Genomic DNA, 113,945 nt, shown 5'->3' on the forward strand with positions numbered 1-113,945 from the left:
GATGTGGGAGGTCAATGCCACCAGTCTGTAGTCATTGGACCCACTGGGGCGCGGCGTCTTCGGTACAGGAACGAGGCAGGACGTCTTCCTCTGCAGACTCAGGCTCAGGGTGAAGAAATGGTGAAGTACTCCACATAGCTGGGGGCCACAGGCTTTGAGCACCCAGGGGCTGACACCATCCGGGCCTGCAGCCTTGCTTGGGTGGAGACGTTTCAGCTGTCTTCTCACCTGTTCAGCTATGAAGCCCACCGTGGTGGTTCCAGGTGGGGGAAGGGAGTAGTCATGAGAGCAGGGTGGGGTCTGTGAGGAGGGGTAGGAGGGGAGAGTGGAGTATGTGTTGTTTGGGGGCCGACAACAGATGAATCATGTGGGGGATGTGCAGGGGCCACAGTGTCAAATCTGTTGAAGAACAGGTCAAGTTCGTTGGCCCTGTCCACACTGCCTTCAGCTCCTCTGTTGCTAGTTTGCCGGAACACAGTGATGGTCCTCATCCCACTCCAGACCTCTCTCATGTTGAACTGCTGGAGTTCCCACTCAAGCTTCCTCCTATACCTGTCTTTAGCCTCCCTGATCTTGGCTTTCAGGTCCCTCTGTATTGTCCTCAGCTCCTCCCCATTTCCATCTCTAAAAGCCCTCTTTTTAGCGTTCAGGATGTCCTTAATGTCCTTTGTTACCCATGACTTGTTATTTGAATAACAAAGGACAGTTCTTGCTGGAACATTGCAGTCCACACAGAAGTTGATGTAACCAGTGATGCACTCCGTGAGCCCATCAAGGTCCTCTCCATGTGGCTCCCAGAGGGCCTGCCAGTCTGTCACCTCAAAACAACCCTGGAGTGCCTCATAAGCCTCCCCCGACCATTTCCTCACTGACCTCGAGGTTGCAGGTTTACTCTTCACCAGAGGCACGTAGCAGGGTTTGAGATGCACCAGGTTGTGATCTGACCTTCCCAGTGGGGGGAGGGGAGAGGAGCTGTATGTATCCTTAATGTTAGCATACATCAAGTCCAGGGTCCTCCCCCTCTGGTTGTACAGCTCACATACTGCGTGAAGTTGGGCAGTGTTCGAGCCATGGTAACGTGGTTGAAGTCACCCGAGATGGTAAAGAGGGCACGTGGGTGCTGGGTTTGTAGTCCGGCTATGACATCTCAGGCAATCAGTCTTTTACAATTTCTGTTCTGCTTAATGTACCTGCATTTTCAACAAAGAATGTAACAGTAATGTATGCATTTCTTATGAAGAAAATAACAGAGCAAAAAGCAAAAATAATATGCAAGTGCAGGAGATCTGAGAAAACTTATAAAGAAAATACATGAAATGTTCAGGAAAAGAAACCACAATATTTCAAGTCAAATTTACGTCATAAGAACTGAACTGAAGGCACAAAATGATGGAAACACAAACAGGCACCATCAAAGCAAAAAGAAACAATTAATCTTTCTGAACCAGGATCCTTCATCAAATGAAGATTATTACTGTCTATTCTAATGCAGCTACTAACACTTTTCGATCTTTAAAGGAAAAAATTTCAGTACTTTGTGGTTGAATTATTTATTTCAGCAAATATCATTCAACCAGTGGGACCAACACTTACTTAACATCATTCATCCTGAAGATATGAGCGTACATTCTTCAGCTAAGAGCTTTGGATCCTCTTCCTCCCTATTGATCCAATTCTCTACAGTATATTTTAGAGCACTCCTGTGGTAATGCTGAATTAGACATCAACAATCAACAACAAAGAATAAAATGATGCAGAACTATAACAGAGAATCAGGACATACAATCCAACCAATACATTTTGTTATGGATCCTCGCATAAGCCCCAAATCTTTGTCCATTATTGCCCATATTGCTTTGTCTCCTCTCCCACCATGCACCTGTGAAAACTCTGTTTTTGTGTGTCTTCAGCTACTGCTGTTGTGAAGCCACCATTTTTGTTGCTATGGTGAAGCCCCTGGCGGACACTTTAGAATGGGCCATCTGAAAGCTTCCAACTCCTCTCCTCAAGGGTGGGAATGCTCAAGGGATGGAGAAGAAAGACCCTGACAGGAAAGGAGAGTGGACAATAGTAAAGGCAGAGGATGTGACCCCAGTGAAGTAATAGGCAGGTGAGAAGAATAAAAGGTCAGAGTGAGGAATGCAGGGTGGGGAGGGAGGAAATTTTCTTCACTAGAAGGAAAAATCGATGTTTATATGTATTTATGTCCTGCTGAGTTCCTCCAGCTTTTTGTGTGTGTTGCTTTGGATTTCCAGCATCTGCAGAACCTCTTGTCTTTGTGATTGACATGCGTCTCCTCCCCTTGACTTGATGCACACCAAAACATTGCAAAGCTTTGGGCCAAAGATTTTTTTCTTATCAAGTTCAAGGTATAGTTATTACCAAGCTCTGTATATATACTTTATACAACCTTGAGATTCATCTCCTCACAGGTAGCCACAAAACAAAGAAGCCCAAAAGAACCCATTAAAAAACAAGATGACTACCAAACATGCAATGTGCTGAGAGAGAGAGAGAGAGAGAGAGAGAGAGAGAAAAACAAATCATGCAAAGAATAAATGTAAGCAAATAGCATTCAGAGTGAAAGTGAATACACAAGCATGAAGTGTGGAGCAACCAGAGCAGACCACAATCTCAGTTCAGTGCAGAGCCAAGTAAATGTCTCAGAGCGGCGTTAGAACTGTCCCGGCCCTCGCCTCCGGTCACGCCACCCTGCCTTAAATCATCTAAACATCGGGTTTTTCCTTCCACTATGACCTGGGCCCTATTGCTGTGGTACACTCTGGGCCTGGAACCAGCCATCATGTTTCACCCCAATCGGCCGGCTGCTTAGATCGTTCAAACCTCGGGTCTTTCTTCACTCTCGGTTGAGGCCTTGACTCTGCCTCAGCCTCGCCTCAACTCTGCCTTGCCTCCACTCACCTCCTCATTGACTGTTTACCATAAATTTTACCCACCCACCCCCCTCACACCTATCTTTTTCTGCAAGTCCATTTCCAGCATATCTCAGTCCTGATGGGACATCACTAACCTAAAATATTACTTGTTTCTCCCTCAGATATATGTTGCCTAATGTGGTGAATATTTGCAGTCTTTTCTGTTTTATTACCTAAAGTTTTTGCATTCAGAAATATGACTGCATTTTTCCAAGTATTTTGTTGGAATTAATGGAAAAAAAAGACGATGGAGAAAATACATTTAGCAACAGTGCTTTAAGTAATTATTTTGCTTAGGAACTATCCATTAGCTATTAATCATATACTCTGAGCAATTTCTGTTTTTGGAAGAATTCTGAATTTTAGTCTTGTGACCTCACTCATTTTATTGCTCTTCCCGTTAATTCGTCTTTAAGGCAATTCTTCAAAATTTGAAGACAATAAGACCATAAGATCTAGGAGAAGAATTAGGCAGGCCATTTGTCCCCTTGAGTCTGCTCTGCCATTTCAAAATGGCTGATCCATTCCACCTCTCAGCCCCAATCTCCTGCCTTCTCCCCGTGGGCTGAGAATTGAGAAGTGGGAGAAGGAGTTCAACCCGGAGAAGTGTGAGGTGGTACACCTTGGAAGGACAAACTCCAAGGCAGAGTACAAAGTAAATGGCAGGATACTTGGTAGTGTGGAGGAGCACATTGGGGGTACACGTCCACAGATCCCTGAAAGTTCCCTCATGGGTAGATAGGGTAGTTAAGAAAGTTAGCTTTCATAAATTGAGGAATAGACTTTAAAAGATGCGATGTAATGATGCAGCTCTATAAAACTCTAGTTAGGCCACACTTGGAGTACTGTGTCCAGTTCTGGTCGCCTCACTATAGGAAGGATGTGGAAGCATTGGAAAGGGTACAGAGGAGATTTACCAGGATGCTGCCTGGTTTAGAGAGTATGGATTATGATCAGAGATTAAGGGAGCTCGGGCTTTACTCTCTGGAGGATGAGAGGAGACATGATAGAGGTATACAAGATATTAAGAGAAATAGATAGAGTGGACAGCCAGCGCCTCTTCCCCAGGGCACCACTGCTCAATACAAGAGGATATGGCTTTAAGGTAAGGAGAGGGAAGTTCAAGGGGGATATTAGAGGAATGTTTTTCACTCAGAGAGTGGTTGGTGTGTGAAATGCACTGCCTGAGTCAGTGGTGGAGGCAGATACACTAATGAAGTTTAAGAGACCACTAGACAGGTATATGGAGGAGTTTAAGGTGGGGGTTATATGGGAGGCAGAGTTTGAGGGTCGGCACAACATTGTGGGCCGAAGGGCCTGTAATGTGCTGTACTATTCTATGTTCTATGTTCTATCCCTTCATGCCCTGAATAATCTACCTCTGCCTGAAATATACCGAATGACTTGGCCCCGACAGCCGGCTGTGGCAATGAGTTCCACAGATTCACCAGTCTCTGGCTGAAGAAGTTCCTGCTCCTCTCTCTCTAAAAGCACACTCCTCTATTATGAGTCCTCTGGTCAGAGACCACAGGAAACCAAGCTGACAACCGGTGATATTTTGAAGCTAGTAAAGCAATTGTCCCTTAGTTGCTGGGTGTATTTCACCATAGGAAACATTCTCTTCATATCCACTCTATCAAGGCCTTTCAACATTCAATAGGTTTGCATGAGATTCCCCCCACCCCCCGCCATTCTTCTGAATTCCAGTGAATACAGGCCCAGAGCCATCAAACACTCTTCATATGACAAGCTTTTCGATACCAGAATCATTTTCGTGAACCTCCTTTGAACCCTTTTATGGTTAAGGGGCCCAAATCTGCTCACAATACTCCAAGTGAGGCCTCACTAGTGCTTCATAAAGCCTTAACGTTACATCCTGGCTTTTATATTCTCGTCCTATTGAAATGAATGCTAACATCACATTTGCCTTCCTCACCACAGACTCAGATTTTGGAATTTTCTATCCATTTAGAAAATAGTCTATGCTTTAATTTAAATTTGAGTTAATTCTTCCTTTCTGAGTATCATTCATTGCCATTTACAAATCTTCCCATGTAAAGCAACACAAAGTATAATCTTGTGTGGAAGTTGTGGTGAGGCAAGGGTTAAAGACAATATCCAGGTGAGGGAGACTTTTGAAGTGAAACCACCGGATCCAACGTTGCTTACCGCAGACAGGTGGATGAGAATGATTATGGCAGTGTATAATCAGCCTAGAAGAACCTAGCTTCCCTTTACACAGTCAGGTGCTGGAGGCAGATGAAGTAGCAATAATGGAAGGATGTGAAATACACCCAGCAACAAGGGGCCATTGCTTTACTAACTTCAAAATATCAACAGTCATCAGCTTGAAAGTTTGATTGATTTTTAACACTTCTATTGTGAATGGTGATTGATCTTGCAAGTAAGGAATTCAAACATATACAATTTACCAAATGGTCAATATCCATTACTGATAAGGCAATTCTGTATAAAAGTAGCAGTTTTCTGTTTGGACCTCAGTAAAATTTTTGTGCTTTGAGAACATTTCTTCAGCCAGAGGGTGGTAAATTTGTGAAATTCATTGCCACGGGCAGCTGTGGAGGCCAAATCATTAGGTGTATTTAAGGAAGAGGTTGATAGGTTCTTGATTAGTTAGGGCATGAAAGGTTATGGGGAGAAGGCAGGAGAATGGAGTAGAGAGGAAATGCATTGGCCATGATGAAATGATGGAATAGAATCAATGAGCTGAATGGCCTAATTCTGCCCAATGCTTCATGGTCTTTTTCTTTCTTTTTCAATCTTTTTATTGATTTTCATATATACACAAAAAAATAACATAATAATAAGTAAATTATGAATACAATAGACTTGAAATCACATTGATAATAAGATAACAATATCCTACTAAACATCAACAGAAGAAAATACCTTAATCAATCAAGTCCATATGATATGAAAAAAAAACAAAAATAACCATTAAAAAAGAAAAAAAAATTTGAAAATATGTGAAAAGCTTCATGGTCTTGTGGTCTTATATGCATCAATATCACTCCCAGTTACTTGCAGTAGTATAGTCATAGAACACTACAACACAGAAACAGGCCCTTCATCCCATCTAGTCTGTGCCAAACCACTTAACCTTCCCAGTCCCATTGACCTGCACCAGCACCACAGCCCTCCATAACCCTGCCATTCATATGCCTATCCTATCATGCAGGATCTCCTGAAAGTTAGCTTGCAGGTCGAATTCTTGGTGAGGAAGGTAAATGCTTTGTTAGTATTTATTTTAAGACAAAGAGGTTCAGATCAGCCTCACTATTGGCTCACTAAAATAATAATCTGTTAGTTGTAGAACGTTATAGAAGACAAAGAGCAGAAGTCCCTTCTTTAAATTGGTAAAATTATTACAATTGAATGTTCTTTGCATCTGTCAAAGTGAATTTATGCCTCAAAAAATTAAGATACCCAACCATACAATTTTCATCCAGACAATTCACTTTGGATTTGAAACGTGGATTATTGCATTCAAATTGACATTTATTTCAATGATAATAATTAAGAAGTTGTTACCTTAAAAATGCCTTTTAATTTGGTGATCCTTGTGAATTAGACGATTCTGCACACTAATTAGCTCCAAGAGGACCACAACCTTGTTGTTGGGTTTGGAGGCTTGCATGCCCCAATGTCCCAGAGAACTATGCTGACTGGAGTCAGGCTCTTGGTAGAGTTATGCATGCCAAATAGTTCATAGGGTAGAGGCCAGACTAAGAGTGGTCCACTGGTCCTCCAGGTTCTGCAGTGCACCTCAGGGCTAACAACCTGACAGGTAAAACAACATTTTTACAGAAAGAGCAATGAAGAATCTTTCTACATCTGAGTGTGATGGTATTCCTGAGTCTCCACCCGGAATACTATCAGGTTCCAGAGAATTTACTGATGTGATGAAGAAGCTCTGAACATCAGCAGAGATGAAGGACCTTCAGTGACTGCCTTAAACGCCAGCGACATAACAGGCCATAAGAAGAAGAAGAACTGAAACATTCAGTAGCATGGTATTATGGGTGTGATATTCAAAAGCTTTTATTTTGTTCAGCTTAGGGAAATCTATCTTCCAAAGCAGTACAGTACACTGCTGTTTTGATGTAAATCTTATATAACATTATAGTTTTATAATTTTGTGGATCTTCTTTTACTCATTTTAATTCTTACTGATTCTGTCAGAAAATTGAACTAATTTTGGTTCTTTGGGCCTATAGAGGGAGACGTTTCATTGATATTTTGGCATCATTTGTGACACCAGTGTGCTTTCATGTCTTCAATGCTCTTGATACCTTCGATAAGAAAACAAATCAGAAGAGGCTGCCTGTCTCCCAACTGGCCACAGGAACAGATGTACTTACACTGAACTGTTGGACGGTGACTTTCAACAAACCATGTCTCGACCATCAAGTAGAAGATCAGAAAAGCAGAAAATAGTAAGATCTGTCATCTTAGTGCATGTGATTACTGCCTGTTTTAAGAGTTTAATGCTTGCAATATTGCATTCAATACAGGAATCAGCTTTAAAAGCATCTTAGTATTTTGTTTCGAGCGGGCATGAGCGTTAAGACAAATAGTAGATATTGAGAAAGTATTCTTACAACTAGCATAAATAAAATAGATAGTCAACAATTATATCGCCGTAGATCTGAAATAAATCAACTAATTTTAGATGAAAAATACATGAAGAAATATTGTTAAAGCTTTGGTGTGTTCCCTTATACTTAAGTATGTTTTTGTTCTATGCTGAGTGTTGTATTGATTTTTCTAGAATCTGTTTCTGATATTAACAGCACATAGGGTTGAAAGCAACTGGGAAGAATGGCACAGAATGGATATTAGGAAGTACAGAAATACTTGGTAGATTTGCCTCAGACAGACGGTAGGCATTGCTTTCTGCAGAGATGACCGAGTCCAATAAAGAAATATTATTTTAATTTGAAAAATGAAAAAGGATATTGCAGCTTTTAATGACATTATTATTATTTGTTTCATGTTTGTATTTGCACAGTATTTCCCCTTTTGCACATTGGTCGTTTGTGTGTCGTTTTCATTGATTCCGTTGTATTTCTTTGTTTTACTGTGAATGCCAGCATGAAAACGAATTCCTGGGTGGTACATGGTGACATATACGTTCTTCGAGAATAGACTTGCTCTGAACTTTAATAGCTCAGACTCAGGGAATCTCAAATTAATCAAAATCTAGTTATTCATTATTTTTTATTATGAAAGCTAAAGGTCGCCACTTTTTTTTGAGCTGAGAATAAAGACTTCCTTTGAAAGATACTTTGCACTTAACAAGCAAAGGCAATTCAGTGCTTTACTGAGATCTGATATAAACACATAATTACCACTAGAATTTTATTCCATCTTGTCATACCAAAAATAAGAATCCAAAGGAATAAGGTGGCATCCAGCATTAAGGATGCTAGGACATCTAGGACAAGCCTTCTTCTCATTTGCCACCATCAGGGAGGTGATACAGGAGCCTGAAGACACTTGTAAAGGCACTGCCCAGAAGAAGGCAATAACAAGTCACTTCTGTAGAAAAATTTGCCAAGAACAATCATGGTCACCCTACAACCAGAGGTCATAGGTTAAGGGTGGAAGGTTAAGTGTTTAAGGGGAATATCTTCACTCTGAAAGTTGTGAGAGTGTGGAATGAGCTGCCAGTACAAGTGGTGCATGTGAGCTTGATTTCAATTTTTAACTGAAATTTGGATAGGTACATTGATGGTAGGGTTATGGAGGGCTATGGTCCCAGTGCAGGTCATTGGGAATAGGCAGCTTAAGAGTTTTCTGCATGGACTAGATGGGATGAATAGCCTGGCTCTGTGCTGTATTGTTCTAGGATTCTATAATTTTATAGTCATAGACAATGATCACCCATGTCATATGACATGGGATAGGATGATGGTGATGATGATATAATTGTATTATCAGGTCAAGTCAAATCAAGTTTACTGTCATTTAACTATATAATATATATAGAAAACAGAATATGTTTCTTCAAACCAGGGTGTAAAGCATACCACACAATAACTTCTGCAGGTAAGGATAAAATCTACAGATGAATCACATAAGTAACAAACTAAAGTACAGGTACAGAACAGATTAACTAGTGACACTTCAAATACAATGCAGCAGGGAGTTCAGAAGCCTAATGGCGTGCGGGAAGAAACTGTTTCTCATCCTGACCGTTCTTGTTTTTATGCATCGTAGTCTCTTTCCTGATAGTAGAAAGTCAAAGGGGACGCTGGATGGATGGGTGCGATCTTTAATAATACTAAGGACCCTGCATACGCAGCTCTCCTGATAAATGTCCCCGGTGGATGGTAGGGAGACCCCTATGATCCTTTCAGCTGTTCTCACAGTCCTTTATAGGGACATCAGGTCCAAAGCTCCAGTGTATTTTATTTTGCTCCCGTACCAGGTGGAGTTGCAACTTGTCAGGGTGCTCTCAATGGTGCTCCTGTAAAACGGGTGATGGAACCTTGCTCGCCTCAATCTTCTTAGCAAGTGGAGGCACTGCTGTCCCTTCTTGTATGCATATTAAATAGGTTGTGCAAAAAGTGAGTAAAAAGGCACTGTTCATGGGTTGATTCATTACTTGATTTTATTTAATAATTTTTTATTTTTTTAAGAATTGCAATTTGCCGAGAACAATCATGGTCATGGGACTATGATTGCCTACGCCACACGGCACGGTACAAAACGATGATGTGTTTCAATGTACTGCTGCCACACAGCACTTCGCAATGTGCGCCAGTAACAATCAACCTGTTTCTGATTCTGAGGATGCAAGGAGTTCCTGTTCTAAATATGATGTTATTACAGCTTCAAGTGGCCACAGTGCACCAGATACACAGAGTGTGAATGATGCAGTTTTAAGTGAAATTAATTAACCCCCCCCCACCCACCAATTAAGCCCTCCACATCCTGGAGCTGCTCAGTATAAAAAAAAGCAGTCCCAATGTGCTGAACCATCACCTTTCCTGTCCGCTTTATCTTAAATACTTCAAAAAAACCTTTATTACCTAAAAAAAAGTATAACCTTACTTTGAAAAAAATAATACCATACACTTATGCTTCCTCCTGAGGGTGTAAATGCATTCTCTGGCTGTTTTGGGCTTAACTTTCAATGCAGTGGATGTGATCTACATGGATTTTAGTAAGGCATTTGACAAGGTTCCACACGATAGGCTTATTCAGAAATTCAGAAGGCACGGGATCCAGGGAAGTTTGGCCAGGTGGATTCAGAATTGGCTTGCTTGCAGAAGGCAGAGGGTCATGGTGGAGGGAATACATTCAGATTGGAGGGTTGTGACTAGTGGTGTCCCACAAGGATCTGTTCTGGGACCTCTACTTTTCGTGATTTTTATTAATGACCTGGATGTGGGGGTAGAAGGGTGGGTTGGCAAATTTGCAGATGACACAAAGGTTGGTGGTGTTGTAGATAGTGTAGAGGATTGTTGAAGATTGCAGAGAGACATTGATAGGATGCAGAAGTGGGCTGTGAAGTGGCAGATGGAGTTCAATCTGGAGAAGTGTGAGGTGGTACACTTTGGAAGGACAGAGTACAAAATAGTTTCCAAGGCAGAGTACTAAGTAAATGGCAGGATACTTGGTAGTGTGGAGGAGCAGAGGGATCTGGAGGTACATGTCCACAGGTCCCTGAAAGTTGCCTTATGGGTAGATAGGGTAGTTAAGAAAGCTTATGGTGTGTTAGCTTTCATAAGTCAAGGGATAGACTTAAAAAGACACGATGTAATGATGCAGCTCTATAAAACTCTAGTTAGGCCACACTTGGAGTACCGTGTCCAGTTCTGGTCACCTCACTATAGGAAGGATGTGGAAGCATTGGAAAGGATACAGAGGAGATTTACCAGGATGTTGCCTGGTTTAGAGAGTATGGATTATGATCAGAGATTAAGGGAGCTAGGGGTTTACTCTTTGGAGAGAAGGAGGATGAGAGGAGACATGATAGAGGTATACACGATATTAAGAGGAATAGATAGAGTGGACAGCCAGCGCCTCTTCCCCAGGGCACCACTGCTCAGTACAAGAGGACATGGCTTTAAGGTAAGGAGAGGGAAGTTCAAGGGGGATATTAGAGGAATGTTTTTCACTCAGAGAGTGGTTGGTACGTGGAATGCACTGTCTGAGTCAGTAGTGGAGGCAGATACACTAGTGAAGTTTAAGAGACTACTAGACAGGTATATGGAGGAATTTAAGGTGGGGTTTATATGGGAGGCAGGGTTTGAGGGTTGGCATAACATTGTGGGCCAAAGGGCCTGTAATGTGCTGTACTAATCTATGTTCTATGTTCTATGTAACTTTCGACTCTGTTATATGGATGTTACTCGGACTGGAGAGCCTGTGTCATTCAAAACAAGATGGCACTGGTGATCATCAGTGACTTTCTGTGGGCTGCAGAAAATTGTTCCAAATAAGGAAAGGTTGAATAGGTTTGGACTTTATTCCTTGGAACATAGAAGATTGAGGGTAGATTCGATAGAGGTATTCAAAATTATGTGGAGTATGGATAGGACAAAATGCAAGCAGGCTTTTTCCACTGAGGTTGGGCGGGACTCGAACGAGAGGTCATGGGTTAATGGTGAAAGGTGAAATATTTTCAGAGAATATCTCCACTCAGAGGGCACTGTGTGTGTGTGGAACAAGCTGCTAGCAAAAGTGGTAGATACAGGTTTGATTTCAGCATTTAAGAGAAGTTTGGATAGATACACAGATGGGAGGGGTGTGGAGGGCTATGGTCAGGGTGCAGATTAATAGGACGAGGCAGATTAATAGTTTGGCTTGGACTAGATGGGCTAAAGGGCCTTTTTTCTGTGCTGTAATGCTCCATGACTCTGTGTCTGTAGCCTGGCAAAAGCCACTTTTATAGAATGTATTAGATTTCTGTTTCATTGATTTTACTAGAAGCACTATTGAGTAGCTTTTACAACAGATGTATGACCTGTTCCGTTACATTACCTTTCGAACAGTGAAATTGCAAGTGATTAGGTTACAGCTAAGTATACATTAACCTTTTATTACACTGGACAACAAAGATCTTGCTTCCTGAGTACTTTTGGGTGTACCTTACGGATTTTGGGCTGCTGATCATGAAAATCACCGTGACATTTACCCATCATACACCATTTTTTAAAAATTGCCTATATTTGCTATTTCAGTTCATAATTCAAGTCAATTAAAATGTTGCCCACAATGTAAGCTGAGAACTTTTCCATCTTGTCCAGGCATGCTGAAGCAGGACGGAACCCGCATGGAAGGACAGGTTTTAGAAAGGCTGTAAAAGCATCACACACACACCGTTCTATGCATCGCACTTACACGTATATCTGTTTGAAATCACATTGATGCACATACCCAATGTGCAGAACATATTGTGTGTACTCATTCCAATAAAGACATTGTATTTTCAGGAGTATCTATGATATCAAAATGTCTTGCCAATGTTACAACAGCCGTGATCCTTCATTGTATTTGTGACAAGTACACTCTTAATTCTCAAAGATGGAACACGACTCCTCTCATTGAGAAAGCCTGTGAGCTCTACTTTGGGTGTAAAATTGGTGACCAAAACAAAGCCTGGACTCCTCGCATGTGTTGCACACCATGCACTGTCAATCTTAGATCTTGGCTCAGAGACACTCAGACGTCAATGCTGTTTGCTATCTCGATGATATGGTGAGAGCAGAAGGATCATGTGACAGACTGCTACTTCTATCTGACCAGTGTGTCTGGTTTCTCTGCTGAAACCAAGAAATTCATTGAATACCTCAATATCTCTTCAGCCTTCAGACCCTTGCTGCATGACAATACTCTTCCTGTACAGAAGTCACCAGAGACATGGAGCCTAGAGGACGTAGATGAAGATGCCGTGAATGCACGAGCCAGGAATGGAAAACAACTCTGATACTGATACAGATTTTGAACCTTTTAGGTTGACTGAGCCTCATCTGATAACTCAATCTGAGTTAAATGAGCTAGTCAGAGACTTGGGTTTGTCAAGGGCAAAGACTGCATGACTGGGTTCAAGACTGCAAGGATTTAATCTGCTGTCACCAGGCACAAAAATATTCCTGACGTATTTCGATATTTGAGACAGACATTTCCCAAAATAACTGATGCTAAGGTTAAGGAAGGCATTTTTGTTGGTCCATAAATCAAACAGGTCATGAATGACAGGCAATTCGAAGAACTTACAGTGGGACCGGAGAAAATCACATGGAAGGCATTCAAGGATGTTGTTGAAAATTTTCTTGGCATCTACAGAGCACCAAACTACGTTCATGCTTCAAGCATACAAAACCATGAAATGCAACATGTGACTAAAGATTCATTTTCTGCATTCCCATTTGGACTTCTTCCCTGCAAATCTTGGCGTTGTCAGTGATGAGCACGATGAAAGGTTTCACCAGGACATTGCGGTCATGGAGAAGCAGTATCAGGGCAACTGGAATCCATCAATGCTGGCTGATTATTGTTGGATACATGTGAGAAGCCTCAGACACTGAGTACAAATGAAAATCATCAACAAAACATGTTTAGCTTAGTTGAACTTCTGCAAAGCATCAGCACATATAATGCAATTAAACACATTATAATTCAATAAGAGTTCATTTCTGGTTTCTCTAAATTCCTACGTGATACAAGTAGTCTGAAATTATGTTTATAGAAACATAGAAAACCTACAGCACAATACAGGCCCTTCGGCCCACAAAATTGTGCCGAACCTTAGAAATTATTAGGCTTACCTATAGCCCTCTATTTTACCAAGCTCCATGTATTTATCTAAAAGCCTCTTAAAAGACCCTATCGTATCCACTTCCACCACCATTGCTGACAGCCCATTCCATGCACTCACCACTCTCTGAGTAAAAAAACTTACCCCTGACATCTCCTCTGTACCCACTCCCCAGCACCTTAAACCTGTGTCCTCTTGTGGCAACCATTTCAACCCTGGGCAAAAACCTCTGACTATCCACATGATCAATTCCTCTCATCATCTTATACACATTTATGTTCAGCTTCAAGCCGTCTATCATAACCAGAAAATATTTCTGAAGAAGCAATATGCTTGAAGAAATTTGCTGTCCGGTGCATCAATCAGTCTGGAATCCTATCCTATCCTATCTCATTGAAAATCACTTCAGAATAAGGCTATATTTATCATGATGCCTGAAGACTTCAATAAACTCCCATCTTCTCAGCCTTAATTTTCAAAAAACAGAATTCATTAGGGTGAGATATAGAAAAGGGAATTCTTGGGGAGCTCACCTGCAATTCCCCAAAAGTCCACTCCAAACGTACAACAGTTCAAGACAAATCCCTTTGACTATACAATACCTACACTCAATTCCATCCATCAACATAATTCCTTGCATTGATTTTACATCCAGAAGATCAATCATCTACAGTGTAGTGTTTAGTGTAACACTATTACAGCGTCAGCAACGCAGGTTCAATTTCTCCAAGGAGTTTGTACATTCCCCTCTTGACCGCATGGGTTTCCTCCAGGTGCTCTGGTTTCCTCCCACAGTCCAAGAACGTACCGGTTAGTAGGTTAGTTGGTCATATGGTTGTAACTGGGTGGCACAGGGCCCATTGGTCTGGAAGGGCCTGTTACCATGACTGTAAGCAGAATATTTTAAAACGCTTGCTGCAGATAGTACCTGAATGCACAGTGCCTGAAACACATGCCGTTTTATTTATTTACTTGTTTTGTTTGTTTGTTTACTTATTTATTTAGAGATACATTGCGGAACAGGACCTTCCAGCCCAACGAGCTGTACTGTCCAACAACTCCTCTATTTAACTAGCACACCTTTGGACTGCGGGAGGAAACCAGAGCATCCGGAGGAATCTCACACATTCACAGGGAGAATGTTCAAATTCCTTACAAACAGCGGCAGAATAGAACTCTGAACGTGGGAATGCCTCGAACTGTAATAGAATCACACTAACCACTTTGCCTCTGTGGGGCTTTCCTTTAAATAACACACAGTAAACCAAAGCAACAGAGCAAAATGCTGGAGGAACTCAGCAGGTCAGGCAACATCTATGGAAAAGAGTAACCCGTCGACGTCTCAGGCCAAGACCCTTCTTCAGGACTGAGAAGGAAGGGGGAAGATGCCTGAATAAAATGGTTGGGGAGGGGAAGGAGGCCAGCTGGAAGTTGATAGATGAAGCCAGGTGGGTGGAGAAGGTGAAGTGCTGGAGAGGAAAGAATCTGTTAGGAAAGGCTATTTGGCTGTATGTCCTAGGTGACTGGAAAATTGCAAATGTTACTCCACTAGTTAAGATGGGTGGAAGGCAACAGAAAGGAAACTATAGACCTGTTAGCCTGACATCAGTATTTGGGAAGTTGTTGGAATCGATTGTTAGGAATGAGACTACGGAGTACCTGAAGGCACAGGACAGCATGGGCCAAAGCCAGCATGGTTTCCTGAAAGGAAAATCCTACCTACTGCTACTTTTTGAGGAAATTACAATCAAGGTTGACAAAGGAAATGCAGTAGATGTGCTGTACTTGGCTTTTCAGAAGGCCTTTGACAATGTGCCAGATAGGAGCTCATGGAATTACAGGGAAGTTACTAGCATAGTGGAGCATTGCCTGTACTCTTCCAGGTTGAAGAAGAGGGTGGGGAACAACATAAAGGACTCCTTCCATCCTGCGCACGGACTGTTTGAACTGCTTCCATCTGGTAGGCGCTTCAGATTCCTCCAGACTAAGACTAATAGGCACTGGAGAAGTTTTTTCCCTACTGCGGTCACTTTGCTGAACAGTTAACTGCCGGTTAACTGTCGGCTAACTATTACTTGGATTGCACTACTTGTATGTATAATCTATATTTTCATTTATATTTATCATTATTATTGTTAAGAGCAGAGAGACAACATCTGCCGGAAGTAAATTCCTTGTATGTGTACAGGTACTTGGCGATTAAAGTCTGATTCTGATTCTGATCAGCAGAAAACAGAGAATGGGAATAAAGGGATCCTATTCTGGCTAGCTGACTGTTACTAGTGGAGTTCCACAGGGGTCGGTGTTGGGACCACTGCTTTTTACAATGTATGTAAATGATTTGGACTATGGAATTAATGGATTTGTGGCTAAATTTTAGAATTCTTACCTTTAGATCAATAATTTAAATATGCACAAAACACTAGAGGAACTCAGCAGGTCAGGCAACATCTATGGAAATGTGAAAACAGCTGACATTTCAGGCTGAGACCCTTCTTCAAGACTAAGAAAGAAGGTGGGGGGAAACACCAGAATTTTGGAGAGGGTTCAGAGAATGATTCCAGCATTGAAAGGGATACCGTATGAGGTATTCTGGCAGTGTTTGGGCTATATTCCCTGCAGTTCAGGAGAATGGTGAGGGGGGCATCTCATAGAAACATTCTGAACGTTAAAAGGCCTGAACAGATTAGATATGGCAAAGTTATTTCCCTTGGTAGGGGAGTCTAGGACAAGAGGGTGCGACTTCGGGGTTGAAGGACGTCCATTTAGAACAGAGATGTGGAGAAATTAGTTTAGTCAGAGGGAGGTAAATCTGTGTAATTTGTTGCCATGAGCAACTGTGGAGGTCAAGTCATTGGATGTATTTAAGGCAGAGATAGATAGGTTCTTGATTAGCCAAGGATCAAAGGATATGGGGTGAAAGCAGGGGAGAGGTGATGACTGGAAGAATTGGATCAGCCCATGATTGAATGGCAGAGTAGACTCGATGGGCTGAATGGCCTACTTCTGCTCCTATATCTTATGGTCTTATATTCTTATGAAAGGAGAGAGGAATATAGGAGTAAGGGAAGGAGGTGTGGACCCAGGAGTGGGGGTGTGCGGGGCGGTAGTAATAGGCAGGTGAGAAAAAGTGAAAGGTCAGAGTTGATTATAGAGGAAGGGTGGGGAGGGATTTGTTCACCAGAAGAAGAAAACTTGTCAAACATTGATCTGTGAATTTTGCTATTAAGGTCTCCATCATTTTCAGCCTTTTGCAATCAGCATTAGGCAATGGTCATCAATAACTGTTAAAATGTAGGTTATTGTGCTTTTGGTAATTAGTTTACAAATCGATGCTAATATTAAAAATTGAAACTATTCACATTATTAATCATAAAGCTAGCTTCAGCTTCATAAAAATCATTGAAACACGCGTTAGTAAACCGAGCAGATAATATTTGTAGTTTTTCATTAATTCTATATTTTTTGTTTCCTTCTGTGAATGCCTGCAAGAAAATGAATCTCAAGGTAATATATAACAACATATACATAAAATACTTTGAACATTGAAGTTTCTAGCTTGCAATCTTTTTGAACTAGTTGCATATTTTTCTTGTGTTTTGACTGAGCACATTAAGAGATCACTGATACTATTTAAGGTGCTAAAACGTGAGCTGGATTGTCATTTACAATCAGTCCTCTTACGTGCTCTGTCCTTTCAGGATTTGCATTTGCCATCTTCGTCATCTACAGCTTCAGCACGTCACATGGTAAGTGAAATCTTCATTGGTTACAATTCTTACCTTTACCTCAATAACTTAAACACGCACAAAACACTAGAGGAACTCAGCAGGTCAGGTAACATCTATGGAAATGGGTAAACAGCTGACATTTCAGGCTGAGACCCTTCTTCAAGAATAAGAAAGAAGGTGGGGGGAAACACCAGAATAAAAAGGTGGTTGGAGAGGAAGTAGAGTATCTAGAAGGTGATAGATGAAGCCAAGATAGGATGCATAACTGGGTTGAGAAGTGGCAGATGGAGTTCAACCCAGATAAATGTGAAGTGGTTCATTTTGATAGATCAAATATGATGGCAGAATAGAGTATTAATGGTAAAACTCTTGGCAGTGTGGAGGATCAGAGAGATCTTGAGGTCCAGGTCCAGGTCCATAGGACACTCAAAGCAGCTGCGCAGGTTGACTCTGTGGTTAAGAAGGCATATGGTGTATTGGCCTTCATCAATGGTGGAATTGGAGCTGAGCAGTAGTGTTGCAGCTATGTAGGACCCTGTTCAGACCCCACGTGGAGAACTGTGCTCAATTCTGGTCACCTCACTACAGGAAAGATGTGGAAGCCATAGAAAGGGTGCAGAGGAGATTTACAAGGATGTTGCTTGGATTGGGGAGCATGCGTTATGAGAACAGGTTGAGTGAACTTGGCCTTTTCTCCTTGGAGTGACTGCGGTGAACTATATATACTTGTCTGGACACCCCCCCACCCCCGCTGACTGCTCCTGTGGCTCCTCCCACTGACCCTGGTATAAAGGCGATTGGAGACACCACCCCAGCCTCAGTCTCCAGGATGCAGTGTGGTGGTCAATTGCTGCTTGTTCTTTCTTCCAGCCAATAAAAGCCGATATCTGGCCTCACGTCTCCGAGAGTTATTTATGGTGCATCAGTGACGGAGGATGAGAAGTGACCTAATAGAGGTATATAAGATGATGAGAGGCATTGACAAAAGAGGACATAGGTTTAAGGTGCTGGGGAGTAGGTACAGAGGGGATGTCAGGGGTAAGTTTTTAACTCAGAGAGTGGTGAGTGCATGGAATGGACTGCCGGCAACGGTGGTGGAGGCAGATATGATAGGTCTTTTAAGAGACTTTTGGATAGGTACATGGAGCTTAGAAAAATAGAGGGCTATGGGTAAGCCTAGTAATTTCTAAGGTAAGGGCACGTTCAGCACAACTTTGTGGGCCAAAGGATCTGTTTTGTGTTGTAGGTTTTCTATGTTTCTAAGTGGGTGGGAGAGGTCAAGGGCTGGAGAAGAAAGAATCTGATAGGAGGGGAGAGTGGACAATAGGATAAAGGGTGGGAGGGGGGACCCAGGGTAAAGTAATAGGCAGATGTGAAGAGGTAAAAGGTCAGAGTGGGATTACAGGAAGGAGGTAGGGAATTTGTTTACTGTAAGGAGAAACTGATAACCATGCCATCAGGTTGGAGGCTACACAGGATATAAGGTGTTGCTCCTCCACCCTGAGGGTGGCCTTATCTTGCCACAAGACGAGACCATGGACCGACCTGTTGAAATGGGAAATGGCCATTGGGAAGTTCCACATGTGAATGGTGAGGAGCTGCTCGATGTGGTGATCTCCCAGTTTATGATGGGTCTCACCAATCTGGAGGAGGCTGCATCGGGGGCACTGGACACAATCGATGACGCCAGCAGATTCACAGATGAAGTGTTGCCTCAATCTGAAAGGGCTGTTTGGGGCCCTGAATGGAGGAAGGGAGGAATGGAATAGGCAGGTGTACCACTCTGGCCGCTTGTGGGGATGTGCCAGAGGGAGATTATTGGGGAGGGACGAATGGTCAAGGGAATTGAGGGGGCAGCGATCCCTGCAGAAAACAGAGAGGGAGTTTAACAAGGGGTGATTGATAAGTTCGTGGCCTAAGGTAGAAGGAGTCAATTTTAGAAAACAAAGCACATTTATTTTTCAACGTAGTTCCCTCCTACATTTTCACACTTAGTCCAGCGGTCATGGAGCATACGGATCTTGGACCTCCAGAAAGTGTCCACAGCAGAGGTGATTGATAAGTTAGTGGCCTAAGGTAGAAGGAGATGAGTTATACAGCTCTCGTTACATGCACGTGCAGGTCATCTCTCTGAGTGATTATGCAGAAAGTTTGAAGTTAATAACTCATCAGGGCTGATTGGTAAGTTTGTGGCCTGAGGTAGAAGGAGGTGAGTTATTAACTTCAAATGGCCTTTCTCCTCATTTATTTCTCTACCAAAGTGCATGGCCATGCATTTTCCAATATTGCGTTTCATTTGCCACTTTCTTGCCCATTCTCCAAATCTGTCAAAGTCCTTCTGCAGCCTACCTGTTTCCTCAACATTACCTGCCCCTCCACCAATCTTCGTATCATCTGCAAACTTGGCAACAAAGCCATCTATTCCATCATCTAAATCATATACACCATTAAAAGAAGTGGTCGCAACACTGACCCCTGTGGAACACCACTAGTCACTGGCAGCCAACTAGAAAAGAATCCTTTTATTCCTACTCACTGCCCCCTACCAATCAGCCAGTGCTCTAACCATTCCAGTACCTTTCCTGTAATACCATGGTAAGGTACTGGTAAGCAGCCTTATGTGAGGTAACTTGTTAAAGGCCTTCTGAAAGTCCAATATACAACATCCACAGTATCCCCTTTATCTATCCTACTTGTAATCTCCTCAAAGCATTCCAACAGGTTCGCCAGGCAGGATTTTCTCTGAAGGAAACTAAGCTGACTTTGTCCTATCTTGTCCTATGACACCAAGTACTCCATAACCTCATCCATAACAATTGAACAAATAAATGAGTGAATGATCTTTATTGTCATTATACACAGATACAATGAAACTCTGTTTGGCTTCCTCTCAGGCAATTAAACAAAGCGGTAGATAAAAACAAGATGGTAATAGAAAAACAGTATTAAATAGATAAGTAACAGAAAATAAGTTGCAGCTGCACCAGAATATCACAGTAATGCACAAAGTGTCATTAGTGCAGGTATTTGAGTTCTTGTGTGTGCATGTGTGTGCTCACAGTTTCAGTCATTGTTCTGTGGGAGTGGTGTGATGGAGGCCACAGCTCTGGGGTAGAAGCTGTTCCTCAGTCTATTTGTTCTGGCTTTTAGTGTCCTGAACCTTCTGCTGGATGGCAGCGGGTCAAACAGGGAGTGGCCGGGGGTGTGGTGTCTCTGGTTATGCTGATTGCTTTCCTCCTGAGTCTGCTGGAGTAGATGGTGTCCAGTCCTGGGAACTCCATCTTGACAATTCACTGGGCCACGCGATTCTGTGGCACTGTTGGTCAGGATGGTTTCAATTGTGCTTCTGTAGAAGTTAAGCAACAGCTTTTGTGGGAGTTTGGCCTGTTTCAGCTTTCTAAGGAAAAGGAGTCTTTTTTTTTACAAGCTGCAAGGTGTTAGTGGTCCATGTCAGCTGTTTCGACAACGTAACTCCAAGGAACTTTAGGTTTTCAACACTTTCCACTACCTCTCCATGTATATGGAGGGGGTGTGTACTCTGTCCTTTGATCTCCTGAAGTCAATGATCATCTCTTTTGTTTTAGAAGTGTTAAGGACCAGGTCGTTGTCCTTACGCCAATCCATCAGATGATCCACTTCGAGCTTGTAGGCTGTTTCATCTTGGAGGTGTAGATGGGGGATGCAGTCATGTGTGAAGAGTGTGTAGAGCATAGGGCTCAGCACACAGCCCTGCGGGGTGCCTGTGTTTGAGATAAGAGTGGTGGAGGTGTGCTTACTAACTCTGACTTGCTGTGGTCAGTCTGTGAGAAAGTCCATGACCCAAGAGCACAGGGAGGAACCAAGGCCAAGAGTGTTCAGTTTGCTGACCAGTTTATGGGGGGTGATTGTGTTAAATGCAGAACTGAAGTCCACAAATAACATCCTCACATAACTGACCATCAGACCATAAGACATAGGAGCAGAATTAAGCCATCTGGCCTATTGAGTCTGTTCCATCATTCAATCATGGCTGATCCTTTTCTCTCTCCTCCTGAACCCCAGTTCCTGGCCTTCTCCCCATAACCTTTGATGCCATGTCCAACCAAGAACCTATCAATCTCTGCCTTAAGTACACACAACAATCTGGCCTCCACAGCTGAATGTGAGAACAAATTCCACAAATTCACCAACCTTTGATGAAAGTAATTTCTCTGCATCTCTGTTTTGAAAGGGAGCCCCTCTATCCTGAGGCTGTGCCCTCTTGTCCGAGACTCTCGCACCATGGGAAACATCCTTTCCACATCTACCCTGTCTAGGCCTTTCAACATTCGAAATGTTTCAATGAGATCCTCCCTCATCCTTTTGAATTCCACTGTATAGATCTCCTAGTAGGCTCAATGACTAACAGCTCTAAAAAGTCATCTCTTAGGCATTTAACAAACTCACTCTCTTGAGATCCATTACCAACCTAATTTTCCCAATCAACCTGCATGTTAAAATCTTCCATGACTACCATAAGATTTCCCTTTTGACTCACCATTTCTATTTCATGTTGTAATCTGTGGTCCACCTCCCAGCCACTATTGAGAGGCCTGTATCTAATTGCCATCAACATCCTTTTTCCCTTGCAGTTTCATAACTCAACCCACAAGTATTCAACACCTATTGATCCTATGTCATATCTTTCTACTGATTTGATGCCATTCGTTACCACTGGAGCTACTCCACTCCATTTGCCTACCTTCCCATCCCTCCGATACAACATGTAACCTTGGACATTCAGAACCCAACCACAACCATCCTTCAACCACAATTCAGTGATGGCCGCAACATCATATCTGGCAATCTGGAATATTGCAACAAGATCAAGATTATTAGTAATACTACATATATTTAGATACAACACCTTGAATACCACATTTGTTATCATTTTTGATTCTGCACCCGTAATGATCTGATGCTCACCCTGTTGGCTGTTTACCTGCCTGCCCTTCCTGACAGTTTGACTGCAAGCTATATTTACTTTTTTTTACCATCCGTCCTATCCTGAGTCCCATCACTCCTGTTCCCACACCCCTGCCAAATTAGTTTAAATACTCCCCAACAGCTATTTCTCCTCTATTCTGAAGTGTGTCCTCTGGTCTTAAACTCTTCCACCATTGGAACCATCCTCTCCACATCCACTCTCACAAGGCCTTTCACCATTTTACAGGTGTAACACTTACCCAACAGGCTGGTATATGTCTAGGGGAAAAAGGGATCCAGCCACTCTCCAACCCACCTCCCGTACACGCAGGTGCTGTGAGAATCGAGTTTACACCTCGAGCCCGCCAACAGTATCAAATCCACAACAAATACCGTTATGAAATACACTTTAAAGAGTTTGCTAAAATTAAAAAGAGTAGTAAGCAATACAATATATATACACAAGGAAAAAAAAACAAAAGGCGCCACTTATCAAAGTTCAGTCTGTTTAGTGCACTCGTTGGAGCTCAATCAACGAACCAATCGACCCATCCGGCCGTCGCACCTGGGACCACCCCGGTGGTCTTACGAGTAGTCCAGCACACGTCCACCTTCTTCAGTGTCTTCCTCGGCCTCTCCCAAAAAACCCGCGAAAACCCCTCCCCCAAGTTCCCAGCATCACAAGACACAATGACATTCCCCATTGATTAACAAATGAATACAATTACCATATCAGCCATTCTAAAGTGAAACAACGGCTAGAGAAACACTTATCCGACAAAGAAACATTCCTACTTGTAACAAACCAAAGAGGCCATTTTGAGTAACATACCCAGGACATTGTACACAGGTTTCAATGAGGTCACCCTCATTCTTCTGAATTCCAGTGAATACAGGCCCACTGCCATCAAATGTTCTTCATGTGACAAGCCATTCAATCTTAGAGTTATTTTCATGAGCCTCCTTTGAAATCTCTTCAGTTTCAGCACATCCTTTCCAAGATTAAGGGCCCAAAACTGCTCTCAATACTCCAAGTGAGGCTTCACCAGTTCTTTAGAAATTTCAACCTTACATCCTTGCTTTTATATTCTCATCCTCTTGAAATGAAGACTAACATTGCATTTACCTTCCTCATCACAGACTTAACCTGTAAATTAACCTTTAGGGAACCCTGCACAATGATTCCCAAGTCCCTTTGTATCTCAGTTTTTTTGTATTTTCTCTCCATTTAGAAAATGGTCAACCCTTTCGTTTCTTCCACCAAAGTGCATGACCATACATTTCCTGACTTTGTATTTTATCTGCTATTTTTCACCCAGTCTCTTCATCTGTCTAAGTCCTTCTGCAGCCTCTCTACTTCCTCAAAATGACCCAACCCTCTACCTACCTTCATAAAGTCTACAAACTTTGCAGTAAACTATCAATCCCATCATCCAAATCATTGATGTATAACATAAAAAGAATGGGTCCCAGCACAGACCCCTGTGGAACACCAATAGTCACCAGCAGCCAATCAGAAAAGGCTCCATTTATTCCCACTTTTTGCCTCCTGCCAATCAGGCACTGCTTTGTCCATGCTAGAATCTTTCCTGTAATAGCATGGGCTCATAGCTTGTTAACCAACCTCATGTGAGGCTTGTTCAGATGTCAAGGACCTTCTGAAAATCTAAGCACACAACACTCACTGATTCTCCTTTGTCTATCCTGCTTATTATTTCTTCAAAGAATTCCAACAGGTTTGTCAGACAATAATTATTCTTGAAGAAACCATGCTGACTATGGCCTATTTTATCATGTGCCTCCAAGTACCTTGAGACCTCATCTTTGATAACTGACTCTAACACCTTCCCAACCACTGACTAACTGGTCAGAATAACTGGCCTCTGGTTTCCTTTCTTCTGCCTCTTTCCCTTCTTGAAGAGTGGAGTGACATTTGCAATTTCCCAGTCTTCAAGAGCCATTCCAGAATCTAGTGATACTTGAAAGAACATTACTAATGCCTCCTTAATCTCTTCAGCCACATCATTCAGAACTCTGGGGTGTACACCATCTAGTCCCGGTGACTTATCTACCTTCAGAGTTCTCAGTTTCACAAGAATCTTCTCTCTAGTAATAGTAATTTTCCTGTCCTGATGAAGGATCTTGGCCCTAAACTTCAGCTGATTATTCACTTCCCTCCATGGATGCTGCCTGTCCTGCTGAGTAGCTCCAGCTTTTTAATTTGCCTATTTATTTACTTACTGGCATAGATAACGTGCAATCAGCAAAGATAGCAAGCAATCAGACTGTCAGGAAGGGCAGCTGATAGGACATAATTGCAGCCAGCAGGGTGAGTATCAGCGCATTAGGGAGGCAGAATCAAAAGGGTAGCAAATTCAGTATTCAAAGTGTTAGATCTCAATGCATGGAGTATAAGAAATAAGGTGGATGATCTTATGGCACTATTACAGATTGTCAGGTATGATGTTGTGGCCATCACTGAATCATAGCTGTAGATGGTTGTAGTTGGGAGCTGAATGTCCATGTTACATTGGAGGGATAGGAAGGTAGGCTGAGAGGGTGGTGCTGCACTTCTGGTATAGAATGGCATCAAATCAGTAGAAGGATATGACATTGGATTGGAAGATGTTGAATCCTTGTGGGTTGATTTAAGAAACTGCAAAGGTAAAAGGACCCTGATGGCAGTTATGTATAGGCCTCCCAACAGAAGCTGGGATGTGGACCACAGATAAGACCATAAGACCATAAGATGTAAGAGCGGAATAGTCCATTCAGCCCATCGAGTCTGCTTCATCGTTTCATCATGACTGATCCCAGTTCTCATTCAGCCCCATACACTGCCCTTTACCATGTCCCTTGAGATCCCAAACAATCAGGAATCTATCAACTTCCACTTTGAATATACCCAGGGACTTGGCCTCCATCACAGTTTGTGACACAGCATTCCACAGATCCACCAATCATTTGCAAAAAATGTCTTCCTTACCTCTGCTCTGAAAGGTCACCCCCTCAAATCTGAGTGTGTGTCCTCTTGTTCTGGATAACCCCACCATAGGAAACATCTTCTCCACATCCACTTTATCTAGACTTTTCAAGATTTGGTAACATTCAATGAGATCACCCTATGTTCTTCTAAATTCCAGTGAGTCCAGGCCCAAAGCTGCCAAACACTCCTCATATGTTAATCCCTTCATTCCTGGAATCATCCTCATGAACCTCCTCTGGACTCTCTCCAATGACAATACATCATTTCTGAGATATGGGGCCAGAACTGTTTACAATACTCCAAGTGCAGCCTGGCTAGTATCTTATAAAACCTCAGGATTATCTCCTTGTTTTTATACTTTATTCCCTTTGAAATAAATGCCAACATTGCACTTGCCTTCTTAACCTATAAATCAAACTTCTGGGAGTCTTGCACAAGGACTCCTAAGTGCCTCTGCATCTCTAATGTTTGAACCTTCTCCCCATTTAGATAATAGTCCGCACTATTGTTCCTTTTACCAAAATGCATTATCATACATTTCCCAACACTGCATTCCATCTGTCACTTTTTTTGCCCATTCTTCCAATTTGTCCATGTCCTGCTACAATTGCATTGCTTCCTCAGCACTACCTATCCCTCCACGTGTCATCGTATCATCCATAAATTTTCCTACAAAGCCATCAATTCCACTATCTAAATCATTGACAAACAACCTGAAAATTAGCGGTCCCAATACTGACCCCTGAGGAACACCACTAGTCACTGGCAGCCAACCAGAAAAGGCCCCCTTTGTTCCCACTCGCTGCCTCCTACCTGTCAGCCATTCCTCCATCCATGTCCGTACCTTTCCCATAATGCCATGGGATTTGTTCATGTTAAGTAGCCTCCCGTGTGGCACCTTATCAAATGCCTTCTGCAAATCCAAGCAACTGACAACCACTGCCTCTCCTTTGTCCACCCTACTTGTTACTTCCTCCAAGAACTCTAACAGATTTGACAGGCAAGATTTCCCTTTACAGAAACCATGCTGACATGTACTTATTTTATCATTAGTCTCCAAGAACCCCAAAACTTCGTCCTCAACAATGGACTCCAAAACTTTCCCAACCACTGAAGTTAGGCTAACCAGCCTACAATTTCCTTTCTTTTGCCTTCCCCCCTTCTTAAAGAGTGGAATGACATTTGCAGTCTTCCGGTCCTCCAGGACCATTCCAGAATCAAGTGATTCTTGAAAGATCATCACCATTGCATCCTCTCTCAGGATGCTGGAATGTCTGGTCCAGGTGACTTATCCACCTTAAGACCTTTGAGTTTGCTTAGCAATTTTTCCTTTGTGTGTTAGCGCATGGCCGAGTGGATAAGGCATCGGTCTAGTAATCTAAAGGTCACTGGTTCAAGCCTCAGCTAAGGCAGTGTGTTATGAGCAAGGCACTTAACAACACATTGAGCAAGACACTTAACAACACATTGCTCTGCGACAACACCAGTGCCAAGCTGCTTGGGTCCTAGTGCCCTTCCCTTGGACAACATCGGTGGCATGGAGAGGGGAAGGCCTGCAGCTTGGGCAACTGCCAGCCTCCCATACAACCCTCCCCAGGCCTGCGCCCTGGAAACTCCAGGCGCAGATCCATGGTCTCACTAATGGATGCCTATATATATTTTCCTTTGTAATAGCAATGGCACTTACTCCTGCACCCTGACACTCACAGACATCTGGCACACTGCTAGTGTCTACCATAGTAAAGAGTGAAACAAAGTACTTTTTAAATTCATTTATTTCTTTGTCCCCTATTAGAATAATGGCCATAATAGATCAATGAAAGACCACACCAAATGCGCATTCAACCAGTGTGCAAAAGACAATAAGGTGGTCAAATACAAAAAGAAATAACTAATAACAATAATAAATAAATATTGAGAACATGATTTGAAGAACCCTTGAAAGTGAATCCATAGGCTGTGGGAACATTTCACTGATGAGGTAAGTGAAGTTGAGTGAAATTATCCCCACTGGTTCAAGAGCCTGATGGCTGAGGGGTGATAACTGTTCCTGAACCTAGTTGTGTGAGTCCTGAGGCTCTTGTACCTTCTTCCTGATGGCAGCAATGAGGAGAGTGCATGACGTAGGTGGTGGGGATCTCTGATGATGAATGCTGCTTTCCTGTGACAATGCTCTTTGTAGATGTGCTCAGTGATGGAGAGAATTTTACCTGTGATGGACTGGGCCTTATTCATTACTTATTGTGGGATTTTCCATCATTCAAGAGCATTAGTGTTTCCATACCAGGCTGCGACACAGGGAATTGATTTATTTTTAAATTGTTTTTCTTCAATTTAATATTTCTGATTAATAAATATTTTTATGTTTAATGTAATAACCAGCAACATGAATAGTTTCTAAATATCTCAAAATGATCATTGAAAAGTATTAAATTGGTGAGGTACGTTGACGGATGACAGAATTCTATCCTTGGATTTGCATTTTGACAAATCCCACCAGGGACGATCGGGGGGGGTGGGTGGGGGAGGGTGTTGGGCAGAATCATATTCCTGAAACTGAGTTACTGCAGAGGCCAAGTAACATCGAGCTGGACTATTCCCAGATCAGGAGGCCCCATCCATCTGTAACCAGTTAGTATAGGCGTGTGTGCCCAGTCTGGGCAAAGGGCCACTTCCAGCATAGATAGTCAGAGACTTTTCCCCCATGGTTGGAAACGGCTAACACAAGGAGGTATAATATATGATTGGAGGAAAGTGTAGGGAGGATTTCAGATCTTGATGAATTCCAGGAGGGATGTGGAATGCATTGTCAGAGGTCGTGGGAGAGTCAGACACATTAAGGATTTTAACACATAGATGATAGAAAAATGGAGGGGTATGTGGGAGGGAAGGGTTAAATTGATCTTAGAGTAGGCTAAAAGGTCAGCACAATACAGTGGGCTGAAGGGCCTGTTCTAGGCAGTAATGTTCTGTAGGATGGTGGTGAATCTCTAAGAACCAAAGAAATGTGAGCCAATAAAACTCAAGGTCAACTGAAGGGATAGCCAATCAGGACCGAGCCAAGCAAACAGGGGTCTATATACACATCAGCACTCACAGAGAGAAACACCAACAACTGTGCACTGAGGATGTCATCTTGACTAGTGAGGAAACATCTGCACGCTAACTGCAGAGCTCAGCAAACACCGATGTTCTATGTTCTAGATAGGCGAGCCTTATTTAATTTGTAATGCATTGAGGAATTAGACTAAATCATTTACAAAAATAGTAAACTAATTATTTCTATCAAAATGTTAGTTTGCTAAACTGTTCTTAATCTGCAGGGCATCGAGCTTGTTATACTCACATATGGAACTGTTGTACAACAACTGTGCAAAGACTTTGAAAATGATGAAGATATCAATAAAGAACTCGATAAAATGTAAGTAACACAGGACTGTAAGAAATTATCAGAGCAAGATAGATGATATGTTTTATTTTATAAGATCAATTCATCTAGGATAGGACTGTTTTAGAATTTACTCTCAGTGGCTACTATATTACCTGTATACCTGCTCGCTAATGCAAATATCTAATCAGCCAATCTTGTGGCAGCAACATGGTCAAGAGGTTCAGTTGTTGTACAGACTAAATATCAGAATGGGAAAGAAGTGTGATCTAAGTGACTTTGACCATGGAATGCTTGTAGGTGCCAGATGGGGTGGTTTGAGTATCTCAGAAACTGCTGATCTCCTGGGATTTTTCACACACAATAAGTTTGCAGAGAATGGTGCAAAAAAAATCTAGTGAGTGGCAATCCTGTGGGTGAAAATGTCTTGTACATGAGAGAGGTCAGAAAAGAACGGCCAGACTAGTTCAAGCTGACAGAAAGGTGACAGTAACTCGAATAACTATATATTACAAGCAGAGGTGTGCAGAAAAGCATATTTGAATGCACAACACATCAGATCTTGAAGTGGTTGGGCTACAGCAGCAGAAGACCATGAAGGTGGCCACTTTATTATGTACAGAATTCTTTGAGGATAGACAAAGGAGAGTCAGAGGATGTTATTTATTTGAACTTTCAGAAGGCCTTTGACAAGGTGTCACACGAGTCTGCTTAACAAGACAAGAGTCAATGATATTAAAATAAATGTACTAGCATGGATAGAAGGTTGGCTGATTGGCAGAAGGCAAAGAGTGGAAACAAAGGGGGCCTTTTCTGGTTGGTTCCTACAGTGGTGTTCCACAGAGGTCTGTGTTGGGACGACTAATTTTCATATTGTAAGTCAATGAAGGAATTGGTGGCTTTGTAGCCAAGGTATGTAGAAGGGCAGGTAGTGTTTAGGAAGCAGGGTGTCTGCACTAGGATTTAGGCAGATTGGGGAAGTGAAGAAAGAAATGGCAGATGGATTATAATGTAGGGAAGTGTATGGCAATACATTTTGGTGGAAGGAACAGAGGTGTAGACTATTTTTTAAGTGGGAGAAAATTTGAAAATCAGCAACGTAAAGGGACTTGGGAGACTTCATGCAGGATTCCCTAAAGGTTAATTTGCAGGTTGAGTCAGTGGCAAATACGATGTTAGCATTCATTTCAAGAAGACTAGAATACAACAAAGGCTTGAGATGTGTCTGTTTTAATGCAAGGAGTGTTGTGAACAAAGCGGATGAGCTTAGAGCGTGGATCAGCACTTGGAGATATGATTTGGTGGCCATTACAGAGACTTGGATGGCTCAGGGACAGGAATGGTTACTTCAAGTGCCGGGTTTAGATGTTTCGGAAAGGACAGGAAGTGAGGCAAAAGAGGTGGGGGCGTGGCACTGTTGATCAGAGGTAGTATCATGGCTGTGGACGTCATGGATTGTCTACCGAGTCTCTGTGGGTGGAGGTTAGGAACAGGAAGGGGTCAATAACTTTACTGGGTGTTTTTTATAGGCCAACCAATAGTAACAGGGATATTGCTGAGCAGATAGGGAAACAGATCCTGGAAAGGTGTAATAATAACAGAGTTGTCATGATGGGAGATTTTAATTTCCCAAATATCGATTGGCATCTCCCTAGAGCAAGGGGTTTAGATGGGGTGGAGTTTGATAGGTGCGTTCAGGAAGGTTTCTTGACACAGTATGTAGATAAGCCTACAAGAGGAGAGGCTGTACTTGATCTGGTATTGGGAAATGAACCTGGTCAGGTGTCAGATCTCTCAGTGGGAGAGCATTTTGGAGACAGTTATCATAATTCTATCTCCTTTCAAAAACCATTGGAGAAAGATAGGTACAGATAAGTTAGAAAAGCACTTAATTGGAGTAAGGGAAATTATGAGGCTATCAGGCAGGAAATTGGAAGCTTAAATTGGAAACAGATGTTCTCAGGTGTTACGTACCTATGACACGTGACAGTGGTACCCTTGTCCCGTGACTGGGGTTGAAGTTATACAGGACTTGAGGTAATGGTCTTGTGATGGTGGAATGATATCATTTTCCTGCCAGTAGAGGTCATGTGACAGGTTTTTTTTACAGGGTATAAAAGGAGGACCCCTCCCTGTGAGGAGGGGCAGTTCGTGGCTGGTTTTGCCATGTTGACTTCATGCCACTGCGTGATTTAATGTTATGACGCAGTTTAGTTGAAGGATGAAGTTTTATTTAATGCCTAAAGTTTAAAAGATCATTGCCAGCAGTTTCTTCATAATACTGCTAGTTGAGATTCAGTGGAGAGTGAAGATCGGAGTTTGGGAGTTAAAAGATTGAGGAGAATCGATCTCGACGGCGAAACAGGTTTGACCTTGTTTGATCCTCATTCGGAAGGAATTTGTTGACTGTTCTTGTGTTAATCCCTGTGAATAGCAGAAAGAATTGGGAACAGTGTTATAAAGGAAAGGTCAGTGCCTTTAAGCCGTACATTTCATCTCCGTAAAATTCTTCGTGGGAAAAGTTCGATTTGGGAACCGAAGCAACACGACGTGAAAGAGAATTTAAATCATCTTAAAAAGTCTCTCCCTTAAATGGACTGTGAGCATTTTGAACTTTTGCAATACTACTTTGAAGAACTGTTTTTGCAACATCGCTTTAAGAACTGTTTAAGCTTCATTGCTTTAAGAACTGTTTAAGCTGCCACACAGCAGCTGATTTCCGGTTACGTGAGTGGTTTGTTTACTTTTGGGGGGTTTGTTTTCAGTGTTTAATAAATGTGTTATTTGTTATATAAACACCTGCCCAACTCATATGTTTATTGTTGCTTGAATCCATAACACAGGGAAAAGTATGAAAGAAATGTAGCAAATGTTCAGGGGATAGTTCCATGGAGTTCTGCATAGGTACATTCCAATGAAACAGGGAAGTTATAGTAGGGTACAGGAACCATGGTGTACAAAGGCTGTAATAAATCTAGTCAAGAAGAAAAGAAAAGCTTACAAAAGGTTCAGAGAGCTAGGTAATGTTAGAGATCCAGAAGATTATAAGGATGATAGGAAGGAGCTTAAGAAGGAAATTAGGAGAGCCAGAAGGGGCCATGAGAAGGCCTTGACGGGCAGGATTAAGGAAAACCCCAAGGCATTAATTAAGTATGTGAAGTGCAGGAGGATAAGACGTGAAAGAATAGGACCTATCAAGTGTGACAGTGGTAAACTGTGTATGGAACCAGAGGAAATAGCAGAAGTGCTTAATGAATACTTTACTTCAGTATTCACTATGGAAAAGGATCTTGGTGATTGTAGTGATGACTTGCAGTGGATTGAAAAGCTTGAGCATGTAGATATCAAGAAAGAGGATGTGCTGGAGCTTTTGGAAAGTAGCAAGTTGGATAAGTCGCCGGGACCGGATGAGATGTACCCCAGGCTACAGTGGGAGGTGAGGGAGGAGATTGCTGAACCTCTGGCAATGATCTTTGCATCATCAATGTGGACGGGAGAGGTTCCAGAAAATTGGAGGGTTTTGGATGTTATTCCTTTATTCAAGAAAGGGAGTAGAGATAGCCCAGGAAATTATAGACCAGTGAGTCTTACTTCTGTGGTTGGTAAGTTGATGGAGAAGATCCTGAAAGGCAGGATTTATGAACATTTGGAGAGGTATAATATGATTAGGAATAGTCAGCATGGCTTTGTCAAAGGCAGGTCGTGCCTTATGAGCCTGATTGAATTTTTTGAGGATGTGACTAAACACATTGATGAAGGAAGAGCAGTAGATGTAGTGTATATGGGTTTCTGCAAGGCATTTGACAAGGTACCCATGCAAGGCTTATTGAGGAAGTGAGGAGGTATGGGATCCAAGGGGACATTGCTTTGTGGATCCAGGACTGGCTTGTCCACAGAAAGCAGAGTTGTTGTAGATGGGTCATATTCTGCATAGAGGTTGGTCACCAGTGGTGTGCCTCAAGGATCTGTTCTGGGACCCCTACTCTTCATGATCTTTATAAATGGATGAGGAAGTGGAGGGATGAGTTAGTAAGTTTGCTGATGACACAAAGGTTGGAGGTGTTGTGGATAGTGTGGAGGGCTATCAGAGGTTACAGCGGGACATTGATAGGATGCAAAACTGGGCTGAGAACTGGCAGATAGATTTCAACCCAGTTAAGTGTGAAGCTGTTTATTTTGGTAGGCCAAATATGATTGCAAAATTTAGTATTAATGGGAAGTCTTTTGGCAGTGTGGAGGATCAGAAGGATCTTGGAGTCCGAGTCCATAGGACGCTCAAAGCATCTGTGCAGGTTGACTCTGTGGTTAAGGCTTATGGTGTATTGGCCTTCATCAATCGTAGAATTGAATTTAGGAGCTGAGAGGTAATATTGCAGCTATATAGGACCCTGGTCAGACCCCACTTGGAGTACGGTGCTCAGTTCTGGTCCCCTCACTACAGGAAGGATGTGGAAGCCATAGAAAGGGTGCAGAGGAGATTTACAAGGATGTTGCCTGGATAGGGGAGCATGCCTTATAAGTATAGGTTGCGTTGCTCCTTGGAGCGAAAGAGGATGAGAGGTGACCTGATAGAGGTGTACAAAATGATGAGAAGCATTGATCATGTGGATAGTCAGAGGCTTTTTCCCAGGACTGAAATGGTTGCCACAAGAGGACACAGGTTTAAGGTGCTGGGGAGTAGGTACAGAGGAGATGTCGGGGGTAAGTTTTTTACTCCAGAAAGTGGTGAGTGCGTGGAATGGGCTGCCTGCAATGGTGGTGGAGGTGGATACGATAAGGTCTTTTAAGAGGCTTTTAGATAGGTACATGGAGCTTAGAGAAATAGGGGTCTGTAGGTAAGCCTAGTAATTTCTGAGATAGAGATATTTTTGGCACAACTTTGTGGGCTGAAGGGCTTGTATTATGCTGTATGTTTTCTATGTTTCTAAAAGCAAAGATGTAATGCTGGCGCTTTATAAGGTGTTAGACAGATAGCAGTGGGAGTAGTGTGTGCACATTTGAGTCCGTATTCTAAGAAAAGATATGCTGACATCGGAGGTCCAGAGGAGATTCGAGAGAGTGATTCCAGAGATGAAAGGGTCAATGTATGAGAAGCTTTTCATGGCTCTGAGCTTGTACTTGCTGGAGTTTAGAAGAATGATGGGATAATCTCAGTGCAACCTATTGAATATTGACATCCATTTAGAACAGAGATGAGAAAAAATTTTCTTTGGACAGAGGCTGGTGAACTTGTGGAATTCATTGCCACAGATGGTTATGCAGGCCAAGTCATGGGGTGAGGTTAATATGTTCTTGATTAATCAGGTAATCAGATTATGGGGAGAAGGCGGGTAAATGGAGTCGAGAGGGACAATAAATCGGCCATGATGGAATGACAGAGCAGGCCAATGGGTGGAATGGCTTAGTTCTACTCTCATGTTTTATGATCTTATGGCCCCGAAAGTGCCTAATAACGTGTTCTACTGAGCTTGTGTTCTATATTTTAAGATAAATGAATTTCTCGGTGTGATGCCAGTATAATTCCAAGTTAAGTATGAACCCCATGAACAATAGTTATGCATCCAAGGAGAATGGCCATTGAGTTGCTAAATTCATGTGACACTGTATTCTTCATCTAATACTCCTGCTCAAATGTCAAGGTTTCATATAATTACCTATTTAAGTACATTTCTCTTTAGCACAAGATATTCTGCAGAGGCTGGAAAACCAGTGAAACACACACAAAGTACTGGAGGAACTCCAGAGTTCAGGCAACATCTAATGAGAAGAGTATAGAGTTCACTTTTTGGGCCAAGACTCTTCTTCAGGACCTGAAGAAAGGTCTCAGCCCAAAATGTCAACTCACTCTATCCTTCTCCACAGATACTGCCTGACCTGCTAAGTTCCTCCAGCATTTTGTGTGCATTTCTTTTTAACACGTGGTATTCTGTCTGTCCTCCAAGAGGACCACAACCTTATCTTAGGGTTTGGAGGCTTGCATGCCTCAATGACCTGGAGAGCTATGTTGGCTGGAGTCGGCCCTTGTGTCTTGCTAGGATCATCCATGCCAAACAGGTCAAAGGGTAGAGGCCAGACTGAGTGGTCCACAGGTCCTCCAGTTTCAGGCATTCAACTCAGGGCTAACCACCCTGACTGGTCAAACAAAATTGTCATGGAAACATCAATGAAAAACCTTTCTACATCTGAGTCTGATGGGTATTCCTGAGTCTCCACCCGGGACTTGCATGACGGACAGCAATGAAAACTGAGAGGAACCAAATGGCATGAGGAACACCACCAAGACCAAGACCAAAATTGATTTTGATAGTGAAAGCAGACAGAGATGGAGCTGCTCTCAACACCAGTGACATGTTGGACAGTAAGGTAAAGTAATTTCATTTATCTGGGTTTGTTATCTTGAAATGTTGCATGCTATATTTCACTAAACTAGTCTAGTATGGAACATCCTTCATTGTACACATATTCCTAACATCCACTTCCAGATCAAAAGGTTCCATATGGAAATTTATGAATTCTGCCTTTACAGTTATGTAGATGATCACTTTCAATTTCCAGGAGTTCCTTATGCAATTAATTCTGTTCCTGCAAGCTGACTTTCGATCACCACTGTGCATTTGTGGGACACTATTTTGTCATCATTTGAACTTTCTGTAAACATTTTAGGAAATAAACTCCAATTGAAAATGGTTTTCAAAAGTCAGTGTTCAAGAATCTTCCCTTCAGCTGTGGGTTTACGTAGAATTTGGCGACCAGCCCTGTGGTGACTTGTGTGGTATGAAAGCACTAAGGAAAACATCAATCGGGGGGAAGTGAATGAATGGAGAAAATATGCAGAAAAGCCAATAATAGTGTTTGAGATCTCAGTGTTGCAACTCTGAAAGGGAAAAGTTGGTTAAGAAATCTTACTCTTTCTGCCGCTCAAATTCAGTGATTAACTATCTGTGGACTTGTGTGCTTTGCACTTCCCACTGAGGATAAAATAAGATTATTTATACTTGTCACATGTGCATCAAAACATACAGTGGAATGTATCATTTTGCTCAGTGACATAGTCTGAGGACTGTGCTGAGTCACCACACTTCCAGCACCAGCCCATTTACTTACTGTCTGCTGGCATTTAGGGCAACAGTGAAGGTCCTCCATCCCATTCTTCATCCACTCAGATGTAGAAGGACTCTTCATTGCTGTTTCTTTAACAATTTTGTTTTACCGGTCAGGATTGTTAGCCCTGAGCTGAACTCCCAAATCTAGAAGACCGGTGGACCACTCTTAGTCTGGCCTCTACCTGTTCAGCATGGGTGACCCCACCAAGAGCCAAAGCCCTGACTCCCAAGGTCACTGAGGCAAGCAAACCTCCAAACCACGACAGGGTAGAGGAGCACAGCGCAACATGCCCACAGCGCAATAACCTTAACCGTACATCTTTGGAATGTGGGAGGAGACCAGGGCATCCAGAGGAAACCCACGTGGTTATGGTGAGAGTGTATAAGCTCTTCACAGACAGCAACAGGAATCAAACACCAGTCGAGGATCGCTGATGCGATTGCGGTAACTGGTACGCCACCATGATGTTACCAGTGTCGATGCGTGGTGGGCATAGTGAAGGCAAGAACAATAAAAACTAAAAATTCAAACTGCTGCAGGCCTGATAACGTATTATATACAGTAGATTAACACATCCACAAGAGCTGTTGGAGTGGTGGTAAAGAATGTGTCATCAATTAAACAGCATTGAACTGTGGCACATCAGCTCATATAACGTCCTTCACACATGCTGTGACTCTACACCATTATCCGAGTTTGGTCCCTGCCCAAGAGTCAGCCTGATTGCAGACATTGTCTCTCAGAGGGGTGGATCGGGATCTAGAACAAAAACAAGTGTAAGTTTAAAGAATCATTTCCCAAAATAGAGGTTTAATTTGCCTAACGTCATAGTGTGGCTGAAAGGCATTCCAAGTTGGACTACCACAATTCGTCGCTGTCCAAAGTTCAGAATTCAAAGCACATTTCTTATCAAAGTATGTATACGTTATATAAACTTGAGATTCCTCTCCTTACAAGCAGCCACAAAATAAACAAATTGACAATCATCCAATGGGCAGAGAGAGAGAGAGAGAGGGGGGAAAACAAATTGTGCAAGCAATAAAAGTGAGCAAATAGCATTTAGAATGAAAGTGAGCCCAAGCAACATGAGCAGGCCACAGCCTCAGCCTCAGAACAGAGTAATCACTGCAGAACCAGCCCGACCCTCACCTCTGGTCCTGACACCCTGACTTTTCAATCCATCTGGCCCAATGTTTAAATTGTCCAAACATTGGATTGTTTCACTTTAAGACCCGGGCCCTGTCACATTGATATGCTCTGGGCATAGGCCCCTCCGCCATACTTCAGCCAGTACCCGACCTTTTCAAATCGGCCCAGCACTTAGATCGATCATCTCTCAGTTTATGTGGACAGGTCTCAAATCTGCCTCTCTTCTGCTCCGCTCGCCCTGACCTCACCTCGTCCCCAATGCGCTTTGACCCTCGACTCAGTCTCACCTGAGGAATCCCATAGCGGCAGTGGACTAATATGAGGTCACAGTTGCCTCATTGTGTGCAGAGAAGCAGATGGCTTTATTGGAACATAGATAGGCATTTCAACTCCTCTCTCCATTCCCACACTGACCTATTTGCCCTCAGTCTCCACTGAGCAGAGGACCAGAACCTCATCTTTTACCTGAGTAGTTTGCAATGCAATGGCATGAACTCCAATTTTTAGGTAAACCACGCCCTCTTTGTTCCTTTCTGATCCAACCATGAACTCACGCACAACACCCCTCACCCACTACACCCCAACCTGCATTATTCTATTTCTTTTTACTCCCCCCACCTGGTCCTACATGCCTACTACACCCCCCCCCCAATTAACAATAAGAGATTAGCTTTATTTATTTGTAACATGTACATCGAAGCGTACAGTGATATGCATCATTTGCGTCAATGGCCAATGTAGTCGGAGGATTGTGCTGGGGGAAGCCCATCAGTTGTCACCACATTTTCAGCACCAACGTAGCATGTCCTTAGCTTTCTAATCCTAACCACCCATCTTCGGGAGGAAATCGGAACTCCCGGAGGAAACCCACATGTCACGGGGAGAACGTACAAACAGCGGTGGGAATTGAACCCAGATCGGACGTCTCTGGGGTGCCGGAAGAAACCAAATTGTGGATGGAATGAGTGTGGGTAGAAAACTGTGCGATCTCAGAGAAAACTCATAAACTCTATGCAGAAAGCACCAGAGGTTCAAAATGTCCCTGAATTGGTAGAGCTATGAGGCAGCAGCACTGCATGCTGTAGCATCGTGGCGCTGATTTTACAGCAAATCCAAGTTCAAGTTCATTGTTATTCAACTGTACACATGTATACAGCCAAACCAAACAATGTTCCTCTGGACCAAGGTGCACAGCACAGAACGTATAACTCACACAGAACATATAACTCACACAGAACACATAAAGTAATATTACCACAAATAAATTAGCAAGTAATATAATGTATTCCAGAAGACCAATATCAGCAGGAAGTGTATTTACAACACAAGGTAAAATGTGTAATGCTACTAGCATCTCATGAGTGTTGAGACCTTGGTGATGCCAAGGGGTTCAGTAGTCTCACAGCCTGGGGTTAAGTGCTGTTTCCAACCCTCACAGTCCTTGTCCTAATGCTATGGCACCTACTGCCTGATGGTAGGGGGTCAAAGAGATTGTGTGATGGGTCCCTGAAATGCAAAGAGCCCTGCATATGCATCATTCTCGATGAATATCTTGGTGGAAAAGAGACCCCAGTGACCCTCTTCGCAGACTGCGGTGTCTTCAGTGGCTAAGCTGTCTTCAGTGGGTGTTATGAACTTCCAGGTTCATGTGCGCACACAGGAAATTCCCCTCACTGCAGATTGGAGGCTGTTAAGTGGGAGGCTTTAATCTTGCTGGGAGGTTAAAATGCCAAAGTTATGAACCCTGACCAATGAAAGTGAAATGTGGTTTAATGATTGTGGAGATCTTAAGTGTGGGATCAGTTCTGACATTTGAGGCAGCTAATTGATAACTACAATCCAGGGACAGCACAGTAGCATAGCAGATATTACAACATTTTCCCATGTGCTGGCTGGAAGATCAGAGTTTGATCCTCGCCGCTGCAAGGAGTTTGAACATTCTCCCTGAAATCATGAGGTCTCCTTCAACTTCTGCCTCCCGGCATGCCACATTGGCTCAAGAAACAAGGTGGCATTTGTGGGCTGCCCAATACAATCCTCACTGATCTGATTTGACGCAGATGACACACTTCACTCTATATTTTGATGTACACGCTAATCTTTATCAATTAATAAAACAAAATAAAGCGCATGTTATTCAAGAACTTGTAAGTCAAAAACAGTACTTTCCTCACAGTCTCTGTACTTATGTAGTAAAGGCATTTTTCCTGAAATGTGTTCTAAATCTACTTCAGACTAATTCCATCTACGCCCACTAGAACTATATTCTTGGCACTTTTTGACAGAATAATGTGTATTGCAAAAGAGGGTAAAATTAAGGAGGATTTCATTGCTAGATTGGAGTGGAGATGAGAGAAAGGGCTAAAAGAGCATAGGCTATTTCTCTAAACAGTACCCTAACTAGTCACATGTTCTGACTTTCATGAAGTTACCAGTTCAAAAAAAAACTTGTCTGCATCTTCTGAGATGATCACTAGCATGTGTAAGAAACATCAAAGAAACCAAAGACTCTCATAGATTATTACAGATGTACCGTGGACAGCATTCTAACTGGTTTCATCAGCACCTGGTATGGAGGGGCCACTGCCCAGGATTGGAAAAAACTGCAGACGGTTGTGAAATCAGCCAGCTCCAGCATGGGCACTGGCCTCCCATACACTCAGGACATATTCAAAAGGCGATGTCTCAGAAAGGCAGCATCCATCACCCAGCATAGTCCTTTCTCTCGTGGTACCATCAACGATGAGGTACAGGAGCCTGAAGCTTTAGGCAGAACTTCTTCCCCTCTGCCATCAGATTTCTGAACAGACAATGAACTCATGAATGTTACCCCACTACTTTTGGTCTTCTTTTGCAATAATTTAACCTTATTTATTTATTTATTTATATCTTATTGTAATTGGTAGTATTTTATGTATTACGATGTACTACTGCCACAAAGCTACAAATTTACCAAAAAGCAAAGATGACATGTCAGTGATATTAAACCTGATTCTGACTATAAGCCTTAATTAGTTTGTCAGTGACTCGGGAGTTGTGTTACGCAGCAATAAACCATTGAACCACTTGATAACTTTACTCTTCATTGTGTTTTATATTTTAATGAAACACACTCAGTGGTCACTGAGGTATTAAATATCTCCTGTACCTAATAAAGTGGCCACTGAGTGTATGCTTATGGTCATCTCCTGCTGAAGTCCATCCACTTCAAGTTTCAACATGTTGTGCATTCAGTGAAGTTCTTCCACACAACACTGGTGTAACACTTGATTATCTGAGTTACTGTCACCTTCCTGTCAGCTTGAACCAATCTGGCCACTGTCCTCTGACCTACAGAACTGCCACTCACTGGATGTGTATTTTTTTGTTTTTCACACCATTCTCTGTAAATTCCGGCACCAACAATAGTTCTACAGTCAAAGTCACCTGTTCACATTCTTTCCCCATTCTGATGTTTGGTCTGAACAACAACTGAAGCTCTTGACCATGTCTGCATGATTTATACATTTTGAGTTTCTGCCACACGATTGGCTGATTAGGTATTGTATTTGCATTAACGAGCAGGTGTACAAGTATATTAAGTCAAGTCAAGTTTATTGTCATTTAACTATATACATTTATACCATCAAATGAGACAGCGTTTCTCTGAACCAGGATGTAAAGCTCTGTAGTATACATAGCACACATAGCATAGGAAGGATGTGGAAGCTTTGGAAAGGATACAGAGGAGATCTACCAGGATGCTGCCTGGTTTAGAGAGTATGGATTATGATCAGAGATTAAGGGAACTAGGGCTTTACTCTTTGGAGAGAAGGAGGATGAGAGGAGACGTGATAGAGGTGTACAAAATATTAAGAGGATTAGACAGAGTGGCAACCAGCGCCTCTTCCCCAGGGCACCACTGCTCAGTACAAGAGGACATGGCTTTAAGGTAAGGGGAGGGAAGTACAAGGGGGATATTAGAGGAAGGTTTTTCACTCAGAGAGTGGTTGGTGCATGGAATGCACTGCCTGAGTCAGTGGTGGAGGCAGATACACTAGTGAAGTTTAAGAGACTACTAAACAGGTATATGGAGGAGTTTAAGGTGGGGGGTTATATGGGAGGCAGGGTTTGAGGGTCAGCACAACATTGTGGGCCGAAGGGCCTGTAATGTGCTGTACTATTCTATGTTCTATGTTCTATAACACATAATAACATGAAAGCAAGGATGAGATCTATGACTAACAAATCTATTCCAATAAAGTGGTCACTGTGTATTTTAATGATAATTATTGACTCAATTTAAGGAATTTTAAGCAAGTAATTATAACTTTTTACAGTAAATCATCAGTGAGGATAAGAGTCACATGTTAAACTTTTAACTTTATATTGAATTACTGTAATGAAATGAATTTCCTGTAAGCTTTTCATAAAACATCTGCCTGATAAAGCTAATTGGGAAACACGCAAGTCTGATTTTGCTTTGAGGTGAGAGACCGCACTTCCATTCGGCAGGGTTAAAACCGCTTACTCATAGTTAAACTATTTTCCCTTGTTGGCAATGACAGGCCAGTTAAGTGGCTCACTGGCAGGACTCTTGATGAAAGAATGGAAAGTTGGCTCTGTGTCTCTGAGTGGAATAAGACTGAGGTTCGGAAAGGGTAACTTCTCTCACACAGTCTCCCTTGAGTCATGTTCAAACACACAAATTAAACCTTTTTGTCTGAAAATATTATTTCAAGTCTCTGAGAAGACAAGCCATTTTAAAAGAAGTGTAGATAAGGACTCTTCAACACTTAATTAGCAGATTCAGGAACATTTCAAGAAGGTGAATTTCAAGAAGGCAACTCTTTCAGCCTAATTCTAAAGCGGCAACAAACTTTGTGCTGGATATGTGATGTGGTGTATTCCTTCATTCACCTGGCAGCCCTCCACTCTGTCGTTGTTGCTACCATCTCCATATTATGAATCCCTAATTTGCTATTTGTACAGCACACACCATCTGGACAGTGAAGATGTATACCTCAGGATGCTCTTCATTCACTACAGCTCTGCATTCAAATAACCATCCCCTCAAGCTAGTCAATGAGCTTCAAGACTTCGGCCTCAATACCTCCTTGTGCAATTAGATCTTCAATTTCCTCACTTCCAGACCCCAGTCAGTTTGGATCTCCTCCACAATCTCCATCAGCACAGGTGCACCAGGGGGCCATACGGTGTGTTGCTTCCCGGGTGCAAGGGTCAGAGATTTCTCGGAGAGGCTGCAGGGCATTCTAAAAGGGGAGGGTGAGTAGCCAGCTGTCGTGGTGCATGTATGTACTAATGGCATAGGAAGAAAGCCAGATGAGGTCCTACAAGCTGAATTTAGGTAGCTAGGAGATAAATTAAAGAGTAGTACCTCAAAGGTATTGATCTGAGGATTATTACCAGTGCCATCTGCTAGCCAGAGTAGCTAGTAGAATGAATATGTGGCTCGAGCAGTGATGCAGGAGGGAGTTTCAGATTCCTGGGGCATTGGAACTGCTTCTGGGGGAGGTGGGACCAGTACTGTCCGGACGGTCTATATCTGGGCAGGGCTGGGATCAATGTCCTAGGGGGATTGTTTGCTCGTGCTGTTGGGGAGGTTTTAAACTAATATGGCAGGGGGATGGGAACACACACAGAAAAGAAGAGGGAAGTGATGCAGAGACCAAAGCTCGAGTTAGTGAAGAAAAAAGTAAGAGTAGAGTGCATAAAAGTAAAAAGCAAAAATCGCAAAAGTCACTAGATTCTAAAAGGACAATGAGTATAAGGGCACTTTATCTAAATGCCCATATCATTAGAAACAAGTTTAGTGAACTTGTGGCACAGATCAGTACCGATTGAGTGGCCATTACAGACACCTGGTTGCAAGGTGGAGATGACTGGGAATTAAATATCCAAGGGTATCAGGTAATACGGAAAGATGGGCAGGAAGGCAAAGGAGATGGCATGGCGCTCTTAATTAAGGATGAGATCAGGGTGATTGTGAGAGACGATATGAGATCTATGGAGCAGAATGCTGAGTCCATCTGGGTAGAGGTTAAGAATAGTAAAGGGAAAAAAATCTCTGGAGGGAGTTGTCTATAGGCCACCAAATAAAAATATTGCCATGGCAGAGGCTTGTAAGAACTGAATGGCAGATGTCATGGGGGAGTTTAACTTCCACATAGACTGGGTGAATAAGGTTTGTCAAGAAGTCTTGAGGAGGACTTCATAGAATGCATCTGTGATGGTTTTCTTGAGCAGCATGTTAGCGAACCTACAAAGGAAAATGCTATCTTAGATCTAGTCCTGTGCAATGAGACAGATAAGATTAATGATTTTGTAGTCAGGGATCCTCTTGCAAAGTTTGATCATAGTATGATTGAATTTTGCATACAGATGGAGGATGAAATAGTTAGATCTAAAACTAGTGTATTACGCTTGAACAAGGGAGACTACAACGGGATGAGGGAGGAGTTGGCTAATGTGGATTGGGAGCACAGGCTCTTTGGTAGGACAGTTGAGGAACAGTGGAATACTTTCAAAGAGATTTTCCACAGTGCTCAGCAAAAGTACATTCCAGTCAAAAGTAAGGACAGTAAGTGTGGGGAGAGCCAGCCTTGAACAATTAAGGAAATAGAAGATAGTATCAAATTAAAAGCTCATGTGTACAAAGTCACAAAGAGTAGCGGGAGACTGGAAAATTGGGAAAACTTTAAAAAGCAACAGAGAACAACTAAACAAGAAATAAGGAAAGGGAAGATAAGAGTATGAAAGTAAATTAGCACAAAATATAAAAACAGAGCAAAAGTTTTTATAAATATATAAAGCAGAAGAGGGTGGCTAAAGTCAACATAGGTCCCTTGGAAGACAAGAAGGGGAAATTGATACTGGGTGATAAGGGAACGGCTGAGGCATTGAACGACTATTTTGTGTCGGTCTTCATGTTGGAGGACACATCTCATATGCCAAAGAATGATATTATGGGCAAAATGGGAAGTGAAGTCCTTGATGAAATCACTGTCACTAAAGAGATAGTGATGAGCAAACCAGAGGGCCTGAAGGTAGCTAAGTGCCCTGGTCCTGATGGAATGCATCTCAGGGTGCTGAGGGAACTGGTGGAGGTTATAGTAGACGCGTTGGTAATCATTTACCAAAATTCTCTAGACTCTGGGCAGGTCCCGGAAGATCAGAAAACAGCAAATGTCATGCCACTTTTTTTAAAAAGGATGTAGACAAAAGACAGGCAACTACAGGCCAGTTAGCTTAACATCTGTAGTCAGGGAAATGCTTGAAGCTGTCATTAAGGAAGAAATAGTGAAATATTTAGAAAAGAGTGGTCCATTAGACAGACACAGCATGGATTCAGAAAGGGCAAGTTCTGTCTGACAAACTTACTGGAGTTCTTTGAGGATATAATGAGTGCAGTGGATAGAGAGGAACAGGTGGATGTCACGTACTTGGATTTCCAGATGGCATTCGATAAGGTGCCGCACAAGAAACTCATAAATAAGATAAGGATGCATGGAGTCAGAGGAAGTGTATTGGCATGGATAGTGGTTTGGTTAACTGATAGGAGGCAGAGAGTTGGTATAAATGGGTGTTTCTCTGGTTGGCAGTCAGTGGTGAGTGGGGTGCCACAGAGGTTGGTGATGTTTACCATTTACATTGATGATTTGGAAGAGGGGACTGAGTGTAGTGTAGCAAAATTTGCTGATGACACTAAACTGAGTGGAAAAACAAATTGTGCAGAGGATGTGGAGAGTCTTCAGGGAGATATAGATAGGTTAAGTGATTGGGTCAAGGTCTGGCAGATGGAATACAACGTTGGTAAATGTGAGATCATCCACTTTGGAAGGAATAATAGAAGAGCAGATTATTATTTAAATGGTGAAAGATTGCAGCATGCTGTTGTGCAGAGGGACTTGGGAGTGATTGTTCATGAATCGCAAAAAGCTGGCTTGCAGTACTATAGGTTATTAAGAAGGCAAACGGAATGTTTTGCTTCATTGCTAGAGAGATTGAACTCAAGAACAGGGAGGTCATGCTGCAACCATACAGTGTACCGGTGAGGCCGCACCTGGAGTACTGTGTGCAGTTCTGGTCTCCATACTTGAGGAAGGATATACTGGCTTTGGAGGCAGTGCAGAGAAGGTTCACCACATTGATTCCAGAGATGAAGGGGAGATTGAGGAGAGATTGAGTCACCTGGGACTATACTCTCTGGAATTCAGAAGAATGAGAGGGGATCTTATAGAAACATACAAAATTTTGAAAGGGATAGATAAGATAAAAGTAGGAAAGTTGTTTCCATTGGTAGATGAGACTAGAAGTAGGGGACATCGCCTCAAGATACAGCAGACAAGATTTAGGACAGGGATGAGGAGAAACTGTTTTTCCCAGAGAGTGGTAAATCTGTGGAATTCTCTGCCCAGGGAAGCAGTTGAGGCTTCTTCACTAAATATATTTAAGGTACAGTTAGATAGATTTTTACAAAGTAAGGGAATTAAGGGTATGGGGAAAAGGCAGGGAGATGGAGCTGAGTTTACGGACTGATCAGCCATGATCTTATTGAACAGCGGGGCAGTTTCAATGGGCTGGATGGCCTACTCCTGCTCCTATTTCTTATGTTCTTATTTGCTTAGACCCCGCTCTTCTCACTGTAGTGGTTAGCACAAAGCTTTACAGTACCAGTGACCAGGGTTCAATTTCCACTGCTACCTATAAGGAATTTGTACATTCTCCCTGTGACCATGTGGGTTTCCTCTGGTTTCCTCCCACAGTCCAAAGATGTGTTAGTTGGTAGGTTAATTGGTCACTGTAAATTGTCCAATGATTAGGCTAGAAGTAACTCAGGGGACCGCTGGGCAATGTGTCTTGATGGAGCTGAAGGGTCTATTCCATGCTGTATCTCAATCAATCAATAAATAAACAAACAAACAAACAAAGGGACAAACAATCTAACAAACTTATGACTGAGCGGCTAAGTGCAGTTTCAATGCCATATTGAAGTTTGCTGACGACACCACTGTTGTTGGCCGAACAAAAGGTGAATCAGCATTTCAGAGGAGGAATGAAAATCTGGCTAATTGGTGCCACAACTACAACCTCTGACTCAACATCAGCCAAACTAAAGAGCTGATTATTGACTACAAGAGGAGGAAGCCAAAGGTCTGTGAGCCGGTCCACATCAGTGGATCGGAGGTAGAGAAGGTCAGTAACATTTTTGTATTTGGACAACTTTGTCTTTTGCACATTGGTTGTTTGTCTGCCTTTGTTGTGTGTAGTTTTTCATTGATTCTGTTCTATTTCTTAGTATTTACTGTATTGTCTACGAGCAAATGAATCTCGGGATTGTATATGGTAACATATATGTATATTGATAATAAATTTACTTTGAACATTGAAGTTTGAACAACTGTGGGGTGTCTCAAAGGAGGCTTCAGATTTGCTGGGAATTCCAAATGTGTATGTAACAACCCTGGCAACAAGACTGGGACCCACTTTTTTCTGTCTTCTGACCCTTTCCTCTCCAGTCCAAGTGAAGGCTCTCAGCCTGCAATGTCGTATTCTCCTCCATAGAGGCTGCCTGACCCAGCGAGTTCCTCCAACATTTTAGAGTCATAGAAAAGTACAGCACAGAACCAGGACCTTTGGTCCATCCATTCCATGTTGACCCACTTAAACTGCTTAGTCCAATCAACATGCACCGGGACCATAGCCCTCCATACCCCTACCTTCTATGTACCAATCCAAACTTAGTAAACATTGAAATTGAGCTCATATGCCTCACTTGCACTGGAAGCTCATTCCACACTCTCATGACCCGCTGAGTGAAGAAGTTTCCCCTCATGTTCCCCTTATCCTTCTCATCTTTCACCCTTAACCCATGACCTCCAGTTGTAGTCCCACCCAACTTCAGTGGAAAAAGCCTGCTTGCATTAACCCTATCTATATCCCCCATCATTTTATATATCTCTAACAAATCTCCTCTCAATCTTCTATGTTCCAAGGAATAAAGTCCTAACCTTTTCAATCTTTCCTTATAACTCAGGTCCTCCAGATCTGGAAACATCCTTGTAAATTTTCTCCATGCTCTTTTAATCTTATTTACATCTTTCCTGTAGGTAGGTGATCAAAACTGCACACAGTACTCCAAATTAGGCCTCACCAATGTCTTATACAATTTCAACTTAACATCCCAACTCCTGTATTCAAAACTTTGATTTATGAAGGCCAATGTGCCAAAAATATTTTCTTAATGACCCTATCTAGCTGTGAGACCATGTTCAATGAATTATGAAATAATTGTGTGTGTGTGTGTGTGTGTGTGTGAGTGAGTGTGTGTGAGTGTGAGTGTGTGAGTGTGTGTGAGTGTGTGTGTGTGTGTGTGTGTGTGTGTGTGTGTGTGAGTGTGTGAGTGTGAGTGTGTGTGTGAGTGTGAGTGTGTGTGTATGTGTGTGTGTGAGTGTGAGTGTGTGAGTGTGTGTGAGTGTGTGTGTGTGCGCGCGCAAGCGCGCGCAAGCACGCTGTGAGGGGGCTCAATATTTCTAGCACCTTCAGAATCTCCTTTATTTTTGAGACTCTGTGGGATGTGTTTTAGGGGCTTTGCAGACTTGAAAAGTAACTCCACAACCCCAGAACCAGCCCAGTCACCTCCTGCCATTTTAATGATATTTACTCATCAAATTGTGAAATAACGCCTCTAAAATAGCAAATAGATTGCATTTTAAAAGACAAATATTCATCTTCTAGTCCTCAGTTTCTCATGGGCTTATTCAGGGCAATAGTACCTCTGGGAGGTGTGAGGCTATTAATTCAGTCTTATCACTCAATTATGATATATGTTTACCCATTAATATTGCTGAAATTTCTACTCTAATATCACCATTAATATTGTTTATTTATTTTAAATGATATATTTCAATTCTAAGTGGTTCCTTAAGGATGATATGGGGATGGTAACGGAGACGAGTTCCCACTACCTGTTAAATTCTCCCAATGGCGTGCGACTCAAATAGCCTCTGACAACTAAGTCTAACTCCTGGCCTTCACATATGGCTTAGCTACTAGGCCCAGTAGAACCATTTCTACTAACAGGTGAAGGGACAAAGGTGGGTTACTGTCACCTTAAACCTAGTGAGTCTAGGCAGTTGGGGATTATCAGCCATGGTTGGCAGCTTATCTAAGAGAAGGAAAACTCTGATCTCAAACCTCTGCTCCCTTCCAGCTATGCCCACTCATTGGGAAGACTTTGGAAGTAAACATCAAGGAAATTTCCAGAGCTGGAGTTACTACATTGAGTTCAATGCAGACTGACAACTCCTGTGGCTCAGCTGGTGCCAAACTGTATTGTCTCTGCCATTCCTTTGAGTTCATCAGATGCATGGAGAGAGGGGGATTGCTACTTGGGCCACAAGTTGCTCTCCCTATTGCACTGTCCTGGTTTGCTTACCTAGACAGCTAAGATGCAATATCCATGATCAACCCAGACCAATGGGGAACTCACTTCAGTACCAGATACAGTAGCGATAGCATCGGGAGCTATTTCCAATGTCCTGGTCATTACTGCCCTTTAATAAAATTGGTCAACACGTTACTGTTCATGGACATAGTTTTAAAATGGTTGATGCATTTCTCACCTTCCAACCATGACAACAGTTCAACAGTCCTTTATTGAAATGCTTTGAGATAACATGAGACTGAGATAAGCACAATGCAAGTCTTTCTAATTGAAGACTCCATTGGTCAAAGCTGACCATGGATGTTGTGTCCTAGCTGACGAGCCCTATCTGCCTGAAGCAACTGGTTTAAGGCACCAGTTACCTGCCTTTGCCCCTTCCCCTATCAGTAGAAATGGCTCTATGGGCCTTAGTAGCTAAATCACATATAAAGACCAGGAGCTGAACTAGGTGGTCAGAAACTATTTGAGGTGAACGTCACTGGAAGCATTTAATAGGTAGTGGGAGCTTATCCCCATTACCACCCCCAGCTGTAACAACCTCACTGAGAGAGGGAAAATACAAGAGTACACAAGGAATCATAAACACAAGAGTTACTGCTGACGTTGGAGATGTCTACTAACATACATAAAATGCTGGAAGAACCCATCAAGTCAGGCAACTTCCTTGGAAGTGAATAAACTATCAATGTTTCAGGCTGAGATCCTTCATCAGGACTGGAATAGAAAGGCAGACATACCAACTGTTTATTCCCCTCCATAGATGCTGCCTGATTTGCTGAGTTCCTCCAATATTTGGTGTGTGTGTTGCTCAAGAGTATGTAGGAAATTATCCCAAAGTACTTCAGAGCTGTGAAATGATCAAAAAAATTCAAAATTCAAAGTAAATTTATTATCGAAGTACATATATATACGTTACCATATACCACTCTGATATTCATTTTCTTGCAGGCATACACAGTAGATACGCAACAGAATTAATGAAAAGCTTCACACAAAGATCCCATACGCAATATAGACAAACTGTGCAAATACCAAACAAACAAACAGACAGACAGATGGATAGGTAGGTAGATAAATAGATATCTATCAAGACGATGAATTGTAGTCTTGAAAGTGAATTCATAAGTTGTGGAATCGAGATGGAGAAAGGCAAACAAAGAGGTGAATTTAAGCAGGACTGTGATGGGGGAAAGGAGCAGGAAAATCAGAGGGATTTTGAAGTGAATTTCAGAGGGCAAGATTTGATGGTCTATGACATTATCATTAAGTGTTCAGGGCTGGGAGTTTGCAGAGTTGTGTGGGTATGCGGTGAGAAAGATCAGGTATTGTTATAGAACAGAAAAGAGCCCATATATGAGAAGATTGAAATAAGATGAGGGGAATTTTAATATTAAAGTTCTGGAGAATTGAGAGCCAATTTTGGTACTCAATGCATGGGCAAAAATAGATGAAGAGAATTTGGCAAGGATTAGGATATGGGCCTCAGATCTTTCAACAAAGTCAATTTTGCCAAATATAAAAGATCAAATGGCAAGTTTGATTAAGTAGGAGATGTGCTGCAGTTGTCGTTACATTTTGAGCAACCTCCAACTTGATGACATGAATATCAAATTCTCCTTCCAGTAAAAAAATGTCTCTGCCATTGTCCTTTCTTCCTCTATTACCCATACTGACCTTTCACCTCTTCTCACCTGTCTATCACTTCCCCCAGGTCCCCTCCTCTCCTGGTTTCTCCTATCCTGGGTTTCTCCTATCATCCACTCTCTTCTCTTATCAGTTTCCTTCTTCTCCAGCACTTGACCTTTCCCAACCACCTGGCTTCACCTATCACCTTCTAGTTATCCTCCTACTCCTACCCCCACCCTTTTTATTTGGGTGTCTTTCTCCTTCCTTCTCAGTCCTCAAGAAGAATCATGGTCCAAAATGTCAACTAGTTATTCATTTCTAGAGATGCTGCCTGACCTACTGAGTTCCTCCAGCATTTTGTGTGGGTTGCTCTGGATTTCCAGCATCTGCAGAATATCTCACATCTATGGTGAGAATATAGTTCAGTTTGATATTGTATTGGAGGCTAAGGTTGAAAATGGTCAATTTCAGCCACCGACAGCTGAGGATGGTATTGAGGGATACAAATGCATGGTTTGCATTGGTCATTATGGGCAAGCCTTAGTTTCCTCTAATTAATAATTGAAAGTAATTGTAGATTATCCAAAATTAGGTGACAGATGGACACATGGAGATAATGTATATTGAGAAAAGAGCTAGTGGTGAGTCTCTGCATCATCAGTCCACATGGGTAAGCTGGGGACGGGAACCGACACCACTTGTAGCGTAGCTGATAGCATGTTGCTATTACAGCTCGGACTGTCAGAGTTCAGAGTTCAATTCTGGCTTCCTCTGCAAGAAAGTTTGTGCATCCTTCCGGTGTGCACGTGTGTTTCCTCCTGGTGCTCCAGTTTCCTCCCACAGTCCAAAGGTGTACCAGTTAGTAAATTGATAGGTCACTGAAAGTTGTCCTATGATTAGGCTGGGGTTAAATTGGTGGATTGCTAGGCGGCACGGCTCAGAAGGACATATTCTGTGCTGTAACTCTAAATGAATAAAATAAATAACAGAAAGCTTTGGTGGAAATTAGCAGACTGTGACCACACAGGTGAGAATCCAGTCAGGGAGAAGGCAGATGATACAATCAGCCAAGTCAAAGGCTGAAGAACAAAGAAAATAACGTTGCATTACAGTCACAGAAAACCCTTTACTTAGCACATCTTGAATACTGTGGGAGGATTCAAAATTTTCTGAAGGACTTCAGATGTTGAACTCCAAGGAAAAGTAGGTAAAGAGAAAGGAAAGTACTATTCATTTCTGGAAAGGGGTGAAGATATTCGAGGAGGACTGCTGGAAAAGATACGGGGAAATGCCTGAAGCAGCAGAGGGAATTGAAAAGCTGCCTGAAGAGATTTGCTGGAAAGAGAATGCCATAGTTTTGGCAAAAGTTGGCAGAAGTCCTGGAGAAAAGCATTCATGGAATTTCCAGGAATATTACAATAACTGATTAAGAAGATTTCCAAGAGAATTTCTTTTTTTCTGAGGTAGGTACAGAGGAAGATAGGATTGGAAAGGATTTTGAGTTGTGATATGAGAGGAGTAGGATCAGAACCAGCCTCTTCCTCAAACTAAACCATTGTAAGTATTTGCTTTAGCCTCGTAGTTCTAGAGGTGTTGTAATTCACCAACGATTACAGTGACTATACAGCACTAAAAGAGGCCCTGCCCTCTTTTAGTACACCACACCTGCCCTATCCATTCTATTGGAAGTCCATGTGAGCAGGGGGCACAGGGAGCCAGTGAGCCCAGATTTTGTGCCTGGAATTCAGGGTCCCATCATCAGCTAGACCAAGAGTCAATACCAAGGATTGAAACCCAAAGTTCAATTGCAAGTCTGAAAGTTGAGGACTGGGGACCAGAGAATTGAGAGTTGCCCTGGAGTTGGGGGGGACTGTCCGTGGATGTGTGTGGATAGGAGGGAGGAACAGATCCCGTTCTGCTGTTGTTGCTTGTTGTGCTCTGTTTTGCTGTGTTCTGTGTTGTTCTGCTCAGCATTCTGGACAGGCTCTGTTGGCACCAGGAAGTGCGGTGACACTTGCAGGCTGACCCCAGCACACCCTTAGGTGCAAGTTTCGAAGTACATGATAAATACATCTGAACCTGAATCTGAATCTACCTACCTTTCAAAGCTTTGCTGAATTACATTCAACACACACAAAATGCTGGAGGAACTCAGCAGGCCAGGCAGCATCGATGGGAAAGAGTACAGTCAATGTTTCGGGCCAAGAACCTTCATCAGGACTGGAGAATAAAAGATGAAGGTGGGGCAGGGGAGGAAGAACCACTAGGTGATAGGTAAAGCTGGGAGGGGGAAGTAAAGAGCTGGGAAGTTGATTAGTAAAAGAGATACAGGGCTGGAGCAGGGGGTATCTGATAGGAGAGGACAGAAGCCATGCAAGAAAGTAAAGGAGAAGGAAAACCAGAGGGAGGTGGTGAACTGGAAAGGAGATAAGGCGAGAGAGGAAAAAGGGGATGGGGAATGGTGAAGCAGAGTTGGCGGGGGGGGGGGGGGGGAGTCATGATCAGAAGTTTGAGAAATCAACTTCATGCCATCAGGTTGGAGGCTACCCAGACAGAGTATGAAGTGTTGCTCCTCCAGCCTGAGTGTGGACTCGTCATGACAGTGGAGGAGACCATGGACTGACATGGTAGAATGGGAATGGGAAATGGAATTAGGTTGGGTGCCCACTTTGCTCAGGTTTTGTTGCTATTCCATTTAACTCACACACTTATCTAGTTTCTCTCTGTAACTCAGCCCTTCACCTCAACCGCTTCGCGTGTTAATGAGCCCTACAAGTTTACCAATTCCTCCTGTGGGGAAATTTCTCACACCTTTTCTCTTTCTTTGCTTTAAAGGGGATACCATATAGGTTCAAAACTGGTAGAAGACTTTCTAGCTCGGTCAAGCATTACACAATGCCGTAATTTCCATGACACGGCGGAAGTCATTGCTAAGGTAACATTTGCTTGCATGTATCAGGAGATTTAACCTGCGAAATGGGTGGATCTGAGAATTATGAAATGTTACAAAATTAACAACATGTTGTGGCCACTTTATTAGGTACCTCTTGTCCCAAATAAAGCTTGTTGTGTATCCACTTCAAGGTTTGACATGTTGTGTGGTTCAGAGATGCTCTTCTGTACACCACTGTTGTAATGTGTGGTTATTTGAGTTACTGTCACTTTCTATCAGTTTGAACCAGTCTGGCTACTCTCCTCTGACCTCTCTCATTAACAAGGTGTCTTCACCCACAGAATTGCCCATCACTGGATGTTTTATTTTGTATTTTGCACCATTCTTTATAAACTCTAGAGACAGTTGTCCATGAAAATCCCAGGAGATCAGCAGTTTCCAGGATACTCAAACCACCCCATCTGGCACCAACGATCATTCCACAGTCGAAGTCACTTAGATCACATTTCTTCCCCATTCTGATGTTTGGTCTGAGCAATGACTGAACCTCTTCACCATGTCCACATACCTTCATGCATTGAGTTACGGTCACATGATTAGTTGATCAGATATTTGCACTAACGAGCCGGTGTACAGGTGAACCTAATACAGTGGCCATTGAGTATACATAAAGTCTGTGCCAATCCTAGTGTGATGTACCCATCCATTTTTCATAGACACAGTGATGAATATGCTCTCAAAGATTGAGTTGCTTGTTAAACACACACACAGAAATAGGTCTTTGAGCCCAGCATTGGCATGTTGGCCCATCTATGGAATATTATTTGGCAGCAGTGGTGACACAGATACTCTCTCTGGATATGTTTCATACATCTGGCCGGGCTTCCTAAGGGTTGAGCAGCTAATGGGAAGGTCCATACTGTGTACAGGTGTTAAGTCCCATCGTCCAGCACTGCTTGTGGGCTGGCATTAGCTTTCGTACATTTACCCAGTTCCCATCCATTTCCCTGGGACTTTAAACTGATCTTCCTCTCAACCATGGCATCACACTTCTGATTTCAATGTCCTGCCCTGTACCTAATCTTTCTGATTCTTTCCTCCTTCCCTCTTCAGCACTCCTAACACAGTACCCAGCAAGCTTTCTGATCTTCCTCCTCATATCTTCCGTCCTCCTTCTCACCCCTCTAATTCTCCTCCTCCGCCATGGCCTTTCCAATCGCACACTGACATCTCCCAACTTCACCAAACGGGTGGCTGCTCCAACGTCTCCAAAAAGCACCTATCGACCTTCTGCTCTGACCTCCTCCATTAGGACCATTATCTGGGTTCAAGGTACATGTATTAACAAAGTATGTATGCGGTATTCATCTCTGAGATTTGTCTTCTGCAGACCGCCACAAAGCAAAGAAAACCATGGAAGTCAGTTCAAAGAAAAACATCACCCCCCCCATGCAAAAAAATTGTGCAAACAGCAACAAGAACATCAATCAAACCCACACCCCCATGTGCAAAAAGCAAATTCTGCATACTTCATAACTGCATACTTCATAACCCCCTTGGCCCCCAACACCTCATCAACTCCTAACTGTCATCCATACTCTTTGGCCTTCAATCCAATCCTTATTCCAATCTAGGGTCCCTTATCTAAGAAGGGACATGTTGGCATTGGAGAAGGTCCAATTGCAGTTCTCAAGAATTATTCTGGGAATTAAAGGGTTAATATATGAGTCATGCTTGATGGCTTTGGGCCTGTAGTCACTGGAATCTATAGGAATGAGGGAGAACTCAATGAGATTTTCTCATTGAAAACTATTGAATAGTGAAAGGCCTAGATTGGGTGGACATGGAGAGGATGTTTCCTATAGCAAGGGAGTCTAGGACCAGAGGACACAGACTCAGAATAGAGGGATATTCTTTTAGAACAGAGATAAGGAGGAATTTCTTCAGCCAGAGGGTGGTGAATCTGTGGAATTCATTGCCACAGACAGCTGTGGAGGCCAAGCCATTTGGGTATATTTAAAGTGGAAGTTGATAAGTTTTTGACTGGTAAGGATGACAAAGATTATTGGGAGAAGGCAGGAGTCTGGGCTTGAGAAGGATAATAAATCAGGCATGATGGAATGCAGAGCAGTAATTGGTCTGAAGGCCTAATTCTGCTCCTATATCTCATGGTCTTCTCGATTGTTGACTTTCTCCTCACCTTTTTCAGTATTGCAGCCCATTCACAACGCATCTGCTGTCCACCATCTTTTTGCTTTGGTTGACTGCATCAGAGAGCTCCATGAAGTTCCCTCATACAAAACTGTCCTGTCCTCCCTTCTTACAGCCTTGGCCCCCTTTAACATTAGCCTGTTATTTATATACACAAGCACATCCCAAAATTGCAAGATGTTTATAAATCCTGATGTGATGCAGAGACCAGTTTAAATATTGATGGATTTTGAGTAGCATTAAAATGATTGCAGTCGATAAAGTGCATTTGCATTAATAATAATGTGACAGTTCTGATGCATTAACTATTCCACAATATGCCAAGTGGAAAATCCGAAATGCAAATGTCATTCATTCCTTTCCTGAGATCAATAATGATCTCGTAATATCTTATTAATTCTATCAGACTTTTACACCTCTGGGCCACCATTTTCTTTCGGATTCTGATGGGGGTTGTATCTGATCCTTCCTGGGATCTTCTCTGAGTGTTTTATGAGAGGTGTGGTCTGTGCTCATCTCATTCAGAGATCGGTGAAGCCAACAACAGAACTAGCAATATGAACTTGGAAATAAATCGGAAGATCGGGTGGTTGAGTTGTCCTCTGATCTTGGCAGTTTACTTCCATGAACCTCAACTGGCTGTTACGTGGCATGATCAACTCTCCCAAGTGTCTATCCATGAAGAACAAAGAGGCACGAATTCCACTGGGCATCAGAGAAAACCATCGTGCAACCAAACACACGGCATGCAAGAGAATCCCTTGAGGTGTGGCTTCCCGTGAACAATTCTGTAAATAGACCTGTAGACCTCGATCCTATTTATGAGCCATGCAGGCAAAATTCCAGACCGCAACACACGAATTTCACCCAATCAGCAACGAGATTTCTTCCCAAAATCAGAAATCAGTTTCAGTAATGACAAGCATCCAGCTGATTGATAAAGCATATGCAGGCCAAGCATTCAGAGGATTCATCGCAATTAACAGTGCACCGATGATATCTCCTTATATGGTGAGGAGGGTATCCTCTACAGGAAGGACATCCTGGCTGTAGAGGAAGTGCAGCGTAGATTCACAAGGTTAATTCTTGGGATGTCCGGACAGTCATACGCAGAGAGGTTAGAGAGACTGGGCTTGTACACGTTGGAATTAAGGAGATTGAGAGGGGATCTGATTGCAACATATAAGATTATTAAGGGGTTGGACAAGATAGAGGCAGGAAATATGTTCCAGATGCTGGGAGAGTCCAGTACCAGAGGGCATGGTTTGAGAATAAGGGGTAGGTCATTTAGGACAGAGTTAAGGAAAAACTTCTTCTCCCAGAGAGTTGTGGGGGTGTGGAATGCACTACCTCAGAAGGCAGTGGAGGCCAATTCTCTGGATGCTTTCAAGAAGGAGCTAGATAGGTATCTTATGGATAGGGGAATCAAAGGATATGGGGACAAGGCAGGAACCGGATATTGATAGTAGATGATCAGCCGTGATCTCAGAATGGCGGTGCAGGCTCGAAGGGCCGAATGGTCTACTTCTGCACCTATTGTCTATTGTCTATTGTGACAGAATGTTCGTAAGTAAGTTGCCAAGATCAGAGAACAGCTCAACCCAATATGGACTTGCAAATTAGAAATCCCAATTCTCTTCTTCCAGTCAATGGTCAATGACTTCTATGCTGTAAGAGGGAAAGCTTAATGTCCTACATGGACAATAATCTGCACTAGTGCAAGGTTTCCTACAGGGTAACTTGCATGTTGAGTTGGTGTAAGGAAAGCAGCTCATTTTGAGGGGCCTAGATTATAACAGCAAGGATGAAGTGCTAAGGCTTCATAAGGCATTGGTCAGACTGCATTTGGAGTATTGTGAGCAGTTTTGGGCCCCTTATCTAAGAAATTGAGAGGCAGGGTTTAGATACCAAAGGAGGTATAAGGCACTCCTTCCCTCTGCTAGCCTGCAGGCCACCCTTGGTCAAAGTGTAGCAGCAACTTCGCCCCCAGATCGGGGTCACATGAAGCCATGGGAGCAGGAAGTGGATGGTTGTATGAGCAACTAGTGCATATCACAAGTCCTGGTTACGCAACCACTGATACCAGGCAGGCAATCTCTGAAGGGTATTGATAATGGCTGGGGTCACCCATCTTGTAAAGACACTGCTCAGAAGGCAATGGCAAGCCACTTCTGTAGAAAAATTTGCCAAGAACAATCGTGGTCATAGACAATGATCATCCATGTCATACAACACAGCACATAATGGCAATGATGATGATGGTATCTAAGAAAAGGTGTGCTGACATTGGAGAAGGTCCAGAGGAGGTTCACGAGGATGATCCTAAAAATGAAAGAGGTAGTGTATGTGAAGTGTTTGATGGTTTGGGGCCTGCACTCTCTGGAGCTTAGAAGAATAAGGGATGATCTCATTGACACCAATCAAATATAGAAAGGCCTAGACAAAGTGGACATAGGGAACATATTTCCATTAATGGGGAGTCTGCAACCAGAGGGCACAGCCTCAGAATAGAAGGATGACCTTTCAGAACAGAGATGAGGAGGAATTTCTTTGGCCAGAGGTTGGTGAATCTGTGGAATTCATTGACGCAGATGTCTATAGAGGATAAGTGATTGGGTATATTTAAAGTGGAGTTTGATAGGTTCTTGATTAATAAGGTTATGGAAAGAAGGCAGGAGAATGGGGTTGAGAGGGATAATAAACAGATTTGTGGGGGGGGGTGCATCCAAATGGCCTAATCCTGCTCTTATTTCTATGGTTTTATAATTTATAAGCAGGTAAACTGAAGCCACTCACTGCTCCCCACCCCCTACGTAGTGGTGAATTGACATCGGACTTCCCGGGTGTTTTCAAAGGCAAAGTAAAGTTTATTATCAAAATTTTAACCAAAGCTTTGGCCAAAAAAAAAAACAGCCAATGTAGCATAGAGATTATCTAGTTCAATGCATTTTACGTGTCTTCCTAATGATCCACCAATCATCAGGCACTTTAACCAGAGGAGATAACTTCACTTGCTTCATCACTGAAACGTTCCCAATACCCATGGAGTCACTTTCAAGGACTCTTCATCTCGTGTTCTCAATATTTATTGCTTATTTATTTATTATTATTATTTCTTGTATCTTCTGTATTTGCAGGTTTTGTCTTTTGCACATTCATTGTTTGTCTGCCCTGTTGGTTCAAAAGTTCCACTTAATATCAGAGAATGTATAATATATACAAATTGAAGCAATAAACTTATTTGGTCCATTTAGAAACTCCTGTGGTCCCCAGTTTCTTATTTTTTTACTTGTAGCTCCTACAAAATCCTCCACTGCCCACGTTGAAGACCACTGGGTTAGCCAATCCTCTACAGATTACCTATTATCTCTCATATTCTTATCTGCTGCAGTGATCAATTGCGTTACACATTATCAAATGCCTTCTGGAAACCCATATATAAGTTGCAAGAAAAATTTATGAACCCTTTGCATTTACCTGGTTTTCTGCATTAGTTACTCATAAAATGTGGTCTGATCTTCTTCTAAGTCACAATAATAGACATACACAATCTGCCTAAACTAATAACATTCAAACAATTGTACTTCTTCTCACCAATACTGAGTACATTATTTAAATAATCACAGTCTAGGTTCAAAAAAAGTATGTGAACCTCTGGGGTAATGCCATCCAAAAAAGCTATTTGGAGTCAGGTATTCCAATCAATGAGTTGAGACTGGAGGTGTGTGTTGTAAAGGTGTCCTGCCCTATAAAAAAGAAACACACAGTCAAGTTATTGATGGAGCCTGCTCTTCTTAAGGAAGGTCTATTTATGTGCTCCATGCATCAATCAAAAACGCTTTCAGAGGACCTTAGAAGAAGAATTGTAGGGATGCATGAAGGTGGAAAAGACAACAAAAGCATTTCTAAAGACCTGAGTGTCCATTAGTCCACAGTAAGAGAAATTGTCTACAAATATAGGAAACTCTTTACTGTTGCTACTCTCCCTAGGAGTGGGTGTCCTGCAAAGATCACACCAAGAGCACAATGTGCAATGCTGAAGATGAAAAAGAATCCAAGGGTAACAGCAAAAGACCTATAAAAATCTCTAGAACTTGCTAAAGTCTCAGTTCATGTGTCCACTATAAGAAAAACACTGAACAGGAATGGTGTTCATGGAAGAACACCATATAGGAAACCATTACTCTCCAAAAAAAAAAATTGCTGCACGTCTCAAGTTTGCAAAAGGCCATCTGGATGTTGTACAACTTTTTTGGGGTAATGTTCTGTGGACAGATGAGCCAAAAGTTTAACTTTTTGGCAGAAATGCATATTGCACTGTTTGGAGTAAAATGGGCACCTTACACCAACACCAAAACCTCATCCCAATTGTGAAGCATTGTGGAAGAAGCATCATGGTTCGGGGCTGTTTTGCTGCCTCAGGGCCTGGACAGCCTGCAGTTATTGAACATAAAAACATAAGAAATAGGAGCAGGAGTAGGCCATCTGGCCCATCAACCCTGCTCTGCCATTCAATAAGATCATGGTTGATCTGGCCATGGACTCATCTCCCCCTACCTACCTGCCATAACCCTTAATTCTCCTAATATGAAAAATTTGTCCAGCCTTGTCTGAAATATATACCTACTGAGGTAAATATATTTATTGAGGGAACAATTGGCCTGTTTAAAGGATGACCAATTGGCTGGCTTTCACACCAACGCATTGGCTTCCCGTTCCAGGCACCCCAGTGGTATCAGAATAGAGCATGTAAGTTCTTCAGTCTCTTTGCTAGGGGCTCGCCTTCAGAGAGGGTCACAACTATAGCTGAAGGACCATTGGGAAAGTGTGCTGCAGAAAGGAGAACCCACACACACTTGTTTGTTGAAAGTTTAGTGTTGTAGTTTTGTAACTTGGAGGGGACTTATCGAAGTACCTGTATAAGTTAGAATTGCTATTGAATGTTCAGTGCCATAGTTTTGCAACTTAGAGCACTTATAGAACTCTGCAAAAGTCCAGGCACATGAATATATGAGGGGTGATTGATAAGTTCGTGGCCTAAGGTAGAAGGAGTCAATTTTAGAAAATCCTAGCACGTTTATTTTTCAACAAGGTCCCCTCCTACATTTACACACTTAGTCCAGCAGTCATGGAGCATACGGATCTTGGACCTCCAGAAAGTGTCCACAGACAGGTGATTGATAAGTTCGTGGCCCAGGGTAGAAGGAGATGAGTTATACAGCTCTCGTTACACACACGTGCAGTTCAACTCTTTGAGTGATTACACAGAAAGTTTGAAGTTAATAACTCACCTCCTTCTACCCTATCCCACGAACTTATCAATTACCCCTCATAGCTATGATGCCTAAGATTTTTGCACTGTACTGTATTTGTCAATGTGGACTAGACAGCAAGTTCATAAATTTGGAGCAAAGGATGTTGGAAATAGTGGGGGTGGAGTGCTGTGGGAGGGGTGTGGAACAGATGGCTGCGAAGGAGTGCCGGGGGTTGGTGGCACAGGTGCAGACACACATGGCCCTGAGACACCAGGCAATTGGTTATTGGTCATTACAGAATGTCTCTCTGGTGCTTCCCACTCCCTCTCCACTCCTTACCCCTTTTCCCAACCATGATTCCCTTCTCCTTGCCCCCTTCCCACTCTCAGTCCACAATAGAGACCTATAATAGAATCAGGTTTATCATCACTCACATAGGTTATGAAATTTGTTTTTGTTTTGTGGCAGCAGTACAGTGCAAAACATAAAATTACTATGGTACTGTGCAAGTCTTGGGCACCCTAGCTACATATATGTGGCTAAGACATTTGCACAATTCTGCAGATAAGTATGTGTTTGACTTAGATATGGGTTGAATGTTTCACTGCTTCTTAGTAAATAAATATTTAACATGCTTACTTGCAATTAGTTTCTTCTGTCTCACTTACCGAATCTGCTTCCATGAAACCACACCACAGAACCCTGGTCAGACCCCACTTGGAGTACTGTGCTCCGTTCTGGTTGCCTCACAACAAGAAGGATGTGGAAGCCATAGAAAGAGTGCAGAGGAGATTTACAAGGATGTTGCCTGGATTGGGGAGCACGCCTTATGAGAATAGGTTGAGTGAACTCGGCCTTTTCTCCTTGGAGCGATGGAGGAGGAGAGGTGACCTGATAGAGGTATATAAGATGATGAGAGGCATCAATCATGTGGATAGTCAGAGGCTTTTTCCCAGGGCTGAAATGGCTAACATGAGAGGGCACAGTTTTAAGGTGCTTGGAAGCAGCTACAGAGGGGATGTCAGGGGTAAGTTTTTTATGCAGAGAGTGTTGAGTACGTGGAATGGGCTGCTGGCAATGGTGGTGGAGGTGGGTACGATAGAGTATTTTAAGAGACTCCTGGACAGGTATGCGGAGCTCAGAAAAACAGAGGGCTATAGGTAACCCTGGGTAATATCTAATGTAAGGACATGTTTGGCACAGCTTTGTGGGCCGAAGGGCCTGTTTTGTGCTGTAGGTTTTCTACATTTCTGTTTCTGGAAGGGTTTTGCTAAGGATGATACTGATAGTTCCAACCTGATTTCCATGGACTCCTCAGTAAATGGTTGGGATCCACAGCATAAAAAGTGTTGGGAACCCCTGTTGCCCAGGCATTTCTGCGAATGTCATATGAAACAGACTAAGCTTTATGTATCTTTGCATGTCAGGTTGCGTTCAAGATGTACCTTGGCGTGGCTGCCAGAGTGACGTTTTGGACTCTGGCTGGAGATGACTGTTCACTGTTCTTGGAGAAGAACCCGCTGACGGACTATGTGGAAATCCCCAACAAGCATTCCTGTTTGCTCTACTCCAACATGATCTGTGGCATCCTGAGAGGGGCACTGAAAATGGTATAAGAATCAAAAAGGGGAGTGTACTTTACCATAGCTCTTATTGGTGTATGTTATTGCTGCTTAGCAAAATGGAGCATTTGAAACATTGCCTGATTTTTACACAGGTTAGAGAAACGTTTGAAGCAGGAAAATGTAACAAGAGATTAGCTTGGATTGCTGTACCAAAGAGTCATCTGAGGAACAATAGGTTATGTGGTTGCAGTGAGTTATCAATGAATTCAGAATCAGGTTTATCACTGACATATGTTGTGAAATTTGTTGTTTAGTGGTAGCAGTACAATGCAATACATAAAATACATTGTAAGAAAGATATATAAAAGAAAATAAAATAAGTAGTGGAAAGAGAGAGCAGAAATAGTGAGGTCATGTTCATGGGTTCATTGTCCATTCATAAATCTGATGGCTGAGAGGGTACAAACTGTTCCTAAAACACTGAGTGTGTTTCTTCTGCTCCTGTACCTCCTCCCTGATGGTAGTAAAAGGAAGAGGGAATGACCTGTGTATTGAGGGCCCTCTATGCAGGATGCCTCCATCTTGAGGCACTGCCTTTTGAAGATGGTTTAAATTCTGCTCTGAAGCAGAAAGATGATGTGGGCTCAGGACAAGGGGATGGAAAATGACAAACCTCAAGGAGTTAACACAAACCTGTGCCAACTTTACAAGTTTATTGACTGTTCAGAAGGGGGAAGAAGCTGTTCCTAAAATGATGTGTCTGCCTTCAGACTCCTGTACCTCCTCCCTGATGGTAGTAATGGGAAGAGAGTGGTGGGGGTCCTTAAGGAAGGGTGGTGTCATGTGGCAAATGAAACAACACAGTAACTTAAAACCTGATAGATTTTGGTAGGAAGACTTAGCAGAGGCAAATTAAAGGATACAGTTCTGAAGAGGCTTTAAGAAGCTTTTGAAAATGTTTTAGGAACAGCTTCTTCCCTTCCACCATCAGATTTCTGAACAGACAGTTGTTATATTTTATAACTTCAAAACATTAAACTAATTCAAAGGAAGACAGGGAAGTCCAAACTACAGGTATAACTTTAAACGAGGCATGTAAGTATCACATGGCAGCGTGATGACGTATGCAATTAATGTATTTTTACATATAACCCATAATTAATTGTTTTTATAAATTAGAATGCTTAATCAAATAATATATATACAAGATTACTCAAAATTATTGAAATGTTAAATACAATGAACATCTAAGCTCTCTAGTTTTGCTTACTGTTTGCCTATTTATTTACTTTTCATCGTATAATAGCGGCACGGTAGTGACGTGGTTAGTACAACACTTTACAATGCCAGAGATCAGGGTTCGATTCTTGCCGCTGTCTGTAAGGAGTTTGTCCGTTCTCCCCGTGACCATGTGGGTTACTTCTGGGTGCTTTGGTTTCCACCCACATTCCAAAGACATACCAGCTGGTAGATTAATTAGTCATTGTAAATAGTCCAGTGATTAAGCTCGGGTTAATCCGGGAATCACTGGGCAGTGCAGCTTGAAGGGTCGGAAGGGCCTGTTCTGCACTGTATCTCAATTAATAAATAAATAGGGCGTACAGTTTTGAAGAAGCTTTAGGAAGTTTCTGAAGACACTTTCTGGAGCAGCTTCTTCCCCTCCACCATCAGATTTCTAAACAGACAATGAACACATAAACTCACTATTTTTACCCGCTTTTTGCACTACTTATTGAAATTTCATAATATATATTTCTGTATTTCTTACTGTAATTAAGAGTATATTTTATGTATTGCACTGTCTTGCTGTCACAAAACAACAAATTTCACAAAAACGTCAGTGATAGCAAACCTGATTCTGATTCTGAGGCAGAGAGACCTGGCCGTATCCATGTGTAATCATCAAACATGGCAGGTCAGGTTGAGAAAAAGAGATCCAGGACTTCATAATGAAAGACTGTGAAAGCTAAGGAAGTCATGATGAGCCCTTAACAGAAGACTGAGGAGCACTTGATGGATCTGGGCCTGGTCTCACTAGAGTTTAGAAGAATGAGGGGGATCTCGTAAGGCCTGGATAGAGTCTATGTTCCCTATAGTGGGAGAGTCTAAAACCAGAGAGCTCAGCCTCAGAATAGAAGGACGTCCTTAAAGAACAGAAACAAGGAGCAATTTTTTGAGCTAGTGGGTGGTGAATCTGGGGAACTCGTTGCCAGGAATGGCTGTGGAGGGCAAACCAATATTTAAAGCAGAGGTTGATAGGATTAGTAAGGGCTTCAAAGGTTATAGGGGGAACTCCTGAGAATAGAGTTGAGAGGGATAATGAATGTGTTTCCAGAGAGGAACATCTGGCAGCTCCTGGGCTGTATTCCTTTGAGTTTAAGAGAATGATGGGGGGGATCTCATAGAAACATTCCGAATATTAAAAGACCGGAACAGATTAGATATGGCAAAGTTATTTCCCACGGTAGGGAAGTCTAGGATAAGAGGGCATGACTTCAGGATTGAAGGACGTACATTTAGAACAGAGATGCGGAGAAATTACTTTAGTCAGAGGCGGTAAATCTGTTCAATTTGTTGTCACGAGCGGCTGTGGGTGCTAAGTCATTGGGTGCATTTAAGGCAGAGAAAGATAGGTTCTTGATTAGCCAGGGCATCAAAGGGTATGGGGAGAAAGCAGGGGAGTAGAGATGATTAGAGGAATTGGATCAGCCTGTGATTGAATGGCGGAGTAGACTCCTAATCTTATGGTCTTATGGGCTATGACTGGTTGGGCCGCAGCTGTGGTATTGCATCCAGTGTGGATTTCCATGCTCTATAGAAAGATGAGGATCAAAGCTCAAAGTAAATGTATTATCAAAGTACATATACATCACTATATACAACCCTTAGATTCATTTTCTAGTGGGCATACAGAGTAAATCCAAGAACCATAATGGAATCAATAAAGACCGCATTCATCAGGAAGGACAAGCAGCCAGTGTGCAAAAGATAAACTGTGTAAAGAAAGAAAACAATAAGTAATAATAATAAATATGTAAGCAATAAACATTGAGAACAAGAGATGAAGAGTCCCTGAAAGTGATGTGCTGTAGAAAAGGTTTATTCCTACCGTTCGGGGAAGAAACATAACTGGCAAAGGTACTAGAGCTGACATGAGGGAAAAACTCATTTAATGCAGTGGGATTTTGGATCTAAAATCTAAAATTTCAACTAACAGGTATGATGAAAGTAAACTGAATAACGATTTCAAAAGACAACCAGACCTTGAAAGAGGAAAATGTGAGTTAGAGTGGAAGTTGTTCTGTTATACTTGCAAGTCGTCAGTATTAAACTTGAAAACCCAACTGGTCTCCATCTTGGTTGTCAGTATTGTTTGATTGTGCGTCAAGTTAGCTAATGCGAGTTGTATTTCTTTTAATAAGGAAAATAGAGATCAGTAAGCAGTCTGTTATTGTCTCGTTTGAGTAACATCTACTAAAAAGTTTAATGCATATTTATGTTTTTTGTATTTGCACAGTTTGTTGTTGAGAGAAGTTCTCCACTCAGGTATAAGAGCTTGATGATTGAGGGGTAATAACTGTCCTAAACTTGATGGTGTGGGACTTGAGGCTCCTGTACCTCCTTCTTAATGGCAGCAGTAAGAAGAGAGCATGGCCTGGATGCTGATGGCCCTGCCAAGGGTCTGTAGAAATTGGGCTTTGTTATTCCCTCTTTCTTCAGATCCTGGTGCAGTTCAACAAAGCAGACAATATAACCTTTGTTAGGAGTGGTGCGTAAGTGAATGTAAACGTTTCCAGATGTGACCTCCTGTTCCTTGCACTGCGCACAGAATCTTTCTGGATTTGAACTTCAAACGCTATCAATCTTAACAATCCCCACGAATATTCTCCCCCAGGACACAACCGATAGAAGAGATTGTTCTGCGTTTGAGCTCGACTGTGCTGAATCACTTGAATAGAAGAATGTTGGAAAATCTCACAAAGCAAGCCATTTATTTTCAACTGCCATGTTTTTAAAATAAGGTCAATTCAATGGATTTTCTTTCTGCTGTAACTCACTCAATTTGCTGCAACATATTGCACTTAGTTTCTGGGACATGTGGACAAAGGATGTAGGGAAGTTCCTCACCATTTACTCAAGGAAGTAGAATGCAGTATTGTATCCAATGGATTGACCTTCAGATGTACTTTCAGTTGCCATTTTATTAGGTACCTCCTGAATCTAATAAAGTGAACACTGAGTGTATGTTTGTGATTTTCTGCTGCTGTAGCCCATCCATTTGGAGATTCAATATGCTGTGCGTTCAAGATGCTCTTTTGCATACCACTGTTATATTGTGTGGTTATATGAGTTACTGTCAGTTTGACTTCTAGAGTCCTTAACAGTGACTTCAACACTGAACTGATCCCACTACTAGTAACTTCACATTTAGGGACTCTACAACTCGTGTTCTCAATATTTATTGCTTACTTTTTTTTTCCTTTTTGAATTTACATTTCATTGTCTTTTGCACATTGTTTTTTTGTCTGTGCCATTTTTCACCAGTTCTGTTGTGTTTCTTTCTATTTATTGTGAATGCCCGCAAGAAAATAAGTCTCAGGGCAGCATATGGTGACAAATATGTACTTTGGTAATAAGTTTACTTTGAACTTTCAACTTGGGAGCTGAGTTTGCCCCGGGACACAATCAGCCCTTAGTCTAAAGAATGGGATTCATTTCAGAGTCAGAATCAGGTTTAGTATCACTGGCAAGTTGGTAATGCTGTAGGTTGTGAAATTTGCTGTTTAGCAGCAGCAGTACATTGCTATACTGCAATATTAAAAACCAGAAATTACAAGAAGTATATAGAAAAAATTAAGTAAACTAAGTAGTACAAAAAGAAATGAAAAAAAACAATACTTAGGTTCATGGATTCACTGGTTCATCATCTGAAGCATTAACACTCAGGAACTTGAAACTGCTCACCCTTTCCTCTGCTGATCCCTCGATGAGGACTGGTGTGTGTTCCCTCGACTTCCCCTTCCTGAAGCCTACAATCAATTCCCTGGTTTATTGAGTGCATTTCAATAAAAATAGAGATGTATCAGCATTACACAAACTTCAGGCAGAAACCATAAGCAATATACACTCAGTGGCCACTTTATGAGTTGCCTCCTGTATCTAATGAAGTGGTCACTGAGTTTATGTTCATGGTCTTCTGCTGCTGTAGTCCATCCGCTTCAAGGTTCAATGTATTGTGCATTCAGAGATGCCCTTCTACACACCCCTGTTGAAACGTGTGTTTATTTGAGTTACTTTTGCCTACCTGTCAGCTTGAACCAGTTTGGCTATTCTCCACTGGTCTTTCATATTAACAAGGCATTTGCATTCACAGAACAGCTACTCAATGAAGGTTTTTGTGATTTTCACAACATTCTTTATAAACTCTAGAGACTGTTGTGTGTGAAAATCACAGAAGGACCGCAGTTCCTGAAATACTCAAAACTCCTCGTCTGGCACCAACAATCATTCCCCAGTCAAAGTCACTTAGATCACATTTCTTCCCCATTCTGATGTTTGGTCTGAACAACAACTGAACCTCTTGACCATGTCTGCATGCTGTTATACATTGAGTCTACTGTGGTAAAGTGCTTGAGAGGTTAGTTATGGCTAGAATTACCCTGTTTCAGCAAGGTCCTGGGCCCACTGCAATTTGCCTACCACCACAGTAAGTCTATGGTGGACATCATCTCATTGGCTTTTCACACAGCCTTGGATCACCTGGACAATCCAAATACCTATGCCAGGATGCGGCTTGTTGACTAGAGCTCAATGTTTAATACCATAATTCCTAGAATTCTGCTCAAAAAGCTCCAGAACCCGGCCTCTGTACCTCCCTCTGCAACTGGATTCTCAGCTTCCTAACCAGAAGACCATAATCTGTGCGGATCAGAAATAACATCTCCACCTTGCTAACAATCAACACTGGCGCACCTCAGGGATGTGTGCTTAGCCCACTGCTCTACTCTCCCTACACCCATGACTGTGTGGCTAAAATGCCATCCATAAATTTGCTGATGATACAACCATAGTTGGCCAAACTTTAGGTGGTGAAAAGAGGGCATGCAAGTGTGAGATATATCAGTTAGTTAAGTGGTGTCACAGCAACAACCTTGAACTGAACTTCAATAAGACCAAAGAACAGATTGTGGACTTCAAAGCGGGTAAGATGAGGGACACGTTCTCATAGAGGGGTCAGAAGTGGAGAGAGTGAGCAGTTTCAAGTTCCTGGGTGTCAAGCTCTCTGAGGATCTCTCCTGGGCCAACAAAGAAGGCACGACAGTGGCCAAATCTCATTAGGAATTTGAGAGAACTTGTTACATCACCAAAAACACTCGCAAATTTCTACAGATGTACTGTGGAGAGCATTCCAACAGGTTGCATTTCCAGCTGCTGTGGGGAGGGGAGAAGGGCATGCTCCTGTACAGGATCGAAATAGGCTGCAGACAGTCAGCTCCATCATGAGCACTAGCCTCCGTAGTAACCAGGACATCTTCAGTGAGCGGTGCCTCAAAAAGGCAGCATCCATTATTAAGGACCCCCATCACCGAGGACATGCCCTGTTCTCAGCAGGCTCAAAGGGCTGAATGGTCTACTTCTGCACCTATTGTCTATTGTTACCATCAGAAATGAGGTGTGAAGGCACATACTCAATGATTCAGGAACAGCTTCTTCCTCTCTGCCATCAGATTTCTGAATGGACATCGAACCCATGAACAGTACCTCACTACTTTTTTATTTCTATTTTTGCACTACTTACTTATTTTAACTATTTAGTATACTTACAGTAATTGTCAGTTTTTTTTCTCTATTATTATGTATTGCAGACCATCAGTGTACATCAAATATCTTTGGTCTAACGAGACCAAACAAGAAGTTACAATTTCATGAGCTAATTGAAAATGAAAATCAATTCACCTTACATGTTGGTATTAATTAGTCTATTCCTCTCCATTTTATTTATTTATGTCAGCATTGTTGTAGCCGTGGTACTGGAATTCATAAGATTATAAAACATAGGAGTACAATTTGGTCACCTGGCCCATGAAGTCTGCTGCACCATTTCATTATGGCTGATTTGTTATCCAGCTCAACTCCATTCTTCCGCCTTCTCCCCATAACCTTTGATGCCTAGCTAACCAAGAATCTATCAACCTCTGCTTTAAATATACTCAATGACTTGGCTTTCACAACTGTCCATGGCAATGAATTCCACAGATTTACCATCCTTATGGCAAAAAGAATTCATCCTCATCTCTGTTCTAAATGTATTCTGAAGTTGGACCCTCTGGTCCATGACTCATCCACTATAGGAAACATCCATTTTGTCTAGGCCTTTTGATATTCAATATGTGAACCCCCCTCTGGACCCTCTCCAATGCTAGCACATCTTTTCTGAGATAAGGGGACTACAACTGCTCATGGTACTCCGTGTGGTGTGACCAATGCTTTATAAAGCCTCAGACACATCTTTGCTCTTATATTCTAGCTCTCTAAAAATGAATTTTGCATTTGCCTTCCTCACCACTGACTCAACCTGCAAGTTAATCTTTAAGAAATCCTGCATGACTCCCAAGCTCCTTTGTACTTCAGATTTCTGATAATTTTCCCCATTTAGAAAATAGTCTACGTCTTTATTCTTTCTACCAAAGTGCACGGCCGTACACTTCCCTACACGACATTCCATTTGCCACTCTTTTGTCCATTCTCTTGATCTGTCCAAGTTCTTCTGCAAACACCAGATCACAATACTGACCCCTGTGGAATACCACTAGTCACCAGCAGCCAACCAGAATAGGCCACCTTTATTCCCACTCTTTGCCTCCTGCCAATCAGGCAATTTTCTTTCCATGCTAGTATTTCTCCTGTAATACCATTGACTCTTATCTTATTAAGCACTTGATCAAAGACCTTCTGAGAATCCAAGTAATCAATCTCCAATGACTCTCCTTTGTCTATCCTGTCTGTTACACAAAGAATTCCAATAGATTTTTCAGGGAAGATTTTCCCTTGAGGAAACCATGCTGACTTTGGCCTATTTTATCATGTGCCTCCAAATACCATCTTCATAATTTTCCTGTAATACCATGGGTTCTTAACTGGATAAGCTGCCTCAAGTGTGGCACCTTGTCAAAGGCCTTCTGAAAGTCCAAATATACAACATCCACTATATTCCCTTTATCTATCCTAGTGTTATTTCCTCAAAGAATTGCAAGAGGTTTGTCAGGCAAGATTTAGGGAAACTATGCTGACTTTGTCCTGTCTTGTCCTCTGTCACAGAAACATAGAAAATAGGTGCAGGAGTAGGCCATTCGGCCCTTTGAGCAACCAGGCAGGAAGTGTGAGAGGGTATTAAGTCATTATTCATTAAGTCCTGTCACCAGGCACTCCATAAGCTCAGCCTTAACAATCGACTCCAACATCTTCCCAACTACTGAGGTCAGACTAACTGGCTTAAAACGTTCTTTCTTCTGCCTTCTTCCCTTCATAAAGAGTGGAGTGACATTAGCATTGTTTTCCAGTCCTCCAGAACTCTTTCAGAATCTGGTTGGGTTGAGCTGTTCACCGATCTTGGCAATTCGCTTTCAAATGTTTTGTCACCATACAAGGAGACATCATCAGTGCACTGAACAGCAGCATAGGACCATACGACATAGGAGCAGAATTAGGCCTTTCAGCCCATTGGTCTGCTCTGCCCTCCCATCATGGCTGATCCTGGATCCCACTCAATTCCATACAACTGCCTTCTCACCATACACTTCAATGCCCTCCACCACAGTCTTCCACTCTCTGGCTAAGAAGAATCCTCCTCACCTCTGTTATAAAATGTTGGCCCTCAATTTTGAGGATGTGCTGTCGCGTTCTGGATACTTCCATCATAGAAAACACCCTCTCCACATCCGCCTTATCCAGTCCTTTCAATATTCAGCAGATTTCAATGAGATCCCCACGCATTCTTCTAAATCCCAGTGAGTACAGGCCCAAAGCTGCCAAATGCTCCTCATATGTTAACCCCTTCATTCCCGGAATCATCCTCGTGAACCTCCTCTGGACTCTTCCCAATGACAACACATCCTTTCTGAGATATGGGGCCCAAAGCTGTTGACAATACTCCAAGTGCAGCCTGACTAATGTCTTATAAAGCCTCAGCATTATCTCCTTGCTTTTATATTCTATTCCCCTTGAAATAAATGCCACCATTGTATTTGCCTTTTTTCCACAGAAGCAAACTGTAAGTTAACCTTCTGGGAGTCTTGCACAAGGACTCCTAAGTCCCTCTGCACCTCTGATGTTTAAACCTTCTCTCTATTTAGATAATAGTCCACACCATTGTTCCTTTTACCAAAATGCAATATCGTACAATTCCCAACACTGTATTCCATCTGCCACTTCTTTGTCCATTCATCCAATTTGTCTAAGTCCTGCTACAATTGCATTGTTTCCTCCGCACTACCAACCCCTCCACCTATCTTTGTATCATCCACAGACTTTGCCATAAAGCCATCAATTCCATTATCTGACAAACAATGTGAAAAGTAGCGGTCCCAATACTGACCTCTGGGGAACATCACTAGTCACTGGCAGTCAAGCAGAAAAGGTCCTTTTTATTCCCACTTGCTACCTTAATTCCTTGAAGTACCTATTAAGCTCATCTGCTATTTCTTTGACCCCCATTACTACCTCAGCAGCATCATTTTCCAGTGGTTCAATGTCAACTTTCACCTTCCTTTCACTCCTTATATATCTGAAAAAAAAACGTTTGGTATTCTGCTTTATATTATTGGCTAGCTGGCCCTCATATTTCATCTTTTGCCTTCTTAAAGCTTTTTAGTTGCCTTTTTTTTTGGATTTTAATATCTTCCCAATCATCCAACTTCCCACTGATTTTAGCTACCTTATATGCCTTTTCCTTGGCTTTTACGCAGTCCTTAATTTCCCTAGTCAGTCATGGTTACCTACCCCTGCCATATGAGAACTTCTTCTGTGGGACATACCTATCCTGTGTCTTGTGAACTATTCCCAGAAACTTCAGCCATCTCTGTTCTGCTGTCATCCCTGCCGGTATCCTCCTCCAATCCACCTGGGCAAGCTCCTCTCTCATGCCTCCGTAATTCCCTTTATTCCATTGTGATACTGATACATGTGACTAATGCTTCTCCTTCTCAAATTGCAGTATGAATTCAATGACATTATGATCACTGCTTCTTAAGGGTTCCTTTGCATTAAGCTCCATAATAAGATCTGGGTTATTATACAGCACCTAATCCAAGTAGGCTCAAGCATAAGCTACTCTAAAAAGCCATCTCATAGGTATGTAACAAATTCCCTCTCTCAACACCAATCTAATTTTCCCAATTCCCTTGCATATTGAAGTCCCCCATTACAATTGTGTAATTACCCTTATTACTCGCCTTTGCAATCTTTACCCTATATCGTGGCCACTATTTGGAGGTCTATATATGACTCCCATAATGCTTTTTTACCCTTGCAGATTCTTAACTCCACACACAAAAAATCAACATTCTCTGACCCTATGTCATCTCTTTGTAAAGCTGTAATTCCATCTCTTACCGACAGAGCCACACCACCGCCTATGCCTTCTTGCCAGTACTTTCAATACAAAGTATATCCTTTGATGTTAAGCTCCCAACACATGGCCTTCTTTCAGCCACGACTCAGTGATGTCCACAACATCATACCGACCAATCTCTAATGGCGCCACGAGTTTGTGCATCTTATTTTGAATGCTATGCACCTTCAATCCTGCATTTTTTACCCTTTTGAGTTTTGCCTCGATGGTACAACCTAACTCTTTGCTCTGTCTGCATTTGTACCTAATCATCAACTTATCCTTTCTTACATTAATCATCTACTTGTAAACTGTTCGCTCATTCTCACTCTGTTATACTGGTTCCCATCACCCTGCCATATTAGATTAAACCACTCCCAGCAGCTCTAGTAAACCTGCCCGCAAGAATAGTGGTCCTTCGCAGATTCAAGTGTAACCCATCCTTTTTGTACAGGTCCCACCTGCCCCAGAAGAGGTCCCAATTCTCCAGAAATCTGAATCCCTGCCCCTGGTCCAATTCTTCAGCCACGCATTTATCTCCCACCTCATTCTATTCTTATCCTCACTGTCACGTGGCACATGAAGTTACTACCCTTGAGATCCTGCGTCTCAGGTTCCTTCCGAACTCCCTGTATTGTTCTTCAAGACCTCCTCCCAGAGCTAGTCCTCTGTCCTGGGCTAGTCTTTCAAGTTGTCCCCACTTTTAGCCCATCCTCCCCCAGGGACGAGGTCTTCGAAGCTCCTGTTGACATTTCTGTAGCACTGGTTTTTTACGGGATGGGGTTGCTACCCCCAAGCCCAACTCCCCTTCTTTTACAGCCGGGCTTGTGACTGTCCATAGTGCAGTTCTTGTATTTGCACAAGTTGCCTTCATTTGCATATTGGTTGTTTGACAGACTTTGTGTGTAGTTTTTCATTGATTCTGTTGTATCTCTTTGTTTCACTGTGAATGCCTGAAAAAGAATGAATCTCATAGCTGAATATGGACATACATGTAATTCGATATTAAATTTAGTTTGAGATTTGTAGACTTTTGCCCCTAATTTTGCTCTTAGATCTAGTGAGTTATAGTTGAAATTCCTGAGAGCTCCTGAAATTGATTGTACATGAACAAAGCAGGGGTCTGCCAAACGTCTCCCACCAAGGTGGGACAATACCTGAGGAAATTCACACGCACAACGAAGGCGCAACGTTTCTCAGACATCTGACTCTTGTTTTTTTGGTATCTTCAGGTCCGTCTGCAAGTGGATGTTCAACTTCTTCAGGATTCAGTCAAGGGGAACAACGTAACAGAAATAAGAATGAGGCTGGTGAGAAGACGCAAAGCGGTTATTACTGCTGATAAGCAGCAAGAATAGCGCTTCAGAAAGCTGCTGGACATCTTTCAGTCAGTGGCCACTTCATGTAACTAATAGAGTGGCCACTGAGTGTATATTCATAGTCTTATGCTGCTTGTAGCCCAATCACTTCAAGGTTCGATGTGTTTTTTGCTCAGAGATGTACTTCTACACACCACTGTTGTAATGCACAGCTGTCTGAGTTACTGTCACCTTCTTGTCAGCTTTGAACCAGTCTGCCCATTCTCCTCTGGCCTCTCTCATTAACAAGGCATTTTCACCCACAGAACTGCTGCTCACTGGATTAGTTTTGTTTTTTGCACAATTCTCCGTAGACTGCTGTGTGTGAAAATCCCAGGAGATCAGCAGTTTCTGAGATACTCAAATCACCCCATCTGGCACCAAAATTATTATTCAACATTCAAAGTCACTTTGATCACATTTCTTCTCCATTTCGGATGTTTGGTCTGAACAACAGTTGAGCCTCTTGACCATCTCTGCATGCTTTTATGAGACGAGTTACTGCCGCATGATTGGCTGATTAGATATTTGCATTAATGAGCATGTATACAGATGTACTTAGTGAGGTGGCCATTGAGTGTAGATGACAAGGTTACAGCACCAATGAATGAAGAATCATAAGTATTATCTTTTAATGTGATTCTTAATTTATAGGTTAACAATGTACAGTAAATAACATATACAAATCTATGCACAAGACATTAAAACTCTGATCCATCATTGCTGCAGGAATAAAGCATAGTTGGTGATGGTTAAAGCAACACCATCAAGTTATTATTATTCTGAAACACATTTTGGTGTTTTACTGTCGTATGCACAGATTTGTGTTAAAGTCTTAGGCACCCCAGATACAGAGGGTTGATCCTCCACACTTCCTAGAAAACAAAGCAGCAACTAGCTTCTACCACCTAGCTTTTTGTCATTCATTATGTGCCGTGTCGCATGACGCGGGCAATCATGGCCTTTCGTGACCATAGTTGTTCTCAGCAACTTTTTCTACAGAAGAGGGTTGTCACGGACTTCTTCTGGGCAGTGTCTTTACAAGATGGGTGACCCCAGCCATTATCAAAACACTTCAGAGATTGTGTGACTGGCATCAGTGGTTGCAAAATCAGGACTGGTGACATGTACCAGCTAGCTTCTACCCCATTGTAATAAGACTATAGTGGTTCCTTAGTATGATCAGATGGGCTCCTAACTTCACAACCTAACTCTTGCATTTCATTGTCTATCTGCACTGCACTTTCTCTGTAGCTGTTACACTCTATTCTGCATTCTCTTATTGTTTTACCTTGTTCTACCTCAGTGTACTGTGTAATGATCTGCTCTGTATGAACAGTGTGCAAGACAAGCTTTTCAGTGTATCTTGGTATATACAACAATAAAACAATAGTGTGGGCTATCAGGCATTTGATTCTGTCAAATATATTTAACTTTTTGATCTTAAAGGAACATTTTGATATGTTTAAAGGTGTCTAATCAGAAATAAGATATTTTAGAAAATGCAAAAATTTTAAATTAACTACAACAAAAATCCTTAACGTACCAGAAATTAATAGACAATATTAAAAGTAAATAAAATCTTATCCACGCTTACCATCATTTTCAAGATTGGTCAATAAACGGGGTTGCATTTCTTATATCGGGCATGGCTGTGGTAGTGTTGAGTGACAGGATGTTCATTTGAACGCCACCAGTGGGCTCGGTGTTCTGGTGTTTGGCCTTTATCATGGTGTGCTGACGGGACAATTAGTGAGATGGTGGTCAAGGACTGGAGGATCGCTGAAGCAAACGTGATCCATCCCTTAAACACAAGAGCTTCTGTAGATGCTGGAGCAATAAACACAAAATGCTGGAGGAATCCAACAGGTTGGACAGCATCCGCTGAACATCGATTTCTCCCACCTCCTCCTCCTCCCTTTTCCCATTCCCCATTCTGGCTCCCTTCTTAACCTTCTCTTTTCATCTGCCCAACAACTCCCACTGGTACCCCTCCTCCTTCTCTTTCTCCCATGATCCACTATCCTCTCCTATCAGATCCATTCTTCTTCAGCCCTTTACCTCTTCCACCTATCACCTCCCAGCTTCTTACTTCCTCCATCTACCTGGTTTCACTGATCACCTGCCAGCTTGTACTCCTTCCCCTCCATAACCCTCATCTTCTTATTGTGGTTTCTTCCCACTGATGAAGGGTATTGGTCTGAAATGTTGGTTGTTTATTCCTCTCTGTAGATGCTGCCTGGCCTGTTTAGATCCAGCCCATTGTTTCTTTGAACAATGAGTGTTACGGCAGAATCTAATTTTGCAAAGATTCAAAGCACATTTATTATCAGAGAATTATACACCTTGAGATTTGCCTGCTTAAAGGCAGCCACAGAGCAAGAAACTTGAATAATCCAATTCAAAACGCAAAACACCAAAACCACTATGCAGAGAAAGAGAGAGAGAGAGAAAAAAACATATCATGCAAACAGTCGAAGCAAGCAAACAATATTCAGAACCAGACTGAGTCGCAGATCCACTCCAGGAGCAGCCGGAGTAGGCCCAAGCCTCACTCCCTAGTGTTCACACCAGTGGGGCAGAAATGCACACCAGCCAGATCAGTTCACAGCCTAGTCGCCGCAGAAAAAGGAACAAACGTTCATGGGACAGCGAGCGAAATCAGCCCTACCCTCGACTCCGTATCTGACACTCGGGCCTCCAGTCTATGTGGGCAAGCACTGGGTAGAGCCACGTTTCAAGTGCCCTGATACACTTGGGCCGCCCCACCCAAAGCTGTTCTCGATCTCATCAAATTGGCTGGCACTTGGAAGGGCATCAAAACTCGTCGACTCCTGTCAAAAACGCTCTCTCCACCTCAGGCAGTGATACCACCAACTCTGATTGCAAACCTGGCGGTCCAAAAATGTGGCGCCTCGAAGTGCCCCTGCACAGCTCCTTCCCCAAACCAGCCTCGTCTCCGCCTGCCTCCTCACTGTCTGCAGCGATCGTTCACCACAATTTGCTTCAAGAAAGGTGTTACAAGTAATGTCTTCAGTCGATTCTCTTGCATTATGATTTACAAGTAAGCTGTCACACATCTTCAGTAGTGCCATCTGAGTTAGACTCTTTATTTTTATTGGACGAGGACCTATTGTCTGCACTGTGCGCAGGAGCAGTGCAAAATGATTTGCCTTTGTTAAACAGACCCCAATCCACAGTGAGGTCAGTTGTGATGTTTTACACCGACCCACACAAAATGCTGGAGGAACTCAGCATGTCAGGCTGCATCTATGGAAAGGAATAAACAGTTGACACGCCTCATCAGGGCCCAGACCCTTCATCACTGGCGTTTCAGGCAGCAAAGAAGGTCTTCCATCTCTGGTGGGTTCAGGGCTTATTCCTCAAGACTGAATATTTGAGAGTTTGGGTTATTTTGGAGTCCTGTTGGACCACAAGCTTTTCATGGTTTGTTGGTTTGTGTTCCTCAATGATCCAGAGCCCTATGCTGGCTGGAGTTGGGGCTTTACACCTTGGCTCTTTGTAGGGTCACCAGAGGTCAAAGGGTAGTCCATTGGTCCTCCAGATTTGGGGGTTCAGCTCAGGGCTACTAACCCTGACTGGAGAAAACAAAATTGTTATGTAAACAGCAATGAAGAATCTTCTACATCTGAGTGTGATGGTATTCCTGAGTCTCCACCCATGGTTAACAGTAGAGAAAACCAAGAGGAAGCTACTGACCTGATGAAGGAAGCCCTGACCACTGCCAGAGATGGAGGGTCTTCTTTGCTGCCCAAAACGCCAGTGATACAACAGGCAGTAAGTAATTAAGAGTCCTATTTATATACTTGAATAACCACCCTCTGGATTTCAAGGCACAAGAGATTCTGCAGAAGCTGTAAATCTTGAGCAAGACACGCTAAGTGCGAGAGGAACTCAGCAAGTCCAGCTTTAAATCAAAGGCAAAAGAAAGAGACTCATACTTTGGTTTAATTACTTACTGCACATGGCTTGTTAAGTGCTTAAGATCAGCATGACACTATTATTCAGAACAAGTAGCATGTTTTCCTCTGCAGTGACTCATTGCATGTTGGAGAAGTATGCTCTCTATTACGATAGTAATCTATTCCGGCCAATTAACTATTTCTTTTATACACCAGCTCTGAATGGATCATTGTCTAGGACTAAGCTGCTTTTGGTTAGTTGTGTGTGCTTATCACAGAGAATTTAAGATAAAGAGCTTGAGGGTGAAAAACAGGAAATACTGACGATATGAAATTAAAAGCTGAAGATATTTACAAGGGCCTTCAGCAGGAATGAGCCCGGAACGTTGACTTTATTTTTTTCCATAGAGGCTACCTGGCCGGTTGAGTTCCAACACATTGTGTGTGTTGTGTGGACTTCCAGCATCTGCAGCTTCTCTCATTTGACATTGACAAGGTCAGTTATTCAGTTCAAGTGGAGAGTACAATAGACTGGTGTGTTCATTGAATCTATTGTATTTCTCTGTTTTACTGGGAATGACTACAAGGAAATGGACCTCAGGGCGGTATGGTGACATGTACTTTGATAATAAATTAACTTTGAACTTTGGGATTTTTCATCAGAATTAAAAGCAAAGGATATAACAGATGCTGAAATTCTGACATAAAACATAGACCATAGACCAGCTCAGGAACAAACCCTTTAACTCTGTTCAACACCCCCTTTTGGTTATTATCGGTGGCCATTTTCTTTGAAGGTGTATCCAGTTCCTGGTGCTGAATCGGATTATGGTGTTCCTGCAGTCCCATGACCAGATCTTAGGAGGTTAAGACTATAATACTATAAGACGTAGGAGCAGAATTAGGCCATTTCTCCTTGGAGCAACTGAGGATGAGAGGTGACCTGATAGAGGTGTATAAGATGATGAGAGGCATTGATCATGTGGATAGTCAGAGGCTTTTTCCCAGGACTGCAATGGTTGCCACAAGAGGGCACAGGTTTAAGGTGCAAACACGAGGAAATCTGCAGATGCTGGAAATTCAAACAACAACACACACAAAATGCTGGTGGAACACAGCAGGCCAGGCAGCATCTATAAGGAGAAGCACTGTCAACATTTTGGACCAAGACCCTTTGTCAGGACATGTTTCGGGACGAGACCCTTCAGGACGAAGGGTCTCAGCCTGAAACGTCGACAGTTCTTCCCCTTTTTGATGCTGCCTGGCCTGCTGTGTTCCACCAGCATTTAGTGTGTGTTATTTACAGGTTTAAGGTGCTGGGGAGTAGGTACAGAGGAGATGTCAGGGGTAAGTTTTTTATGCAGAGAGTGGTGAGTGCGTGGAATGGGCTGCTGACAATGGTGGTGGAGGTAGATATGATAGAGTCTTTTAAGAGACTTTTGGATAGGTACATGGAGCTTAGAAAAATAGCGGGCTATGGGTAAGCCTAGTGATTTCTAAGGTAGGGACATCCTCGGCACAACCTTGTGGGCCAAAGGGCCTGTATTGTGCTGTAGGTTTTCTATGTTCTATTTTCTATTTGGCCCATCAAGTCAGCTCCACCATTTCAATTGTAGCTGATCCTTTTTTCCCCTCCTCAGCCCTACTCCCTGGCTTTCTCCCCATATCCTTTGATGCCATGGCCAATCAAAAACCAATCAATTTCTGTCATAAATACACCCAACAACCTGGCCTCCACAACCTTCTGTGGTAACAAATTCCACTAATTCACCACCCTCTGGCTAAGGAAATTTCTCCGCATCTGTTTCAAAAGGACGTCCCTCTATCCTGATGCTCTGCCTCTTGTCCTAAACTCCCCCAAGAATGGGAAAAATCCTTTCCACATCTACTCTGTCTAGGCCTTTGGACATTTGAAAAGTTCCAATGAATCCCCACCTCATCCTTCTAAATTCCAGTGAGTACAGGACCAGAGCTATCAAACAGTCATTTGATAACCCTTTCATTCCCAGAATCATCCTTGTAAGCCTCCTCTGGACCATCTCCAATGGTAGCACATAGTTTTTAGATGAGAAGCCCAGAATTATTCAGAGGTGTATAAGATGATGAGAGGCATTGATTGTGTGGATAGTCAGAGACTTTTTCCCAGGACTGAAATGGCTGGCACAAGAGGACACAGGTTTAAGGTGCTTGGAAGAAGGTACAGAGGGGATGTCAGGGGCAAGTTTTTTACTCAGAGAGTGGTGAGTGCGTGGAATGGGCTGCTGGCAACAGTGGTGGAGGCAGATACGACAGGGTCTTTTAAGAGACTCCTGGATAGGTACATGGAGCTTAGAAAAATAGAGAGCTATGGGTAACCCTGGGTAATTTCTGAAGTAAGTACATATTCGGCACAGCATTGTGAGCTGAAGGGCCTGTTTTGTGCTGTAACCTCTATGCTTCAATGTTTCTATTATTGAGGGGAATGGTGCTAACTGTTTATTCACCATCCCATTACTTCTCCTGACAGTCACCCAGCTACCATTCTCCTGCAAATTAGGGGTGACTACTTCCCTGTAACTCTGATCAATGATCTTCTCACTCTCCCATAGAAGCTGAAGGTTATCCAGCTGCTGCTCCAGATCCCTAACACAGTGTGGTGAACTATGTGCCTGTCGGGACACGCCCCCGCTGACTGCTCCTGTGGCTCCTCCCACAGGCCCCTGTATAAAGGAGGTCTGAGCCCTGACGCTCGGCCTCAGTCTTCAGGACATTGTATGATAGACACTCACTCCTGGTTCCTTCTTCCAGTCAATAAAAGCTGATATCTCGCCTTACGTCTCAGTGTGAGTTATTGATGGTGCATCACACAGTCTTCAAGAAGCTGCAGCTGGACGCACTTCAAGCAGACGTAGTTCCCCAGGAGACTGGCATGAGTAATACAAACAGCCATTTAAATTACACTAACACTCCTCATTGTCTCCCAGGTCTTGATGGTGAGGACAACATTGACGATGGTACAAGCCCACCCTCCATATGCAACGATCTGCATTAAGACCCTCACTAACATCCCCTATAATTGTGCACCCACATCTCACAGGAGTTCCAGTGTCCTGGGTTATTAACATACATGTCAGGCCTACAATAGTACACTGTTGTCATGGCAATGAGTCTCTTTAAGGCCTGTCGCTTGGCATTTTGGCCCAGGACAGCACTCTTCATCAGGCTTAGTTGAGGACAAGACCCAATGGGGATCTTAGCCAGGATATAGAGGGTGTCCTGCCACATTGTGGGACACCTGGGCAGCCAGACAAAGAGGACCAGTCCCCATCCTCTGGTTGGGCATTGGGACAAGGACCATGAGGCTGAAACTTCTTCCAGGGTGAATGGACCCCAACCGAGATGGGACTAAAGATCTGGGCCAGGACCCTCCCAAGCATTGGAGTGGCAGGTGCATCCTCTGAGACAGCTGCTGAAAGGGCAGGCCTCTCCTGCCTCCAAACTCCCAGAGAGCCGACTGGTGTGGTGCCCTGCTCCAATCTAAAATACAGGTCTGCCTGCTACCTTGCCAGAGGTGTGGAGACTGCTGAGGGGGGTGCTGGCTGAAGTCTACATCCTCCTGGTAGATTGCCAAGGGCAGAAGGCCCCATGGGGTTGGGTCTTGAGGGGGCTGTTCCACCTGTAAAATGCTGTGGGGTTTCACTGCTGTGTAACATGCTGTCAGCTTTCACTGCTAATGTAATGGTTTCTCCGTAGCAGCAATGTTTGGGTTGTGACTAGAGATAACGGGGTTTGGAGTGCTGTTGTTCTTTCTTGTGAGCTGGAAGAGGGATTTTCGTGGTCTTTTGCTGGGGATGGATGAGGAGAGAAGACACAAATGGAGAGAGTTGGTAGACCGCCAGACAGGGTGGACTTGGAGTGAGGGTCCAGAGGGCAGCGATGATCGGAGGAGATCGATGGCGGACGATCAGCTTATCGGTGAGCTCCAACATTGTGCAACAGACTGTTTCATAAGATTAGGCCCTTTTTTTCTTTTTTTCATTTCTTTACTAACTATATAGTCAAATTAAGAATTATAAAGCTCAATCGTTTAATCACATACTGTGTACTATTTGTTATTTTGGGGTACTGATTTGTAACAGGGGACCCATCACACAGCATCCACCCAAACGAGATTTCTAAAGTTTGGCCAGGCCGGGGTCTATCACTAACCGCTAGCTGAAGCGAGAGTTACACATGGAAAGACGAAGGAGTTATGAAGGACTGATGGGGTACGGGAGAGAAAAGCATCGGTGTCAGGCCCCATCTGAGACCAGAATCTGCCAAGTCCATTGGCGTGGCCTACTACATAGCTCCTCAATGGCTCCTGTGTGAGTTTTAAGTGGGGGTGGGTGGGTAAGAGTTGGAAATGGGGATGAAGCGAGGAGAGGGAGCAGTAGTGGTGAAGGAGAGGGAGATATGAAGCGGGAGGGAGAGGGGAGATATAGTAGGAAATGGGAAGGAGAGGGGAGAATAGTGGTGATGGGAAGGGAAGATATAGCCGGAAGGTGGAGGGAGAGGAGATATATTGGGAGGGGGCCGGGAGAGGGGAGAAATATAGGGAAGGGGAAGGAGATATAGCAGGAAGTGGGAGGGAGAGGGAATGGAAGTGGTGATGGGGAGGAGAGAGGGGAGATATAGCAGGAAGTGGGGTGAGAGAGGAGAGGGAGCAGGAGTGGGAAGGAAAGGAGTGGTTGGGGAGGGTGGGATGGAGTGAGGAGAAGGCGCTGGAGGGGAGGACAAGGGGAGTGGTAGGGGAGGGTGGGACGGAGAGAGGAGAGGGAGCAGTGAGGGAGAGTGAGATGGAATGGGAAGAGGGAGCAATAGGGGAGGGTGGGATGGAATGGGGAGAGGGAGCAGGAGAGGAGGACAAGGAGAGTGATGGGGAGGGTGGGATGGAGAGGGGAGAGAGAACAGTAGGGGAGGTTGGGATGGAAAGGGAGAGGGAGCAGGAGAGGAGTACAAGGAGAGTGATGGGGAGGGTGGGATGGAGAGGGGAGAGGGAAATCTATATTGAACAATAAAGTAATTGTTTCGAACAAAAGCCTTGCCTTGTGTCTTAGGGTTGAGTGGGCTGGTAACTTCCCCGCCATTCCCTCATCCCTATCCCTCCCACTATGCTCCCATGTTTCTTCCTATGTTGCCCTCTCCCTCCTCACTGCCCCTACTCCCTCCCTCCTCTTAGCCGCTTCTAAGTGAAGAGCAAGCATTGCGTGATCCTCCCTCTCTCTCTTGAAATAGTGATGGAGGGTGTAAGGGGTAAGGGTAGGAAGTGGACAATTCTCCCCTCTCCTTTCCATGCCCAAGGAAAGAGGTGGTCTGAACTCAATGAGATAGAAGAGAAGAGCACAGGAACAGGCCATTCGGCCCACAATGTTGTGCTGAAGCAGCTAAAAAGCAAATCTAAAACACCCAAACACTAATCCCTCCTTCCTACACCATCCCCATATCCCTCCATCCTCCTCCTATCCACGTGCCTATCAAAACATCTCTTAAAAACCTCTAATATCAGAATCAGAATCAGGTTTATTATCACCGGCATGTGATGTGAAATTTGTTAACTTAGCAGCAGCAGTTCAATGCAATACATAATCTAGCAGAGAGAGAACAATAATAATAAATAAAACAAAAATCATAATAATTAATAAACAAGTGAATCAATTACATATATTGAATAGATTTTTTAAAACATGCAAAAACAGAAATACTGTATATTACAAAAAAGTGAGGTAGTGTCCAAAGATTCGAAGTCCATTTAGGAATCGGATGGCAGAGGGGAAGAAGTTGTTCCTGAATCACTGGGTGTGTGCCTTTAGGCTTCTGTACCTCCTTCCTGATGGTAACAGTGAGAAAAGGGCATGCCCTGGGTGCTGGAGGTCCTTAATAATGGACGCTGCCTTTCTGAGACACCACTCCTTGAAGATGCTCTGGGTACTCTGTAGGCAAGTACCCAAGATGGAGCTGACTGAATTTACAACCTTCTGCAGCTTCTTTTGGCCCTGTGCAGTAGCCCTTCCATTCCAGACAGTGATGCAGCCTGTCAGAATGCTCTCCACGGTGCAACTATGGAAGTTTCTGAGTGTATTTGTTGACATGCCAAATCTCCTCAAACTCCTAATAAGGTATAGCCACTGTCTTGCCTTCTTTATAACTACATTGATATGATGGGACCAGGTTAGATCCTCAGAGATCTCGACACCCAGGAACTTGAAACAGCTCACTCTCTCCACTTCTGATCCCCCTATGAGGATTGGTGTGTGTTCCTTCGTCTTACCCTTCCTGAAGTCCACAATCAGCTCTTTCATCTTACTGTCGTTGAGTGGCAGGTTGTTGCTGTGGCACAACTCCACTAGTTGGGATATCTCACTCCTGTACGCCTTCTCATTACCACCTGAGATCCTACCAACAATGATTGTATCATCAGTAAATTTATAGATGGTATTTGAGCTGTGCCTAGCCACACACGTGTATAACAGTGGGCTAAGCACACACCCCTGGGGTGTGCCAGTGTTGATTGTCAGTGAGGAGGATTATGTTATCACCAATCCACACAGATTGTGGTCTTCCAATTAGGAAGTCAAAGATCCAATTGTAGAGGGAAGTAAAGAGGCCCAGGTTGTGCAACTTCTCAATCAGGATTGTGTTAAATGCGGATGGTATTAAATGCGGAGTATAGACAAAGAACAGTATTCTGACATAGATGTTTGTGTTGTCCAGGTGGTCTAAAGCCGTGTGGGGAGACATTGAGATTGTGTCTGCCATTAACCTATTGTGGCTATAGGCAAACTGCAATAGGTCCAGATCCTTGCTGAGGCAAGAGTTCAGTCTAGTCATATAACATATAACCATATAACAATCACAGCACGGAAACAGGCCATCTCAGCCCTCCTAGTCCGTGCTGAACTCTTAATCTCACCTAGTCCCACCTACCCGTACTCAGCCCATAACCCTCCACTCCTTTCCTGTCCATATACCTATCCAATTTTACCTTAAATGACAACTGAACTGGCCTCTACTACTTCTACAGGAAGCTCATTCCAGACAGCTATCACTCTCTGAGTAAAGAAATACCCCATCGTGTTTCCCTTAAACTTCTGCCCCCTAACTCTCAAATCATGTCTTGTTTGAATCTCCCCTACTCTCAATGGAAACAGCCTATTCACGTCAACTCTATCTGTCCCTCTCAAAATTTTAAAAAAATCGATGAAATCCCCCCTCAACCTTCTACGCTCCAATGAATAGAGACCTAACTTGTTCAACCTTTCTCTGTAACTTAAGTGCTGAAACCCAGGTAACATCCTAGTAAATCGTCTCTGCACTCTCTCTAATTTATTGATACCTTTCCTATAATTTGGTGACCAATCTCTCAAAGAATTTCATCACTGTAGATGTGAGTGCTAATAGGCAATGGCCATTAAGGCAAGCCCACATTATTCTTTTTAGGCACTGGTATAATGGTTGCTTTTTTGAGCAAGTGTGAACTTCCGTCCGTAGCAATGAGAGGTTGAAAATGTCCACCAGTTGGTTGGCACAGGTTTTCAGAGCCTTACCAGGTACTCCATCAGGACCTTCCGCCTTGCGAGGGTTCACTCGCTTAAAAGACAGCCTAACATTGGCTTCTGAGACAGAGATCACAGGGTCATCGGGTGAAGCAGGGATCTTCACAGCTGTAGTTGTGTTCTCACTTTCAAAATGGGCATAGAAGGTGTTGAGTTCATCTGGTAATGAAGCATCGGTGCCGTTCATGCTATTGGGTTTCACTTTGTAGGAAGTAATGTCTTGCAAACCCTGCCAGAGTTGCTGTGCATCTGATATCACCTCCAACCTTGTTCAAAATTGTCTCTTCACCCTTGAAATAGCCCTCTGCAAATCCTACCTGGTTTTCTGGTACAGGCCTGGGTCGCCAGACTTGAATGCCACAGATCTAGACTTCAGCAGACCACGTATCTCCTGGTTCATCCACGGCTTTTGGTTTGGGAATGTACAGTAAGTCTTTGCAGGCACACACTCATCCACACAGGTTTTAATGAAGTTGGTAACAACTGCAGCATTCTCATCCAGGTCGAAGATGAATCCCTGAATACAGTCCAGTCCTCTGATTCAAAGCAGTCCTGTGGGTGCTCCTGTGCTTCCCTTGTCCATACCTTCTTGGTCCTCACTGCTGGTGCTGCAGTCTTCAGTCTCTGCCTATACTCAGGGAGTAGAAGTACAGCCAGGTGATCAGACTTCCTGAAGTGAGGGTGTGGAATAGCACGGTAGGCGTTCTTGATGGTGGTGTAGCAATGGTCCAGTGTGTTGCTTCCTCTGATATTGCAAGTCATCTGTTGTTAGTAATTACTTAGTGATTTTTTCAGACTGGCCTGGTTAAAATCTCCCAAAACGATGGTGAAGGCATTAGGGTGCTCTGTTTCGTGCATGTTGATCCCATTGCTCAGATCATCTAAAGCCTGCTTGACATTGGCCTGAGGTGGAATGTAAACTGCTACCAAAATGACCCCAGAGAACTCCTGTGGTAGGTAAAAACAATGGCACTTTAGTGCTGGATATTCCAGGTCTGGTGAGCAGAATTGGGACGGCACTGATATATTTGTGCACCAAGAAGAGTTGATCACGAGGCATACTCCTCCACCACTGCTTTTGAGAGACCCGATAGATCTATCCTGGCGGTGTATCGTAAACCCGTCGATCTGGATTGAAGCATCGGCATAGAAAGGGTTAACCAGGATGCCATGAAACAGAGGACACACGCGGTCCTAATGTCCCTCTGATTCAATACCCTGGCTCTGAGATCATCGATTTTATTCACCGGAGACTGCACGGTCGCCAGCAAGATAGTCGGTATAGGGAGTTGCAAACCCTGTTTCCTTAAACGCACTTGTATCCCCAATTTACACCCGTGCTTCCTCCGAGGTATCCTCCATGGGCGCTTCCGACCACAATCGGTGTTGTTTCATAGAAACATAGAAAATAGGTGCAGGAGTAGGCCATTTGGCCCTTCGAGCCTGCACCTCCATTCAGTATGATCATGGCTGATCATCCAACTCAGAACCCTGTACCTGCTTTCTCTCCATATCCTCTGATCCCTTTAGCCACAATGGCCATATCTAACTCCCTCTTAAATATAGCCAATGAACTGGCCTCAACTGCTTCCTGTGGCAGAGAATTCCACAGATTCACCACTCTCTGTGTGAAGAAGTTTTTCCTCATCTCGGTCCTAAAAGGCTTCCCCTTTATCCTTAAACTGTGACTTCTCGTTCTGGACTTACCCAACATCGGGAACAATCTTTCTGCATCTAGCCTGTCCAATCCCTTTAGAATTTTATACGTTTCAATAAGATCCCCCCTCAATCTTCTAAATTCCAGCGAGTATAAGCCTAGTTGATCCAGTCTTTCTTCATATGAAAGTCCTGCCATCCCAGGAATCAATCTGGTGAACCTTCTTTGTACTTTCTCTATGGCAAGAATGTCTTTCCTCAGATTAGGGGACCAAAACTGCACACAATACTCTAGGTGTGGTCTCACCAAGTCCTTGTACAACTGCAGTAGAATCTCCTGCTCCTGTACTCGAATCCTCTTGTTATGAATGCCAACATACCATTTGCCTTTTTCACCAGCTGCTGTAACTGCATGCCCACCTTCAATGACTGGTGTACAATGACACCCAGGTCTCGTTGCACCTCCCCTTTTCCTGATCGGCCACCGTTCAGATAATAATCTGTTTTCCTGTTCTTGCCACCTCACATTTATCCACATTAAATTGCATCTACCTTGAATTTGCCCACTCACCTAACCTATCCAAGTCACCCTGCATCCTCTTAGCATCCTCCTCACAGCTAACACCGCTGCCCAGCTTCGTGTCATCCGCAAACTTGGAGATGCTACATTTAATTCCCATAGTTTCCATAGGTTTTAAGCAGTGAAAGTTCGTTTAAATGCATTAAGACATCTTTGTTGACTGTATTGACCTTGGAAGCAGTTGTGCTTTTCAGCTGTATCAGGATGAAATGGAAATATTTAATCATATCCATTGAAAATACTGCTTCTACTCACGTTGTGCCTATTTTCCTCTACCCCTGTACCAGGCAGTGTATTCCAGGCATCAACAACTCCCTACCCCTCATATCCCCCTTGAACCCACTCCCTCTCAATTTCACTTTGATCACACTGTCTTACGTAACCTCAGCATAATAACTGAACACCTGTGCTCAATACCTTGATTTATAAAGCCAATGTGCAAGAACTCTCTTTACGACCCTATCTACCTGTAGTGCCACTTGTAAGGAATTATTTACCTGCACTTCCAGATCTCTCTGTTCTACAACACTCCACAGAGCCCTGAATATTTTACCCTGGTTTGTCCTCCCAAAGTGCAATATCTTACACTTGATTATATTCAATTACTCTGTTATTTTTCAGCCCAATTTTCCAGCTACTCCAGATCCCGCTGCAAGTTTTAATACATTTAGGAGCAACATAGACATGAGAGCTGTGTGTCTGCTCTACCATTCCATTGTGGCTGATTTATTGTCCCCCTCAATGCCATTCTCCTGTCTTTAAATATATCTAATGATTTGGCCTGCACAATGAATTCCAGAGATTCTCTGCCCTTTGGCTACATAAATTCCTCCTCTCTCTGTTCTAAAGAGCCATCCTTGTACTCTGAGGCTGTACCCTCTAGCCCTAGGCTTCCCCACTATCCTCTCTATGTTCATTCTATCTAAGCGTTTCAATATTTGATAGTTTCGATTAGATCACCCCTCATTCTTCTAAATGCCAGTGAGTACAAGCCCAGAGCCACCAAACTCTCTTCATACATTAACCCTCTCATTCCTGAGATTATTATAACCGTATTATAACAATTACATCACAGAAACAGGCCATCTCGGCCCTTCTAGTCCATGCCGAACGCTTACTCTCATCTAATCCCACTGACCAGCACTCAGCCCATAACCCTCCATTCCTTTCCCTGTCCATATACCTATCCAATTTTGCTTTAAATGACAATACTGAACCTGCCTCTACCACTTCTACCGGAAGCTCGTTCCACACAGTTATCACTCTCTGAGTAAAGAAATTCCCCCTCATGTTACCCTTAAACTTTTGCCCCCTAAGTCTGAACTCATGTCCTCTTGTTTGAATCTCCCCTACTCTCAATGGGAAAAGCATATCCACGTCAACACTATCTATCCCCCTCATAATTTTAAATATCTTTATCAAATCCCCCTTCAACTTTCTACGCTGCAAAAAATAAAGACCTAACTTGTTCAATCTTTCCCTGTAACTTAGGTGATGAAAACCAGGTAACACTCTAGTAAATCTTCTCTGTACTCTCTGTATTTTGTTGACATCTTTCCTATAATTCTTGACTAATCTATTGGAGTTTTTCAAGGATGTAACCAGGAAGTTAGACAAGGGAGATCCAGTGGATGTAGTGTACCTCGATTTTCAGAAGGCATTTGATAAGGTCCCACATAGGAGATTGGTGGGTAAAATCAGAGCTCATGGCATTGGGGGGAAGATATTGACATGGATAGAAAACTGGTTGGCAGATAGAAAGCAAAGGGTAGCGGTGAATGGGTGTTTCTCGGAATGGCAGGTGGTGACTAGTGGGGTGCCACAGGGCTCGGTATTGGGACCACAGCTGTTTACAATTTACATCAACGATTTAGATGAAGGCATTGAGAATAACATCAGCAAGTAAGCTGGATGGCAGTGTGACATGTGATGAGAATGTTAGGAGAATTCAAGGTGACTTGGATAAGCTGAGTGAGTGGGCAGATACTTGGCAGATGACGTTTAATGTGAATAAGTGTGAGGTTATCCACTTTAGGAGTAAGAACAGGAAGGCAGATTATTATCTGAATGGTGTAGAGTTAGGTAAGGGAGAAATACAAAGAGATCTCGGGGCCCTTGTTCATCAGTCACCGAAGGTGAATGAGCAAGTGCAGCAGGCAGTGAAGAAGGCTAATGGAATGTTGGCCTTTATTACAAAGGGAATTGAGTACAAGAGCAAGGAAATCCTTTTGCATTTGTACAGGGCCCTGGTGAGACCACACCTGGAGTATTGTGTACAGTTTTGGTCTCCAGGGTTAAAGAAGGACATCCTGGCTGTAGAGGAAGTGCAGCGTAGATTCACAAGGTTAATTCCTGGGATGTCTGGACTGTCTTACGCAGAGATGTTAGAGAGACTGGGCTTGTACACGCTGGAATTAAGGAGATTGAGAGGGGATCTGCTTGCAACATATAAGATTATTAAGGGATTGGACAAGATAGAGGCAGGAAATATGTTCCAGATGCTGGGACAGTCCAGTACCAGAGAGCATGGTTTGAGAATAAGGGGTAGGTCATTTAGGACAGAGTTAAGGAAAAACTTCTTCTCCCAGAGAGTTGTGGGGGTGTGGAATGCACTGCCTCGGAAGGCAGTGGAGGCCAATTCTCTGGATGCTTTCAAGAAGGAGCTAGATAGGTACCTTATGGATAGGGGAATCAAGGGATATGGGGACAAGGCAGGAACCGGGTATTGATAGTAGATGATCAGCCATCATCTCAGAATGGTGGTGCAGGCTCGAAGGGTCGAATGGTCTACTTTTGCACCTTTGTCTATCGTCTATTGTCTAATTCGGTGACCAGAACTGTACACAATGCTCCAAATTCGGCCTTACCAATGCCTTGTACAATTTTAACATTACATCCCAACTCCTATACTCAATGCTCTGATTTATAAAGGCCAACATACCAAAAGCTTTCTTCATCACCCTATCCACATGAGATTCCACCTTCAGGGAACTATGCACCATTATTTCTAGATCACTCTGTTTTACTGCATTCTTCAATGTCCTACTTTTTACCATGTATGTCCTTTTTGGATTATTCCTACCAAAATGTAGCACCTCACACATCAGCATTAAACTCCATCTGCCATTAGTCAGCCCACTCTTCTAACTGGCCTAAATCTCTCTGCAAGCTTTGAAAACCTTCATTATCCACAGCGCCACCTACCTTAGTATCACCTGCATACTTACTAATCCAATTTACCCCCCCATCATCCAGATCATTCATGTATATTCCAAATAACATTGAACCCAGTACAGATCCCTAAAGCACACCACTAGTCATCGACCTCCAACCTGACAAACAGTTATCTGCCACTACTCTCTGGCATCTGCTATCCAGCCACTGTTGAATCTATTTTACAACTTCAATATTAATTTCTAACATTTGAACCTTCCTAACTAACCGTCCGTGCGGAACCTTGTCAAAGGCCTTACTGAAGTCCATACAGACAACATCCACTGCTTTACCCTCATCAACTTTCCTCGTAACCTCTTCAAAAAATTCAGTAGGAGTTGTCAAACATGACTTTCCATGCACAAATCCATGTTGACTGTTCCTAATCAGCCCCTGTCTATCCAGATAATTATATATACCATCTCTAAGAATACTTTCCATTAATTTACCCACCATTGACGTCAAACTGACAGGCCTATAATTGCAAGGTTTACTCTTAGAACCCTATTTAAACAATGGAACCACATGAGCAATACGCCAATCCTCCAGCACCACCCCCGTTTCTAATGACATTTGAAATATTTCTGTCAGAGCTCCTGCTATTTCTACACTAACCTCCCTCAAGGTCCTAGGGAATATCCTGTCAGGATCTGGAGATTTATCCACTTTTATATTCCTTAAAAGCTCCAGTACTTCCTCCTCTTTAATCATCATAGTTTCCATAACTTCCCTACTTGTTTCCCTTACCTTACACAATTCAATATCCTCCTTAGTGAATACCGAAGAAAAGAAATTATTCAAAATCTCCCCCATCTCTTTCGGCTCCACACATAGCTGTCCACTCTGATTCTCTAAGGGACCAATTTTATCCTTCACTGTCCTTTTGCTATTAATATAACTGTAGAAACCCTTTGGATTTACTTTCACCTTACTTGCCAAAGCAACCTCGTATCTTCTTTTAGCTTTTCTAATTTCTTTCTTAAGATTCTTCTTACATTCTTTATATTCCTCGAGCACCTCACTTACTCCATACTGCCTATATTTATTGTAAATCTCTCTCTTTTTCTGAACCAAGTTTCCAATATCCCTCGAAAACCATGGCTCCCTCAAACTTTTAACCTTTCCTTTCAACTTAACAGGAACATAAAGATTCTGTTCCCTCAAAATTTTACCTTTAAATGACCGCCATTTCTCCATTACATCCTTCCCATAAAACAAATTTTCCCAATCCACTCCTTCTAAATCCTTTCACATCGCCTCAAAGTTAACCTTTCTCCAATCAAAAATCTCAACCCTGGATCCAGTCCTATCCTTGTCCATAATTATATCGAAACTAACGGCATTGTGATCACTGCACCGGAAGTGTTCCCCAACACGTACCTTCGTCACCTGACCTATCTCATCCCCTAACAGAAGATCCAACACTGCCCCTTCTCTAGTTGGTACCTCTATGTATTGTTGCAAAAAACTATCCTGCACCCATTTTACAAACTCCAAACCATCCATCTCTTTTACAGTATGAGCTTCCCAGTCTATGTGTGGAAAATTAAAATATCCCACAATCACAACCCTGTGCTTACTACAAATATCTGCTATCTCCTTGTAAATTTGCTCCTCCAATTCTCGCTCCCCATTAGGTGGTCTATAATATACCCCTATAAGTGTTACTACACCTTTCCATTCCTCAATTCCACCCAAATAGCCTCCCGAGACGAGCCCGCTAATCTATCCTGCCAGAACACTGCTGTGATATTTTCTCTGACAAGCAACACAACACCTCCCCCTCTTGTCCCTCTGATTCTGTCACACCTGAAGCAAGGAATCCAGGAATATTTTGTTGCCAATCACACCCCTCCTGCAACTATGTTTTACTAATAGCTACAACATCATATTTCCAGGTATCAATCCATGCTCTAAGCTCATCCACCTTTCTTACAATGCTCCTAGCATTAAAATAAATGCATTTAAGAAACTCTCCACCTCTTCCTCTCTGTTTATCTCTAACAGTACAAAGAACTTTACCATCTTTTTCTTCCTTCTCCCATACATCTGTTCCTACACCCTGGTTCCCCTCCCCCCTCATATCTAGTTTAAATCCACTGGAGCCTCTCTAGCAAACCTACCTGCAAGAATATTTGTCCCCCTCCAGTTCAGATGTAAACCGTCCCACCGGAACAGGTCCCACCTTCTCTGGAAAACTGCCCAATTATCTATAAATCTGAAGCCCTCCATCCAGCACCATGTCTTCAGCCATGTGTTGATCTGCACTATCTTACTATTTCTAAACCCACGTGGCACTGGTAGCAATCCTGAGATTGCTATCCTGGAGGTCCTGTCCTTTAACTTGGCACCTAGCTCCCTAAACTCACCTTTCAGGACCTCCTCACTCTTCCTACCCACGTCATTGGTCCCTACATGGACCACAAAATCCGGCTGCTCACCCTCCCTCTTGAGAATACTGAGAACTCGATCCGAGATATCGCAGACCCTGGCACCAGGGAGGCAACAGACCATCCGGGATTCTCAATCTCTTCCACAGAACCTCCTATCTGTCCCTCTAACTATCAAATTCACTATCACTACTGCTCTCCTCTTTTCCCTCCTTCCCTTCTAAGCTGAGGGTCCATTCTCGGTGCCAGAGACGCAACCACTGCAATTTGTCCCTGGTAGGTCATCCCCACCAACAGTATCCAAAACGGTATACTTATTGTTGATGGGAACGGCCACAGGGGTGCTCTGCTCTTCCTGTCGATTCCCCTTCCTTCTCCTGACAGTCACCCAACTACCTGTCTCCTGACTCCTAGGGGTGACTATCACCCTGAAACTCCTGTCTATTTCTGCCTCTGCCTCCCGAATGATCCGAAGTTCATCCAGCTCCAGCTCCAGTTCCCTAACACGGTTTGTCAGGAGCTGCAGCTGGATGCACCTTTCACAGGTGTAGTCATCAGGGACAGCTGTGCTCGCCCTGACTTCCCACATACTGCAAGCGGAGCACTCAACTGCCCTAACTGCTGCCTCCATTACCTACTCCTAATCTAATTAGATTAATTAAAGGAGATTACCCAGCCTTACCTCACCTGGAGAGAAGCTCGTACTCAGCCTCTGCTCGCTTTTTAAATTCTCCCACTGCCTCATGGGCTGACTTTCACGCGCTTGTGCAGTCGTGCCCCGATCAAACCTCACCTCTGCCTGTTCTTGCCGAAGCCTGATTGAGCCAAAGCTGACCCACTCTGCCTCAGTCCACTCCAATGATGGCTGCTACGACGACGGCCACTGTATATTCTTGCGTATCTTCTCGGGTCTCCTGAAGGATTTGGTGAACTGTATTCTCGAGACTGTCGAGCTGTGATTGCCTTTGCTGGAGTGGACTTCAGGCCAGATTGAAAAGCAAACTAATATTTAGCCAATTTAAGCACCAAACCAGATTAAAAAGGTCAAGGTATCAAGGCCAAGGGCAGAGGTCAATTTGGGCAGCATCAGGCCAAAGGTACAGCAGCTGGTTGATGCTGCCTCCCCTGTCCAGCATTTTGTGTGTGTTACTCTGCATTTCCAGCATCTGCAGAATCTCTTGTGTTTAGACCTTGAAAGCATTGTGTAGACTCAATCATTTCCTTTTGGTGACTGATTTGCGAATTGTATCCGATTCACATTGCTACCATCAGGAAGGAGCTACAGGAGCCAGAAGGCACACACTCAACAATTCAGGAACAAATTCTTCCCCTCTCCCATCTGATCTCTGAATGGACGTTGAACCCAGGAACACGACCTCACTACTTTTTTATTTCTATCTTTGCACTGCTTATTTCATTTAACTTATATATCTACTTCCTGTAGATCACACATTTTCCCTCTATTATTAAATATTGCAATGTATTGCTGCCGCAAAACAACAAATTTCATCGTGATGATATACTGGTGATACTAAACCTGATTCTGAACATGTAATATTCTTCTGCAGCTTAACAGTTGGGGTTAATTAGATTCCTCCTTCTACGACATGGTCAAATAATTAAATAGAAAGCAAACTTTGCCAGTTCATATCTATTTGTTGATATCATCAGTTTCCCAAGATACAAATAGGCTCATAAATACAAGTTCACAGGGATACATAATAAACAGTCAATGATCAAATAATTTTTGCATAACTTTTATTTATTTACTTAAAACACTATGAGTGAACATTGTCAGTAAAAAGTAACAAAAATAACTGAAGTTCATGTAAAATTAAATGCTTTGTCTTTGCATTCCTGTATAGTGCTTGTAAATGAGGATAGAGCAACTTGATAAACACATGCAGCCAAGCACAATAACTTCTCTCAATAAACATTTGAATTTCCTCATTCACATATGTCACACATTAATAAATCAAATAATTATATTTTTAAATAAACTTTGATTATGCTTTATGCTTCTGTGTCAAAATCATTTTTACATTGTTTTCTGATAGAATAACATTACCATTTAGGGCAGTGGGATGAAAACCAACGATATTATCATTGACATTAGAATGATTAGGTATCTGGTAGCATTGCAACTGCAAACGCCCACACAGTTACATTGGTACTGCTTCTTCAGTTTTACCAGACATGCACTGGGAACTCTCTGCTCTCAGTAAACTTGGAGGAACAGAGTAAATGCTGCCGTGAGGAAATTCTCATCCACTACTCCCTGCTTAGTGCTTTTAACTGAAAAACTACTTTGCATTATAAATATATAGATTTCAAAGGTTCACTTAATATCAGATAACGTATACAGTATATAACTTGGAATTTTTCTTCCTCACAGATTTCTCTGTCTTTTCCACTATAAGACCATTAGACCATAAGATACAGGAGCAGAAGTAGGCCATTCGGCCCATCAAGTCTGCTCTATCACTCAATCATGGGCTGATCCAATTCTTCCAGTCATCCTCACTCCCCTGCCTTCACTCCATACTATTTGATGCCCTGGCTAATCAAGAATCTATCTATCTCTGCCTTAAATGTGCCCAATGACTTGGCCTCCACAGCCATTCATGGCAAAAATTCCACAGATTTACCACCCTCTGACTAAAGTAATTTCTCTGCATCTCTGTTCGAAATGGACGTCCTTCAATCCTGAAGTCGTGCCTTCTTGTTCTAGAATCCCCTACCATGGGAAATAACTTTGCCATATCTAATCTGTTCAGGCCTTTTAACATTCGGAATATTTCTATGATATTCTCCCATCCTTCTCCTGAACTCCAGGGAATACAGCCCAAGAGCTGCCAGACGTTCTTCATACGGTAACCCTTTCACTCCTGGAATCATTCTTGTGAATCTTCTCTGAACACTCTCCAACGTCAGTGTATCCATTCTAAAATAAAGAGCCCAAAACTGCACACAATACTCCAAGTGTGTATAGTTTATGGACATATAATCAATCTGTATATATAAGCTATCTTATTTATTTATATTTATTGTGTTTTTCTTTATATTATGTTCTTTATCTTATTGTGTTTTATTTTGTTCTGCATTGGATCCAGAGCAACAACTATTTTGTTCTCCATTACACTTGAGTACTGGAAATGACATTAAACAATCTTACTAATGATAGCAGCTATGTTGACATCTTGAAAATAATGTTTATACTTGAAATTATAAATAATTTAACACCATAATCAGTAAAAATATTGCTGTAGTTTTCACTCAGTAAATCTATGATAAAATAAAATTTAATTCAGTTTCAAATTTAATAGAATACAATACTAAATGGTGCAATGTATTGTGTATTTAATATTTAAATAATGTTTGAGTAATCTTTGTGAATATATATATATATAGGTTGATTAAACATCATGTTCATTTAAATAATTCATTACAGGTTGTAGGTATAAATACATGAAAGGCATATGCCACCACACTACCACTTGGTAATGTGCGCCTTGCTTAGAGTATGACCCACATTTCAGACTCTCATGTCTTCCCCTGAATTGTTTAATCTTTTGAAGTTAATCAAACATAACACAAGGAAATCTTGTTCAGTGAAAAGTGTTAAGTACATTTAGGTTCCCGTTATCCTTGGAGAAAATCTACTATTTCAAATGTTTTTCTCCAAGGTTAAAATTCTTTTAGGTGGTGTCCTGCTGCTTTGGGTTTCATCTTTTTTAAACATTTGGGCTAAGATATCTTTGGTCCTTAGTGATGGCAATTTGCCTCCATTGAAATGCATTTTTTTGTGCAGCCTTCCAACTGCAAACAGAATGTTGAAATTTAAAGGATCTCCAATTGCAGAATTTCAATGTGAAAAGAAATCTTGTCCGGTGAGAAGTGTTAAGTAAACTTAGGTCACCTTTATCACAGAGTCATAGAAACCTACAGCTCAGAGGCAGGGTCTTTGGCCCAGCTAGTCTGTGTCAAACACTTAAACTGCCTGCTCCCATCAATCTGCATCTGGACCATAGCTCTCTATACCCCTACTATCCGTGTACCTATCCAAACTTCTCTTTATCCTTGAAGAAAAACCCCAAGGGTAAAATTCAGTTAGGTGGTATCCCGGCTCATTTGGTTTTCAACTTTTTCAAACATTTGGGCTAAGATATTTTTGGACCTTAGTGACAGTAATTTGACTCCATCGAAATATCTTTTTGTGCAGCCCTACCTGGTATGGCCAAATGCAAGCTGAATGTTGAAATATAAAGGAGCTCCAATTATGGAATCGGCCCTTTCAAGCATTTTTCTCAAGTAATATTTATTTAGGCGATGCCTTGGCAGGTTTTGAGTTTTGTCAATGGTAATGTGCAGAGCTATAATGGAGAGGTGATCATTTTAAAGCAAAAACACTCTTTCATTGGGCTGGGTAATTCTGATCACCAGTGGCCTTGATTCACAATGGGTCTCTTATATTTTAAGGAAATGGCCTTTTGTAAACAGCAGAAATTTAAACTTCAGTCATTATATCTTTAAGAACAACCTGGCTAGGAATGGATTCACAACTGAATATATCACTTAGTTTCTCCATTGGGGTCCTTGTGCAGGATTCCCTAAAGGGTAATTTGCTGGTTGAGTCGGTGGTAAGGAAAGCAAGTGCAATGTTAGCATTCATTTTGAGAGGAGTAGAAAGTAAAAACAAGGACGTAATGCTTAGGTGTCGTAAGGCATTGGTCAGTCGGCTTGGAATATCGTGAGCAGTTTCGGGCCCCTTATCTAAGAAAGAGAAGGCAGCAATAGCAAACTACTTTGGTAGAAAAATTTTTCAAGAACAGTCATGGTCATGGGACCATGATCGCCCACGTCATACAACACAGCACGTAACGATGATGTGCTAGCATTGGAGAGTGTCCAGAGGAATTTTAGCAGACTGATACTGAGAAGGAAAGGGTTAATGTATAAAGAGCGCTTGATGGCTCTGGGCCTGTACTCACTGGAGTTTAGAAGAATGAGGGGGATCTCTTTGAAACCTATCAAATATTAAAAGAGATAGAATGGTCTCAGAGAGAATGTTTTCTATAATGAGGAAGTCCAGGAACAGAGGGTACAATCTCAGAATAGGATGCCCCTTTAAAACTGAGATGAGGAGGAATTTCTTTAGACAGAGGGTGGTTAATTTGTAGAATTCATTGCCACAGATGGCTGTAGAAGTCAAGTCATTGGGTAGATTTAAAGCAGAGGTTGATAGATTCTTGATTAGTCAGAGTACAAGGAGAAGGCAGGCGAAAGGGGTTGAGAGGGCTAATAAATGATGAAATGGTGAAGCTGATTCGATGGGCTGAATGGCCAAATTCTGCTCCTATGTCCTATGGGGTTTTCTGAGATATTAATTAGACTGCTGCTTCTCTCTATGATCCATGAGTCAAGATTCAGTTAATTCACTATTAACTAAATGTTGACTCATGTCCATAAAGTGCATCAGCGGCCTAATTGACATTACACATCCAGTTTTCATTTTGTCTGACTCCAACTGAAGGCCACACCAACGAACTTGCCTCCCACAGTGGAATCAGGAAACGTATTGATATTATCAATCTGCTTCAGCATGCAGTCTCAGAACATTATCTTAGTAATTTGCTCTTCAGTAATGCATCAATTAGATCTGAGGCTTGCAATCACTTTGTGAATCGCAATGCCTAAGGGAATAAAGCCCATCTTAACTTACCCTTTAATGCTCTCACCAGGACATTGAAGATGTGATTGAAGGCGGGCAGAGCTTTAGTATGCAATATTCTTATGCAGCTAAAAATTATGTAAGTACATTCAATTTTTGCTAATGATAAAAATGAAAAGCAGAAGATTACAAAAATCATATCACAAAGAGTTTGCCAAAAAAATTCATGATGTTCTCCCTCTGTGTTTTTTGAGTTGTAACCTTGCACCACAAGATTGAAGAGTCCTGCTCCTCAACTCTGGCAGCCTCAATTTAGAGCAAACCCATATCTGATGGCAAAAGTATTCCTTCATGCACGTGCTCAGTAGGAGTATCTGCACAAGGGTCCAAAAAGAATTCATGATATAAGTACCGTTACGTGTAAAATGAGAGGAAGATTTCAAAGAAATATTACTGCCTGCTTTTGTGCAGACATTTGAGGCCTCCAGTACAACTTAAATTTAGCACGGATGTTCTCAATCTGACCTACGCTCAAATATAGGAGTCAACAGAATTTTTGCTACCATCAACAAAGTCCAGCACAGCAGGTATGTCCACGTTGCCATAGGATGATGCTTTATGGACACTCTCAATCTTATTTTCTGCATGCTTATGTATCGTGCTGTAGTATTGCTCGGTTTCGCTGAAGGAATACAGCATCGAAATCTCCTGCCATGCTGCTCTGCTCGGCGTTTTGAACTCCCTCGGCGCTACGGATTCGAAGAAGCTCTTCACGTTTCTCTCAGCCATTTCTTTTGCATGTTCGGCTGACTTCTTCTCCAGCACTTCATTCTCTTTTTCTCTGTAGGTTTTCCAAAACTGGAGCTGGAGGAAGCTGACAGGAGAATAACAGCGCACAATGCAGGTAGAGGTCAAGGCAAAAACCATGGTGGCTGCAACCAGACTCCATCCAATAACCTGTAATAGAACACAGCACATAGAAGAGTACCACACAGGAACAGGCCATTTGACCCACAACGCTGTGCCAAACCCGTTAAGTTAGTCATCAGATAGCCAGCTAAACTAATCCTCTCTGCCTACACAATGTCCATATCCTTCCATCTTCCTCACATTCGTGTGCCTATCTAAACACCTCTTAACTGTCTCTGTTATACCTGCCACCATCCCAGGCATCCCACTCTCTGACATAGTTTGGTGCCAGTGGTCCTGCAGGAGTTGCCAGTCAGCATTGAACTCAATGCCTTAGGGACTCCAACTCCAGAATTTTCCCTCAGGGTTTACTCCTTGGAGCCTTCCCCATGAGTGGGCATTGCCCCAAGGCAGCGGAGGCGTGAGATCAGAATTTTTCTTCTCCCAGCTGAGCTGCCAACGGTGGCTGATGAGCCCCGTCTCGCCGAAGCAACTGGTTTTAAGGCGTCAGTAACCCGTCTCTGCCCCTTCTCTTGTCAGTAGAAATGGTTCTGCTAGGCTCAGTAGCGAAGCCACATGTGAAGTTCTAGGAGCTGGAGTTGGTTGGCAGAGGCTATTTGAGATGTATGCCAAAGGGGGCATTTAAAACCTTGTAGGAACTTGAACCCACTATCTCCCCAGCTATGACAACCTTAGTGAACCCATCATCAAAGACCTCCGCCACTAAGGCCACGACTACTGTCAGGCAGGAGGCACAGGAGCCGTAGGTTCCACACCACCAGGTTCAGGATCAGTTATTACCCTGCAACCATCAGGCTCCTGAACCAGCATGGATAACTTCACTCACCTCAACACTGACCCGATTCCACAACCTACTGAGTCACTTTCAAGGACTCTACAACTCACGTTCTCAGTATTATTTTTAATTTGCACAATTTGTCTTCTTTTACACGTTGGTCGTTTGTCAGTCTTTGTGTATGTGTAGCTTGTTTTGAATTGTATTGTCTTTTTTGCCTGTAAGAAATTGTATGTCAAGGTAGCTATATGGCAATGTTTATGTGCCTTGATAACAAAGTTATTTTGAAGTTGGAGCCCTACTCTCGGTTATTCCTCTCCATAGATACTTCCTGATCTGGTGAGTTCCTCCAGCATGTGTGTGTGTGTTGAGTGGCAGACAAAATTGTGGAAATTGTTTTCCACATTACTGTTTTTAAATAGTAATGACGTTTATATTGTATAATCTTCTGATATGCTGAGTGTGATGCATTTCACTGTCCGGTTTAACAGTAATTCTATTCAAACTACAGGCCTTTGAAAAGATTTTCCTTTGACAGTTGCAGTACTTATGAAACTACTGCAATCCAGTACCACTTTTGAATGAGTTCACATCTGGCAGATCTTCCAAATCCTGCCTAACAAAATCCTCACAGTTGTTTCAAAGTAAAGTCTTGTGCCAGCTCCTACAGTTTCCAGGAAGAAAGAATGCTTATGAAGAGACCAACAGCCAGTCACATGAATTAGGAGAACAAATGCAATTGTGGCCTCAGAGTCGTTGGTTTCTAAAATTAACACACACAAAATGCTGTAGGAAGTCAGGTCAGGTAGGATCTATGGAGTGGAACAAACAGTCAACACTAAGACCCTTCATCAGGATTTACAAGGACCTATTCTTCACCATAGATGCTGCCTGACCTCTATCATATAGCCATATACAATTACAGCACAGAAACAGGCCATCTCAGCCGTTCTAGTCCGTGCCGAACACTTACTCTCACCTAGTCCCACTGACCTGCACTCAGCCCATAACCCTCCATGCCTTTCCTGTCCATATACCTATCCAATTTTTTTTTTAATGACCAAATCAAACCTGCCTCTACCGTTTCTACTGGAAGCTCATTCCACATAGCTACCACTCTCTGAGTAAAAAAGTTCCTCCTCATGTTACCCCCAAACTTTTGCCCCTTAACTCTCAACTCATGTCCTCTTGTTTGAATCTCCCCTACTCTCAATGGAAAAAGCCTATCCACGTCAACACTATCTACCTCCTCATAGTTTTAAATACCTCTATCAAGTCCCCCCTCAACCTTTCACACTCCAAAGAATAAAGACCTAACTTGTTCAACCTATTGCTTAGCATGTCTCACTCTGGATTTCCAGCATCTGCAAAAAAAACTTGCATTTATAGTTTTTTTTAAGAAAACTGTCTGTAGCAAATTTCTACTGGTTGCATCACCATCTGGTATGAGGGTGGGGCACAGCTCAGGATAGTTGTAAACTCAGTCAGCTCCATCAGGGGCACTGGCCTCCATAGTATCCAGGACACGTTCAAGGAACGATACCTCAAAAAGATGGCATCCATTACTAAGGACCCCTTTCACCCAGAACATGCCCTCTTCTCATTGCTACCATCAGGGAGGAGGTTCTGGAGCCTGACAGCATACACTCAGTGATTCAGGAACAGCTTCCACCCCTCTGCCATCTGATTTCCGAATGGACATTGAACCCATGAACACGACTTCACTACTTATTTTTCTCTTTTTGTACTAATTATTTAGTTTACTGTTTTAATGTATATAAATAATTATATATATGCTTACTGTAATTTACAGTTTTTATCATTATGTATTGCAATGTACTGCTACAGCATAACAACATAACAAATTTCACAACATGTCAGTGATATTAAACCTGGTTCAGATTCTGGATAGATGCAATTAACAACAGGACAGGAGCAAGTTTTATTTCCTGCTCTGTGCTGTTTGTATAGACCCTTTAATCCATGACTTAAATTTCCAGATAACCAATGGTGAGCTTTTATTACAAGTGTGATCTACTTTCGCAATGAACAAGTGGCATTGTTTCTTAATATAAGCCATCATGGCAATCATGGTCTTCTTTATAAATAAAATTAGAGTGAATTTCATATGCAGATTCCCTATGTTGGATTTCATTTTTCTATTCCTGCCACAAATATTGAATATTATTAATAATTTATGTACGGTCTTGCATTGATTGGTAGGTGGGGGGGGATTGTGTATTCAGTTGTCATGGTGACAAAATGGAATTGGTTAGCAGATTCCATTGGCCAAACTTTTTAATTCCAATTCCCATCCCCGTTCTGACAATAGAGAATAGGCAATAGGTGCAGAAGTAGACCATTTGGCCCTTCGAGCCTGCACCGCCATTTTGAGATCATCTACTATCAATACCCGGTTCCTGCCTTGTCCCCATATCCCTTGATTCCCCTATCCATAAAATACCTATCTAGCTCCTTCTTGAAAGCATCCAGAGAATTGGCCTCCACTGCCTTCCAAGGCAGTGCACACCCCCACAACTCTCTGGTAGAAGAAGTTTTTCCTTAACTCTGTCCTAAATGACCTACCCCTTATTCTCAAACCATGCCCTCTGGTACTGGACTCTCCCAGCATCTGGAACATATTTCCTGCCTCTAGCTTGTCCAATCCCTTAATAATCTTATATGATGCAATCAGATCCCCTCTCAATCTCCTTAATTCCAGCGTGTACAAGCCCAGTTTCTCTAACCTCTCTGCGTAAGACAGTCTGGACATCCCAGGAATTAACCTTGTGAATCTACGCTGCACTTCCTCTACAACCAGGATGTCCTTCCTTAACCCTGTAGACCAAAACTGTACACAATACTCCAGGTGTGGTCTCACCAGGGCCCTGTACAAATGCAAAAGGATTTCTTTGCTCTTGTACTCAATTCCCTTTGTAATAAAGGCCAACATTTCAATAGCGTTCTTCACTGCCTGCTTTACTTGCTCATTCACCTTCAGTGACTGATGAACAAGGACTCCTAGATCTCTTTGTATTTCTCCCTTACCTAACTCTACACCGTTCAGATAATAATCTGCCTTCCTGTTCTTGGATAACCTCACACTTATTCACATTAAACATCATCTGCCAAGTATCTGCCTATCCAAGTCACCCTGAATTCTCCTGACATCCTCATCACATGTCACACTGCCACCCAGCACCCCACTAGTCACCACCTGCCATTCCGAGAAACACCCATTCACCGTTACCCTTTGCTTTCTATCTGCCAACCAGTTTTCTATCCATGTCAATATCTTCCCCCCAATGCCATGAGCTCTGATTTTACCCACCAATCTCCTATGTGGGACCTTATCAAATGCCTTCTGAAAATCGAGGTACACTACATCCACTGGATCTCCCTTGACTAACTTCCTGGTTACATCCTCGAAAAACTCCAATAGATTAGTCAAGCATGATTTGCCCTTGGTAAATCCATGCTGGCTCGGCCCAATCTTATCACTGCTATCTAGATATGCCACTATTTCATCTTTAATAATGGACTCTAGCATCTTCCCCACTACTGATGTTAGGCTGACAGGACCATATTTCTCTGTTTTCTCCCTCCCGCCTTTCTTAAAAAGTTGGATAACATTAGCCATTCTCCAATCCTCAGGAACTGATCCTGAATCTAAGGAACATTGGAAAATGATTACCAATGCATCCGCAATTTCCAGAGCCACCTCCTTTAGTACCCTAGGATGCAGAGCATCTAGACTTGGGGATTTGTCAGCCTTCAGTCCCATCAGTCTACTCATCACCGTTTCCTTCCTAAAGTCAATCTGTTTCATTTCCTCTGTTACCCTATGTACTTGGCCCATCCATACATCTGGGAGATTGCTTGTGTCTTCCCTAGTGAAGACAGATCTAAAGTACTTATTATATTCTTCTGCCATTTCTCTCTTTCCCATAACAATTTCACCCAATTCGTTCTTCAAGGGCCCAACATTGTTCTTAACTATCTTCTTTCTCTTCACCTACCTAAAAAAAGCTTTTGCTATCCTTCTTTATATTCCTGGCTAGCTTGCATTTGTACCTCATTTTTTCTCCCCGTATTGCCTTTTTAGTTAAGTTCTGTTGTTCCTTAAAAATTTCCCAGTCATCTGTCCTCCCACTCACCTTAGCTCTGTCATACTTCCTTTTTTTAATGCTATGCAATCTCTGACTTCCTTTGTCAACCACTGTGGCCCCTTTCCCCTCTTTGAATCCTTCCTTCTCCGGGCGATGAACTGATTTTGCACCTTGTGCATTATTCTCAAGAATACCTGCTATTGCTGTTCCACTGTCTTTTCTGCTAGGATATCCATCCAGTTAACTTTGGCCAGTTCCTCTCTCATGGCTCCATAGTCTCCTTTGTTCAACTGCAACACTGACACCTCCGATCTGCCCTTATCCTTCTCAAATTGCAGATAAAAACTTATCATATTATGGTCACTACCTCCTAATGGCTCCTTTACTTCAAGATCACTTATCAAATCCCGTTCATTACACAACACTAAATCCAGAATAGCCTTGTCCCTGGTTGGCTCTCGTACAAGCTGTTCCAAGAATGCATCCCGTAGGCACTCTACAAACTCCCTATCCTGGGGTCCAGCACCAACTTTATTCTCCCAGTTCACCTGCATGTTGAAATCCTCCATAACTACTGCGACATTACCTTTGCCACATGCCAATGTTAACTCCCTATTCAACTTACACCCAATATCCATGCTACTGTTTGGTGGCCTGTAGACAACACCCATTTGGGTCTTTTTGCCCTTACTGTTCCTCAGTTCTATCCACACAGACTCTACTTCTCCTAATCCTATGTCCCCTCTTGCAAAGGACTGAATCTCATTCCTCACCAACAGGGCCACCCCACCCCCTCTGCCTACATTTCTGTCCCTACGATAGCACGTATACCCTCGTACATTCATTTCCCAGGTCTGATCTCCCTGCAGCCATGTCTCCATTATCCCAACAACATCATAATTACCCATTCGCACCTGAGCTTCAAGATCATCCGCCTTATTTCTGACACTTCGTGCAGATATAGAATTTTTAGCCCATTTCTCCTCTCTCTGTTTAAATCGCTGCCTATTGTGCTTAACCCAGCTCCCCGAACTCCCATCGGGCTAGATGTCCCTTGAATTTTGTTGTCCTTCCTAAAGTTACTTATTCTTTCTGCACATTTAACTCCATGTTCCGTCAGACCATCCCTCTGTACATGTGTCCTCCTTATCACTTGTTCCATCTCACCTTTCTCTACTACACACTTAATATTCCAGAACCTTGCAGTCCCCACCTGTCCTTTATTCTTCATCTCGCTATCCTCTCTCACATTCTGGATCCCTGCCCCCTGCAAATTTAGTTTAAACCCCCCCCCCCATGTCATCGACATGACATGTCAATCCATACCTCCTCTTGTGCTATGATGAGGTCTCTCAAAGGGGGAGCAGCAACACCTCACACTCCATCTAGGTAGCCTCCAAACTGATGGCACAGACATTGATTTCTCCTTCTGGTAAAAAAAAAATCCCTCCCCCTCCCTTCTTCTTCTAGTCTCCACTCTGGCCTCTTTCCTCTTCTCACCTCCCCCTGGGTCCCCTCCTCCTTCCCTTTCCCCCATGGTCCACTCTCCTCACCTATCAGCTTCCTTCCTCTCCAGCCCTTTACCTTTCCCACTCACCTGGCTTCACCTATCACCTTCCAGTCATCCTCCTTCCCCTCCCTCCACCTTTTTATTCTGGCATCTTCCCCTTCCCTTCCAGTCTAGAAGCCTGAAATGTCGACTGTTTATTTATTTCCGTAGATGCTGCCTGACCTGCTGAGATTCTTCGGCATTGTGTGTGCTACTCATCCTTGTCTGTTCTGTTATCAGCCTGGGCATATTTTTTGAGCTTTATGCATGCTAAAACTTTTAACTGTAAATAAGTGAGCAAAGAAGTTGAATGTAATTCCTAAGATTGAATGCTGTTATAGCTCTCAAGTGACTGAAGTGCTAAAATAGTGCATACATAAAGAATTTGCCTCTTTAAAATTAGAATCAGAAGTAAGCAGTCTTCGATTAAGGCTCTTCCTAATCTCAAGGTAGAACATTAAAAGCACTAGCCTAATATAAACCATATAACAACTACAGCACAGAAACAGGCCATCTCAGCCCTTTTAGTCCGTGCTGAACGCTTACTCTCACCTAGTCCCACTGACCCGCACTCAGCCCATAACCCTCCGTTCCTTTCCTGTCCATATACATATCCAATTTTACTTTAAATGACAATATCGAACCTGCCTCTACCACTTCTACTGGAAGCTCATTCCACACAGCTACCACTCTCTGAGTAAAGAAATTCCCCCTCATGTTACCCTTAAACTTTTGCCCCTTAACTCTCAACTCATGTCCTCTTGTTTGTATCTCCCCTACTCTCAATGGAAAAAGCCTATCCATGGCAACTCTATCTATTCCCCTCATAATTTTAAATACCTCTATCAAGTCCCCCCTCAACCTTCTACACGCCAAAGAATAAAGACCTAACTTGTTCAACCTTTCCCTGTAACTTAGGTGCTGAAACCCAGGTAACATTCTGGTAAATCTTCTCTGTACTCTCTCTATTTTGTTGACATCTTTCCTATAATTCGGTGACCAGAACTGCACACAATACTCCAAATTCGGCCTTACCAATGCCTTGTACAATTTTAACATTACATCCCAACTCCTATACTCAATGGCAACACGAGTGAATCTGCAAATGCTGGAAATAAATAAAAGCTCAAAATGCTGGCAGAACTCAGCAAACCTGACAGCATCTATGAATGCTCTGATTTATAAAGGCCAACATATCAAAAGCTTTCTTCACCACCCTATCTACATGAGATTCCACCTTCAGGGAACTATGCACCATTATTCCTAGATCACTCTGCTCTACTGAATTCTTCAATGCCCTACCATTCACCATGTATGTCCTATTTGGATTATTCCTACCAAAATGTAGCACCTCACACTTATCAGCATTAAACTCCATCTGCCATCATTCAGCCCACTCTTCTGACTGGCCTAAATCTCTCTGCAAGCTTTGAAAGCCCACTTCATTATCCACACAGCCACCTACCTTAGTATCATCTGCATACTTGCTAATCCAATTTACCACCGCATCATCCAGATCATTAATGTATATGACAAACAACATTGGACCCAGTACCGATCCCTGAGGCACACCATTAATCACGGAGCAATTTACAATTGACCAATTAACCTACCATCCTGTAGGTATTTGGACTGTGGGAAGAAACCGGAGCACCCGGAGGAAACCCACGCAGTCACGTGGGAGAACGTACAAACTCCTTACAGACAGCGGTGGGAATTGAACCCGGGTCTTGCATTGTGCCAGCCATTATATTACTGTGGTAAACTATGTATACCTGTCTGGACCTGTCTGGACACACCCTCTGCTGACTGCTCCTGTGGCTTCTCCCACAGACCCCTGTATAAAGGCGATTGGGGCACGAGATGCAGTGCTCTGTTTTGCTACTAATAAAAGCCTACCATTCACCTCCAGTCTCCGAGAGTTATTAATGGTGCATCAGTTCCCGTGCCACCCCTTACGGCATGACAGCAGTTCAACATGAGTAGGACATTTCCATTAGAACAACTCAAACGGGGTGAACCAGAAACACGAGAGATTTTGCAGATGCCGAAATTCACATAAAGGCTGGAGGAACTCGGCAGGTCAGCCAGCATCTATGGAGAGGAATAAAGAGTCGATGTTTCAGGCTGAGGCCCTTCATGAAAATAGCTGAAGGGTCTAGCGCCCAAAACGCCGACTGTTTAAATTCCTTTTCATAGATACTGCCTGATCTGCTGAGTTATTCCCACGTTTTGCGTGAGCTACTCAAACTGTAGTCAGTGACAGGTTGAAACATGTCCCACAATTGTACACGCCCCTCGCCCCACGGCCCGCCACTTCCCCCTCCCCCATCTTCAGTGAGAGTTTTGAGAATACAAACACTTATGCTTTTCGTGTACAGTAATTGTAAAGGGATGCATGATTTCACCTGTTTAAATCTTAAACCAAATCATCCGTACAAGCGGGTAATTCAGACTGCAGAAGACAGTAGGGCTGTGGAGGCAAAGTCATTGGGTAGTTTTAAAGCAGAGGCTGACATGTTCTTGATTAATAAAGGGTGTGGAGGGGAATGGGGTTGAGCGGGGTAATAAATCAGCCGTGATAGAACGGCAGCAGATTCGATGGGTCAATTACCTTAATCCTGCTCCCACTACAGTAAAAAATAGCACCTGCTCTCGAATATATTTCTTACCTGGGAGTGTGCCCGGAGTGTATGGAGGATGTCTGCTTGGGTGGGCGGAGGCAACACTGACTGACCGCAAGGCACTCGGTAAAGATCTTGAGGACAGTTCCTGGAGTAGTTACGGCAGATATGGTCTGCGAAGTAATCACTGTAATAGCCGGACATACCACATTCATAAATCATTGCATTCAGCAGCGCGACAGAAACCCAGGTAACCGGGGCCACTAAGGCTCCCATGGTGATGAGAAAAAAGATCTTGATGCCTCTAAAGAGGATTCTTCTCGAGTATTGCTTTCTCTGACTAACGCAACAGCCCGTGCAGAGCTTCCAGGTTCTGTTGCTGATGAAGAATCCCAGCACGAATAAGACCAGGGCTGGGACCAGAAGGAAAACAAGGCTGTAGGTGAAATTCCATGAGTTACAGGGGCAGTTGAACACGACAACCGAGAACAGTTGTTCCCCTCCAGCTGTTGCTAAGGCCAGAAAGCTGTATCCCAGCGTGGCGTGCTGTCTCAGGACGAAATTCAGCAGGGCTTTAAATTTCTCCATCTTCACAGCACGCTTGGACCCAATGACTGTTGATGCAACTTCCTTTCTGCCGCTCGCCGAAACCGTCTGGAGAGCTTTTCATACATAATTTACATCAAGTCCTTGCTGGCGATAAGAGGGAAAAAAAGGTTGGGAAAATGAAACTAAATCTAATTAAAAAACTAAGCACCGCAGAATGCATCGTGCCTGCCAACACATCCTGCTTGTAACCGACTCCATATGTGGGTCTGTTTAAATATCAAAAGGCATTTCAGCTCTGGCACAGTTGCTGTTGACGTTCCTGATAAATAATGGCAATCCTGTCATGTCTTCAATTATCTTTATGGGCTCTTCATTGCTTTCCCCGAGAAGGATGGTTCAATTTTCTTCGGAGTGAACTAGGGTTTGCCTGAGAGCTTCAGTATTACAGCTCGAGTTGTCATGGGAGCACCGACATTATTTTTTATCCAGTAGCCGTAACGTTCTGAGCCGGCTGCCACCACCCAGGTCTCCCTAAAGTATCAAACGCCAGCAGCCTTATGCTGTTTCGAGCAACACACGCACGATGCGGGAGGAACTCAGCGGGCCAGGCCGCATCTCTGGAAATGAGTAAACAGTCGACGTTCCGACCCTTCATCAGGACCAGCATCTCCAGATTCTCTCATATTTGCGTTAAATTGTTCACTTTTCAACTTGTGTCCTAAATTCATCTTATTATTTGTTACTTGCGGTAATTTACGTGTTCTGCGTGTAAGTACCGTGTTGTGCACTTTATTCTGCAGGAATGTTTTTTTTATTACAAAATCCTTTATTACAAATATCGGTGCTATAGAATATATACAAAACAATGGCAAACACAATTACTGCACTACAAATAGACAATAGATATTACACCAGAATGTTGCCATCCCTATCCATGATGGCATTTACACCCCGCGGAGCCCAGCGGTCTCGAAACTCCTCTAAGGCCGCCGTGGACTGCGCGTGTTCTTTTTCAATATTTACCCGGGCATGAACATACCCCCTAAACATTGCCAGGCAGTCTGCCCGGGGAGATCCTCCCACCACCCGTTTCCAAGACCCTCGGATGGCATATTTCGCCAGTCCCAGGAGCAAGTTGACTAGGACATTCTCAGCCCTCCATGCCCCCTTCCTTACTGGATGACCATATATAAATAGGGTGGGGCTAAAATGCAACCAGAAGGCGAGAAGCAGCCCACGCAAATACGCAAAAAGAGGCTGCAGCCTCACACACTCCATGTACATGTGGAACACGGTTTCCCCCAGCCCGCAGAAGTGGCATGCGGGTGGGAGATCCATGTACAAACTGAAAAACTTATTGCAGGGCACCGCTCTATGCAGTACCCTCCAGCCGAGATCCCCCAGGTGCATGGGAAGAACCCCCGCATAAAGGGACTTCCAGTGGGGACCCTCCTCACGTCCGGGTGGAAGGACTGACCGCCATGGCGGGATGACAGTGAGCTGCACTTGAACACAGTGTTCAACCAGGACTCCTGATGAAGGGTCTCTGCCCCAAAGGTCGACTGTGTCCTCTTTTCTATAGCTGCTGCCTGGCCTGCTGAGTTCCTCCAGCATTGGAGCTTTGGATTTCCAGCATCGGGGCAGATTTTCTTATTTGAATGTACAAGCCCCTTATCAAAATGAACAGGAAGATGAGTGATATCAGTGGGCTCTTCACCCCATCACAAGAACTGATCTCTGCAAACTTACAGTGATGGGAAGGAGGGCCAGTTTTCCATTGAAACTCGCTCAGCATTTCTACAGCACATTTCCGGCCGCAGTCTGCGAGGAGTTTGCACACTCTCCCCTTGACCGCGCAGGGTTCCTCTGGGTGTTCCAGCTTCCTGTTTTAATGAATTGTGGGGTGCTCTGTGGGCGCCAGCAGCATGGTGGCACGAGCGGGCTGCCCCCAGCCCAATCCTCACACCGCGCCCATCACTGGCACAATTGGCGCATTTCACTACGTTTTTATGTACATGTGACAAATAGAGGCAAGGCTGATCTCTTTATTTTCATCATTACTATGTTTAATTTTAATGAAATGAGTAACAATGAATCCACTGGTTTTTAGTCAGAAGTTAAATTCATTTGCCTCTAAATCCCCATTGCCCCAATTAACAAGCTTGGACCTCCCCTCTCCAAACGTGTTAACCAATTGTACTTTGTGAGTGTAAATGTTCCATTTGTCAAACTTAGATAACTGTGCTTCCCCCCCCCCCCACCCCCCGCCCATTAGTTCTGTATCTATCTTTACACCATATCATAATATCCCCTTCATGCAGTCTGGCCAACTCACTTGTACAGTCTTCAAAACTTCCTTATAATCCATTCTCTACCTGCACCACTTGTTAAATGTAGACATTTGTCCCAGATTGTCCTTTTCAGGGTCTTTACAACTCACGTTCTTAGTTTTATTTACTATTTTATAGCATTTTCAAGATTTGTCTTCTTTGTTGGAGCACTGTCACAGGAAACCAGCATCCAACATCAAGAACGCCCACCGCCCAGGACATGCTCTCTTCTCGCTGCTGCCATCAGGGAGGTGGTACAGGAGCCTCAGGACTCGCACAACCAGGTTCAGGAACAGTTATTACCCCTCAACCATCGGGCTCTTGAACCAAGGGGGTAACTTCACTTGCCAACATCATTGAACCATTTCCACATCCTATGGACTCACTTTCAAGGACTCTTAATCTCATGTTCTCAATAGTTATTGTTTAATTATTATTATAATTTCTTTTCTCTTCGTTTGTAGTTGTCTTTCCACATTGGTTGTTTGTCCACCCTGTTGGATACGGTCTTTCATTGATTCTATTATGGTTTGTAGACTTACTTAGTATGTCCGTGGGAAAATGAATCTCAGGGTTGTATATGGTGACATATACTATACGTACTTTGATAATAAATTTACTTTGAACTCTTTTACATATTGAGTGTCTGGCAGCCGTCCTTCATGTAACAGATTTCTAACAGCTGCAGAATCTCTGTGTTTATTATAACTTCTCATAAATTATATTGCATTTCATTATTTTCTTGTAAATGTCTGCAAGAAAATGAATCTTAAGGTAGAATACAGTGACATATATGTGCTTTGATAATAAATTTACTTTGAAATTTGAACTTTGATATTTTTATCATGAAGACAGAAGAGACTGCAGATGCTGGAATCTGGAGCAACACACAAATTGGTGGAAGGATGCAACCGGTCAGGCAGCATCTGTGGAAGGAAATTGACAGTGCCATTTTGAATCTAGATCACCTTCGGCTGTGACTATTCCCATAAACTCTATAATTGAAATGTCCAGCATTTCAAAGTACCTTTAACCCTATTAATTACTAATGCACTGCTGGCCTTAACAAAATATTCTTACCTTTGGTCATTAATTTAAAGTTCACAACAAAGTTTCCAGCACAAAATCAGGCCGATAAGTGGTGAAATACCATGAGGCAGTGTATAGACTGTAAGGCCATAGATTATAAGATGTTGAGCAGAGTTACAAACAACAGAAAGTGTGCAAATGCTGGAAATCTGAGCAACACACACAAAATCCTGGAGGAACTCAGCAGGCTGGGCAGCACCTATGGGGGGAGGGGGGAGGAAGTACAGTCGACTCTTTGGGTAGGATTGGGGAAACAAAGACGAGGAGTGGATTTAAAAGGTGGGGGGAAGGGAGGGAGATTCACAAGGTGATAGGTGAAAGCAGGAGGGGAAGGTATGAAGTAAAGAGCTGGGAAATTAATTGATGAAACAGATACAGGGCTGGAGAGGGGTGTCCAACAGGAGGAGGGAAGAAAGAAAAGAGCAGTGGAGAGAGGTGATGGGCAGGCAAGGAGATAAGGTGACAGAGGGAAAAGGAAATGGGGAATGGTGAAGGAGAGGGGAAACATTACCAGAAGTTAGAAAAGTCAATGTTCATGCCATCAGTTTGGCGGCTACCCAGCCGGTATATAAGGTGGTGTTCCTCCAACCCAAGTGTGGCCTCATCTTGGCAGTAGGGGAGGCCATGGACTGACACATCGGAATGGGAATGGGAAGTGGAATTAAAATGGATAGCCACCGGAAGATCCCGCTTCTTTTGGCAGATGGAGCATAGGTGCTCAGCAAAGTGGTCTCCCAATATACATCGGTTTATAGGAGGCCACACCGGGAGCACCAGGCACAGTACGTGACCCCAACAGACTCACAAGTGAAATGTCACCTCACCCTGAAGGACTGGTTGGGGCCCTGAATGGTAGTGAAGTGGGAGGTGTAGAGGCAGGTGTAGCACTTGTTCCATTTGCAAGGATAAGTGCCAAGAGGGAGATCAGTGGGGAGGGACAAATGGACAAGGGAGTCCTGTGGGGAATGATCCCTGCAGAAAGCAGAAAGT

The 113,945-nt window shown here is 42.9% G+C and overlaps 2 protein-coding genes across 2 annotated transcripts; one reads left to right on the forward strand and one right to left on the reverse strand.

Annotated features, from left to right (window-relative positions):
- The first annotated feature begins 1,070 nt into the window (after positions 1-1,070).
- On the forward strand, positions 1,071-75,339 carry LOC132400404 (trafficking protein particle complex subunit 3-like). The gene is made up of 7 exons (XM_059981345.1): positions 1,071-1,113; positions 17,430-17,477; positions 18,987-19,165; positions 28,713-28,810; positions 52,938-53,037; positions 61,889-62,071; positions 73,868-75,339. Exons 1-7 carry the CDS (start codon positions 1,071-1,073, stop codon positions 73,991-73,993), a joined length of 777 nt encoding a protein of 258 aa, XP_059837328.1. The 3' UTR covers positions 73,994-75,339.
- Positions 75,340-96,624: 21,285 nt separating this feature from the next.
- On the reverse strand, positions 96,625-109,643 carry LOC132400453 (calcium homeostasis modulator protein 6-like). The gene is made up of 2 exons (XM_059981434.1): positions 109,036-109,643; positions 96,625-99,957 (listed from the first exon to the last, which is right to left on the reverse strand). The coding sequence occupies exons 1-2, from the start codon at positions 109,573-109,575 to the stop codon at positions 99,532-99,534; spliced, it is 966 nt and encodes a 321-aa protein (XP_059837417.1). The 5' UTR covers positions 109,576-109,643; the 3' UTR covers positions 96,625-99,531.
- Positions 109,644-113,945: the final 4,302 nt, after the last annotated feature.

Source organism: Hypanus sabinus, chromosome 10 (genome assembly GCF_030144855.1).
Source record: "Hypanus sabinus isolate sHypSab1 chromosome 10, sHypSab1.hap1, whole genome shotgun sequence".
Taxonomy (NCBI): domain Eukaryota; kingdom Metazoa; phylum Chordata; class Chondrichthyes; order Myliobatiformes; family Dasyatidae; genus Hypanus; species Hypanus sabinus.

Excerpts from the sequence above, each read along its gene's own strand:
- LOC132400404 (XM_059981345.1), top strand. The coding sequence starts at position 1,071 with ATGGTAACGTGGTTGAAGTCACCCGAGATGGTAAAGAGGGCAC. Across the intron at positions 19,166-28,712 it reads CCAGCAGATTCACAGATGAA|GGCATCGAGCTTGTTATACT; the intron begins GTGTTGCCTCAA and ends CTTAATCTGCAG. Across the intron at positions 62,072-73,867 it reads TGAGAGGGGCACTGAAAATG|GTCCGTCTGCAAGTGGATGT; the intron begins GTATAAGAATCA and ends TGGTATCTTCAG.
- LOC132400453 (XM_059981434.1), bottom strand. The coding sequence starts at position 109,575 with ATGGAGAAATTTAAAGCCCTGCTGAATTTCGTCCTGAGACAGCACGCC. Across the intron at positions 99,958-109,035 it reads CACTCCGGGCACACTCCCAG|GTTATTGGATGGAGTCTGGT; the intron begins GTAAGAAATATA and ends GTTCTATTACAG.